At 44.3% G+C, this 131,622-nt stretch overlaps 1 protein-coding gene across 1 annotated transcript; it reads left to right on the top strand.

The window, feature by feature from the left end:
• The first annotated feature begins 13,363 nt into the window (after positions 1-13,363).
• Positions 13,364-72,267, top strand: adgra3 (adhesion G protein-coupled receptor A3). Its single transcript, XM_084312475.1, has 16 exons — positions 13,364-13,429; positions 15,805-15,876; positions 20,396-20,556; positions 26,128-26,341; positions 27,440-27,604; positions 30,435-30,651; positions 32,645-32,794; positions 36,434-36,592; positions 43,136-43,306; positions 44,360-44,582; positions 45,170-45,378; positions 50,526-50,650; positions 53,416-53,539; positions 54,690-54,835; positions 55,991-56,086; positions 70,267-72,267. The coding sequence occupies exons 1-16, from the start codon at positions 13,392-13,394 to the stop codon at positions 71,882-71,884; spliced, it is 3,888 nt and encodes a 1,295-aa protein (XP_084168601.1). The 5' UTR covers positions 13,364-13,391; the 3' UTR covers positions 71,885-72,267.
• Positions 72,268-131,622: the final 59,355 nt, after the last annotated feature.

The following is a 131,622-nucleotide window of genomic DNA, read 5'->3' as shown; positions in this document are numbered from 1 at the left end:
AAAGGTACGCGTGCGTTCAGAGAGCCGCGGCGGTGAGCGTTGGCACGCGCTCGCTGTCCACATACCGTCCTCCATTATCCTCAGCTTCTGGAAGGTGGTGATGGAGTTAATTAGCGGTGAGGAGGACAAGAGAAGACACGTTCCCCCTTCTTTCCGTCAATCTTCTCTGGCACAGCCCAGGCTCCCCGGAGCTCTCTTCTTAAACACTCTCTCTCCGCCTCTCCGTGTCCCGTCCAATCTTTAATTCCTCCCATCTGTCCCCCCCCCCCCCCCACCCTTAGAGGCTCATAATTAGATTTTTGCTCCATCTGACATGCCATTCGGAAGGCCGAGCGGAAGCCGCCGTCTGTCGTCTCCGTCCCGTCAGAAGGAAGGAGGGAGAGACGGTTGTGAGAGAAAGAGAGAGAGAGAGACAGAAGCAGACTTTCGGGATGAGATTTGATCAACATGTTCGTGTCGCACATCGACGTGGAAGATGAAACAAGACGTGGTTTCCACAGCGACGGGCTTTTGTAAAATTACGAGACAGTCGACGCTGTGTCGAGTTGAATCACATCGACGGTCTGCCAATGGCTATACATTTATCCATTTAGAAATCTTTACACATTTCAAATATAAAGTGAAAATGTACCGCTAGGGACACACCTCACTGCTCTAACCTGTTAACATGGTCACTGTGTAGCTGCTCTAACCTGTTAACATGGTCACTGTGTAGCTGCTCTAACCTGTTAACATGGTCACTGTGTAGCTGCTCTAACCTGTTAACATGGTCACTGTGTAGCTGCTCTAACCTGTTAACATGGTCACTGTGTAGCTGCTCTAACCTGTTAACATGGTCACTGTGTAGCTGCTCTAACCTGTTAACATGGTCACTGTGTAGCTGCTCTAACCTGTTAACATGGTCACTGTGTAGCTGCTGTAACCTGTTAACATGGTCACTGTGTAGCTGCTCTAACCTGTTAACATGGTCACTGTGTAGCTGCTCTAACCTGTTAACATGGTCACTGTGTAGCTGCTCTAACCTGTTAACATGGTCACTGTGTAGCTGCTCTAACCTGTTAACATGGTCACTGTGTAGCTGCTCTAACCTGTTAACATGGTCACCTTGTAGCTGCTCTAACCTGTTAACATGGTCACTGTGTAGCTGCTCTAATCTGTTAACATGGTCACTGTGTAGCTGCTCTAACCTGTTAACATGGTCACTGTGTAGCTGCTGTAACCTGTTAACATGGTCACTGTGTAGCTGCTCTAACCTGTTAACATGGTCACTGTGTAGCTGCTCTAACCTGTTAACATGGTCACTGTGTAGCTGCTCTAACCTGTTAACATGGTCACTGTGTAGCTGCTGTAACCTGTTAACATGGTCACTGTGTAGCTGCTGTAACCTGTTAACATGGTCACTGTGTAGCTGCTCTAACCTGTTAACATGGTCACTGTGTAGCTGCTCTAACCTGTTAACATGGTCACTGTGTAGCTGCTCTAACCTGTTAACATGGTCACTGTGTAGCTGCTCTAATCTGTTAACATGGTCATCAGCTGCTGGACTACTAGAGGCTCCCAGAAGCAGTCAAAAGAGGATCGGTAATGCAGCCTTTATCAACTATGCCCCAAAACTATGGAACAAACTACCCCAAAACATGAGAGAAGCCAACTCGCTAGACATCTTTAAAAGACAGCTTAAAACCTATCTCTTTGCTCAGGCATTTCACTGATAGATATCTGCTACCACCTAGTGGCAAGAGGAAACATCAGGGATATTCTGACACAACTTGTACTTACCTGCACTATTCTTACCCTGCCTACTCGTATACACTGCCTATCAAATTCATGTGTCGGTTATCGCACTTTTTACTTTTTACTGATGACTTATTTTTCCAAATGTGAAACACTGTGATTATTTGTATTACTGAATAGAGAGCCTATTAGGATCTATACAATCACCTGTTGTTGAATAAATACCATTACTTTCTAGTTATGACTAAAAAAACAGTATATATAAAACAGTATTTGTTAAAAAAAAATAAAAAATATTATATTTATAAAAAATGTATATAATTTATTTTTAATTTTTTTATGTATGCACTGGTATCGGATAAGTATCGGTATCGGCCGATACCCAAAGCGTAGGTATCGGAATCGGATCAGAAAGGAAAAAATGGTATCGGAACATCTCTACTTGCTATGCTCGCTCATGCCTGTATTTTTTATGTCCGTTCTATTTTATAATTTTTAGACTATTTTTAAACTGAATAATTTTAAACTATTTTTATTATTTGTATTACTGAAAACTGTAAGCAGAGAGCCTATTGGGATGCTAGATCCTAATGTGAAACACTGTGATTTGCCATACCTTGCTACCTGTCTATCTTTTTTATGCCCGCTTATGCCTGTATTTTTTTACTGTTGTGAAGCACTTTGAACTGCAACCTCTGTATGAAAAGTGCTATACAAATAAAGTTATTATTATTATTATTATCTCGCCACCCTGGTGGCGTCTATGCCAAACGCAATGCAGTTCGGTTTCCGGGTTCCTCTGATTGGCCGCGACGCCCACGTGACCCGCGCTAGCACGGCCCCTTATCCACCGCTGCCGCTACAGCTCGCCTGTGTGTTGCAGCGCGCGCGGCAGAGCGGCTTTGACGCTCGCTTCCTGAGTCAAGAAACGCGCCACTCTGAGTCAAGAAACGCGCTGTTGGTAACACCACCCACTTCAATGACAGAGCTCTCTTGTTTAATAATATTGTCGCGCCGCCACTCTGAGTCAAGAAACGCAGTCATCTTAATATGCTGCTTATGCAGTTATCAGCTAGCTGACTAAATGTAAATCTTATGCAACGCCAGTCAAGAAACGACCGCCTCAGCAGCATCACGCATCAACTGTAATGTGGAGTGGACTTAAACATATTTACAATTAGCATTTTATAAAGTAGAACTGTAATGTTTACTTTCTCAGTCAGCGCTAAGTGCAGCATCCCTTTTCACATCAAAACATGTAAAATATTTAAACAACCATTAAGCAGTGTTGGGCGCGTTACTCAGGAAGTATAGGAGTTGTGGAAAGCAGGATGAGAGAGCGTAGATTTCAGTGTGTATCATTTAATCATTTATCTCTGCCGCGCGCGCGTCAACACACAGGCGAGCTGTAGCGGCAGCGCTGGATAAGGGGCCGTGCTAGCACGGGTCACGTGGGCGTCGCGGCCAATCAGATGAACCCGGAAACCGAACTGCGTTGCGTTTGGCATAGACGCACCCTGGTGGTCGATATTTATACCCTGCTGCACACTCTGCCCCGCCCTCATCGGTGATGTCAGTAACTCTTTTCGTTCCCCTAAAGAGGTAGTACTCTGACATCACCGATTCGGGTGGCGTGTGCAAGTGTGTGCAGCGTGGATATGATCAACCACTAGGGGGCGACAAAATGACCGTGTGTGTTTCGGGAACTTCCTGCCATGTGGTGAAGCCACCACTGCTCGGTACATGCAGGGGGGACCCTGCCTAAGCACTCTGGTAATGGGACTACCATCCCCAGCCACGGGCAGCCTGTTGGGCCCAGTTGTCTGGGTTTTGGATTAGCGCTGGGAGTCGGGGGGGGGGGGGGGGGGTTCAGGGGCCACGTCTACCCTTTACCACACACGCACACACACGCACACACTCACACTCACCTGTTTTGACTTGCTCACTAACATATACACGTACACACACACTGTCCTCCACTCGCACGCACACACACACACACACACACACATACACACACACACACACACACAGTTGCTGTCTTGCTCACTGACGTATGCAAGTACACACACACACACACACACACTGTCCTCCACACAAACACACACACGAATAACTACACAGTGATGCTACATTTCAAAGTGATACCATTGATATTGAGTTCTGTCGCCATATACGTATGCCCGGACTCATCCATGCCCTACGGACCGCCCGGACACCCACCCACCCCTGCCCGGACCCCCACGCCCCCTCCCCCAATTTCCCCACATTCCGCTAACAGCTGAGCAGTCGTTGACCCGCTCTAATCACACGCGCGGCTATTTCTGTCTCTGTTGTCTGGTATCGCAGAGTGACTGGAACCTCTCCGCTCAGAACCCTCCTCTGTGCCGTTAATTAGCCACATGCCTGTGGCCCCCCGAAGGGGCTCCCGGTCGTCGAGACGTGGGTCGCGGGAGACGCCGGTCCATCGGAACCCCGCGTGAGGAGAAGCAGATGGGTCTAGACCAGGGGTTCTCAACCCTTTTCATACCATGACCCCATTTTATTTAGGATTTCTTTTGGGGACCCCACACTTAATGTACCTATCGCATAATTTCAACATGGAATTCAGGAATATCAAAATAAAAGCACACATTGTTGAACTTGATCATGCATATTTATTAGAAGATTTAATTACAGCACTATGTTATCAATACAGATTTCTAAAATGAGGCATATTTAGCCAAAATATGTTGCCAGAACATGTATATATAAAATAAAATAAAAAGATTATTATACTTTTTTTTTTTACTTTCCAATGCAGAAAGTATTTTTGCCGTAGTTTGAGAACCACTGGTCTAGACGTTGTGTTTACCGTCAGCGGTGCTTTATAGCAGCGGTTATGGAGAAAGAAGTCTGAATTGAGGATTTATCTATGATGATACTATGTTGTAGGACGGTGAGGCGGAGGGTTATAGTCGATGATTGTGATGTACGTGTAAGAAAACAACATCAATCAGTCAATCTACATCATATCTTAAAGGAACACACCAACATTATTGGAAATTAGCACTTACCGTCTTCTCTAGAGTCGGATAAGAATATAGATACCAATTTCCTCTCTGTGCATTCAGTAGAAAGCTATCCGGCTGCAAGCTAGCCTAGCTTAGCACATATGAATGGAAGCTGATATGGACCACTAGCTTAAAACTGCAGGAGAGGTGTTTTTGGTCAATGGCTAGGCTAGCAGGTCCGTATCCACTTCCATTAATTTGTGCTAAGCTAGGCTAGCTTGCAGCCGAATCGCTTTCTACTGAACACACAGAGGACATTGGTATCTATCTTCTTGTCTGACTCTGGAGAAGACGGTAAGTACATGTCCCATAATGTTGGTGGGGTTAGTGATCATATTACATGTTATAACTTTCTCTTAAGACTTGTAAAATGTTCCTCAGGAGTTCTGGTTATGCATCATCTATCTCCTATCGTTATGAAAACACAGAAAATAGTTGGGTGCTCAAGTTTCAAGTTCAAGTTTCAAGTTTCTTTAATAGTTGTCATACAGAAGTACAGAATACTTTTATACAAAATGCTTCTTACTGTTACGCTCCAGAGACTGTGTTAGACAAGATAAGTATGAAATAAAATAGTATAGCATGTAAAATAGAAGTAAAAATAGAGGTCACAGTGTTCAGTATAGACATATGTACAATGTTCTATGCAGAATAGAAGTAACTGAGTTACCATACAATATACAATATACTATGCAATGTACTAATATACAATACTATATAGTGCAGAGCAGAAATGGGATGAGGTACAATTTAGGTACAATTTACAGTAAGGTGTACGAGTTGTAGTGCAAATCCTTTACCAATAAATATAAAGTGTAAAGTGTGTTTAGGTGTTCTAAAGTGTGTAAAGTGGGTGCTGCAGTGAGTTGTTTGTTTAAAGTGAGTGTGTGCGTGTGGATGTGTGTGCTGTGTGCATTTGATGGTTGTTGCATAGTGTTTATTGTTTGTTGAGCAGCCTGATGGCCTGGGGATGCTGGCTCTCTCTCTCTTTCTCTCTCTCTTTCTCGACTCCCCCCTCTCTCTGTCTCTCGACTCCCCCCTAACTGATTTATGTTCTGATTTATCACCCTATAGGGTTGATGCCGTCTTTGTGACTAATCCTGAAATCCACACCCAGGAAAGTGTACATTTCTGCACGGCTATGCTTTTTCTGTAACTGCATTACTGACACTTAGTACATTTGCTCAAGGTTCAAGATAAGATAAGATAAGATGTGTCTTTGACTCTTTATTATTCCCCCTTGGGGAAATTCAGGGGCCATATCGGCACAGAGGAGGGGGAGGGGAGGCACAGGCAGGGTAATAGAAATGACAATAGAAATATATAAGAAATATAAGAATAAAAGGTAAAGAACACGATAAAATATCAATAAAGAATATAGGTGAGGGTCTGGTCAGCCAGACAGGTGAGACATATGTTACTCTATCAATAATAATAATAATAATAACTAGGGATGCTCGATATTGGCTTTTTTACAGATACCGATATACCGATATTGTCCAACTCTTAATTTCCGATACCGATATCGACCGATATCAACCGATACCGATATATGCAGGGTCCCCCCCCCCCCCCCCCCCCCCCCAAAAATGGAATAATTTTAGGTAATTAACATTACATATCTCTTGTTGTGGAATTAACACAACATTATGCATACTTTTGACAATAAATACAATCAGAATTTGTTCTTACTTGCTTGCCTGGGTAAATAAAGGTTATAGAAATGTAAAAATAAAAAAAACGATACAGATATTTTCCAATATCACATTTTAATGCCGATATCGGCCGATAATATCGGTAGGCCGATAATATCGGACATCCCTAATAATAACACAATGACAAGTGAGACATAATGTTACTATATCAATAATAATAACACCACGAGAGGTGAGACATATGTTACTCTATCAATAATAATAATAACACAACGACAGGTGAGACATATGTTACTATATCAATAATAATAACACAATTTGTGTATATACAGAGTCCTCTGGGTGCTTGAGTCCATTCAGGGGTTCAGTCGTTAAATTATCCAACAGCTGAGTCCTCGGGTGATATGAGAAGATGGTTGATCCCTTCAGCTAAGGAAGCAGAGACACACACAGACACATACACACACACAGACACACACACACACACACACACGGAGACAGACACACACACACACACACACACACACACACACACACACACACACACACACACACACACACACACACACACACACACACACACACACACACACACACACACACACACAGGCAGACACACAAATACAAACACAAACAGACATACACATACAGACACACACCGACACACACACAGACAGACACACACCCCCACACCCCATCTCCTACAGTGTTATCCATCCCATAGACACACAATGCCAGTGTGATTTTGGCGAGCCCTCAAAAGGCATCTCTTTTCCCCTCCTCTCCGAGCAGCAGAACTAATAACCTCACAGTGAAATTCCCCGGCTGCCACCTTTCTGAGGACCAACAACAATAATTAAAACAAACACACGGATGTCGCCACAGGCCCTGCATGCAGCTCCGAGCCGGCGTTATTGCTGCATACCTCGGGCGAGGGGGTATCGTTTACAGAGACTCGCTGGAACAATGGTCGAACGTTGTCTCGCGTTTGCTGTTGATATTTTTGTTATTTTGATTTCCTCAGACTTGGCGCGGCGTTCAGGGGGAAAACAGGGACGTGTCGACAGGGACGTGTGTCAGTGGAGAGTTTTTACAACTGCTGGCTCCTTTCAGTGACTTCGTCTATGTCCCCCCCCCCCCCGGGAGCTTTTTCCAAATGTCTGAACACGGTCATTTATCCACTTATTTAATTTATTTATATATTCGAGTCATTCATATTCACACGTGGCGTCCCGGAAATCGATGGCGAGCTTCTATCAGAGGCCCTAGAAGTCAAGTCAAGTGTTCCTTTATTGGGTTAGTAGTGGTGAACAGTAGTGAGTGGCAGCATTCAATCAGACGGTAGTAGGGCTGTCCCCGACTAAGGATTTGGATGGTCGACTATGATTGGCCAAAATTTGCTGTTAGTCGACTCAGGGTTTCCGTTAGAAAAAATTGTTGCCGGCCTCAGTGTCCGGTAGATTTCAATCTACCGGTCAAATGAGAGAAATTCCGGTCAGAGTTTATTGAGCTTAAAAACAATTGATAGGCAAAATAATGACAACAAAACAAAAGAATGACATCATCAAGGCATGTAGATTTATAATATTTTTACTTAAAACTAGGCTACTTTTGCGTATAAAGTCATTATATTCCAAATAAAATAAGTCCCGAGACTCGTGCTGCTGCCGACTTTAAATCAAATAGGTGTCTGTGGGCAGTCGCCCGACATTAATAAACAGCAGTCTGTTATAATCACATTTTTATGAGCTAACGAATTCCGTTATATTGGACATTTGTATTAATTATATCAAGCGAAGAACTGAGAAATTTGGCAGAGAGAGACGGCAACATTATCGTGGGTTTGCGTGACGACTCTCTCTCTCCACCTCCCAATGACTTATTTGCGAGAGTATGTCGATGCAGAGCAGCAGATTCAGCTGTTATTGGCTCTTTTCTGGGGACCGCACAGCAGCGCCCCCCACCCAACATTGAATTGAAAATGGCTGAATTGGAGTACTGCTGGAGTACTGCATTGTGCTGCTGCTGCTCCGGCTCTGCAGCTTCACAAAAGTTCACACACCCAGCACTAAGCTCTCGCTGACAACGTCGTCATTATTAGAAGCAACGATGAAACAAATGTAATGATTGTTTCGTTCATCGCATAGGCTATTTAATTTTAGCCTATTTTAATACAATTCAAATAATCAAATTGTGCTTAGACTCAGGGAATTATTTTCACCGGACATTAAGACCGGAGAGATTAAATATGTCGGACTTCAACAGATTTTGCCGGTCAAATACCGGTAATTACCGGCTAACGGAAACGCTGAGTCGACTATTGGTCGACTAAAAAAACAAAAACTAAATATATATAATAGTTTTTTTTTTGTGGGTGAAATCCTCTTTCAGTGCCTGTTTTCGTAGGCAGTTAGCCTCTGGTATGCATGCCATTAGCGTTAGCCATGCTTCTAGGCCTATTTTCTTTTGGAAAGAATGATAATTTTTTTTTATAATAATAATAATAATAATAAATCTTTAATTTTAAATTTTTTTGTATTCGACTACGGCTCCTTTCAACCGATTAGTCGACTAATAGGGGTCAGCCCTAGATGGTAGTAATAGTGATGCTGGTTTACATGGTCCTAACCGTAGTAACGCACTGCACTGCAATAGTAACAACAGTGTTTATTATTAACACATTGGTTGCCAGCAGGGGGCGCGCTATTTATCGCTTGAGTGCCAGCGCTTTAGTCAATGAGAGGACGGGGATATTTGCGAACGCATAAACTATATCTTAAATTATGGCTATGTGTCTAATACAACCGTCGCTTATCAATGACTTGCTTGCACTCAACATGTACGAAACGGATTGGTTTTTTCATCAGTACATTTCCGTTTTATACCGTTTTGAATACGAGTATAGTTTTTAAGATTTCTAGTGATTCCAGAAAAATCCGCGAAAATAGCCCTTTACTGGAATACACAAAACACGTTGTCATTTTCGGCCTATTTATGAATAGTTTTCAAATAAACGCTCGATTATCGATAGTATATGTGTACTTAATTATGCACGCTAGAGAAGCGGGCTGAAAAATCGATTATCTATGCCCTGCCTGCCGCTAACGTTACGCACACACACATACACACATATGAGACACGTTGTGAAATCTGTGAAAAAAACATCTGATTACCCCAAGACTGGTAAAATAAAGTCTTTTATCACATCAGATGTTTTGCAAAAAGATTAATCCAATTCCTGATCGCCATTCCAAATATCGATCGCGTTTATTGATCCCACGTTAGACCTTGAAACAGATAATCCACGCTGCTTTCGGTTGCCTCAATGAATGCAATAGTCTCAGGCTCAGAAGTAAAATGTGGAATCCGGAGGTTTTTTTTCTCATGCATTTCCATTGACTCCATTCCAATGGGTGCAATACCATCCGGGAGACGATAGGGGGCAGTATTTTCCCTTTTCGAGCTCAGAGCCAGTCCCAATGATAACGTGAGGCTGGATGGATGAAAAATGAATGGATATCGCTAATAAAAGAAATAACGATTAAATAACGAGATTTCTCGTTGTTGGCACTCAACGCATGACGGCCAACAACGATATTTCTCGTTGTTGGCACCCAATGTGTTAAGAGTCAGATAGTCCTAATAGTGTTTATTATTAAGAGTCAGATAGTCCTAATAGTGTTTATTATTAAGAGTCAGATAGTCCTATCAGTGTTTATTATTAAGAGTCAGATAGTCCGACTCCTAACAGTGTTTATTATTAAGAGTCAGATAGTCCTAACAGTGTTTATTATTAAGAGTCAGATAGTCCTATCAGTGTTTATTATTTAGGCTACGTTTAGACGGAGAGAGTCTGAACAGAAACCGCAAAAGTCGTCTTACGGTTTCACTTTTAATTTTGCGTTTAGACGAGCGTTTTGGGATGGAATTCTCCGTGCAGACGAGGCTGTAACAACTCGAGACAACGGAGCCCCGCTGTCACACGATTGGCGCATATGTCACATGACGTGCTGTGAAGACCCGCCCTACTCTGCCTCTGATTCGCAGACTGTGGGTGGGGAATGTGATTGGACCAAAGCAGAGTCACTCACATACAGTGGGTCCAGTCACGCCGCGGGACAGATTCTTGTGTATTTAAAAGTACTGCCAATGTAGCCTTCAGGTGATTGCCATGGATAGAATCAGACATGCTTTATTTACGCTTCTAGGCTACTGGCGCATGCCTGTGATGTAAGCAGTACACGCGACGAGAGCCTTGACAACCCTTTCGTCATCGTTTTATGCGGTTTGACAGTTTAGATGAGAGCGCAAGGGTTTAGCGTTTCTAGGAATTCCACCCTGGAAGGTGGTCTCACTTTTTTACGGTTTCACCCCGTAAAAACGCCGTTTCCGTATAAACGAAAGGCACATCCGAAAAAATATTTTTGCGGATTCACCTGCTAGCGTTTCCGTCTAAACGGGGCCTAAGAGTCAGATAGTCCGACTCCTAACAGTGTTTATTATTAAGAGTCAGATAGTCCTAACAGTGTTTATTATTAAGAGTCAGATAGTCCTATCAGTGTTTATTATTAAGAGTCAGATAGTCCTAACAGTGTTTATTATTAACACTTTCAGTGCCCAGCAGGGGGCGCACATTTAGTGCTTGAATGCCCACCATCCACTTCAATGTTAGCATTAATATCGCCTAATCTATGTTTTAAATGATGGCTATGTGTCTAATCTGCCCGTCGCTTACCAATGACTCATTTTCCAGATGGTATCCAAATGGATTATTCCAATTCCTGATCGCCATTCCAAAAATCGATCCTTTTATTGATCCAACGCGTATACTGTAAAACACATATTACACTCTGTGCTGAGGGTCCACAATGAATCTGATCGGCTCCGGTTACATGCGTGAGAAGTAAAATGTGGATTCCGGAGTTTTTTTTTCTCATCCATTTTCATTGAGTCCAATCCAAAAGGGTGCATTACCATCTGGGAGACAATAGGGGGCGCTTTTTTCCACACCTGAGCGCCTGGTGGAGCTGGTTTACCAACGGTAGACTCGGTTGATGAAATATGAATTCAGATCGCTAATAAATAAAAAAAATCACGAGAATTCTCGTGATGGGCATTAAAAGTGTTAAGAGTCAGATAGTCCTATCACTGTTTATTATTAAGAGTCAGATAGTCTTAAAGTACCGAAAAAAGGTACCGCTGGGTACCGGTATCGATTCACAGGTACCGGTATCGGTTCAAATGTGAACGGTACCCAACCCTAGTCCTAACAGTTTGCAAGTTAACCAGCTGTTAGTTCTCCAGCAATAGAATCCTACATTCACTCCCTCCACTGTTTGCCGGAGACACCATGTCAGCTCTCCTCTGAAGGGTAGAAGAAAGAAAAAAAACACACACACACATGCACACACACACCATGGACATGTTCGACATTAATCACAAGAGATTAATCACCTGACAGGACTGTCACTCAGGCTTTTGATGTACAGCTCCCGCCCCCTGAGGCGAACACACAGACATCGTCTGAAAATCACCTTGAAAAGTTGTAAAACTGACAAAGCTGAAATTCTTGATGTGTGTGTGTGTGCGTGCGTGTGTGCGTGCGCGCGCTTCTCCCTGCCTGTGCCTGTCGATTACTGCCACTGGTGTCGATAAGACTTGTCTGGCTCTTTCTTTCTCAGTGGCTTGGACTCGCATTTGAAGAATCGATCTGTTCCAAAAACACCAGATATCGCACAATTTTCAGGGTTCGCACAAGGTCCTTGAAGTGCTTAAAGTGCTTGATTTTTGACAAAGTCAAGGCCTGGAATTACTTTAAAACAGCAAAAAAATTAACAAGGTGCTTAAAAAGTCCTTGAAATTCAAATCAACCATTCACATTGAAAGTGTTGTTCATCCATCATCAAATAGTTCTGAATCAAGAAATAGATTTTTTTATATTTAAAGTGTAACTAATTGTCGGAAATAGGTTTTGAGACATAAATATTGGATACCAATATTTATTGGATATATATATATTGGAGTGAATTGTATCCTTTTAAATTACCTTTTAAAATGAAAAATAGTGCTTGGAAAAGTACTTGAAAGTCCTTGAATTTCATTTAGCAATGTCTGTGGGAACCCTGCATTTTGAACTCGTTACCAAACGATCGCTGCCCCCGAAAGTGAGGTTGGAACGTTAACACGGTTACTGGCTGAAGCCCTCTCTTCTGAAACGGTTACATTAGAGATAATCGTCTGTGTCTTGGAAGTGCTGAGCAAAGAACACGCCGTCGAATACATTTTTGGATAAAACGTTGTGGCCTGTTGCTTTTTCCGGCAAAACCGCATTTCTTACTGGAAGTTATCGGCTCATGATACTGTGCTTCTGTTGCTTGTTGTATCCGATCGCTGCTGTGTGGTTGAGGTCGAGGAACCAAACCAAAGAATTTCACTCTTGTGTACTCTGTACGTGACAATGTGACAAATAAAGATTCCGGTCTCTTCTATTCCTATTATACTGTATGTTTGTTCATTCCTTTTCTCATGTGAAGCTTTCTCACGGTGCTGGCAGATCATTCTCAGAAAATCCCAGAAGAAATCCCTGAAAATCCCTGTATATCCTCCTATACATTTACATTTTACTATAGGGATACCTTCCTGGACATTTACATTTTACATTTTTCTGTATATTACTGTATATTTTCGGACTGTATATTTTAAGAATTTTAGAATGTATATCTCTGACTGCGTATTTTCATTTAAAAAATATATAATAAAAAATTTATTATTTTTTACTTGACTTTTGACTAACTGAATGTTCATTGTGAGCGATCTGTGGTGCTGAATTTCCCTCGGTATCAATAAAGTACTTATATTCTGTTCTATTCTAAATGGAAGACATTAACCAGAATGTTTGTCTTCTGTGTCTTCCAGAGACTTGTCTAACAACCGCATCGGCTGTCTCAACATGGACATCTTCAAGGGCCTCACCAGTCTGGTCAGACTGTAAGTAAAGAGATAATATCTTATTATTACATTATTATTAAATCCTTGTCTGTCACTCTGCCCTCAATTCATCACTAATGATAGATATGACACTCATCGCTGTGTCCTTTATGAGAAGGTTGGTTGGCTCTCTGACTGGTATGTGTTCATCTTTAAGGCCCTTATTGGTCAGCTACCTCCTTATACTACATCATTATTGGTAAGCTACCTCCTTATACTACATCATTATAGGTAAGCTACCTCCTTAATACTACATCATTATTGGTAAGATACCTCCTTATACTACATCATTATTGGTAAGCTACCTCCTTATACTACATCATTATTGGTAAGCTACCACCTTATACTACATCATTATTGGTAAGATACCTCCTTATACTACATCATTATTCGTAAGCTACCTCCTTATACTACATCATTATTGGTAAGATACCACCTTATACTACATCATTATTGGTAAGCTACCTCCTTATACTACATCATTATTGGTAAGCCACCACCTTATACTACATCATTATTGGTAAGCTACCTCCTTATACTACATCATTATTGGTAAGATACCTCCTTATACTACATCATTATTCGTAAGCTACCTCATTATACTACATCATTATTGGAATGGAATTTTGGAACCTATGGAACCCGTTCTAGTGACTGGCTGGTCCTTAAGGTCCCCTGAGTTTCCTTTGAACAGGGTAAATCTGCATTTTGCTGTGATGCCCCTCTAGCTCATGGAATGAACTCCAACAGTCCTTACAGCTTGAGATTCTCCCCTCTGTTGCAGTTTAAAAACTTGATGTCCAACCTTTGTCAATGAAGTTGTACGTGTTTAATTGACTTTCCTGCCTTTTGCCTCGTCTTGTTGTCTTATTGTTATGATTTTATATTCTGTGTGGTTTTGGATGCTTTTCTTTGCTTATTTCTGTATATACACCCGACATGACTGTAAATTAATGAGGCACATCAGTTGCCTTACATGTTTAAATAAAGGTTTGAAATTAAATGTATGTGTAATTAACCATATTCGCACGGTGGCCATTTTTCTCTTATGTCGTGCTCAGGTTGGGATTTCCTCTTCCAGAAAACAGAGTGAAAGGGAATCCCAACCTGAGCATGACCTGCTCAGGACCTGGCTGCCGTGTGAATATTGTCAATGGAGATGGAGAAATCTGTTAAACTCACTCCTCACGAATACTGCCCTCCAAATCAAGTATGCACTGATTGGCTCGTTCGCTGGCCCTGCTGCCTTTCACCCTAGCATGCACAGAGAGCCGTTGGTTCAAAACCGGTTCCAGGTCTCCTCCTCCTTGCTAGCATGAATGATACCTGTAGCACGTGCACATCATTGCGAGGCTACAGCCAGCCACATAGCTGCACTATAGCTTACCCAGCTAGATTTAAAAATATACCTATAATAATATAATGTTGCTTTACATAACCATCGTCGTACACACTTTAATTCTGTGTTATTTGCGGTGTTGCAGTGTTATTCCTGGAAGTCGGGGAGCGCACATATTGTTTTGACTATGATTACAGAGTGTAGATGGTGCCTACGTTTGTTTGTTTGTTTGTTTGTTTGTTTGTTTGTTTGTTTGTTTTTAAGCCACATTTTGGGTCACATTTGCTACTTTGGTCACCCGCTCCTAGTTCTCTGTGTGTTGACATCTTTGATGAGAATGTTACTAAAGCGGTCAAAACTAGTGTTCCTACTCAGTAAGGATGGCGAGAGATTAGCATATTACCCATGATTCCTCAGGAGGGGACTTGGTGCATCAGTTGCATCATTAACGTAAAAAGAAAAAAAGAAACATTCCTAAGCGTAAACGTAAGAAATGAGATTAGCTGGGTAGCGCAGTGGACTAAGCACTCGCCTACCACCGCAGCGACTCTGGGATCGAATCCAGCTGTCAGCGGTACCTCCGGCTTGGTCAGTCGTCCCTACTAACACAATTGGCAGTGTTAGCGGGTGGGAAGCCGGTGGGATATGTGTCCTGGTCGTTGTAAACTGCGACTCCTACTGGTCGGTCGGGGCACCTGTTCAGCAGGGAGGGGATCTGAGGGAAATAGCCTGAACCTCCGCAAGCGTTACGTTCACCCAGTGAAACTCCTCGCTGTCAGGTGAAAAGAAGTGGCTGGCGACTCCACATGTATCGGAGGAGGCATGTGGTAGTTCTACACCCTCCCCAGGCCAACAGTGGGGCAATACAGAAATACAGAAAGCCCAAAAATAAATAGAATAAGAAATGAGATTCGCTTGGTCATCAGTGGTGGTTTCTGTTGAGAGATCAGTCATTGTGATACGTGGGATTATGACGGCGGGGGTAACGACGACGTGACAGACATAAACGTTGTGCTGTGTGTTGGTGTGGTTACAGGAACCTGTCAGGAAACATGTTCTCGTCACTGGCTCAGGGGACGTTCGACAGCCTGGGGTCTCTGAAGACGCTGTGAGTACCGATCAGAGACGTGTTCTTCCACAAGCACAGAATAACTACAATCTTATTACCAAGTTCTACGTGTACCATGAAAAACTGATATTTATTTAGTATACTTTTATATAGTATAATATCTACATCCTGAACTGCACTGCACACTTTTTAGAACTGTATATAGTAATCTTTATTTTAGTCATCTTATTTTATTCTATGCAAAATCTATTGTATTTTTATTATTGGAAGCTGCTATGGTCGAGGGACCACAATAAATAGAATTTCACTCTTCTAGCTGTAAAGTACTGAAATAAGTGACAATAAAGGAATCTTAATCTGAATCTGATACCAATCTTTTGTTTTAGAATGAACATTGTTCATGGTATAGCATAAAAATGTAAGGTCAAGACAGAGTGTGTATTGGACTATTTTGTCATGCAGGTTGGGATGCACCGGCCCAGATACTGTGTATCGGACCGACACCCAAGCTGAAACAGGATATCCTTATCGGGAGAGTTCTTGTTACCAAGAGCCGTGTGTAACTTAAAGCTTAAGAATTAAAGTATAGCAACTTGATTTTCTGCATTTTCGGACACATGGAGAGACTAGGGCTGGGCGATATCGCCAAAAATGATATTGCGATAACGATATCGATAACAATATCATATCACTCGATATCGCTAATTATCGATATTGTTATAAGTATACAAAAAAAATATTTAAATTTTTTAACAACAGATGTATGTTTATTTTGCAGCAATTCTTTGTTGTTGCCGCCATCTTTAGTGTTACATCCCCTCACACTCCAGTTCTCAGGCTGCAGCTGGTTTGAAAGCGAAAGTAAACCGGCTTCTCTGCTGGCTGTGGCTCCAGGGGAGTTGAACAGTTCTGCCTCTGCTAGTTTCTTTTCTATCTTTTGGCGCTTTTTTGGTGGACAAACCACGGCACATGTGCACCGTGACTCGTGACTGGAGACTAGCTCTGCTAGCACACATAGCCTACTGTGTACAGACGGTTTCAAACTGTATTTTAAATTAGCAAGCAAACAAAATAAATGGACAAGAGAAAAATAAATCAATTTGGTCAGTATTGTCATTTGGACAAGCAAAGCCATTACTTTAAGTTGCAGGCAAGAAAGACAAGTCTGTCTACTGTCTCTGGTTTTAAAACTGCCCTGTTGCAGGTCACACAAAAAATATATAATAATAATAATAATAATAATAATAATAATCAATATTTTTATTTTTTTATATTTTTTTATTTTTGATACGATTATTAAAATATATCGCGATAATTATCGTTCTATCGCCCAGCCCTAGGAGAGACGTTACTGGCGCGCCGGCTGTTGTGGATGGGGGACGGCAACCGCGGGGGGGCGGGGACACTCTCGTTGTCGGAACACAGTGTGAGAAGAGCATTTATGCAGGTGAACACCAGGAAAGCGGCTTGCCCAGATGGTACAACAGGACGCATACTTAAGTCCTGTGCCAACCAGCTAGCCCCTGTGTTCACCGCCATATTTAATCAATCCCTGGCGGAGTCAGTGGTCCCTGCCTGCTTCAAGATGTCTACCATCATCCCTGTACCGAAGAAACCCTCCCCAACATGTCTCAATGACTACAGACCGGTGGCACTCACCTCTGTGGTCATGAAATGTTTCGAGAGGCTGGTCAAGGATCACATTTGTGCCTCCCTCCCCAGTGATATGGACCCTATGCAATTTGCATACAGGACAAACGGGTCCACTGACGACGCGGTCTCCCAGGTACTGCACAGAACCCTCTCTCACCTTGACCGCCAGAAGGGGGGCTATGTGATACTGTTGTTAATTGACTACAGCTCAGCGTTCAACACCATAGTCCCCACCAGACTGGTGGACAAGCTGATCGAGCTGGGTCTGAGCTCCGCTCTGAGCGCCTGGGTACTGGACTTTCTGAGTGAAAGACCCCAGGCAGTCAGGGTGGGGGGTCAGACCTGGCTGTGTTCTGAGCCCCCTGCTGTACTCACTCTACACACACGACTGTGTGGCCAAGTTCAGCTCCAACTCCATAGTGAAGTTTGCAGACGGCATGGTGGTGGTGGGGCTGATCTCGGACAACGACGAGAAGGCCTACCGGGAGGAGGTTGAGGTACTGGAACGCTGGTGCCAGGACAACAGCCTGCTCCTGAACATTGGTAAAACCAAGGAGCTGATTGTGGATTATAGGAGAGGACAGCAGGAGACACACACACCACTGAGGATAAACAGGGCTACCGTGGACAGGGTGAGCAGCTTTAAGTACCTGGGGGTCCACATCTCAGAGGATCTGACATGGTCAACACACATAGACAGTCACAGTCGTAAAAAAGGCGAAGCAGCGCCTCTACCACCTGAGACAGTTAAGGAAGTTCAGAGTATCTGGGAAGATACTCCAGTCCTTCTACTCCGGAGCTGTAGAGAGCATCTTGACTGGAAACATCACTGCCTGGTATGGTAACAGCACGGCACAGGACAAGAAGGCCCTACAGAGAGTGGTGCGCTCAGCCGAGCGTACCACGGGTATTGCACTACCTCCCCTGCAGGTTCTATAAAACAAGAGGTGCAAATCCAGAGCCTGCAGAATAATGAAAGACCCTCACCACCCCAATAACAGCCTGTTCCAGCTGCTGAGGTCAGGCAGACGCCTGCGAACCCCAGCTACTAGGACAGAGAGGCTTCGGCTCAGCTTCTTCCCCCAGGCCATCAGAGCCTTGAACACTGAACACTGAGTGCCACAGAACACTGAACTCTCCACACACAAGCGCACATGAGCACACACACGACACGCACGCTGTACATGCTCGCACACTAGCAGCCACTTTAACATGAGCAAGCACACACTCATGATGCACACGCCCACACTTATGGCCACAAAGGAAGGGTCACTTTAAAAATAGTATAGCAACAGTAACAGTGTATTGCACTACCAAGGGACCTAGCATGTCCTCCATGCTCTGTAAATAACTATGTACAAATACCGAGATGCCCCACTATGTTACCTGTTTATTGCACAATGTTGTTTTATTGGATTCTATTATATGTTGTACCACTGTATTGCACATTGTTGCGGGCAAGACCACCCGCATTTCATTGTATACTTGTATGCCGTGACAAATAAAACTCTTGACTTGACTTGATCTCTCTAATGGTGAACATAGATTCAGATGCGGTACCGGTAGTAAAAACCTTATTATTAAGGTTATTATTAAGATACCGGTAGTGTCGGTGCATTCCTACACGCAAGCCCAGGCCTAAAGCTGTCAATCGACCTCAAACCCTGCCCTCTTTTCTTGATCCTCCAATCACAACTGTTGCTTTTGTCTGACTGAAGCGACATTAGCAATCGGGAGGACCAAGAAAAGAGAGCCTGAGCTCGAGAAGACATTGCGTAGACCACTTTAACCGTGACTTTAATGGTTCAACACCACTTTAACAGTGACTTTAACGGTTCAAAACCACTTTAAAGACCTCCTCACGGTTCAACACCACTTTAAAGACCTCTCCTCACGGTCCAACACCACTTTAAAGACCTCTCCTCACGGTTCAACACCACTTTAACCATGACTTTAACGGTTCAACACCACTTTAAATACCTCCCCTCACGGTTCAACACCACTTTAACAGTGACTTTAACGGTTCGACACCAATTTAAATACCTTTCATCACGGTTCAACATCACTTTAAATACCTCCTCACGGTTAAACACCACTTTAAAGACCTCTCCTCACAGTCCAACACCACTTTAAAGACCTCACGGTTCAACACCACTTTAACAGTTAAACACCACTTTAAAGACCTCTCCTCACGGTCCAACACCACTTTAAAGACCTCTCCTCACGGTTCAACACCACTTTAACCATGACTTTAATAGTTCAACACCACTTTAAATACCTCTCCTCACGGTTCAACACCACTTTAAAGACCTCTCCTCACGGTTCAACACCACTTTAAAGACCTCTCCTCACGGTTCAACACCACTTTAAAGACCTCTCCTCACGGTTCAACACAACTTTAAATACCTCTCCTCACGGTTCAACACCACTTTAAATACCTCTCCTCACGGTTCAACACCACTTTAAAGACCTCCTCACGGTTCAACACCACTTTAAAGACCTCACGGTTCAACACCACTTTAAAGACCTCTCCTCACGGTTCAACACCACTTTAAAGACCTCCTCACGGTTCAACACCACTTTAAAGACCTCCTCACGGTTCAACACCACTTTAAAGACCTCTCCTTCACTGTTTGTCCCCTCACGGTTCAACACCACTTTAAAGACCTCACGGTTCAACACCACTTTAAAGACCTCACGGTTCAACACAACTTTAAAGACCTCTCCTCACGGTTCAACACCACTTTAAAGACCTCTCCTCACGGTTCAACACCACTTTAAATACCTCTCCTCACGGTTCAACACCACTTTAAATACCTCTCCTCACGGTTCAACACCACTTTAAAGACCTCTCCTCACGGTTCAACACCACTTTAAAGACCTCTCCTTCACCGCTCCTCCCCAGGGAGTTCCAGACGCCATACCTGCTGTGTGACTGCAACCTGCTGTGGCTGCTGCGCTGGATCAAGGACAAGAACATCGGGGTGAAGGACACCAAGTGCTCCTACCCTCGCTCCCTGCAGGGCCAGCTCATCACCGCCATCAAGCCCGAGCTGCTCACCTGCGGTAAGTACACCACACCCACTGCGCACAGTAGCAAGCACACATACAAACCTATACGTCTAGATCAGCGGTTCTCAAACTACGGGGTCGCGACCCATATTGGGGTCGCGGGGTAGGTGACAGTGGGGTCACGCATTGGCAAAAAAGAAAATAATAATAATCAAGCGAAAATCCGCGATCCCAACTCTGATAGAGTTTTCCCACCGGGCCGCTGTGTGTGTTCGCCGTGTCTCGGCCCGGCGCGCGAGCGTGTGTGACAGCCCTGCGCAGGTATATCGTCTGGTCTTTTGTGAGTCAATGTGTACTCGGATATTTGTGATCGACACTGTCTCGTAACTAAAGCACTTCCAGGGGGGGGGGGGGGACTTTCCAGGCCAAGCATATAAAGCTGATTTGATTCATTTAACCTGGACACTCGCAATGGATATGTTTGTTGTCAGAAGCGGCGCGTCACGTGCATGTGTTCCAAATGCTGGCAAGAGAAAGGCAGAATTTAGTAGTAGCGATACCAGCACTACTATGAAACGGAGTAAAAGAAGTTATGATCCTAAATACTTGGCATATGGATTTACTTGGACTGGCCAAGAAGATGACCTGAGACCACAGTGCGTTTTGTGTTACAAGATCCTTGCTAACAGGAGCTTTAAACCAAGTAAATTACAGCGGCACATGGAAACTAAGCATCCTGAACTTAAAACGGAACCGTTAGCTTTCTTTCAGAAAAAAACCTACGGTTTTAGAGCAGAGAAAACTGCAACAACCGTCAATGAAAAAGGACTACATGCTTCGTTTATTGTTGCCAATTGGATCGCAAAGACTGGGAAACCCCACACACTAGCAGAGAGCTTTTGGTTGCCCTGTACCCTGTTTTTGGAGGAACATAATGTAGCACAAAATGATTTGAAGCCCATCATCTGTAGCCACATAGAAGGGCTCATTGACACATTTTGGAATTATTTCCCCGAAAGCGGGAATTTGAACAACTGGATCCAAGATCCGTTCATTGCGTATGACGCAACAGGCCTCCCACTGTCTGAGCAGGAGGCGTTGATCGATCTTTCTTGTGATGAGCTACTGAAAGTCACAGGCCCTCGCAAAGTTTTGGATATCAGTCCGGAACGACTACCCAGTGCTGTGTAATGCTGCACTCAGAAAGCTTGTCCCGTTTGCATCAACATACCTCTGTGAACTGGGATTCTCGGCTCTGACATTAATAAAAACATAAATACAGTTCTCGCCTCAGAGTAGAAGTGGATCTGCGCCTCTTTCTCAGCACGAGAGCCACGTATCATGAAACTGTTCAAATGTACAAGCACACCCTTTCCATTAAGTCTCGTTTTTGTTTATTCTTAAAGTGCATGTAAAAAAAAAAAAAGTTCTGCCAACATATTTTGGCTAAATATGCCTTGATCGTTTTATAAATTTGTATACAGGAACAATTCCGTTTGATAATATTCATTCATTTCATTAATAACATTGTGCTTTAATTTCATTTGCTAATAAATATGCATGATCAAGTTCCAACAATGTGTGCTTTTATTTTGATTAGAGGTGGGCAGAGATAATTTTAATTAAGATTAATCTATCTGCAATCCTGGAGTTAATCTAGATTAATCTAGATTAAAATGGCTCATTTGAAGTCTGCCGAAGAAGGCATTCAAAATATGTGTGTTCTACCTAGGGATGGGTATCGTTAGGATTTTATCGATACTACTACTCTTATCGATACTGCTTAACGGTTCAGTACTTTATTATTTATAACTTTATAAATAAATATTATTTCTTCAGCAACAGCAGCAGCAATGTTCTTTTATATAACTTTATAAATAAATATAGTAAATAAATATAATTTCTTCAGCAACAGCAGCAACAATGTTTTAAATGTGTCTGAATTATAGACTTTTTATAATAAACAACAAATGTAAGAAAAAAAAAAGAAGATGAACACTGAATGATTAGTTGTTACCTAAAGCCCTTGGACTCCACTGTAGAGAAGGGGTGCAGGCCTTTGACAACAAACTGGGGCACAGCCCTGTGCCACTCGTTCCCCGTCCCCCCCTCTGTCATCCTTCCTAGCTGCTAGGGTGAAGGGACTTGGCTTGGCTGGGACTGGTGGTGGAGGGAGAGGGAGGAGCCGTGGGCTGTCATCTTTCAAATATATTTGTAGCTAAACAATTATATTTTATTTATTAGCCTATTCGTAATAATTCGTTATTTGTCTAGCTAACTCCGTATTATCTTGGCTTACCTGCAGTGGACGTGCATGGTCTGGAACACTGCGAGCAAAGGAGTCGAAAACGGCGCATTTCTGTAGACTAATGTTATGTTTTGACAACAGATGTTTTGACAAATTGCTTGTATTGCCACCCATACCTGCAAATGTTTTATTGCACTTGTGGCAACGTGCGTTGTCGGCATCGACTTTCGTAAAGTGTACCCAGACTTTCGTTTTGTTCTCTCCGCCATGATAATAATATTAATAATAATAATAATAATAATGAGCGCAGAGCTCGGTCTGTGTCCTCAGCGCTTCAACACTGAGCCACAGATAGGCCCCGCCCTTAAGTACCCGTATGTGTATGTGTGAGTGAGTGAGCGGCTCGCTTCTCATGCAGACAGAGAGGAGAGGAGACCCAAGTTTGAGAAATAGATTAACGGCTTCAATTGTATTATCGCGCGATAACAGTCCGGCGTTAACGGCCCAGCTCTAATTTTGATATTCATTATTTCCATGTTGAAATTATGCGCTACACATGTGGGGTCGCCAAAAATATTCCAAAATAAAATGAGGTCGCAGTATGAAAAAGTTTGAGAACCCCATGTCTAGATGACAAATACCCATGGTAAGTACACGTTCACCGCACCTACTGCGCACATTAGCAAGCACACATACGTACATACATATACGTCAGATCAAGGGGTTCTCAAACTTTTTTGTACCACAACCCCATTTTATTCAGGATTTCTTTTTGCGACCCCACACTTAATGTATCGCGTAATTTCAACGTGGAAATAAGGAATATCAAAATAAAAGCACACGTTGTTGAACTTGATCATGCATATTTATTAGAAAATGAAATTACAGCACTATGTTATCAATGAAATTAATGAATATTATCAACAAAAGCAACAGAATTGTTTCTGTATACACATTTATAAAACAAGGCATATTTAGCCAAAATATGTTGGCAGAACATGAAAAGAAAATGCGCTCACGTATGCTTTGGCGGAGATCCGCTTCTACTCTGAAAATCCGGCCTCACAGAGGTATGTTGATGCGAAAGGGACACGCTTTCTCAGCGCAGCATTACACAACACTGGGTACTCGTTCCCGACTGATATCCAGAACTTTGCGAGGGCCTGTCCAGTGAACTTGACTTTCAGTAGCTCGTCACACGAAAGATCATTGAGCGCTTCCTGCTCAGACAGTGGGAGGCCTGCTGCGTCATGCGTAATGAACGGGTCTTGGATCCAGTTGTCCACGCTCTCTCTCCGAAATTGTTCAATGAGCCCTTCTTATGGCTACAGATGATGGGCTTCAAATAATTTTTTGCAACATTCTGTTCCTACAAAAAGCCATCAAGCAGAGTAAATACCCCCCAATATTATCCTGGAGTGCCACTAATGGAGTTTGTTAATCCAGCTCATTATCAGCACATTTCTCTGCCAATGGGTTGTTTTTGTCTGCAAGGAAAATCTGCGCTGAGTTAAAAAAAGGCAATTTAATACTTATACTAAATAAATAATAAATAAAAAAAAAAATTGCAGCTGGTTATGCGCAGAGCCCATTTCATCATGGCACCGCTTCTGACAACAAACCTATCCATTGCGAGTCCAGGTTACACACAAAAGACCAGACCCCTGTGTGTCGGCCTCCATTGATGAAGGGGCGAGACATGGTAAATACACACAGCTGCCAGGTGGAAAACTCAATCTGATTTATATTTTTTTGTCAATGCACTGTCACCTACCCGCGACCCCACTTTGGGTCACGACCCATAGTTTGAGAACCGCTGGTCTAGATGACAAATACCCATGATAAGTACACGTTCACTGCACCTACTGCGCACAGTAGCAAGTGCGCATAACTTACATACATACATATACGTCCACATGGAATACCTCAGATGAAGAACCATATGATTCTGTTTTTCAGAGAAAAATAATGTTTTAAAAAAGACGACGACGACACTTGTGCAACCAGACAGGAGATAAGAGCAGGGCAGTGCAGCCTTTGTTTGTGCTTGTCTTATCAGTCCTGGCGGTCTTCACTGCGAGGGGGTTATGAAATACATGGCACACAAGAGCTGGCCGCGTGTCGAACCAGTGACAGAGAACACAGCGCTGCTTCCTGCAGAGCTCACAGTGCCGTGAGTCTCTGTCCTCATCTCAGAAATATGGTCCGGGACGCAGGAGAGTCGTAACGGCTGTTTCTGCAATGCTGTAGCAAATTGGGGGATTCCTAAGAGAATAGAAATCAGAATAGAAATAGAATAGAAATCCTTTATTTATCCCAGAGGGAAATTCAGCACTACGGATCGCTCACAGTGAATGCTAAACATTTAGGTAAAAAACAAAAGTCACGAATAAGAATAAAGATTTCACTACATGTCTCGTGTATGTATGTGATGAATAAATCTCTTGAATCTTGAATATACATTCTAAAGTATACAGCCAAAATATACAGAAATATACAGTAAAATGTACAGTAATAACTAGTGTAACATTGTAAAGGTTCAGGAAGATTATACCAGACTGTGCTGTCACCCTGTGCTCAGTGAGGCACAGTGATGCGTTATAAAGTCTGATGGCTGTCGGAATGAAGGACTTCCTGTGTCGTTCAGTGTTGCATCTTGGGAGTCTTAGTCTAACACTGAACTGAACGGAACTGAACTGAACTGAACTGAATAAACTAAAATAACCTACCACACGCACCACTGCAAGTACCGATGATGTTGATGACTCGTGGCTCTGGTGTATTTTATGGCCAACTAGTTCCCTCGTCTGTGTGTTCCGTTGAGGCGTGGTGTAGAACCATGCGTTTCAAGTTCAAGTGTCTTTATTAGTTGTCATACAGAAATACAGAATACTTTTATATGAAATGCTTCTTATGCTCCTGAGAGTGTGCTAGATACAAATAAAGTATAAAATAAGTATAAAATAGAAAGTCAAGTATGTAAACAAGTGTAAACAAAACAAGAGTGTTCAATATACATATATACAATATACAATGCAGAGTAGAGAAAAAGTAACTGAGTTACAATACAATATACAGTACAATGCAGAAATGGGATGAGGTACAACTTAGGGTAAGGTGCAATGAGGTATGTGTTGTAGTGCAAATCTCTTTACCAATAAATATAAAGTGTCTAAAGTGAGTAAAGTGGGTGCTACAGTGAGTTGTTTATTTAAAGTGAGTGTGTGCGTGTGGATGTGTGTGCTGTGAGTGTATTTGATGGTTTGTTACATAGTGTCATTGTCATTGAGCATCCTGATGGCCTGGGGATAGAAGCTCCTTCTGAGTCTTCTTTCGCCTGGTAGCCTAGCACTAACTAAAGCCCCCCCCCCCCACAGATGCACCCCTGGAGCTACCCTCCTTCCAGCTGACCCCATCCCAGCGCCAGATCGTCTTCCAGGGGGACAGCCTGCCCTTCCAGTGCCAGGCGTCCTTCGTGGCGGAGGACATGCAGGTGCTGTGGTACCAGGACGGCCGCATGGTGGAGCCTGACGCCGCGCAGGGCATCTTCATTGAGAAGAGCATGGTTCAGAACTGCTCCCTCATCGCCAGGTAGGAGGGGGCGTGGCCTCGGGGGGGGGGGGGGGGGGGTCATCACCAGGGGGGTGTGGTCGCGATTAGGGATGTTCGATATTGGCTTTTTTACCGATATACCGATATTGGCCAAATATCGGTAGGCCGATAATATCGGATATTCCTAGTCGCGATGCATTTGTGTGGTTGATCGTACATGTGTTTTTTATTTTAGGGTGAGAATCGCCAGATATTACCACCGTATTATCACTATACTAGAGTTGCTATATTGTGATTTATTACCTTTTTTACAACTGGAAATTATGTCCCCAATGGAAAACTTAACATCTGCATTAAAAATATATATACATCCTCTGTTTTATCTATTAAGATAACGTTTTCAATTTGTTCACCTCATTCCAATAATTTGTATTGCAGTAAAATGTTTTTATCTAAATGTATTATTATTATTATTATTATTATTATTATTATTATTATTATTATTATTATTATTATTATTATTATATATATATATATTTTTTTAAAGATACTTGGCACTGTATTGATATCAGCATGCAAAATATTACAATATATTGCTGTATGGATATTTTACCCCACCCCTAGTCTGCACTCCGTTCATTAGAGCCACGCTGCCTTTATAGTTTTCGCTAATATCTCATCTTTGTGAGATTTGTCATCGAGTGTCGTGTAGTTTCATCGTCATTCATTTAGTTTGCATTCATAACTTTCCTCGCAAGAGGCGCCCAACTGTGATCATTCAGATTCAAGAGTCTTAACCCTTTCACTACCACACTACAGAAGGTTAACCCTTTCACTACCACACTACAGACGGTTAACCGAAAGTAGGGAAAGGGTTAACCCTCTGCCGTGTGGCAGTGAAAGGGTTAACCTTCTGTACTGTCGCAGTGATAGGGTTAACCATTTGGTAGTGTGGTAGTGAAAGTCTTAAAAGCCTCTGTCCGGTTTCTCAAGCGAACATCATCAGAGTTGTGGGTTTTTCTCTCCTCCTCCTTCTCCTCCTCCACCACCACCTCCTTCCTCCTCCTCCTCCTCCTCCTCCTCCTCCTCCTCCTCCTCCTCCTCCTTCTCCTCCACCACCTCCTCCTCCTCCTCCAGCGCCTTGACCATCTCCAACATCCAGCCCGGCTCCACGGGGAACTGGGAGTGCCGTGTCCGGACCAGCCGGGGAAACACCACCAGGACCGTCCACATCGTGGTTCTGGAGAGCTCCGCCAAGTACTGCGCCCCGGAACGGGTGTCCAACAACAAAGGAGAATTCAGGTGTGCTTGTGGTATAACCCTCCCTCCCTCCCTCCCTCCCTCCCTCCCTCCCGGGCTTACAAAGATAAATCAAATCTGGATCCAGGGTCACTGATTTGATCTTTTCCTCGCGCACCTGCTTCATTAAGATCTCAATGGCTAAAAACATCATAGACCAGCTCTCCTAGACAGAGGGGTATATTATTAACCCTTTCACTGCCACAAATTACAGAAGGTTAACCCTTTACTATCACACTACCGACGGTTAAGTAAATGGTTAACCTTCTGCACTGTGGCAGTGAAAGGGTTATAAGCGCAGTGTCGGTAGTGTGATAGTAAAGGGGTTAACCTTGTGTAGTGTGGCAGTGAAAGGGTTGTCCTGCTGTTGTGTGGCAGTGAAAGGGTTAACCTTCTGTGTATTGTCACAGTGAAAGGGTTAACTGTTTGGTAGTGCGGCAGTGACAGGTTTAAGTATGAACCAGTGTGTTTATGTGCGTATGAGGGGAATGTTTGATAGTCTGGAGAGTATTACCTCAGTGCTGGGGCTCTCCCTTGTGGTTAAACGTTCGCATTGCAAAGCTGTGTTGTGTTTTTGATAACACTTCATGTACGTCTGTCCCTTGGCACTGTCGAGTGTACATAACAGAGTTGAGGCACAAAAAAAAGGCATATACAGTCACACAGAATATAAAATCATAACAATAAGACAAGTAAGGATAACAATCAATTAAAACACGTACAACTTGATTGACAAAGGTTGGAGATCAAGGTTTTAAACTCTGCAACAGAGGGGAGAATCTCAAGCTTTAAGGCTTTTGAGGGGCATCATATAGCAAAATGCAGATTTAGCCTGTTCAGAGCTAACTCTGGGGACCTTATGGACCAGCCAGTCACTAGAACGGGTTCCATAGGTTACAAAATTCCATTCCAATAATGATGTAGTATAATGAGGTATCTTACCAATACTGATGTAGTATAATGAGGTATCTTACCAATACTGATGTAGTATAAGGAGGTAGCTTACCAATAATGATGTAGTATAAGGAGGTATCTTACCAATAATGATGTAGTATAAGGAGGTATCTTACCAATAATGATGTAGTATAAGGAGGTATCTTACCAATAATGATGTAGTATAAGGAGGTATCTTACCAATAATGATGTAGTATAAGGAGGTATCTTACCAATAATGATGTAGTATAAGGAGGTATCTTACCAATAATGATGTAGTATAAGGAGGCAGCTTACCAATAATGATGTAGTATAAGGTGGTATCTTACCAATAATGATGTAGTATAAGGAGGTAGCTTACCTATAATGATGTAGTATAAGGAGGTATCTTACCAATAATGATGTAGTATAAGGAGGTAGCTTACCAATAATGATGTAGTATAAGGAGGTAGCTTACCAATAATGATGTAGTATAAGGAGGTAGCTTACCAATAATGATGTAGTGTAAGGAGGTAGCTTACCAATAATGTAGTATACGGAGGTAGCTTACCAATAATGTAGTATAAGGAGGTAGCTTACCAATAATGTAGTATAAGGAGGAAGTTTACCAATAATGATATAGCTTACCAATAATGATGTACCGGTAGTATAAGGAGGTAGCTTACCAATAATGATGTAGCTTACCAATAATGATGTAGTATAAGGAGGTAGCTTACCAATAAGGGTATTAGAAATGTACAAATAGACATAATATCATTGATGACTTTCTTCCACAGCCACATCCGTGCTAGAGCGTTTTTCTTTGTGTTTTTAGTTTTTTCTTTATCTCTTTTTATCTAAAATAATTGTGCACAATGCAGATGGGTCTGATTGATATTGTTGTTGTTTTTTGTTTTTCTTTCCCAGCAACATCTATGCTATGTGTTTGTATATTTTGCAGATGTGTTTGTCAACAACCTCGGTGTGGGGGGGATGGGGTGGGAATGAGGGAGGGGAAGGGGAAATGAGAGGGAAAAAAAGATGGAAAATGTACAATATCTACAACTGTAAATGTTCAATATTTTTTTCCTGCAATAAAGAAAAAAATAAATAAAAAATGTACAAATACCAGTGTTTGTTACTCCTCTCAATCAGCAAGAACCAACCAACCTTCTCATAAAGGACACAGCGACAAGTGTCATATCTATCATTAGTAGGGATGCTCGATATTGGCTTTTTTACCGATACCGATATTCCGATATTGTCCAACTCTTAATTTCGATACCGATACCGATACCGATATCAACCGATACCGATATATGCAGGGTTTCCCCCCAAAAAAACTGAATAATTTCAGGTAATTAATAATTTCACTGGATGCATTCAAAAGGCTTTCTAAATGTAAGCATTATCTGTGCAAAATATGATAATTAAAAAAGTAAAAATTAACATTACATAACTCTTGTTGTTGAATTAAACCAACATGCATACTTTTGACAATAAATAAAATAAGAATTGGTTCTTACTTGCTTGCCTGGGTAAATAAAAGCTAAATAAATGTAAAAAAAAAAAAAATAAAAAAAAAAGATTTTTTTTTTTTTTTTTTTTTACCGATACCGATATTTTCCGATATCACATTTTACTACCGATATCGGCCGATAATATCGGTCGGCCGATAATATCGGACATCCCTAATCATTAGTGATGAATCTGAGGGCAGAGTGACAGACGGAGTCCAGGGATTTAAAGGTTGAGGCTGCAGCCTGTCTATAGATTACATCACCATAGTCACCTGATCTATGGGACATGAGAAGTGAGACGCTCCCATACTAACTCCTCCTCCTGTGTCCCCCAGGTGGGGATTTAGGTAAGTGGATCACTGCCTACCTTCCCTACTTACTCTTCCTCCTGTGTCCCCCAGGTGGCCTCGCACCCTGGCAGGGATCACCGCCTACATGCCCTGCAGCCGGCTGGCATCCGGCACCGCCCTCTACTCCGGCGGCAGCTCCGGCAGCCCCGGCGGCGAGGAGCAGCGGGCGTGGCGGCGCTGCGACCGCGGCGGTCTGTGGGCGGAGGACGACTACTCCCGCTGCCAGTACCAGAAGGACGTCACCCGCTTTCTCTACGTCATCAACCAGGTGGGGGGGCGCACACGGCGGGACTCGTGGGCCGATCCATAAGTTTTGATTGATGGGAGTTTATTTTAAAACCGAGAGAGTCTCGGCTCCCCGTTCACACGGGGGGGGGGGGGGGTATGAGGTCACTCGTTGTCATGCGAACACTTTTTCTTTTTTCTTCTGTCACCTTTTCCCCTGTTACCCTTCGAGAGGTCCTCTTGTCCTCTCTCGCCAGGACATCATTGTAAATTAGAATTCGTTTTTATTAAATAAATAAAAGATTATCCAGTACGTACGTGTCTGGAAATAAGATTGTTGCCATGAATGGGATTGAGATTGACAGAGTAGAGTAGAGAAGTAGATAATATGAGGGTCATGGCCAGTTAGAAGTGATCACCGACGACCCACATGCTCTCTCTTAAGCAATCATCGCGGCGGTAATTGATTTGTGTCCTCTTTGTCTCTTCTATTTTTATTCCTCTCTCTGCTAACCTGTCTAGCCTTGCTACCTGTTCTGCATCCTTATCTCCTTTCCTTTGCTTGTTTTACATTCCTTATAATATTAATATAATACATTATTCCAGTTTATAGGACTTCCCCCCTCTTTATTTACTCTAGTGGATTGTTGATTAGTTCACTAATCAGTTGTTAGACTCCTAGTTGACTAGGTTTGAATCAATTTAGTCCTCACATTGTTTTGTTTGATGCTAAATGAGTCTGTTAAAAGTCCCTACTGGAGGACGATGAGTTCATCTTTGTCACCTGACTGTTAACAAGTGAAATGGATGGATTATTAAAGGACTAACACACTAGACGACGTAGGAAAATCTGAGTTTTTAAATTGCTGTGTTTTGTGGCTGCGCTGGTTTTGTTTACGTTTGGTAATGTTTATAAACACCGGAGTCAAACGGATCTATATTCCGTTTCACAAGAAGTTCAGAAGTATTTTCCATCTACAGATCTACACTATTCAGATACACCGATACCCCACCTTGATATAGCGTATAGCCTTTATTTATACGGCCTACGTTACTTATAACATATAATTTTTATTTATACAGGCTACGTTACTTATAACGTATAACCTTTATTTATACAGGTTTCGTTACTAATACTTATAATGTATAACCTTTATTTATACAGGTTTCGTTACTAATACTTATAATGTATAACCTTTATTTATACAGGTTACATTACTAATACTTATAATGTATAACCTTTATTTATACAGGTTACATTACTAATACTTATAATGTATAACCTTTATTTATACAGGTTACATTACTAATACTTATAACGTATAACCTTTATTTATACAGGTTACATTACTAATACTTATAATGTATAACCTTTATTTATACAGGTTACGTTACTAATACTTATAATGTATAACCTTTATTTATACAGGTTACATTACTAATACTTATAATGTATAACCTTTATTTATACAGGTTACATTACTAATACTTATAATGTATAACCTTTATTTATACAGGTTACATTACTAATACTTATAATGTATAACCTTTATTTATACAGGTTACATTACTAATACTTATAATGTATAACCTTTATTTATACAGGTTACATTACTAATACTTATAATGTATAACCTTTATTTATACAGGTTACATTACTAATACTTATAATGTATAACCTTTATTTATACAGGTTACATTACTAATACTTATAATGTATAACCTTTATTTATACAGGTTACGTTACTAATACTTATAATGTATAACCTTTATTTATACAGGTTACATTACTAATACTTATAATGTATAACCTTTATTTATACAGGTTACATTACTAATACTTATAATGTATAACCTTTATTTATACAGGTTACATTACTAATACTTATAATGTATAACCTTTATTTATACAGGTTACATTACTAATACTTATAATGTATAACCTTTATTTATACAGGTTACGTTACTAATACTTATAATGTATAACCTTTATTTATACAGGCTACTTTAAATGTCTCCGTCCTCTCGTCCCCCAGATGCCCCTGAACGTGACCAACGCGGTGCCCAGGGCCCGCCGCCTGCTGGTCTGCACTGCGGACGCCGCCAACTTCTCGGACAAGATGGACATCATCTTTGTGGCCGAGATGATTGAGAAGTTTGGCAAGTTTGCGGAGAAGTTCAAAGATGTAAGTAGTATGTAGTTAAGTAGTACCGGCCCCTTCCTGAGGTCCTGGTGTCTGACCTCTGACCTCCTGGTGTCTGACCTCTGACCTCCTGGTGTCTGACATCTGACCTCCTGGTGTCTGACCTCTGACCTCCTGGTGTCTGACATCTGACCTCCTGGTGTCTGACCTCTGACCTCCTGGTGTCTGACCTCTGACCTCCTCATGTCTGACCTCTGACCTCCTCATGTCTGACCTCTGACCTCCTGGTGTCTGACATCTGACCTCCTGGTGTCTGACCTCTGACCTCCTGGTGTCTGACCTCTGACCTCCTGGTGTCTGACATCTGACCTCCTGGTGTCTGACCTCTGACCTCCTGGTGTCTGACCTCTGACCTCCTGGTGTCTGACCTCTGACCTCCTGGTGTCTGACATCTGACCTCCTGGTGTCTGACCTCTGACCTCCTGGTGTCTGACCTCTGACCTCCTGGTGTCTGACCTCTGACCTCCTGGTGTCTGACCTTTGACCTCCTGGTGTCTGACCTTTGACCTCCTCATGTCTGACATCTGACCTCCTGGTGTCTGACATCTGACCTCCTGGTGTCTGACCTCTGACCTCCTCATGTCTGACCTCTGACCTCCTCATGTCTGACCTCTGACCTCCTGGTGTCTGACCTCTGACCTCCTGGTGTCTGACATCTGACCTCCTGGTGTCTGACCTCTGACCTCCTCATGTCTGACCTCTGACCTCCTCATGTCTGACCTCTGACCTCCTGGTGTCTGACATCTGACCTCCTGGTGTCTGACCTCTGACCTCCTGGTGTCTGACCTTTGACCTCCTGGTGTCTGACCTCCTGGTGTCTGACCTCTGACCTCCTGGTGTCTGACATCTGACCTCCTGGTGTCTGACCTCTGACCTCCTGGTGTCTGACCTCTGACCTCCTGGTGTCTGACCTCTGACCTCCTGGTGTCTGACATCCTGGTCTCTTACATCTGACCTCCTGGTGTCTGACCTCTGACCTCCTGGTGTCTGACCTCTGACCTCCTGGTGTCTGACCTCTGACTTCATGGTGTCTGACATCCTGGTCTCTTACATCTGACCTCCTGGTGTCCGACCTCTGACCTCTTTGATTTGATCTTTATTTATCTCGAACAACCATAAACACACAAACTTGAAATAACAACAAGTAAATAAAAATGTTTATAAAAAAAATTAAGAATAAATAAAATACAAATACAAATCAAATTAAATATATCTTCCTAGACATGGAAGCAATTGTCAACATAGCTCAAGACAAATGGTTTTGTTCGAGAAGGGACAGAAAGAAGCTAAGCTTATCTGGTCCTGCCCCTTCCTTACAATATCATATTAATATGTAATAGTTATCTATCAATATCAAAAATAATATACCTATCCACTACAGCAAAAGATAAATAAATAATTACAAAAATACTAGTTCACGTTATTTTGAAGCTCCTCTCTTGACACACTGTAGTGGATAAATAGATGAGGTGAGTAACATGACAGCATTCATTGCTCCTCATGGGAATGTTTCCAGACTAGACTGGTTGTAGACAGTATTCTATGATAACTTAAAGGAACACGCCAACTTTTGGGGAAATTAGCTTATTTGTCATCTACCCTGGAGTTAGACAAGCAGTTACATACCCTTTTCTTCTCTGTGCATGCATTAGGCTTAGGGAACAGCTGCACTGTTAGCCTAGCTTAGCATCATTCACTGGAAGTAGGTGTGCCAGGGTAGCCTAGTTCCCAACAGTCACAAAATACACTCCAAATACAACTCCAAAACTTTCCTGTAAACATGTTGTGACCTGTGTATTTACCACGTGGAGAAATAAATTAAATATATTAGACATTTACATTTTCTAAGCAGATATATACTCTGATTTTTTTTTTTGCCGAACCACTACTGCCTGGGCGCAGTGATTTCATCACCTCAAAAAAACAGGGCTTTTGAGGTGATGAAATCACTGTGTGAGACTGTGTGTGTGTGTGTTCAAAAGTTAGACTATTGTGCAGCCTGATATTCATTTGGAGCTTAGTGTGACTCACCCTTGTGTTTGCTATTTTTATTGAAATTATGTTTTGAGGTTGCAGTAAATTACAGCAAAAGTCTTTCTTTATTGCGACTTCTCTCTGCCTCCGGACTACCGGCTGGTTGAAACGTGGCACCGTCTTGATTGTAAATCCTGGGGAAAACCCGGCTGTGTACCTAGACTCTGAGGCTTTGCGTGTTAGAAACACAAGGACACACAGATTTCTGTTCCTGTTTTGTCCCGTCGTTGAATGAGGTACGTTTTCATTTCCGCGGCTACGGGGCCAGACAAAGCAACCTTGTACTGTGCAAATACACGGAGGAATAAAAAAAAAAACAGAGCGGATAAGATAGGATCTGGAATGAGAGTTAAGCCGAAGGGGCTGGGTGGGGTTGTGTAGTAGCCGGGGTCGGGTTTCTGTTGGGGAAGGCTTTCGGCGGCGCACGGCGGTCGGGGAAGGGTGAGAATGCGACACGCGGGGGGAGACGTGAGGGCCTCACTCAGCGCTGGGCTCGCGGACCAAAGGGCTCATTGTAGCTCCTCACACTGTGTCCACTTACACTGGTGTTGGCTGCTCAGCTGCTGGGAGTGAGTCAGTGTTGGGGCTGTCAACATGATGGAGGGGGACTGAGTGAGTGTGCGTGCGTGTGTGTGTGCACATACGCACATGCGCGTGTGTGTGTCATAATCAGCTATTATCTGCTTTTGTATTACATTGTGTGGGTGACCCTGTTCAGGCTGAGTTAATGTATAGAGACTGATTCTATATTTGTTTGTTGTTTTTTTTTGTTTTTTTTCCCAACACACTGAAATGAGTCATCTTTCTCACAGAATGACCCCTCTCTCTCTCTACCCCCCCTCTCTCTCCCTCTACTCCCTCTCTCTCTCTACCCCCCCCCCTCTCTCTCTCTCTCTCTCTCTCTCCTCTATCTCTCTCTCTCTACCCCCTCTCTGTCTCTCTCTCATCTCTCTGTCTCTGTATCTCTCTCTCTGTCTTGCTCTCTCTTTCTGTCACTCACTCGCTGTCTCTCTCCCTCTCTACCCCCCTCTCTCTACCCCCTCTCTCCTGTCTCTCTGTCTCCCCCTCTCTCTCCTATGTCTCTCTCTTCTCTGTCTATATCTCCCCCCTCTCTCTGTCTCCTCTCTCTCTCTCTCTCTCTCTCTCTCTCTCTCTCTCTCTCTCTCTCTCTCTCTCTCTCTCTCTCTCTCTCTCTCTCTCTCCCCTCTATCTCTCTCTCTCTCTACCCCCTCTCTGTCTCTCTCTCATCTCTCTGTCTCTGTATCTCTCTCCTATCTCTCTCTGTCTTGCTCTCTCTTTCTGTCACTCACTCTCTGTCTCTCTCCCTCTCTACCCCCCTCTCTCTACCCCCTCTCTCCTGTCTCTCTGTCTCTCCCCCCTCTCTCTCCTATGTCTCTCTCTCCTCTGTATCTCTCTCTCTCTCTCTCTCTCTCTCTCTCTCTCTCTCTCTCTCTCTTTCTCTCTCTCTCTCACTCACTCACTCACTCACTCACTCACTCACTCACTCACTCACTCACTCACTCACTCACTCACTCACTCACTCACTCTCTCACTCTCACTCTCACTCTCACTCTCTCTCTCTCACAGCTTGGAGAGGTGATGGTGAGCATGGCCAGTAACCTGATGTTGGCTGATGAGAGGGTGTTGTGGATGGCCCAGCGCGAGGCCCAGGCCTGCTCCCGCATCGTGGCCTGCCTGCAGAAGATCGCCCTCCACCGCCTGGCCGTGGCTCAGCCCTTCTCCCTGGTCAGTCCCCACTGCTGACGCTCGTACCTGTGATCCATAAGAATGTTGCAAATACCAAGAATTTAATACTAGCACATGGATTAAATTAGCAAATTGAATTGGAGGTTAAATAATATATGTTTAACCCTTTCACTACCAAATGGTTAACCTTTTCACTGCGACAATACAGAACGTTAACCCTTTCACTGCCACACGACAAATGGTTAACCCGTTCACTGCCACACTACAGAAGGTTAACCTTTCACTACCACACTACAGAAGGTTAACCTTTCACTACCACACTACAGAAGGTTAACCTTTCACTACCATACTACAGAAGGTTAACACTTTCACTACCACACTACAGAAGGTTAACCTTTCACTACCACGCTACAGACGGTTAACCTTTCACTACCACACTACAGACGGTTAACCTTTCACTACCACACTACAGAAGGTTAACCTTTCACTACCACACTACAGATAGTTAACCTTTCACTACCACACTACAGACGGTTAACCTTTCACTACCACACAACAGAAGGTTAATCTTTCACTACCACGCTACAGACGGTTAACCTTTCACTACCACACTACAGAAGGTTAACCCTTTCACTACCACACTACAGGCGGTTAACCTTTCACTACCACACTACAGAAGGTTAACCCTTTCACTACCACACTACAGACGGTTAACCCTTTCACTACCACACTACAGAAAGTTAACCGGAGTTTGAGGTATTGGATACGAGGTCGGATTTAGGAAGCTACTTCTATATTGCCATAACTTCTCTGTATCTTGTTTAAATGTGTTTTGGGGGAAATGTCCAGGCTGCATAGTAATCGGTCCCCCCTCAACAATGTGTATGGAAGTACTTCTTGCATAGTAGTTTTCCGTCATACTTTTTTTTTTTACCAGTATGGCAGTGAAATAGGTATTGGTAATCCCTGGTGTTTCTCATTCGACGCTTAGCTCAACTGGCAGTGCGCAGCGCTGTGGATCCTGCGGTCCGTTGGTGACAAGTTCGAATCCCTTCAATTATTATTATTTTTTTTAGCGTGCATTCTTTCGCCGGTTAAGTTTAGGCATGTTAACTTTAAGCATTGTTTCGGAGTTGGTTATGGTTAAGGTTAGGCATTGTTTCGGAGTTGGTTAAGGTTAGAAGGGTTAAGTTTAGGCGCTGTTAAGGATCTGGTTAAGGTTAGAGTTTGTCTTAGAGAATGGCAATAGACAGCCTATTTCCGCGCTGCAGCTCCCTCGCGCTGCCGTGGTCACATGGGCGGCATGGCCAATCAGAGAAAACGCGGAAGCACGCGACGCACTCTTCCGCTGGGAATAAGCTACACGCGAACCGGTCACTGCTCGGAACTGACCCGCATGCTCAAATGAACAATAATAATGATGATGGGAGTAAACATGGAGGACACTAGAAGTCTCAGTTTATGGTTTAATTTATAAGTTGATGTGCAGTGGAGTCGGGCTAATTAAAACAAATCAGACCCTGTATCTGATTTAGGACCACATTAGGAAAGAAGAACATTTAAATTTTTCCCTATTACTTTGTAACAGGATCAGAGGTTATCTAACAAACATAATTATGATTTATTTTTTAATTAATTGTATCCTATACATGTATGCATCATGCTTTCCCCCTTTCCTAAAATGTCTATGCAAACCCGGGGGGCTGGGAGGGGGGTTAAGAAGTGTCTAAGAAGTTCTGTAGTGTCTTGCAGCCACAGGACCGCCAGAATGGAGGAAAAGACTGTCACAACTGCAAACAGGCAGGCTACACAGTATATGAATATACTGACGGACAATCTATATACTGAAAAGACACTTTTTATGCCACTGTGTGAATTAATATGAAATGCTGATGTGAATGTCTCTTTCCTCTAAACTTGTTTAAAAAATCTTTTTTTCTTTTTTGACATGACATAAAACTAGACACACAAGTATTAACAGTAAATATCCACAATAAATCACAGGATTATACATTCCAATATTTGAATCAATATAGATGTAGTTTACGAGATATATACATAATACTTGCAATACAATACAATACATAATTATGCTCTTGCTCGCTCTTCTTCCCCCCCCTCAGGACCCCCCTTGGATAATCCATCCATTATTTCGTTTCTAACCAAGGATTACAATTCATATGCTAACCTTTATTCTCTCCACCACTTCTAACCAGATTGCAATGCTGGCTTCATTGACACCTAAAATTCTTGCTGTAGATATCTCTAGATAAATCACATCGAGATAAGTAAGAACCCATACCTTCAGGCACATTTTATCCAGTTGAATCCAGCGTGATGCTATCAGCTTTTTAGCAGCCGTAAGACCGGACAAAATTAGTCTCTTTAGCTGTATAGTGGCTGCTAATTGAGAAACATCATTCAACAACAATACGGAAGGCAGTACAGGTATGGTCAGAAATAAAAATTCTGATAATTGCGTGGTTACTTCTTCCCAGAATATCTTAACAGGGGGGCATTCCCAGTACATATGTATAAATGTACCGATATCGCCCCTTGAACACAAGGAGCATAGAGAGTCTTGTTTAAGCCCCATTCGGTTCAATCTTATAGGAGTCAGGTAAGTCCTATGAATATAATTAAGATTAATCTGTTGATGATCCGGGTTGCGTGACGCTAGTCGAACGTTTGCCCAGACTTCTTGCCAATCAAAATCTACTTCCAAGTCTGGTATATCCCTCCTCCAGACTGAGTCTAGGGGGAGGATTCCATACGAAGACGTAAGTAAGTGATGATAAAAGTCTGATACGAAGCCTCTCGATGTCTCCCTTTCATAGAAGAATGTGATATCTGTGGTGCTCAAGTGGTATATATATAGGACTCCATGAGCCTTCAAAGTTGCTAATAACTGTATATAGAAATAATAAGTGGAGCTAGTAAGGTTAAATTTGTTATAAATTTCATGATAGCTACAGAAACCCCGTTCATTGAAGATATCTCCCAATGTATGTATGCCTTGCTTTTCCCATTTGGGATATCTGATAGGTCGTTGTGCAATAAGGAGTGCATTGTTATTGAATAGGGGAGTATGGCTATGCCATTTATGTTGGTTAGTAAATTTTTTCTGTGTGTCACGCCATATCCGAATTACATGTGTAATAAGAGGACCAAATTTCAAGTCGCATTGCTTAATTGATAATTTGGTGTATACTATATCCTGCAGTCTATATGGTGCCACTATGTTTTCTTCTAATGTTCTCCAGGATACAGATGCTTGAGAATCAAACCAGGTGATCAGTGGTCTTAAAGAGAACGCTTTAAAATAGTGGTAGAAGTCTGGAAATGCTAAACCTCCGTCGGCTTTGTTTCTCTGTGCGGTGGATCTTTTTATTCATGGAGGTTTGTTGTTCCAAATAAATGTATATGCGGTGGAGTGTAATTTTTTCCAGTAACCAGCAGGGGGAGGTAACGGTAACATTGAACTAAAGAAGTTGATTCTAGGTAAAACATCCATCTTAACTATTGATACTCGGGCCTGTACTGAGTTTTTAAGTTTTGACCACCTGTCAAAGTCATTTGTGATCCTATCTTGGAGTCTTGTATAATTATACTTCACCGTTTGGCATATAGTAGGGAATATTTCAACTCCAAGACATCTAAAGTGTTCTACCATTGGTATACTTCCTTCCCTCCCTCAGATAGCCACGTCTCTGAGCGGATCTCGGCCTGTCTGTCCGACATCTCTGCCTGGATGACGACCAACCACCTCAAACTGAACCTAAGCTAAACAGAATTGCTCCACCTGCCGGCCAAATCCTCCCCCCTGACCGACCTTTCCATCACAGTCGAGAATGCAGCTGTGACCGCGTCCCCGACCGCCAAGAACCTTGGTGTTGTCCTCGACGACCGGCAGAACCTGCCGATTCCTCCTGAGCAACGTCAGAAGGATCCACCCCTTCCTGACAAAAGAAGCCACCCAACTCCTCGTCCAATCAACAGTCATCTCCCGCCTCGACTACTGCAACGCACTGCTCGCTGGCCTCCCGGCCACTGCCACTAAGCCTCTTCAACTCATTCAGAACGCAGCGGCCCGCCTGATCTCAAACCTACCGAAGTCAGCCCATGTCACCCCACTTCTTAGGGACCTGCACTGGCTCCCCATTGCTGCACGAATCCGCTTCAAGGCCCTCGACCTAGCATACCGTGCGGCAAAGGGAACTGCTCCCGCCTACCTCCGGTCAATGGTCTCTAACTCTCTGCATCTTCTGGCCGCCTCAGACCTACTCCTATCCAAGCTCCGGGAGGGTCATCAAAGAGAAGTCGCCTATTCTCTATCCTTGCCCCACAATGGTGGAATGAACTACCCACCCCAGTTAGGACAGCCGAAACACGTCCAATCTTTCGCCGTCGACTAAAGACGCACTTCTTCAACCATTATCTGAATTAAAAAAAGAAACGATTTTTTTTTATCTAACCCTAACTAACCATACTGTCATGCACTTGTCCTAATAAACTAACCTACACTGTAGCACTCAACACTTTGATGAACATTGTTACTCAGCTGATAGAGTTGTGCCCTTCCTGATGGCTTGTCGTACAGAACTTGTAATTCGCTTTGGATAAAAGCGTCAGCTAAATGACTAAATGTAGTCTTCGCAGAGACATTAAGTGGGAGGAAGGCCGATTTTGGCCAGTTTATCCTAAATCCCAATAGATTGCCAAAATCATCAATCAGCTTGAGAAGGTGAGGCAGTGAGGTGGTAGGGTTTTGCATGAACAATATTACGTCGTCCGCATATAAACTAATATGATGCTGTGTGCCCTTAATTGAGATTGGGTCTATGGATTGGGATTGTCTTATATACTGTGCTAAAGGCTCTAAGGATAGAGCAAATAGTCTGGGACTGAGAGGGCAACCCTGTCTGGATGAGCGCGACACAGGAAAGAGTGAGGAGGTGAATTTACCTGTTATAATCATGGCCGATGGGTCTTTGTATAATACTTTTATCATAGTAATGAATCCGTTTCCTAACCCCATCCTTCCGAGTACTGCCCATAAATAAGACCATTCCAACCTATCAAAAGCTTTCATCGCATCCAAGGATAATACAGCTGTAGGTGGAATGGCATCCTTGCTGGCGTCTAATACATGTAGTAGCCGTCTTATATTATCCGTGATCAGGCGGCCTTTTATGAAGTCTGATCAGGATGAACTAAAGATGTCATATGCTTTTGAAGTCTGATGGCTAGTACCTTAGCATACAGCTTGAGATCGGTTCCGAGGAGACTTAAGGGTCTATAACTACCACATTCGGTGGGTTCTTTGTCCTTTTTAAGGAGGACAGTTATGAGTGCCATATTGACGTCCCTGGGGAAGTTCCCCTCTTTGATTGAGTATAAAATCATATTGAGTAATAGGGGTCCAATTACATCCCAACATGAGAGCTACAGTTCTGGTGGTATACCATCCCAACCAGGAGCCTTACCAATTTGCATTTCAGATATAGCCTCCCTAAGTTCCTCTAATGTAATAGGTGTATCTAACTGTTTAGCGTCTTCCATTGAGAGTTTAGGTAGGTTAATTTGATTAAGAAATGTATCCAGTTTATTTTGATCGAAAACCATTTCTGATTTGTACAAGTTGGAGTAAAACTCTTTGAAAGTCTTGTTAATTTTGTTGGGGTCTGTAACAAGTCTTTGTTGGTCCTTAATAGTAGGGATATCTGCACATTTTTCGTTGGATCGAATCTTCATAGCTAGTAGGTGACTTGGTTTAGAACCATGAAAGTAATAATGTTGTCTTGTGCTACGTATTTGAAATTCAGATTGTTGTCTTAAAATGGAGTTAATCTCTTTTTTTAACACATTAATTTGAGACTCCAATTGAACCAAGTAGTTGTATTGTAAAGAGGAGAATAACGACGAGTAAAGCGTTTCCAGCTCTACCAATTTTGAACAACGATTCTTGCGTAGGTTGGAGGCAAAGCCTGTTGTGTAATCCTTGATAAAACCCTTTACCCTTTTTTTAAAGTTGGTCACAAAAAAAGGAAAGAAGAAAAATCAGAATTCAAAAGATCAGATTCCATGTGATTTTTGCTGTGGACACAGTGATAAAAAAGAAAACGCTCACATATGAGCAAAAAAAACTAAAACAGATTTGGACCACTTTTGCCTGCAGTGTGAACTAGGGGTGGGAATCACTTTTTAATCACGATACGATACGATATCGATTATTTGGACAACGATATACGATATTTGCCAATATCACAAAGTCTGCCACGATACGATTCGATTCAGGTGCCTGCGATCGCTATGAGACGATATCATATGCCCATTTAACACAATCTGTAGCATTTAGATCAACTCAAAAATGTCATTTTTTATCTTATTATGTTACAAAGTTATCTTATTTTCAAAATAAGAGTATCGATATGAACCGATCTTTTTACGTTGCATCGATCCTATTGGATCGTTGATAATTAGATCGATGTATCGTCCCACCCCTAGTGTGAACGTAGCCTAGCTTCATACCATCACGGTGAGCCTCAACTTCTGTCCCCCTGGTTTGTCTGTCCCTCCCAGACGTCCCCCAACATCGCGGTGGAGGCGCACGCCATCAGGGCCGGCGACTGGAACGGGATGACCTGCATGCTGTTCCAGAGACCCGCCCCGGAGCGCCCCACGGGCCACGACCGCCAGCTCGCCTTCAAGTGCAACACCAGCAGCTCCTCGGCCTCCAGCATCCTGCTCAAGGTGGGGCCCCGGTGTGTGTGGGTGTGGGTGGGTGGGTGGGTGTGTGTGTGTGTGTGGATACTATAGGGCCGGGGTTCGGGCCGGGGTTCTCAAACTACGGTTCGCGACCCAAAGCCTGCAGGGGTTCTAAAACTTTTTTATACCATGACCCCATTTTATTTATGAATTTCTTTTGGCGACCCCACACTTAATGTATAGCGTAATTTCAACATGGAATTAAGGAATATCAAAAATAAAAGCACACTTTGTTGAACTTGATCATGCATATTTATTCAAAAATTGCATTACAGCACTATGTTATCAATGCACATTTATAAAACAAGGCCTATTTAGCCAAAATATGTTGCCAGGACATAAAAAAATATATATATATTGATTTTATTTTATTATTAATAATTTTTTGCTAATGCGCTGTCACCTACCCATGACCCCACTTTGGGTTGCGACCTGTAGTTTGAGAACCGCTGCTATATGGCCAGACACCTTGAGCAAGTCACTGAACCCCTAACGGCTCCCGATGAGCAGGTCGGCTCCTTGCATGGTTGCCTCCGCCGATGTGTGAATCTGTGAGTGAATGGGAATGAGAGGAGGAGACAGGGTGTGATGAGAGGAGGAGACTCAGGGTGTGATGAGAGGAGGAGACTCGGGGTGTGATGAGAGGAGGAGACAGGGTGTGATGAGAGGAGGAGACTCAGGGTGTGATGAGAGGAGGAGACAGGGTGTGATGAGAGGAGGAGACTCAGGGTGTGATGAGAGGAGGAGACTCAGGGTGTGATGAGAGGAGGAGACAGGGTGTGATGAGAGGAGGAGACTCAGGGTGTGATGAGAGGAGGAGACAGGGTGTGATGAGAGGAGGAGACTCAGGGTGTGATGAGAGGAGGAGACAGGGTGTGATGAGAGGAGGAGACTCAGGGTGTGATGAGAGGAGGAGACTCAGGGTGTGATGAGAGGAGGAGACTCAGGGTGTGATGAGAGGAGGAGACTCAGGGTGTGATGAGAGGAGGAGACGGGGTGTGATGAGAGGAGGCTCAGACTGTTCCTCTCGTCCTGCAGAATGCGGTGGTGGAGGCGTCGCTGCAGCTTCCCCCGTCTCTCTTCTCCCAGCAGCCCCAGACGGAGGCTCTGCCCCCCGGCCAGCCCGACGACACGGTGTTCAAGCTCCACCTGCTGGCGTTCCGCAACGGCAAGTTCTTCCCCTCCACCGGCAACTCCTCCCAGCTGGCCGACGCCGGCAAGAGGAGGAGCGTGGCCACGCCCGTCATCATGGCGAAGATAGGTGAGTCTAGCCCCCTCCCTCCCTTCCTCTCTCTCCCTCCCTCTCTCTCTCTTGGACCTGATTGACTGTTATCATTCTAACCCCCTCCCTCCCTCTATCTCTCTCTCTCTCTCTCTCTTGGACCTGATTGACTGTAACATTTTAACCCCCTCCATCCCTTCTCTCTCTCTCTCTCTCTCTCTCTCTCTCTCTCTCTCTCTCTCTCTCTCTCTCTCTCTCTCTCTCTCTCTCTCTTCTCTTTCTCTCTCTTGGACCAGATTGACTGTTATCATTCTAACTCTCTCTCTCTCTCTCTCTCTCTCTCTCTCTCTCTCTCTCTCTCTCGCTCTCGCTCTCGCTCTCGCTCTCGCTCTCGCTCTCTCTCTCGGACCAGATTGACTGTTATCATTCTAGCCCCCACTCTCTCTCTCTGACCTGATTGGCTGTAACATTCTAACCCCCCCCTCTCTCGCTCTCTTGGACCTGATTGGCTGTTATCATTCTAACCCCCTCCCTCTCTCTCTCTCTCTCTCCCTCCCTCTCTCTCTCTCTCTTGGACCTGATTGGCTGTATCATTCTAACCCCCTCCCTCTCCCTCCCTCTCTCAGAGGGCGTGTCCCTCAGCGGCCTGCGCAGCCCGGTGAACGCCACCCTGCGGAGGTTTGCCCGCGGCTCGGACGCCGTGCCCGGCCTCTGGAACGCCAGCCTGCTGGGCGGCCTGGGCGGCTGGCAGAGCGACGGGTGCCGCATCCTGGCTCACCACGACAACTTCACCACCGTCTCCTGCGACGCGCTCGGCAACTACGGCCTGCTCATGGTGAGACCGGCGGTGCTGCCGGCTAGGGTTGGGTACCGTTCACGTTTGATACCGGTGCCTGTGAATCGATATCGATCGAAAATGTTATCTACCCACCACACTTGCGACTGTTTTCGGCTTGCCATTTCCCCGACTGCTTTGTTGTTGTTGTTATTGAATCAAGTCAAATCCTAGGTAAGCGTGTATTGTGCGTGTGAACGTTGACGTGAACGTGCGCCACACTTCATAGGTTTTGTTTCGCGGTAAACTAAACGTCATTGGACTTAAAAAAAAAGAAAAGTCTGTGATTCGGTCGCTACTCTTAACACTTTGGATGCCACGGACGACATAACACGTGTTATCAGTCCGCCCCCTGAATGCCCAGCACGACAATTATCGTTTTATTTTTTTATTAGTGATCTGAATTCATATTTCATCAACCGAGTCTACCGTTGAGAAACCAGCCCAGTGGCGTCATTTCAGTAAAAGGCAAGGTATGGCGAGGAGGGGGGGGGGGGGGGGGGGGTGAAGGATTTTTTTTGTCAAATCAGTTGTGCAATAGTCACTTTTGGTGTTGTTTCTATACAATTCAGTTATATGACATTTAGGTATGACACAGGACTACACAAGCATTTTTAGTATAGAAATGTGTCAACAGACTAAAGCAGGGAACCACAATATTTTGCATACGAATTATGCAGAATGTAATATCATAACTGTCTATTACTTTTCTTGCAATTGAGCCAATTTTCCTTAGGTACGGTTTTGAGGTGTGTGTTCAACAGAATGTAGTATCAAAAACACATTCACAAAAAGTATGGGTTACTGAATGCTGAACTGCACTATTATAATCACTAAGCCAGACCTTACCTGTGTCCCTGTATCACTTGTCTCTGCTGCCCTTTGATTAAAAAACGTCCCTATGTCCATTTTCCTTTTTTTTGGGCATATTTCAATTAGTCACAGTAAAAGTCACCTAGTAAAAGTGAGATAATTGACAATATCAAAACATGCTAGGGCTGTACCGAATAGTTCGAAGCTTCGTTCATAATGTTGACATTCGAATTCTAAATTTTTTTTAACATTTTTATTTGCCAAGGTATGGCGAGTGCCATACCTTGCCATACCAAAATGATGCCCCTGAACCAGCCCCATCAGGAGCTCAGATGTGAAAAAAGCGCCCCCTATCGTCTCCCAGATGGTAATGCACCCTTTTGGAATGGACTCAATGAAAATGGATGAGAAAAAAAAAGTCCGGAATCCACATTTTACTTCTCACGCATGTACCCTGAGCCGATCGGATTCATTGTGGAGCATCAGAACAGCGTGGAATATGTGTTTACAGTATGTAGCATTGGATCAATAAAAGGATCGATTTTTGGAATGGCGATCAGGAATTGGAATAATCTTTTTGGATACCATCTTATCCCAGGTAAGGAATCTATTTTACCAGTCTTAGGATAATCAGACCTGTTTTCACGGAGATATAAGCTTTTCCCCTACGTGTGATATGGCTGTTTGGCTGTGCGAGCGATCAGGAAATATATCAGATCAGATATCAGACCGCCTATATAGCGTGCATACGTACACATACTATCGATAATCTAGCGTTTATTTGAAAACGATTCATAAATAGGCCGAAAAATTAGAATGTTTTTTGTGTATTCTAGAATATTCCGTTTATTATGGAATATTTTTATTTTCCTTGAAAACGGGGGCTTTTCAAGATGCTATAAAACGGAAATGAACCGATAAAAAAACAATCCGCTTCGACAATGTTGACTGGAAAATTAGTCATTGATAAGCGACAGGCAGATTAGACACATATCCATAATTTAAAACATAGATTAGGCGATATTAACGCTAACATTGAAGTGGATGGTGGGCATTCAAGCACTAAATCGTGCGCCCCCTGCTGGGCACTGAAAGTGTTAAAAGTACCGGATTCTGTACCCATCCTTACTCGCGGTTTAGGGTAGACACACGCATACAGGCATCGGCAAAAGCCAGGTGAAATCTAATAATAATAATAATTCATTTTATTTATAAAGCTCTTCTCAGGAACCCGAAGTCGCTGAAATCTGAGAGCTCCTCGGAATACATTGTCTTAATTAAATACTAAATAGTAAATGGTGCATTTATATAGTTATTTTATCCAAAGCGCTTTACAATTTGTTCCTCACATTTTACCCATTCACTCACACATTCACAGACCGACGGCGGAGGCGACCATGCAAGGTGCCAACCTGCTCATTGGGAGCAGTTAAGGGGTTAAGTGTCTTCCTCCAACAATTTGTTCAATTACATGCTGTCGCTTTCCGCTCTGGCATCTCATCTATAGAGTTAAACGTGTGACAGGTGAGCTCACCTGTCCCGCAGACGTAGAGCAAGGCATTATGTTTCAAGCCCGGCGCCGTTGTGCTCTGTGCACACAAAGGTTTCCCACAGATTCCCAGAGGCACCGGCAGCGTCGGCTGGATTAAAAAATAATCCGATAATAATAATAATTATTATCAGCAGGCGGTTTTGCGGGTGTGTACTTTTCCATAAGGAACACCGGTTGTGTTAGTGTTCTGATGTGACCCCCCAGGTACACCACTAGTGTTCCAACAGTCTGGTTGTTCAGGCACCCTGGGGTTTTGTAGTGGCTGATTACAGGGCCTGGGACAGTCACAGAGACTGGATTATTTGTTGTATACTATTTGTGTAAGTCGCTTTGAATAAAAGTCAGCTAAATGACTAAATGTGAATGTGACAACTGGAGGATCCCTGACATGAAGAAGCTTGACTGGTCTTGACTCTTGCCTCTGGTCATCTACTCCTCTACTCTGCTGGAGTCTTCCTACTATCTCAATAAAGAACCTTCTCTCCTGTGTCTCCTCTACTCTGTCTCCCTCTCAGCCTTCCTACTGTCTCTATAAAGAACCTTCTCTCCTGTGTCTCCTCTACTCTGTCTCCCTCTCAGCCTTCCTACTGTCTCTATAAAGAACCTTCTCTCCTGTGTCTCCTCTACTCTGTCTCCCTCTCAGCCTTCCTACTGTCTCTATAAAGAACCTTCTCTCCTGTGTCTCCTCTACTCTGTCTCCCTCTCAGCCTTCCTACTGTCTCTATAAATAACCTTCTCTCCTGTGTCTCCTCTACTGTCTCCCTCTCTGCCTTCCTACTGTCTCAATAATGAACCTTCTCTCCTGTATCTCCTCTACTTTGTCTCCCTCTCAGCCTTCCTACTGTCTCAATAAAGAACCTTCTCTCCTGTATCTCCTCTACTCTGTCTCCCTCTCAGCCTTCCTACTGTCTCTATAAAGAACCTTCTCTCCTGTGTCTCCTCTACTCTGTCTCCCTCTCAGCCTTCCTACTGTCTCTATAAAGAACCTTCTCTCCTGTGTCTCCTCTACTCTGTCTCCCTCTCAGCCTTCCTACTGTCTCTATAAATAACCTTCTCTCCTGTGTCTCCTCTACTCTGTCTCCCTCTCAGCCTTCCTACTGTCTCTATAAAGAACCTTCTCTCCTGTGTCTCCTCTACTCTGTCTCCCTCTCAGCCTTCCTACTGTCTCTATAAATAACCTTCTCTCCTGTATCTCCTCTACTCTGTCTCCCTCTCAGCCTTCCTACTGTCTCTATAAAGAACCTTCCCTCCTGTGTCTCCCCTACCGTCTCCCTCTCAGCCTTCCTACTGTCTCAATAAAGAACCTTCTCTCCTGTGTCTCCTCTACTCTGTCTCCCTCTCAGTCTTCCTACTGTCTCAATAAAGAACCTTCTCTCCTGTGTCTCCTCTACTGTCTCCCTCTCAGCCTTCCTACTGTCTCTATAAATAACCTTCTCTCCTGTGTCTCCTCTACTCTGTCTCCCTCTCAGCCTTCCTACTGTCTCAATAAAGAACCTTCTCTCCTGTGTCTCCTCTACTCTGTCTCCCTCTCAGCCTTCCTACTGTCTCTATAAAGAACCTTCCCTCCTGTGTCTCCCCTACCGTCTCCCTCTCAGCCTTCCTACTGGCTCTATAAAGAACCTGCGCTCCTGTGTCTCCCTCTCAGTCTTCCTACTGTATCAATAAAGAACCTTCTCTCCTGTATCTCCTCTACTCTGTCTCCCTCTCAGCCTTCCTACTGTCTCTATAAAGAACCTTCTCTCCTGTGTCTCCTCTACTCTGTCTCCCTCTCAGCCTTCCTACTGTCTCAATAAAGAACCTTCCCTCCTGTGTCTCCCCTACCGTCTCCCTCTCAGCCTTCCTACTGTCTCTATAAAGAACCTTCTCTCCTGTGTCTCCTCTACTCTGTCTCCCTCTCAGTTTCCCTCTCTATAAAGAACGTTCTCGCCTGTGTCTCCTCTACTCTGTCTCCCTCTCAGCCTTCCTACTGTCTCAATAAAGAACCTTCTCTCCTGTGTCTCCTCTACTCTGTCTCCCTCTCAGCCTTCCTACTGTCTCAATAAAGAACCTTCTCTCCTGTATCTCCTCTACTCTGTCTCCCTCTCAGCCTTCCTACTGTCTCTATAAAGAACCTTCCCTCCTGTGTCTCCCCTACCGTCTCCCTCTCAGCCTTCCTACTGTCTCAATAAAGAACCTTCTCTCCTGTGTCTCCTCTACTCTGTCTCCCTCTCAGCCTTCCTACTGTATCAATAAAGAACCTTCTCTCCTGTATCTCCTCTACTCTGTCTCCCTCTCAGCCTTCCTACTGTCTCTATAAAGAACCTTCCCTCCTGTGTCTCCTCTACTCTGTCTCCCTCTCAGTCTTCCTACTGTCTCAATAAAGAACCTTCTCTCCTGTGTCTCCTCTACTCTGTCTCCCTCTCAGTCTTCCTACTGTCTCAATAAAGAACCTTCTCTCCTGTGTCTCCTCTACTCTGTCTCCCTCTCAGTCTTCCTACTGTCTCAATAAAGAACCTTCTCTCCTGTGTCTCCTCTACTCTGTCTCCCTCTCAGTTTCCCTCTCTATAAAGAACCTTCTCGCCTGTGTCTCCTCTACTCTGTCTCCCTCTCAGTCTTCCTACTGTCTCAATAAAGAACCTTCTCTCCTGTGTCTCCTCTACTCTGTCTCCCTCTCAGTTTCCCTCTCTATAAAGAACCTTCTCGCCTGTGTCTCCTCTACTCTGTCTCCCTCTCAGTTTCCCTCTCTATAAAGAACCTTCTCTCCTGTGTCGTACTCTTGACTCTTGCCTCTTGCCTCCTCCAGGACCTGAGCAGCGTGGAGTATTTCTCTCCCACCATCCAGCCGCTCCACCCCGTCATCTACTCCACCGCCATCGTGCTGCTCCTCTGTCTGCTCGCTATCATCGGCAGCTACGTCTACCACCACAGGTGAGGCCGCTTCGATGGAGGGAAATTACATTCCGTCACATAACGTCTGTATCAATTCTGTCACGTTAAAAGAAATTGTGTGGAATTTCAGTTTTGGTCATTGTTATGTTTTTTTTTTTTTTACTTTAATTGAAGGTTTGTGTTCATGGGTGACGAGTGTTTCGTGACTCTTGAGACACGTGAAAAAGCAACACGCATGGTTGTCACTGTGGAAGTATAGGGTTGTCATTTGTGAAATGTTGTCTTTTTCTTTTTGGGATATGAGAAGTTTTTCGCACTTTGCAACGATATGCAGCAGCAGTCTGGTCTCCCTGGAGACTAAACGACCTCTCGTCCACAGTAGACAGTAAAGGTAGAGGCTGTGGTCCTTATAGTGGTGCTGTGTCGTTTCTGGAGGGAATAAATGTATCCCATGTGGTGGTAAATAGCCGAAGCTAATAACTTACTCGGTCAAAAGAACAAGGGGTTGGGGTAGGACGGAAAGATGGGTGAGGGAGATCAAAGAGAGGTGGGGGAAGGTAGTCTTATCTTCCACACCTAGAACAATCATTTGAAAATTCTTTGTTACCGTAAAATCAAAAAATCTTTTTTTTGAGGCAGTGTGAACGAAATGTACACATGGAAAATACTTGTCTAGTACTTGTGTGGTATATATTTTGTAAACTAAATTGTAGATAGTAGTACGTGTAAATGAGACAGATGAGCAGTATCCTTTTAATTTAAAGCAATTTTTTGGCTTAAAACTACATACAGAGGGTGCTACTTTGATTTGATTTATGAGCGAATACATCGGATGAGCTGCTACACTGAAGGCTTCCTTACTAGGCATAACATGTAGTGGTTGGTTGATGACTGGTTGGTTCTTAGGGTTCCTCCAGTTTGCTATGAACTAGGAAAAACAGCTTTCTCCTTTTGATGGTTTCAACACCTGGAATGCCCTCCGACTGACTCTGAAGCTGAAGGGAGGCGTAGTGATTTAAAGGATTAACTCTATTTTTTATATTTTTTATAAGGATTAAGCCTATTTTCCAGAGTCACTCCCACCTCTTTATGGAATTCGTAATATTCAGCATTGTCACAAAAACAGTGAATCATTTGATTCATTCAGCTGCTTCATGGACTGTGTTACTACACTTAAGTTAGGAATATCTGTAGTTTGATTTGTATGTGGTTTGGGTTGAATGGGAAGTTATCCTGGAACCCCTGCTGGCCTGGGACCTATTCCCACCAGAACCTCGTCTGTGTCTCCTCTACTCTGTCTCCCTCTCTGCCTTCCTACTGTCTCTATAAAGAACCTTCTCTCCTGTGTCTCCTCTACTCTGTCTCCCTCTCTGCCTTCCTACTGTCTCTATAAAGAACCTTCTCTCCTGTGTCTCCTCTACTCTGTCTCCCTCTCAGCCTTCCTACTGTCTCAATAAAGAACCTTCTCTCCTGTGTCTCCTCTACTCTGTCTCCCTCTCAGCCTTCCTACTGTCTCTATAAAGAACCTTCTCTCCTGTGTCCTCTACTCTGTCTCCCTCTCTGCCTTCCTACTGTCTCTATAAAGAACCTTCTCTCCTGTGTCTCCTCTACTCTGTCTCCCTCTCAGCCTTCCTGCTGTCTCAATAAATAACCTCTCCTGTGTCTCCTCTACTCTGTCTCCCTCTCAGCCTTCCTACTGTCTCTATAAAGAACCTTCTCTCCTGTGTCTCCTCTACTGTCTCCCTCTCTGCCTTCCTACTGTCTCAATAAAGAACCTTCTCTCCTGTGTCTCCTCTACTCTGTCTCCCTCTCTGCCTTCCTACTGTCTCAATAAAGAACCTTCTCTCCTGTGTCTCCTCTACTCTGTCTCCCTCTCTGCCTTCCTACTGTCTCTATAAAGAACCTTCTCTCCTGTGTCTCCTCTACTCTGTCTCCCTCTCAGCCTTCCTACTGTCTCAATAAAGAACCTTCTCTCCTGTGTCTCCTCTACTCTGTCTCCCTCTCTGCCTTCCTACTGTCTCTATAAAGACCCTTCTCTCCTGTGTCTCCTCTACTGTCTCCCTCTCTGCCTTCCTACTGTCTCAATAAAGAACCTTCTCTCCTGTGTCTCCTCTACTCTGTCTCCCTCTCAGCCTTCCTACTGTCTCAATAAATAACCCTCTCTCCTGTGTCTCCTCTACTTTGTCTCCCTCTCAGCCTTCCTACTGTCTCATCCCATTTATGTTCAATGTAGACCTTTTTTAATTTGTATGTCAGCTCTTTGACTGTCAGAGTGGAGTGGACCCAACCTCGATGACTTGGACTCTAACTAGGGTAACGGGGACTCGACTCTGGCTCTTCTTTGGTGACTCGAGACTCGACTCGGACTCAAGAATTAGTGACTCGACTACAACACTGGTTCTTAGTGAACTCTCCCGGTTAAATAAAGGTTCTAACTCACTCAAGGTTGTAACATGCTTGAACAATACATTTTTTTTAATTAAAATCTGGCTCAAAGAACACCAGAGCTGCACCCACAGCTAAATTCATTAACGGTGTGTTTCTGCAATTCAGTTTTATTCTGTTAGATGTGTATTAAAATGTGTATATTGTGATGATGAATTGTATTTTATGTAGGCCTATTTGTTATGTGTGATAACCTCTTTTATCACTTCAGGTTGATGCCCTTTTTAACATCTTGGCCAGGGACTACAGATGAAATCTAGCCTTCTGGCTAATTCTGGCGTATTTACATTTTAAATGTTGATTCATATGCACTGTCCCTTTTGCAAATAAACTTAAACTTAAACTCTGCGCGTCACCAGATCTGTCCGCGTCAGCCGCAAGTGTTGGCACATGTTGGTGAACCTCTGCCTCCACATCTTCCTGACCTGCGGCGTCTTCGTGTCCGGCGTCAACCAGATCCGCTACGCCAGCGTGTGCCAGGCGGTGAGTACCTGACCTCTGGGGCTGAGCCCAAACGTTAGAATGTTCGGACCTTCGTTCGTGACGTTGGCATTCGAGTTCTAAATAAACATTCGAATTTGAAATTTTTTATAAAAAATAAAACCTTTTTTTATTTTCTTATTTGTCTATTCATTCTGTTTAAACCAATGGGGTTTTTCTTCACAGTTGCAGATAAAGATTAGGCTACACTAATATTATAGTATTAAAAATAACTGATGAGTTATATTCATTAAAGAAAGTTGATTTAATAAAAAAAGAAAAGACTAATTTAATCAGATTAATCACTTTATTCAAATCAAGGATTTAGTTTGAGGATATTTATAAAAAAGAAATATATATATTTAGAATATTCTTTTTTCTATTTCTTTTTTTGAATATATATATTTTTTTTTAATTAAAAACGAAGGTTCGAACATCCGTTAGAAAAACCCTGACGAAGTTCGAAGCCCAAAAACAGGCTTTGGGGACAGCCCTACTGACCTTTGACCCTCTCCATCTTCCCCTACACACACACGGCCCTGACACTATTACTCAGTAGTACTCATTTATATATTTTATACCCAGTTTAATCACCTGTACATTGTATATTACTATGGAACTTTACTGTTACATTTGCACTCTGGTTGGATGCCAAACTTCTTTTTGTTGTACTGTACTTGTTGCTGCATGATGACAATACATTTGAATCTAATCTAATCTATGTAACATTGGTTATGGTGTCAGGTGGGTATCTAATCTAATTTTGATTTGATTTGATCTTTATTTATCTCGAACAACCATAACACACAAACTTGAAATAACAACAAATAACAAAAAATAAATAAAAAATTAAATAAGAAACTAAATAAAAATGCAAATACAAATAAAATTAAATACATCTTCTTAGACATGGAAGAAATTGTCAACATAGCTCAAGACAAATGGTTTTGTTCGAGAAGGGACAGAAAGAAGCAAAGCTTATCTGGTCCTGCCCCTTCCTTACAATATCATATTATTTAATATGTAATAAGTTATCTATCAATATCAAAAATAATATACCTATCCACTACAGTTCACGTTATTTTCAAGCTCCTCTAATTTATACTTGTCCATGTAATCTAATCTATGTAACCCTGGTCATGGTGTCCCCCAGGTGGGCATCTTGCTGCATTACTCCACCCTGGCCACCGCTCTCTGGGTGGGCGTGACGGTGCGCAACATCTACAAGCAGCTGACGCGCAAAGCCAAGCGCTACGAGGAACTGGACGAGCCCCCCCCACCGCCGCGGCCCATGCTCAGGTAAGACACTACGACTCCCACAATGCAACAGAGGCTCTTGTTGAACATAATGTAGATTCGATTTTTTTATTGATTACATTTTTGGGGGGTTTATGATACTTTTGATTCAATGTTAGCCTACATCTGATTAGCACTATTACTCAGTAGTCCTAGTACTCACTATTACTCGTCCAGCAGCGTGGCTACATGAATGGAGCTCCGGTCAAGGCCGTTGTCGAAAAGTGGTGTTGTTGTCTAGCAGGGGGCACTCTACACACCGTACAGTTGCGAGTGCCGTCCTTCCATGGTCCTGAAAGCGGAGAAAATACTACATTTTCAAAAATATCCGTATAGATGTGGACAGGGCCACTAGTCAGCCTTTTCCAGGGGCTCAGGCGTCACCCGTCCACATGAAGGCATCATGTATCTTTACAAACCGTACCCCTGTAGGGGTTTTCAAAAAGTCTGTGTTCAGTGACCCAAAACAGCTAACTGTGTAGAGAGTGCTGGGTAGCGCAGTGGACTAAGCAACCGCCTACTACCACAGAGACTCTGAGATAGAATCCAGCTGTCAGCGGTACCTCCGGCTTGGTCAGTCGTCCCTACTAACACAATTGACAGTGTTAGCAGGTGGGAAGCCGGTGGGGTATGTGTCCTGGTCGTTGTAAACAGCGACTCCTACTGGTCGGTCGGGGCACCTGTTCAGCAGGGAGGGCATCTGGGGGAAATAGCGTGAACCTCCGCACGCGTTACGTTCCCCCAGTGAAACTCCTCGCTGTCAGGTGAAAAGAAGTGGCTGGTTGACTCTACATGTATCAGAGGAGGCATGTGGTAGTTCTACACCCTCCCCAGGCCGACAGTGGGGCAATGCGTGCAACGACCAGGAAGGGAATTGGCATAACGACAAAATTGGGATGGGTGAAAAAATACAGAAAGCCCAAAAATAAATAGAAACAAATAAAGTGTGGATGAAAGGCCAAAACTCATCGGAAAAAAACTGACACTGTTTTGTGTTAGTAGGTTCAATATTTCTACAATTTGGCGTTCAGGCGTATTTCTGACGTTCCCAACTCCGCCCAGGGCAGCAAGCTGACCAACCTGCACGCGGAGGCGGCCCATTGCAAGCCCCTCCCCCACAGCTGCCTCTACATGACACGTTTTATCCCCCAACTACAGGTTCTATTTGATCGGCGGAGGGATACCCATCATCGTCTGTGGCATCACCGCAGCCGCCAACATCAAGAACTACGGCAGCCGGACTAACGCGCCATAGTGAGTAGGGATGAGTTCGAATATTCTAAAACAGTCTCCACATAAAATGTTCATGTCCGAGTCTAATCTTTTTATATATATATAATTTTCAAAAGAAAATAATAATAATAATAATTTTAAGTGAAGCAAACCATTCTTATTTAATTCATTTTTATATTTAGAGGCAGCCTAATTTTCATAGCCTAATTGATCTAAAAGATGCACATGCTACTGTTTCTGTTTGTTTATTAAAACCGGTTGATAGGCCAATGCAATGCTGTTATTATAGGCTATGGTGGTTAATGGTGTCATTTAGATTTATTGTCGGTCAGCTGAGCCGATCAATGTTCTGAAGGATTATCTGAAGTGCCTATTTATGTGCAATACCCTTTGATTTTAATGATCCATTTAAAAAGAATAACTGAATTTAACTGAAACTGAACATTTTAACTGAATTTAAACTGAAACAGAAAATAGCAATATATTTTTAATACATTTTAGGCATTTTTTTTTTTTTTATTGGGGGGGGGGGGGGGGGGGGGTCGAATATTAGAATATTCAGTCTTAAGAACAGTAGACTATTCGAAAATGATTGTGTCAGTCATGCACATCCCTAATAGTAAGTAGTCTTGAGCCATGCGGGGCCCGGCCAGCCCGTCACACCGGATCAGAAGCAATTACAGTGAGTTGAATGAGCTTGAATACGGCCACCGGCGAGGTCACCGGGGATGTTGATTATATCCTTGTGTTGTGGGTTAATTACAGCCGAAATGATGTAGATGAGAAAACAGCAATACCTTGTCGTATAGGGACTGATACCTTATCGTATCATTGAGCTGTAATTAACACAACACAAAGATTCAGTGTCCCCGATGATGACATCACTGGTGGCCATATTCAAACTCCTTTACACTCAATAACTGTCTCAATGATGAATAATTTACTCTCAATTAATTAATCCGTTCCTGGAGGCATTGTCTTTGTTACCGTCAGGCCAGTTGGGGGGGGGGGGGGGGGGGGGGGAGTGTGTGTGTGTTCGTTCACGCACATGGCTTTAGTCAATAATGTATATTTCTTGTGTGGAAGCAAAGGTTGAGTCCCCCTCTCTCTCTCAACTTACACTGTCTACACAATTCATTAAGATAGGCTCAAATTAATCAGAGAAAACCCTATGAATCTTTTTTATTTGTTAGCAATATTTATTTTTGTTGCACAATACAAGTCAAGTGTTTCTTTATGAATCCCCATGGGGGGTAATTCAGGGTGTCATAGCAGCATGGGGGGGGGGGGGGGGGGGGACATATGCACGAACATTAAAATATAAAATACAATAGATCATAATATTAATAGAATATGACATATATTTATATCTTTAATTCACCCGGACCAAACTGGATTCATAAGAGGTCGCTTGATCACCGATAACATAAGACGATTACTACACGTACTAGATGCCAATAAGGAAGACAACACACCTAAGGCGATACTGTCCCTGGATGCAATGAAAGCTTTTGACAGGTTGGAATGGTCGTATCTATGGGTAGTATTAGAAAGGATGGGGTTAGGAAAAGGATTCATCGATATGATTAAAGTATTATACAAAGACCCATCGGCCATGATTACAACAGGTACAATCATCTCCAAAATCTTTCCGGTATCACGCTCAGCCAGACAGGGTTGCCCTCTTAGTCCCGGACTATTCGATCTATCATTAGAGCCTTTGGCACAATATATAAGACAATCCCAATCCATAGAACCAATCATAATCAAGGGCACACAACACAAAATTAGTTTATATGCGGACGACGTAATACTGTTCATGCAAAACCCCAACACAGCATTGCCTCATCTTCTCAAGCTGATTGAGGACTTTGGAGATCTATCGGGATTTAGGATAAATTGGCCGAAGTCGGCCTTCCTCCCACTTAACGCCCCTGCAAAAAGAAACATAACCCTCCCAAAAGAGATACAGATGGTAAAACAATTTAGATGTTTGGGAGTTGAGATATTCCCCACCATAAGCCAAACGGTGAAGCACAATTACATAAAAATCCAAAACAAAATCAAATACGACCTTGTCAGGTGGTCGAAACTTAAAAACTCATTACAGGCACGTATATCAATAATCAAGATGGACGTCCTACCTAGAATCAATTTCTTCAGTTCAATGCTACCGTTACCCCCTCCAAAGGGTTACTGGAAAGAATTACACTCCTCCACATACAAATTTATTTGGAATAACAAACCACCACGTATAAAAAGATCCACCGCACAGAGAAACAAAGCAGACGGAGGTATGGCATTTCCAGATTTCTACCACTACTTTAAGGCGTACACTTTAAGACCACTAACAACATGGTTTGATCCCCAAGCATTAGTATCCTGGAGAAATTTAGAAGAAAATATAGTAGCTCCACATAAGCTGAAGGGCATAGTATACACCAAATTACCAATTAAGCAATGCGAACGGAAATTTGGCCCCATAATCACTCATGCGATCCGGATATGGCGCGAAACACAAAAAAAATATTCGACCCTACATAAATGGCATAATCATACTCCCTTATTCAATAACAATGCACTCTGGATAGAAAAACAACCTATAAGATTCCCTAGATGGGAAAAGCAAGGCATACACTCATTAGGAGACGTCTTCAATAAACAGGGTTTTTGTAGTTTCAATGAAATACGCAAAAAATTGAATCTCGCCAAGTCCACATATTACTTTTATGCACAGTTATTGGCATGTTTGAAGGCTCACGGTGTTCCATTAAATATACCAATTGTACACCACAGATACCACAAATTCTTCTATAAAAGAGAGACATCAAGAGGTTTTGTTTCAGATTTTTATCATCAATTACTAACGTCCTCATATGAAACCCTCCACCTAGACTCCATCTGGAGGAGGGATATAGCAGACCTGGAAAGTGATTTTGATTGGCAAGAAGCCTGGGCAAATATTCGATTCACATCAAGGAACCCGGACCATCAACAAATCAATCTTAACTATATTCACAGGACATACTTGACTCATATAAGACTGAAAAAAATGGGTCTTATACAAGACTCCAAATGCTCCTTATGTACAAATGGGGACGAGGGGACATTTATGCACATGTACTGGGACTGCCCACCAGTTAAGATATTCTGGAAAGAGGTGACCCAGCAACTATCAAACCTCTTAAATTGGAATATACCTGTACACCCCTCTGTACTACTGCTGAATGATGTTTTTGAGTGTGCAGTACATCCACAGCTAAAGAGATTGGTTTTATCGGGTATCACAGTGGCTAAAAAGCTGATAGCATCACGATGGTTCCAACCGGAAAAAATCTGCCGAAAGGTCTGGATTATTACATATCTCGATGTGATCTATCAAGAAATATCTACAGCAAGAATTTTGGGTCTCAATTAATCCAAAATGACATTGTGGTTAGAAGTGGTGGAGAAAATAAAAGCTAGCATATAATGGTAATGTCTGGTTAGGAGCGAGGGAAAATGGATGGATTATCCAATGGGGGGTCCGGAAGGGGGGGGTACGAGCTGGAGCATATGTGTGTAGGTTTTTAGATAACAGGTATTAGGGGTATATCCTATATAAGACAATTAACTAAAATGTGATTTCATTGGATGTGCACTGACAACTAATGCTTGTATATCTTATCGTGTGTTGTCATGTTTGTTTAAAAAATTATAAAAAAATAAAATACAAAAAAAGAATATGACATATATTGTCATATTCTATTCTAATCTTAACTTGATAATAATTTATGTATGGATGGCTGATCCCCTTATCTCTCTCTAAATCCTGACTCTTGATCCCCTTCTCTCTCTCTAAATCCTGACTGTTGATCCTCTTATCTCTCTCTAAATCCTGACTGTTTATCCTCTTCTCTCTAAATCATGACTGTTGATCATCTTCTCTCTCTAAATCCTGACTGTTGATTATCTTCTCTCTAAATCCTGACTGTTGATCCTCTTCTCTCTAAATCCTGACTATTGATTCTCTTCTCTCTGTAAATCCTGACTGTTGATTTTCTTCTCTCTCTAAATCCTGACTGTTGATTATCTTCTCTCTCTAAATCCTGACTGTTGATTCTCTTCTCTCTCTAAATCCTGACTGTTGATCCTCTTCTCTCTCTAAATCCTGACTGTTGATCCTCTTCTCTCTCTAAATCCTGACTGTTGATTATCTTCTCTCTCTAAATCCTGACTGTTGATTCTCTTCTCTCTAAATCCTGACTGTTGATCCTCTTCTCTCTAAATCCTGACTGTTGATTATCTTATCTCTCTAAATCCTGACTGTTGATTCTCTTCTCTCTCTAAATCCTGACTGTTGATTCTCTTCTCTCTCTAAATCCTGACTGTTGATTCTCTTCTCTCTCTCTAAATCCTGACTGTTGATCCTCTTCTCTCTCTAAATCCTGACTGTTGATCCTCTTCTATCTAAATCCTGACTGTTGATTCTCTTCTCTCTAAATCCTGACTGTTGATCCTCTTCTCTTTCTAAATCCTGACTGTTGATTCTCTTCTCTCTAAATCCTGACTGTTGATCCTCTTCTCTCTAAATCCTGACTGTTGATTATCTTCTCTCTCTAAATCCTGACTGTTGATTCTCGTCTCTCTCTAAATCCTGACTGTTGATCCTCTTATCTCTCTAAATCATGACTGTTGATCCTCTTCTCTCTCTAAATCCTGACTGTTGATTATCTTCTCTCTGTGTAAATCCTGACTGTTGATCCCCTTCTCTCTCTAAATCCTGACTGTTGATTCTCTTCTCTCTCTAAATCCTGACTGTTGATTCTCTTCGCTCTCTAAATTCTGACTGTTGATTCTCTTCTCTCTCTCTAAATCCTGACTGTTGATTCTCTTCTCTCTAAATCCTGACTGTTGATCCTCTTCTCTCTCTCTAAATCCTGACTGTTGATTAGGGATGGGTACCTTTCACATTTGAACCGATACGGTACTGGTACCTGTGAATCGATACCGGTACCCAACGGTACCTTTTTTCTGTACTTTAGTCTAAAAAGTTTTTATTCGTCGTAAAAATATATTCAAAACTTCAAATAACTACAATTTCGACCGTTTTCGGCTTGCCATTGCTCCGACTGCTTTGTTGTTGAATCAAGTCAAATCCTAGGTAAGCATATATTGTGCGTGTGAACGTTGACATGAAAAGAAAAAAGGTAAAAAAATAAATAAAAATAATTTTCTATTTTTTTAGGTATCTCACTTGAATCGATACTCGGTAGTACCGACGTGTTTCGGTTCGGTACCTCAAAAGTACCGAATTCGGTACCCATCCCTACTGTTGATCCTCTTCTCTCTCTAAATCCTGACTGTTGATTCTCTTCTCTCTCTAAATCCTGACTGTTGATCCTCTTCTCTCTAAATCATGACTGTTGTTTCTCTTCTCTCTCTAAATGCTGACTGTTGATTCTCTTCTCTCTCTAAATCCTGACTGTTGATCCTCTTATCTCTCTAAATCCTGACTGTTGATCATCTTCTCTCTCTAAATCCTGACTGTTGATTCTCTTCTCTCTAAATCCTGACTGTTGATCCGCTTCTCTCTCTAAATCCTGACTGTTGATCCTCTTCTCTCTGTGTAAATCCTGACTTGATTCGCTTCTCTCTAAATCCTGACTGTTGATCCTCTCTCTCTAAATCCTGACTCTTGATCCTCTTCTCTCTCTAAATCCTGACTGTTGATTCTCTTCTCTCTAAATCCTGACTGTTGATTCTCTCTCTCTAAATCCTGACTGTTGATCCTCTTTTCTCTCTAAATCCTGACTGTTGATTCTCTTCTCTCTCTAAATCCTGACTGTTGATTCTCTTCTCTCTAAATCCTGACCGTTGATCCTCTTCTCTCTCTAAATCCTGACTGTTGATTCTGTTTTCCCATCTAAACCCTGACTGTTGATCATCTTCTCTCTCTAAATCCTGACTGTTGATTCTCTTCTCTCTAAATCCTGACTGTTGATCCTCTTCTATCTCTAAATCCTCACTGTTCATTCTCTTCTCTCTAAATCCTGACTGTTGATCCTCTTCTCTCTCTAAATCCTGACTGTTGATTCTCTTCTATCTCTAGATCCTGACTGTTGATCCTCTTCTCTCTAAATCCTGACTGTTGATTCTCTTATCTCTCTAAATCATGACTGTTGATCATCTTCTCTCTAAATCCTGACTGTTGATTCTCTTCTCTCTAAATCCTGACTGTTGATCCTCTTCTCTCTAAATCCTGACTGTTGATTATTTTCTCTCTCTAAATCCTGACTGTTGATTCTCTTCTCTCTCTAAATCCTGACTGTTGATCCTCTTCTCTCTCTAAATCCTGACTGTTGATCCTCTTATCTCTGTGTAAATCCTGACTGTTGATCCTCTTCTCTCTAAATCCTGACTGTTGATTATCTTCTCTCTCTCTAAATCCTGACTGTTGATTCTCTTCTCTCTCTAAATAATGACTGTTGATCCTCGTCTCTCTAAATCCTGACTGTTGATTCTCTCCTCTCTCTAAATCCTGACTGTTGATTCTCTTCTCTCTCTAAATTCTGACTGTTGATCCTCTTCTCTCTCTAAATCATGACTGTTGATCCTCTTCTCTCTCTAAATTCTGACTGTTGATCCTATTCTCTCTCTAAATCCTGACTGTTGATCCTCTTCTCTCTGTGTAAATCATGACTGTTGATCCTCTTATCTCTCTAAATCCTGACTGTTGATCCTCTTCTCTCTCTAAATCCTGACTGTTGATCCTCTTCTCTCTGTGTAAATCCTGACTGTTGATCCTCTTCTCTCTAAATCCTGACCGTTGATTATCTTCTCTCTCTCTAAATCCTGACTGTTGATTCTCTTCTCTCTCTAAATCCTGACTGTTGATCCTCTTCTCTCTAAATCCTGACTGTTGATTCTCTCATCTCTCTCTAAATCCTGACTGTTGATTCTCTTCTCTCTCTAAATTCTGACTGTTGATCCTCTTCTCTCTCTGAATCCTGACTGTTGATCCTCTTCTCTCTGTGTAAATCCTGACTGTTGATCCTCTTCTCTCTAAATCCTGACTGTTGATCCTCTTATCTCTCTAAATCCTGACTGTTGATCCTCTTCTCTCTGTGTAAATCCTGACTGTTGATCCTCTTCTCTCTAAATCCTGACTGTTGATCCTCTTCTCTCTCTAAATCCTGACTGTTGATTCTCTCATCTCTCTCTAAATCCTGACTGTTGATTATCTTCTCTCTCTAAATCCTGACTGTTGATCCTCTTTTCTCTCTGTGTAAATCCTGACTGTTGATCCTCTTCTCTCTGTGTAAATCCTGACTGTTGATCCTATTCTCTCTAAATCCTGACTGTTGATCCTCTTCTCTCTCTAAATCCTGACTGTTGATTCTCTTCTCTCTAAATCCTGACTGTTGATCCTCTTATCTCTGTGTAAATCCTGACTGTTGATCCTCTTCTCTCTAAATCCTGACTGTTGATCCTCTCTCTCTAAATCCTGACTCTTGATCCTCTTCTCTCTAAATCCTGACTGTTGATTCTCTTCTTTCTAAATCCTGACTGTTGATCCTATTCTCTCTAAATCCTGACTGTTGATTCTCTTCTCTCTAAATCCTGACTGTTGATCCTCTTCTCTCTAAATCCTGACTGTTGATCCTCTTCTCTAAATCCTGACTGTTGATTCTCTTCTCTCTAAATCCTGACTGTTGATCCTCTTCTCTCTAAATCCTGACTGTTGATCCCCTTCTTTCTCTCTAAATCCTGACTGTTGATTCTCTTCTCTCTAAATCCTGACTGTTGATTCTCTTCTCTCTAAATCCTGACTGTTGATCCTCTTCTCTCTAAATCCTGACTGTTGATCTTCTTCTCTCTAAATCCTGACTGTTGATCCTCTTATCTCCAAATCCTGACTGTTGATCCTATTCTCTCTAAATCCTGACTGTTGATTCTCTTCTCTCTGTGTAAATCCTGACTGTTGATCCTCTTCTATCTGTGTTAATCCTGACTGTTGATCATCTTCTCTCTAAATCCTGACTGTTGATCCTCTTCTCTCTAAATCCTGACTGTTGATCCTCTTCTCTCTAAATCCTGACTGTTGATCCTCTTCTCTCTAAATCCTGACTGTTGATTCTCTTCTCTCTAAATCCTGACTGTTGATTCTCTCCTCTCTCTAAATCCTGACTGTTGATTCTCTTCTCTCTCTAAATCCTGACTGTTGATCCTCTTCTCTCTCTAAATCCTGACTGTTGATCCTCTTCTCTCTCTAAATCCTGACTGTTGATCCTCTTCTCTCTCTAAATCCTGACTGTTGATCCTCTTCTCTCTCTAAATCATGACTGTTGATTCTCTTCTCTCTAAATCCTGACTGTTGATCCTCTTCTCTCTCTAAATCCTGACTGTTGATCCTCTTCTCTCTGTGTAAATCCTGACTGTTGATTCGCTTCTCTCTAAATCCTGACTGTTGATCCTCTCTCTCTAAATCCTGACTCTTGATCCTCTTCTCTCTCTAAATCCTGACTGTTGATTCTCTTCTCTCTAAATCCTGACTGTTGATTCTCTTCTCTCTAAATCCTGACTGTTGATTCTCTTCTCTCTCTAAATCCTGACTGTTGATTCTCTTCTCTCCAAATCCTGACTGTTGATCCTCTTCTCTCTCTAAATCCTGACTGTTGATTCTGTTTTCCCATCTAAACCCTGACTGTTGATCATCTTCTCTCTCTAAATCCTGACTGTTGATTCTCTTCTCTCTAAATCCTGACTGTTGATCCTCTTATATCTCTAAATCCTGACTGTTCATTCTCTTCTCTCTAAATTCTGACTGTTGATCCTCTTCTCTCTCTAAATCCTGACTGTTGATTATTTTCTCTCTCTAGATCCTGACTGTTGATCCTCTTCTCTCTAAATCCTGACTGTTGATTATTTTATCTCTAAATCCTGACTGTTGATTATCTTCTCTCTCTAAATCCTGACTGTTGATCCTCTTCTCTCTCTAAATCCTGACTGTTGATCCTCTTCTCTCTGTGTAAATCATGACTGTTGATCCTCTTCTCTCTAAATCCTGACTGTTGATTATCTTCTCTCTCTCTAAATCCTGACTGTTGATTCTCTTCTCTCTCTAAATAATGACTGTTGATCATATTCTCTCTAAATCCTGACTGTTGATTCTCTCCTCTCTCTAAATCCTGACTGTTGATTCTCTTCTCTCTCTAAATACTGACTGTTGATCCTCTTATCTCTCTAAATACTGACTGTTGATCCTCTGCTCTCTCTAAATCCTGACTGTTGATCCTCTTCTCTCTGTGTAAATCATGACTGTTGATCCTCTTCTCTCTAAATCCTGACTGTTGATTATATTATCTCTCTCTAAATCCTGACTGTTGATTCTCTTCTCTCTCTAAATAATGACTGTTGATCATCTTCTCTCTAAATCATGACTGTTGATTCTCTCCTCTCTCTAAATACTGACTGTTGATTTTCTTCTCTCTCTAAATCCTGACTGTTGATCCTCTTCTCTCTCTAAATCCTGACTGTTGATCCTCTTCTCTCTGTGTAAATCCTGACTGTTGATCCTCTTCTCTCTCTAAATCCTGACTGTTGATCCTCTTCTCGCTCTAAATCCTGACTGTTGATCCTCTTCTCTCTGTGTAAATCCTGACTGTTGATCCTCTTCTCTCTAAATCGTGACTGTTGATCCTCTTCTCTCTAAATCCTGACTGTTGATTATCTTCTCTCTCTAAATCGTGACTGTTGATCCTCTTCTCTCTAAATCCTGACTGTTGATTATCTCCTCTCTCTAAATCCTGACTGTTGATTATCTCCTCTCTCTAAATCCTGACTGTTGATTCTCTTCTCTCTCTAAATCCTGACTGTTGATCCTCTTCTCTCTCTAAATCCTGACTGTTGACCCTCTTCTCTCTCTAAATCCTGACTGTTGATCCTCTTCTCTCTCTAAATCCTGACTGTTGATCCTCTTCTCTCTGTGTAAATCCTGACTGTTGATCCTCTTCTCTCTAAATCCTGACTGTTGATCCTCTTCTCTCTCTAAATCCTGACTGTTGATCCTCTTCTCTCTGTGTAAATCCTGACTGTTGATCCTCTTCTCTCTAAATCCTGACTGTTGATTATCTTCTCTCTGTAAATCCTGACTGTTGATTCTCTTCTCTCTCTAAATCCTGACTGTTGATCCTCTTCTCTCTAAATCCTGACTGTTGATTCTCTTCTCTCTCTAAATCCTGACTGTTGATCCTCTTCTCTCTAAATCCTGACTGTTGATTCTGTGCTCTCTCTCTAAATCCTGACTGTTGATTTTCTTCTCTCTCTAAATCCTGACTGTTGATCCTCTTTTCTCTCTAAATCCTGACTGTTGATCCTCTTCTCTGTGTAAATCCTGACTGTTGATCCTCTTCTCTCTAAATCCTGACTGTTGATCCTCTTCTCTCTCTAAATCCTGACTGTTGCTTCTCTTCTCTCTAAATCCTGACTGTTGATCCTCTTCTCTCTGTGTAAATCCTGACTGTTGATCCTCTTCTCTCTAAATCCTGACTGTTGATCCTCTCTCTAAATCCTGACTCTTGATCCTCTTCTCTCTAAATCCTGACTGTTGATCCTCTTCTCACTCTAAATCCTGACTGTTGATTCTCTTCTCTCTCTAAATCCTGACTGTTTATCCTCTTCTCTCTAAATCCCGACTGTTGATCCTCTTCTCTCTAAACCCTGACTGTTGATTCTCTTCTCTCTCTAAATCCTGACTGTTGATTCTCTTCTCTCTCTAAATCCTGACTGTTGATCTTCTTCTCTCTCTAAATCCTGACTGTTGATCCTCTTCTCTCTGTGTAAATCCTGACTGTTGATCCTCTTCTCTCTAAATCCTGACTGTTGATTATCTTCTCTCTCTCTAAATCCTGACTGTTGATCCTCTTCCCTCTCTAAATCCTGACTGTTGATCCTCTTCTCTCTCTAAATCCTGACTGTTGATCATCTTCTCTCTCTAAATCCTGACTGTTCATTCTCTTCTCTCTAAATCCTGACTGTTGATCCTCTTCTCTCTCTAAATCCTGACTGTTGATTCTCTTCTCTCTCTAAATCCTGACTGTTGATCCTCTTCTCTCTAAATCCTGACTGTTGATTCTCTTCTCTCTAAATCCTGACTGTTGATCCTCTTCTCTCTAAATCCTGACTGTTGATTATCTTCTCTCTAAATCCTGACTGTTGATTATCTTCTCTCTCTCTAAATCCTGACTGTTGATCCTCTTATCTCTCTAAATCCTGACTGTTGATCCTCTTCTCTCTCTAAATCCTGACTGTTGATCATCTTCTCTCTGTGTAAATCCTGACTGTTGATCCTCTTCTCTCTAAATCCTGACTGTTGATTATCTTCTCTCTCTCTAAATCCCGACTGTTGATTCTCTTCTCTCTCTAAATCCTGACTGTTGATCCTCTTCTCTCTAAATCCTGACTGTTGATTCTCTCCTCTCTCTCTAAATCCTGACTGTTGATTCTCTTCTCTCTCTAAATCCTGACCGTTGATCCTCTTCTCTCTCTAAATCCTGACTGTTGATCCTCTTCTCTCTGTGTAAATCCTGACTGTTGATCCTCTTCTCTCTAAATCCTGACTGTTGATCCTCTTCTCTCTCTAAATTCTGACTGTTGATCCTCTTCTCTCTGTGTAAATCCTGACTGTTGATCCTCTTCTCTCTAAATCCTGACTGTTGATTATCTTCTCTCTCTCTAAATCCTGACTGTTGATTCTCTTCTCTCTCTAAATCCTGACTGTTGATCCTCTTCTCTCTAAATCCTGACTGTTGATTCTCTCCTCTCTCTCTAAATCCTGACTGTTGATTCTCTTTTCTCTCTAAATCCTGACTGTTGATCCTCTTCTCTCTCTAAATCCTGACTGTTGATCCTCTTCTCTCTGTGTAAATCCTGACTGTTGATCCTCTTCTCTCTAAATCCTGACTGTTGATCCTCTTCTCTCTCTAAATCCTGACTGTTGATCCTCTTCTCTCTGTGTAAATCCTGACTGTTGATCCTCTTCTCTCTAAATCCTGACTGTTAATTATCTTCTCTCTCTCTCTAAATCCTGACTGTTGATTCTCTTCTCTCTCTAAATCCTGACTGTTGATCCTCTTCTCTCTAAATCCTGACTGTTGATTCTCTCCTCTCTCTCTAAATCCTGACTGTTGATTCTCTTCTCTCTCTAAATCCTGACTGTTGATCCTCTTTTCTCTCTAAATCCTGACTGTTGATCCTCTTCTATCTGTGTAAATCCTGACTGTTGATCCTCTTCTCTCTCTAAATCCTGACTGTTGATTCTCTTCTCTCTAAATCCTGACTGTTGATCCTCTTCTCTCTGTGTACATCCTGACTGTTGATCCTCTTCTATCTAAATCCTGACTGTTGATCCTCTCTCTCTAAATCCTGACTCTTGATCCTCTTCTCTCTAAATCCTGACTGTTGATTCTCTTCTCTCTAAATCCTGACTGTTGATCCTCTTCTCTCTGTGTACATCCTGACTGTTGATCCTCTTCTATCTAAATCCTGACTGTTGATCCTCTCTCTCTAAATCCTGACTCTTGATCCTCTTCTCTCTAAATCCTGACTGTTGATTCTCTTCTCTCTAAATCCTGACTGTTGATCCTCTTCTCTCTAAATCCTGACTGTTGATCCTCTTCTCTCTAAATCCTGACTGTTGATCCTCTTCTCTCTAAATCCTGACTGTTGATCCTCTTCTCTCTAAATCCTGACTGTTGATCCTATTCTCTCTAAATCCTGACTGTTGATTCTCTTCTCTCTGTGTAAATCCTGACTGTTGATCCTCTTCTATCTGTGTAAATCCTGACTGTTGATCCTCTTCTCTCTAAATCCTGACTGTTGATCCTCTTCTCTCTAAATCCTGACTGTTGATCCTCTTCTCTCTAAATCCTGACTGTTGATTATCTTCTCTCTCTAAATCCTGACTGTTGATCCTCTTCTCTCTCTAAATCATGACTGTTGATCCTCTTCTCTCTCTAAATCCTGACTGTTGATCTTATTCTCTCTAAATCCTGACTGTTGATTCTCTTCTCTCTAAATCCTGACTGTTGATCCTCTTCTCTCTAAATCCTGACTGTTGATCCTCTTCTATCTGTGTAAATCCTGACTGTTGATCCTCTTCTCTCTAAATCCTGACTGTTGATCCTCTTCTCTCTAAATCCTGACTGTTGATCCTCTTCTCTCTAAATCCTGACTGTTGATTATCTTCTCTCTCTCTCTAAATCCTGACTGTTGATCCTCTTCTCTCTCTAAATCCTGACTGTTGATCATCTTCTCTCTCTAAATCCTGACTGTTGATCTTCTTCTCTCTAAATCCTGACTGTTGATTCTCTTCTCTCTAAATCCTGACTGTTGATCCTCTTCTCTCTAAATCCTGACTGTTGATCCTCTTCTCTCTAAATTCTGACTGTTGGTCCTCTTCTCTCTAAATCCTGACTGTTGATCCTCTTCTCTCTAAATCCTGACTGTTGATTATCCTCTCTCTCTCTAAATCCTGACTGTTGATCCTTTTCTCTCTCTAAATCCTGACTGTTGATCCTCTTCTCTCTCTAAATCCTGACTGTTGATCCTCTTCTCTTTAAATCCTGACTGTTGATCCTCTTCTCTCTCTCTAAATCCTGACTGTTGATCCTCTTCTCTCTGTGTACATCCTGACTGTTGATCCTATTCTCTCTCTAAATCCTGACTGTTGATCCTCTTCTCTCTCTAAATCCTGACTGTTGATCCTCTTCTCTTTCTAAATCATGACTGTTGATCCTCTTATCTCTCTCTAAATCCTGACTGTTCATTCTCTTCTCTCTAAATCCTGACTGTTGATCCTCTTCTCTTTCTAAATCCTGACTGTTGATCCTCTTCTCTCTCTAAATCCTGACTGTTCATTCTCTTCTCTCTAAATCCTGACTGTTGATCCTCTTCTCTCTCTAAATCCTGACTGTTGATTCTCTTCTCTCTCTAAATCCTGACTGTTGATTCTCTTCTCTCTCTAAATCCTGACTGTTGATCTTCTTCTCTCTCTAAATCCTGACTGTTGATTCTCTTCTCTCTCTAAATCCTGACTGTTGATTCTCTTCTCTCTAAATCCTGACTGTTGATTCTGTTCTCCCATCTAAACCCTGACTGTTGATCCCCTTTCTCTCTCTAAACCCTGACACTGACTCCCTTCTCCCCCGTGTGTCCCCCAGCTGCTGGATGGCGTGGGAGCCCAGCATCGGGGCGTTCTACGGGCCCGTGGGGTTCATAGTCTTCGTGGACTGCATGTACTTCCTCAGCATCCTGCTGCAGCTGCGGCGCCACCCGGAGCGCCGCTACGAGCTGAAGGAGCCGGCGGAGGAGGAGGAGCGGCACCGACGGCTGGCCGGGAGCGACCACCAGGGGGCAGCGGACCACCTCCGCCCGCTCACCCTGCAGCCGCTGCGCGGGGCCTCGTCCTCCACTGTGTCGGCCTCGCCCTCGCCCCCCCACCACCACGCCCCCGCCGCGGCCCCCCTGTCTGCCCTGGAGAACGAGCACACCTTCGCGGCGCAGCTGGTGGGCGCGGCGGGCGCCCTGGGGCTCTACGCCGCCCTCTGGGTGTTCGGCGCCATGGCCGTGTCCCAGGAGCACCCGGTGGACCTGGCCTTCGCCTGCCTGTTCGGCGCGGCGGCGCTGGCGCTGGGGGGCTTCCTGACGGCCCACCACTGTGTGAACCGGCAAGACGTGAGGCGCTACTGGTCGCAGTCCTGTTGCCCCAGGAGGCGGGCCTACTCCGCCCAGGAGGAGGTGCTGTTGCCCCACGCGGCGGGGGCGGGGGGAGCGGCCACGGCGTCGTCCACGGCGGGATCCGTCGGCCGGGGGGGCAACGGTGGCGAGGCGCAGTCCAAGTGCGGCCACAGCAGCGCCGAGTCGTCCTGCACCGCCAGGAGCGCCCCCAGCGTGCGCAACTCCACGCAGGGCAGCAAGCTGACCAACCTGCACGCGGAGAAGGCCCAGTGCAAGCCCCCCCTCCCCCTTCTGCCGGCCAACGGCGCCGCCCTGCTGGACAACAGCCTGACGGAGCACTCGCTGGACAACGAGATCAAGATGCACGTGGTGCCCGTCGAGGTGCAGTTCCGCCCCGCCGCCGCCGCCAACAATACCGGTGGCAACAACCTCCCGGCTCCCGCCAACGGGCACGCGGGCAACAGGCACCACAAGAACCGGGCGAGGGCGCACCACCGGGCGAGCCGGCTTACGGTGCTGCGGGAGTACGCCTACGACGTGCCCACCAGCGTGGAGGGCAGCGTGCAGAGCGGAGGCGGCGGCCCCCACAACCACCGGAGGCACCACCAGCATCACCAGGACGTAGCGGCGCGCAACAGCCGGCGGGCGGCCTACATGGCGTACCGCGAGCGGCACCAGAGCCAGCTGCAGCAGGACAGCAGCGACAGCACCAGCCTGCCCAGGAGGGCCCGCTGCGGCGGCGCTGACGACAAGGGGGGAGGGGTGGCGCCGCCGGGCGGGGGAGGGGAGGAGGAGGCGGCGGTGGTGGTGGTGGTCGCCCCCGCGGAGACGGAGAGGTTGACCTCCGCGGCTCCGGGGTCCACGTCGAGTAGAGACAGCGGCACAGCGAAGCTGACGACGGGCAACAACAACGTGGAGGAGCTGGTGGCGGAAAGCCACGCCAAGTCGTACGGGCTGAACCTGGTGACGGTGCAGCAGAACGGGGGCACGACACTGAAAGACGCCACGCAGCAGCAGGCCACCGCCGCGCCTCTGATCAGCGCCTCTGAGAACATGGCCACCGTGAAGACGGGCTTATGGAAACACGAAACTACCGTGTAGCGACGGTTTCCAAACACGAAAGACTGCATGGAAATGTGCTTTTTTTATTTTCTCTCCTCGACTGTGAAATGTGTTTTTTATACGTTTTTTTTTCTCTTTTTAGATTGTAACATTTCTTGGGGGGAGGGGGGGGACGACGACAAAAAAAGAGTTCTTTGAAAATAATTATTTGACAAATTAGTCACACGATTTTTGAGTATGTGAACATTTTGGATGCCCACTCGACTGTGTATATATGTCTCGTAAATGGTCTATTTTTATATCATTTAATCGCAACTCATGACCGCCGGTCGTGAGTTTTGTACGTGAAACCGCGTGGTCCATGTGGCCTCCTCGTGCTGAATTATTGGTTTTCATTTTGGTTTATGTCTTTTTTTTTTTGGTCCTCCACTTTCTTTTTTTGTTTCTCCGACATAATAAACCAAAAGTTCCACTCAAAAGTTTTTTCTTTTTTCTCATTCTCATTATTTCCCACTATATCTCCTCTTCTCAGTTCCTTTGCGTAACAAAAAAATAAAAGTACAAAGGTGGGTCACACCGCTGCTCTGTGCTAGTCAAGCTCACTCTCCTCAGTGGCAGCTGGTGACTTGACAGGCTAGTAATTGGGTTTTGCAGTTGGCGCTGCAGGTGGCCTCCAGTGCCTCTCTCCCCTCCTGGCAGGACCCCGCTTGAGTGTGAGTGTGTGTGTGTGGCCCCTCCCACCCGGTAGGTTGTGACGGTGGTCCCGTGGCTTCCTGTGTAGCCTCCCGCTGACTCGACGCCGACCGCGTGATTGACAGACGGCTCTCAGAGAAGAGTTGGTACGCTGTGAGAAGAAGAAGGGATAATTGGATGAGCGCGTCTCTCTACCCTCATCATCCCACCCCTCCGTTCCCCTCGCCCTCCTCCTCCTCCTCCTCCGCAGAAGAACTCAAGAGCGGCGCAGCTTCTCTCACACAGCGTGAGATAACCGTAGGGGAGGGAGACGCGGTGAGAGAGGAGCGGAATACGATATGACGACTGAGGGATGTCTTCTCCGGCGCTGCACGCCGTGCAGGTTGACGTGTTTTGATTAGTGGTGGGACTCGATTTTTTATCGAATTAATTCTAGACTATAGTTAATTAATCTAAATTAATCACATTTGAATCGCATATCAATATTTGATGCGAAAAGCAAAATTTTTCAATTCAAATTTTGGTATGAGTGAATCAATGAATATACATTATACATACATTTAAGCAGCAAAATCCTGTATTAGCTACTACACAGACCAACAGAGCAGCAATTTTAGGAATAATATATATATATAGCGCAAAGGACCTTTTGTAAACTCAAGCACTTTCGAGGTAAAAGTAAAACGCAGTACTTTCAAGTACATTCCAGAACAGTTGACCATTGAAAAAAAATAACTCTTGATTGATCTCAAATTCTCTTATTTTATTTGAATTTTTTTTTACAAACCAGACTAAGAAAAAAAGTTATTTGCGATTTATTATACTTTATACTTATAGCACATGCATGAGTCTGGTCTCCTTTGAAAGGTAACATTCTTACACAATAAAGAAAAATCATGCGATTAAATGCATCAATTTTTTTTACTTTTAATTCTTTCTGTAGTTAATTAATCGAAATGAATGCGATAAAGTCCCAGCCCTAGTTTAAAGCAAAGAAATTCCAGGTGGAGGGCCACCAGACCCCCGCTTTAGGTGCTGAAGTGTTGAAACCAAAATCTTTGCGTAAAGCTATACCAAATGCAGTATAATATGGCAAGCCTTTATTTATTGGAAGTGTTGACATATAGTCACTGGAATGAGAAACAATTCTTTCTTAACATCCCGCCGTCCTACGCTCCTGAACTTCAGAAGGTCAGACGTGTGGATCAGACTTTGTTAAATTATTATTATTATTAAAAAGATTGATGGTCGGCGGCTGGGTAGCGCAGCAGACATTGCGCTCGTCACCAAAGCAAGAGACACCGGGTTCAGCTGTCGGCATTGCCTCCGGCTTGGGCCGGCCGTCATACTAACTCAATTGGCAGAGTTAGCGGGTGGAAGTCGATGGTGGACGTTGTGGACAGCGACTCCTACAGGTCTGTTGGGGACGCCTGCACAGCAGAGACAGGAAATGGCGGGGGTAGTGTGAGCCTCCCACACGTTACACCTCACCAATGAGAGGCCGCACTGCAGGCCTGTACAGTGCGACATATATCTCGCACGTGCTACAGCAACAGCGGTCTGTGCGATGGATGGATTTACTTCAGTAGCACTGGTGCGATAGGGATTCGGTTCATATAGATGAAGGCTGCCTCCCCATGTATCGGAGGGGACATGTGATGCAAGGCTTCTATCCCTACAACCGGCCAGTGGGGGGCATATGCGAGCAACGCTCAAGACTGGAGGGGAGAATTGGCACAGCGAAAATTGGGATGGGAGAAAAAGTGGATAAAAAAAAAATTCTGTAAATGTCATCTACTTGTCGCCACAGTCACGGCCGACACGGTGAAGACAACGGCCTGGCCCTTTGGCTCCGGCTTCACACACTAATGGCGTATTAATAAAAAATACATATTTCACACGGGGCAGAGATGTATTGCCCGGCCATCTTGGATATGACTAACTGTAATAAGGCTTTTGAATTATGTATGGAGCAAGTTATGGCCTTAATTAGTGGAGGATTCTCTCCAGTCACCAGAGAGAGACAGAGAGAGAGAGACTGATCTTCAAATAATGGCCAAGGTTTGCGGTACCATTTGTTATCAAGTTCACTGAAAAGGGAAAAGCCACCCTAAAACAAAATCGACGTTGTGCCATTAACATAAGATATTCCTTTATTGATCCCCTTGGGGGAAATTCGGATGTCATAGCAGCAGGGGGAGGCAGTGTGCGAACCATATCACAACTTTCGGGGGAGCTCCCGGGTGGGGGGGGGGGGGGGGGGGGACAAAAAAAAAACTCAGAGCGTGTTTTTATAGTCACATATTTGTCATGTGTACGTGGGTTTTCCAGCAAACTCACCACTCTCGCTGCTGTTGAATTCGTAAGGGCTGCTACCACGTAGTAGTACTTGGTGGCATCCGCGGTAATATCCCTGAGAGCGAATTGGGCTTCGGCTTGCGCGAACCAAGCGTTGGCACTCTGCGCAGCTTGAGTGAAACTGCGTTCAAAGTTCTGCGTTCTGTTGTTCAGTTGACATGTTCGATATAATCTCCGAAATACGTCCAAGGGTCACAAATGTAGGAGTGCAGTAATGATAGCGTAGACGGAGTCGTGTTCCGATGCAAAAACATTCGTTTATTACGCACGCTACTGTCGCACAAACAACACTTCCATTCAATTTTCACTCGTCTGTCTCTCTTTAACTACGTCATCCCCCGCTAAGGGTCATGGGAGATGTAGTAAACACCACAAAAGGCTAGAATGCCGTGAAATGTCCCAGTAAGTAGCCACTACACGCAAATCATTAATCATACATCCAAAATAGCATACGTTTATTATTATACACGATGATGATACAGAAAATTACAGAAAAATTAGAAATGCATGGCAAAAGTAGCATTTATTTTCAGTAATTTAGAGACCCCCCAAAGATTCACAAATCATGTATTCAGGTGAGCTGATGTCTGATCTAAGGGAGCTATGGCTCCCACAGCTCCCCCCGTGGATCGCACCCTGGGGGGAGGGGAGGTAAAAGTATTGGCAGGTTAACAGTCTAAATACATAAATATAGGCAATCAAATTGTATCTGAATATAAGAAAGTTCCATGTTTTTAGAGAGATTTATTATTTATATTCACAAATCGAAAGAACTGTAGGGGAGACCGGGGCACAGTGGATCAAGGGGCACAGTGAATCAGTGGCTATTTATAGAAACTTGTACACAGGAATGCCTTGATGGTGTCATCAGTGTGTGCCTCTGGTTAATCCATATCTGAAAATGTGCTTAATTTCCAGGCAACACACTTTTGTGAAGAATTTAAAGGTAATCCCCGTTTTGTACCATCAAATGTAAAAATGTCTGGTTTCTTTTGTTTTTGTGATTTAGTATAGATCATCCAGGAATAAGAAACCAAGCACATGTTTGTAATTTGAGGGATATTTAATGAAGTTTTATGAGCATGTGTCCTCTCTGCTGCTAATGGCCATGAATGAAAACATTTCACATGATTGCACATAGTGCATACGGGGCACAGTGGATACATTTTTCAAGTGATTCACTGTGCCCCGGTAAAAGGAGGTCGCTAATACTGGATAACCATGACACCCATCTATCGATTGAAACCATTGATCTTGCCAAGGACAACGGTGTGTGTTACAAAGGGTCAGTTTAAACCGAATATATATATTTATTACTTGAGATATATTGTATGGTATTTGTATATCGTCTGATATCCCTTGTATATTCTTTGTACATATACACGGAATATCCCTTTACCTAGTACAGGCCAGACCATAATATTCGTTCTCCTATTGGACAGCGATCCCCTAGGCGCCACGGCCATACCCCCCAATGTCTAGTTCAAAGTCACCGCTAAGACATGCCTGGACATGCCCGGTTCTGCGCAAGAATACGAGACAGAAATAAGGCTGGTACTAGATTGTTCACCTTACGTATAAATACATCGCAGGTGGATACAGCAGTTACCCGAAACGTGTTACCCAATAAGTTGAAGCCTCACACCACGATACAACGTGCTGTGAAGTGGGCCCGTTTTGCCCCGAAATAGAGCCTTGAGACCGCGTGCGAATTGATAGCTGAAGTGTCAGAGTTTAACGCTGTATCGTCGAGTTCGACCTATTCTATTATTAAGTAATAGTCTATTATGTATAGTGTATCGTGCGGCTACCGTTCTACAGTGACCAGCATTACCAACGTTTCATCGTACCGAGCTAGTGTGCTTATCCAGGCTGGGCGGCTTAACCTGGTGCCGTCATCCGAGGAGCCCTAGACGAGAACCGTGTGGATATGTACACTGGATAACCTACCCGACGACTACAGAGCCCTTTTCGGCTGGATTATATTTGCTTTGGTCCTGTAGCTGTTGGAGCGGAGAATCGTCTACACCAACTGTTGTGTGGGATTTACCCTGTGAGGAGCACCGTCGAGCCCGCCTCTAGTACTCTGAGGCTGGCTAGCTTTCCTCCATGCGGCACTGCATACCGGAGAATAGCTGTGGTTCGTCTACGGATCAAGGGATTATTGCACTGTCTCCTGTACCTGGAGTCTCCTTATTCCTCGTTGACCCAGACATTCTGCTACCGACAAATCCTCTCCCCTGCTGGCTTACAACCGGAGGGACCCCTTTAGTATCTCCAGCTCATCTACTAGTGTACCATATATAATTCTTATGATACAGGTGGTATTAATTATCTCCTGCGTAATATGCTCATGGACTTACGCTCTTGACCTATTCATGCACATTCTTCGCCTTACAAGCGCAACTCTCAATCTTGATAAGTAATGTAAGATAATCTTCGTGCTGCTAATAAATATTCTTCTAAACAGTATTTCTTGTGAAGCCGTGTTATTGTGGGTGTGTTCATCTCATATACCTGTGTACTGTATGGCCAGTAGTAATGTACATAACTCAGTAGTGGTTTAATGATACCATACTTATTCAATACAGTCAGGGAATTGTACCCCTCAGTTACAATTGGTCCTTCGAGCCGGATGGTAATTAGCGTAATATTAATATAATATTAATATTAACATGGCCAATGATGAACACTCCACAAACGGTTCTCCTAAGCTAGATCGCCCGGAGCGCAGACGGCAGCCACCTCGTTACCTAGAGGACTACGCTGCCAGTCTACTACCTAGCTTTATACAGACGTTAAACGCGGAAAAAGCGGATAGTAAAAGTATGTCAAACCCTACCGACCAGGCGACCCCGCCAGTAGAGACCCTAGTGGGTTCTAACGTAACTGACCAAGCTCACGGGGGGGACCAGGAGGGACCTGACATGACTTTACCCCCCGCCAACATCAACGAGGTAGTCCCCGGAGAGCTCCAGGATAAAGAAAGCCCTCCAGGGACGGAACCCGACCCACCACGAGAAGAGACGCGCACCCAGGAGATGGACCTCCTCGGAGCGCGACAGGAGAACGGATCTCCAACGAGCACTGCCAGAAGCCGATCACCTCCATCAGTGTCTTCCCCCAGCGAGGCGGACAAGATGCTAGCGCAGGCATTTATCGCCACCCTGGCAGCCTCCACCGAACGCGATCGACTCCAAGCACAGACGCTTAGCGAGCGCGAACATTCTTCCATGGAACAAGAGCGCCTCCGCGCGCAACACCAAAGTGAGCGCGAACACTCTACCATGGAAAGAGACCGCCTGTAGGCTCAACAACTAAGTGAGCGCGAACAATCTGCAGACCAAAGAGAACGCTTCCACGCGCAACTCCAAGCGCAAGCCCTTAGTGAACGCGAACACTCTGCGATCGAGCGAGAGCGCTTCCAGGCGCAGCAAAGGAGTGACGACGACCGCATACGCCTGGAGACCAGACGCCTCCAGACGGAAGAGAATATGGAAAGAGACCGCGCCGAAGCCCAGCGCGCCGCCGCCGATGCACAGCGCGGAGCCGCCAATGCACAGCGCGACGCAGCCCAAGCCCAGCGCGAAGCAGAGCGCGACCTCGCTCACATCAAGCGCGAAGCCGAGCGCGACCCATTACAAGCGCAGATAATAGAGCAACTGATTGCCAGGGCAACCCCCCCTCCCTCCGCACGGAGCTCCAGGGCCTCGTCAAGACAAGGGTCTAGGGCACCCTCCCCTACCCGATCAAGCGACCCGGAGCCCGGCCAACAGAAAGAGCCTATACACCTCTCCGAACCCCCTCCCCGACCGGTCCATGCGAGACCCAGCAACAGGGAAGAACCGGCCTACGCCGCAGAGAGACTAAATAGACAATTACAGGATCTAGAAGACCTGGCAGAGGAAGAAGAAGAGGGAGAGGAGGAAAGTCAAGCCCAACAGCAGCATCGTACTCCACAGGACCAGGAGGTCCAGTACAGCCCAGACTTTACCCCCGAGGCCCTGCGTTACAGACCCCCGACTCAACTCACGGGTGAGCTTGACGCACGACCAGCCCCGAGGAACAGCACCTGGGTACACGGGCCTTGGTACCCGCCAGGTACCAGCCCACCACGACACGTAAGAGGAGACTCGCCTAGGAGGCCTCTCCCCCAACGCTCACCGATGTGCCAGCCATCCATGGCATCGTACCTTGGCACACCGACGTTCCCGGACTTCACACACGAGAACAGAGCACAGTACACAGAGCTACGAATGTGCTTAGAGACAATGATGTCCGATGTCCCAGATGAGACGTACAAGTATGCTATCCTACTCAAGCACCTGAAGGTGCCCAGAGCGCATAATATAGCGCTGGCATATTCCAACTCAAGTACCCCATACACCGCGGCTCTAGTAGCCCTCGACCAACGTTATGGACGCATATGGGACTACGTAATACAAGAGATAAGGAATATTGACCGTCTACCCCCAGCCACAGACAATCGCTCATTAGATGACCTCTCTATCAAGGTACAATCCCTGGTAGGGAGGCTGGGGGCACAAAAGGAAAAGGGTATGCACGAACTGTACGCAAACTCTAATGTTGAGAGAATATTAGAGAAGCTTCCGCCCGCCCGACAAGAGCGCTTCAGGCGGCAAAAGGACCACCGTGATCCCAACGGTCCCGAGCCATCCCTCCTAGACCTGGCCGACTTCCTGGCGAGAGAAGTCAGCAGCCTACGACTGGATACGTTCGTGCGGAGCGTACCAAGCTCCAGAGAGGGACCTAGGAGATCGAAAGAGAAGTGGAAGATTGCATGCCCGTACTGCGAAAAGGAACACTGGCTGTCACACTGTGACACGTTCAAGAAGATGACCGCCGACGAGGTGAGTCAATGGATAAAGTCCAACCGCCGCTGTTACCGCTGTGCGCGCAGTCACATGGCAGCCGAGTGCCGCTTAAAGAAGAGGTGTAGTCGGTGTGACGGAGCCCACTTGGACGTTTTACATGACAGTAACAGAAGAAAGCCTGCACCCTCAAGCAGCACAAAGGCAAGTGTTATGTACATTGACCCCGCCAGCAGCGGGGGCGCCCGGGTGCTCTTGAAGGTGGTCCGCGTAACATTGAGTTACGAGGACAAGGTCATGGACACCTACGCCGTCCTTGACGACGGGTCAGAGAAGACCCTTCTCCTCGCGTCCGCTGCGGCCCAGCTGGGGCTGCGGGGGAGCGAAGAAACGATGACGATTCGGACTATAAGAAGAGACCTGAAGACGATCAAGGGCGAGAACGTCTCCTTCACTATCGCAGCAAGCGGGCAGCCAGAGAGACGGTATAGGATCACTAACGCTTTCACCAGCCAAGACATAGGCCTGTCGCAGTACACCTACCCCATCGCCAAGCTGATGGACAAATATGTGCACCTGCGTCAACTACCTATACCGCTCATAGACGGTGCCACCCCGACCCTGCTGATAGGATCCGACCATGCACACCTCATCGTCCCGATGGACCGGGTCCACACTGGGCCCAGAGGCTGTCCAGCAGCAGTCGAGACCCGTCTAGGATGGACGCTACAAGGCCCCCTCTCCAGGTCTCCCAACCGAACAGCAGCCACTCGCTGCCTCCACTCCAGAGTGACAGAAGAAGACACCGCCCTCTTACAGCACGTCGAGAGGCTATGGACACTAGAGACAATGCCCTTTAAGAACGAAAAGAAACACATTCGTTCCAAGGAAGACATTTATGCCATAGCCCTCCTCGAGCAGGGGACAAAGAGAGTCAAAGTCAACGGAGTGATGAGATACGCAACTCCACTCCTGAGGCGAGAGGGTATGCCTACCTTCCACGCCCCAAAAGAAGCGACGGAGCGGTATCTATCGAACACAGAGCGGCGCCTAGCCAGAGACCCCGCTCAAGCTACTGTGTACCGCGCTGAGATTGACAAGCTAATCACAGCGGGACACATAAAGAGAATTGACATTAAAGAGGCCGATCAGACGACCGAATCATGGTACGTGCCGCACCACAAAGTCCACCACAACGGCAAGGATCGTATTGTGTTTAACTGCAGCTACCAGATCGGATCACAAAATCTGAATAAAGAGCTCTTGCCCGGCCCAACACTCGGCCCCTCTCTACTAGGCGTGTTGCTACGTTTCCGCCAGAACAAGGTGGCCATCAGCGGCGACATCAAAGGGTTGTTCCTGCAGGTGCGACTAGTGGAAGAGGACAAGCCCCTGCTGCGGTTCTTATGGAGAGAGAGGATCGGGGATGAGCAACCATCCATCTATCAATGGGAAGTCCTCCCTTTCGGAACCACATGCAGCCCATGCTGTGCTACGTTCGCACTGCAAAAACACGTCGCAGAGGACCCAGAAGCTGATGAAGAGGTCCGACAAAGTGTAGGAAATAGTTTCTACGTGGACAACTGTCTGCAAAGCGTCTCGACGCCAGAAGAAGCCGAGGCCCTCCTACTCAAGCTCCGCGCCTCCCTGATCAAAGGCGGCTTTGATCTCCGGCAGTGGGCCAGCAGCGACCCGCAAGTATTGCGCAGCCTCTCCCCAGAGGACAAGGCAGCAAGCAGCGAGACCTGGATGGCGACCATCCCAGGAGAAGCCCAAGAAATGACATTAGGACTAGTCTGGCGCTTCAAAACAGACTCGCTCCATTATAGACACACACCCCTGACCAAGGAGCAGGGAAGGTCGACTTCACTACCGACCACAAGACGGAGTGTATACAGAACACTCGCCAGACAATATGACCCGTTGGGATGTATTCTACCTTACACCACCAGGGCAAAGATGATTGTACGAGCGCTATGGGACAAGGACCAGGGCTGGGACGATCCCATACCCGAACACCTTGCCTCCACATGGAGAGAGTGGGAGACAGAACTCAGCTCGCTCCCAGGTGTCAACATACGCCGCAGCTACTTCCCACCCACAGTGAGGCCGGAGACGTGTCAGATGGACCTGCACGTCTTCAGCGACGCCTCCGAAGTAGCCTACGGTTCGGTGGCCTACTTGCGGGCCCGAGAGGAGGGAGGAGAAATACATACTGCCTTCATCCTGGCTCGCTCAAGAATAGCCCCCCGCAAGCAACAATCTATCCCGCGTCTAGAGCTCTGCGCAGCCCTAGTAGGAGCGCAACTCGCCACGTTAATCCAACGTGAACTCACCATCCTGGTGCAAAGAACAATCCTGTGGTCAGACTCCATGACCGTACTCGCATGGATCCAGTCCGATTCGTGTAGATACAAGGTCTTCGTGGGAGTCAGAATCACAGAGATACAAGATCTAACAGAAGCAGCATGCTGGAGGTACGTGGACACAAAACAGAACCCAGCCGACGTCATCACACGGGGAATGTCCCTGGATGACCTCACCCGTCACAATCTCTATAGTGACGGTCCCGAGTTCCTCAAGCTCCCGGAAGAAGAGTGGCCTACACCCACCCCACGGGAGGCGAGTGAAGAGGAGGCAGAGAAGAATAAATCTATGTTCTGTGGGTTGACACACACACTAGTCCCCACAGATCCCAACATAGACGACTGCCCCACCCTTGAGAGTGCGCAGTTAAAGACATTCCTGTGGCACCACCCAGAGGTTCCGTCCACTACTGACATTACTGCAGCTAACTATGAAGAAGCAGAACTCCTTCTGCTACAGCGAGCCCAAAGAGACTCGTTCCCCGACGAGCTAGACTGTCTGCAGGGATCAAAGCCAGTCCCATCAGACAGCAGACTGCTCCACTTGGCCCCTGAGAGCGACGCCCATAATCTCATCAGAGTGGGTGGTCGTCTGAGGAGAGCCCCAGACTTAACGGATGACGTCAAGTACCCGATAGTCTTAAACAGCCGACACAAGGTCACAGAGCTCATCATAAAGAAATACGACGAGGACGTGCACCACGCCGGGGCAGAGAGAGTCTTCGCGGAGATCAGACGTCGCTATTGGATACTGCAAGGAAGAGAAGCAGTACGACGCTTCCAGCGGACCTGTCTAGACTGTCGCAAGTGGCGAGCACAGCCCAGTATACCCCGGATGGCTGACCTACCCCCCTGTCGCCTCCGACTCGGCGACAAGCCCTTTCACTCCACCGGTATGGACTGTTTCGGCCCGCTGTATGTAAAGAAAGGAAGAGGGACAGAGAAGCGGTGGGGTATTGTATTCAAATGCATGACCACCCGAGCGATACACATAGAACTCCTTCCAACCATGAGTACGGACTCATTCCTTATGGCCTTCCGGAGATTCACATCGCGGAAAGGAAAACCGTCTATATTATTGTCTGATCACGGGACAAACTTCAAAGGCGGAAAAAGAGAGCTGAGAGAGAGCTTCCAAGCTATGGGCCCAGAACTCAAGACCCACCTCGCTCCCTCTCAGATTGATTTCCATTTTAACCCCCCGAATGCACCTCACTTCGGTGGAACTTGGGAACGAGAAGTACGTTCAATAAAGACAGCCCTGTACGCCGTGCTTGGGGCCCAGACCGTGGCGGAAGAAGTCCTCACGACGGTCCTCACGGAGATCGAGGGAGTATTGAACTCAAAGCCCCTCGGTTACGTCTGATGTAGCAGATGTCGACCCAGTCACCCCCAACACTCTCTTGATGGGGCGGCTGGACCCCGCGCTCCCACAGACAGTGTACAGACCTGAAGAAGCGAACGGCCGAAGAATGTGGAGGTACAGTCAAGTATTGGCTGACAAGTTTTGGAACAGTTTCCTCCTCCACTATCTACCGTCTCTACAGACCCGCCAGAAATGGGTGAAAGAAAGAGACAATTTGACGGAGGGCACAGTCGTCATGATTATCGACCAGTCACTACCCCGAGCTATGTGGCCGGCCGGCCGCGTAAGCAAAGTGATCACTGGTGCCGACGGAAAGGTCAGAGCGGCAGAAGTGCTCGTCCAAGGGCGGACATACACCCGACCCGTGGCGAGGCTGATAGAGTTGCCAAGGCTCCCCGACTCTCTTGATGACGACCATGACCCCCTGACTTTGTGAACTGCCCTGCCCTCACAACGGACATTGAGTAGTGGACAGTGCGGTTAATCTGTCTCTGCTTATCTAATTAGGTGCGGACTAATTAGGAGGCGGCTGTTACAAAGGGTCAGATTAAACCGAATATATATATTTATTACTTGAGATATATTGTATAGTATTTGTATATCGTCTGATATCCCTTGTATATTCTTTGTACATATACACGGAATATCCCTTTACCTAGTACAGGCCAGACCATAATATTCGTTCTCCTATTGGACAGCGATCCCCTAGGCGCCACGGCCATACCCCCCAATGTCTAGTTCAAAGTCACCGCTAAGACATGCCTGGACATGCCCGGTTCTGCGCAAGAATACGAGACAGAAATAAGGCTGGTACTAGATTGTTCACCTTACGTATAAATACGTCGCAGGTGGATACAGCAGTTACCCGAAACGTGTTACCCAATAAGTTGAAGCCTCACACCACGATACAACGTGCTGTGAAGTGGGCCCGTTTTGCCCCGAAATAGAGCCTTGAGACCGCGTGCGAATTGATAGCTGAAGTGTCAGAGTTTAACGCTGTATCGTCGAGTTCGACCTATTCTATTATTAAGTAATAGTCTATTATGTATAGTGTATCGTGCGGCTACCGTTCTACAGTGACCAGCATTACCAACGTTTCATCGTACCGAGCTAGTGTGCTTATCCAGGCTGGGCGGCTTAACCTGGTGCCATCATCCGAGGAGCCCTAGACGAGAACCGTGTGGATATGTACACTGGATAACCTACCCGACGACTACAGAGCCCTTTTCGGCTGGATTATATTTGCTTTGGTCCTGTAGCTGTTGGAGCGGAGAATCGTCTACACCCACTGTTGTGTGGGATTTACCCTGTGAGGAGCACCGTCGAGCCCGCCTCTAGTACTCTGAGGCTGGCTAGCTTTCCTCCATGCGGCACTGCATACCGGAGAATAGCTGTGGTTCGTCTACGGATCAAGGGATTATTGCACTGTCTCCTGTACCTGGAGTCTCCTTATTCCTCGTTGACCCAGACTTTCTGCTACCGACAAATCCTCTCCCCTGCTGGCTTACAACCGGAGGGACCCCTTTAGTATCTCCAGCTCATCTACTAGTGTACCATATATAATTCTTATGATACAGGTGGTATTAATTATCTCCTGCGTAATATGCTCATGGACTTACGCTCTTGACCTATTCATGCACATTCTTCGCCTTACAAGCGCAACTCTCAATCTTGATAAGTAATGTAAGATACGTTAGCGGATAACACATACCATAATATTAGTCACTCTTCTTTTGGTACGAGAACTCGAGGTGTAGCCATAGTCGTCAGACGTAATTTAAATATCGAATTAAAACGGGTATGGTCGGATGCTGAGGGGCGTATAACTATAGCTAGGATTGTACATAATAACAGGAAGAAAAAAAAAATTAACCCTCAAGAATGGCATAATCACACTCCCATATTCAATAACAATGCACTCTTAATGCGAAAACGCCCTATAAGATTCCCTATATGGGAAGAGCAAGGCATACACTCATTAGGGGATATTTTTAATAACAAGGGCCTCTGTAGTTATGTCGAAATATGCACAAAGTTTAACCTCACCGAGTCCACATGGCTTTTTTACATACAGTTACGACTTTGTCTGAGGTCTCACGGTGTTCCATTACTCATACCAATTGAACACCACAGATACCACAAATTTTTCTATGAAAGAGAAACATTGGGAGGTTTTGTATCAGGTTTTTATTATCAATTACTAACGTCCTCGTATGAAACCCTTCAACTAGACACTGTCTGGAGGAGGGATATACCAGACCTGGAAAATGACTTTGATTGGCAAGGAGCCTGGGCAAATGTCCGACTTACATCAAGGAACCCGGATCATCAACAAATCAATCTGAACTATATTCACAGGACATACTTGACTCCTATAAGGCTGTGCAAAATGGGGCTTAAACAAGACTCCAAATGCTCCCAATGTACAAATGGGGACGAAGGAACATTTATGCACATGTATTGGGACTGCCCACCAGTTAAGGCATTCTGGAAAGATGTGTCCCAACAATTATCAATACTCGTATCTTGGAATATACCTGTACACCCCTCTGTATTACTATTGAATGATGTTTTTGAGTTTGCAGTGAATCCACAACTAAAGAGATTGGTTTTATCGGGTATCACAGTAGCTAAAAAACTGATCGCATCACGTTGGTTTCAACCGGAAAAAATTTGCCGAAAAGTGTGGTTTCTTACATATCTCGATGTGATATATCAAGAAATATCTACAGCAAGAATTCTGGGTCTCAATGAATCCAAAATGTCAATGTGGTTAGAAGTGGTGGAGAGAATAAAAGCTAGCTTATAATGGTAGTGTCTGGTTAGGAGTGAGGGATAATGGAGGTACTATCCAAGAGGGGGTCCGGGAGGGGGGGGTTCGAGCTGGACCATATGTGTGTAGGGTTTTAGAAAATAGGTATTAGGGGTATATTATATACTAACATTTATATAATTGTAATTTCGCTGGATATACACTGTATACGGTTAAAATGTTATTATAGACTAATTTTGTTTTATCTTGTTTCTGTACTTGCATATATTTTAACCACCTTTACTGAAAGTTTCATTATGCATTGTGTGTTGAGTACTGACTTTTAATAATTTTTGTCTTGCAATAATAAAAAAAATATAAAAAAAAAAAAATAACAGGAAAATAGCGTTGGCAGCGGTATATGCCCCAAATTTGTACGAAGTGGGTTTCTTCACTTCACTAACCGATGAAATGTTAAACCATCCCGAGTACTCATTTATAATAGGTGCGGATTTTAATGCCATTTGGAATCCAAGGATGGACAAATCTTACCTCGCCTTTTCCAGCGAACAAAAAAATTCATCTAAAGCATTAAAAGATTGGTCAAAGACTACAGGGGTAATTGATTTATGGCGTTCACTTAATCCCACGACCCGAAAGTACTCCTGTCGATCGGCGAGACATAACACATTATCCAGAATTGATTATGTCTTTGCATCCCCGAGACTATTTGATAAATATGAAGTGGAAATGATACCCAATGCGCTTTCAGATCACTGTTATTTAATCCTAAAAGCAACATTTGGTATACTATCTTCCCGGGCCCCAAGATGGCGTTTTAATACTATGCTGCTTAACAACAAGGAATTCATTACACAACTCAAAGAAGCTCTCACAGTATTCCTACGGGAGAATGCAAACGCGGTGCAAGACCCCAGAATAATATGGATGTCGGTAAAGGGTATGATCAAGGATTTCACGGATAGATTTTCCTCCATATTGCGCAAAAATCAATGCACAAAACTGTCTGAACTGGAAACGCTTTACTCAACGTTATTTAATTCTTTAAAATACAACAACTCAACTAGACTAGAAAATCAAGTTAACGTTCTAAAAACAGAGATCAATGCAATATACAGACAAAAATCGGAAATGCAAATACGCAGCACAAGACAACAACAGTATTTCCAAGGTTCTAAACCTAGTCACCTATTAGCCATGCGATTAAGAATTAATGCAAAATTTGCAGATATAACTGCCATTAGAAAACAACAAGTACTTGTAACAGACCCCAAAATAATAAACGATACATTCAAAGAATTCTACGACCTTTGATCAAAACAAATTGGACACATATCTTAATCAAATTATTCTCCATAAACTTTCGGAGGACGACGCTAAACAGTTAGAAGCACCGATCACATTAGAGGAACTCAAGAAGGCCATATCCGAAATGAAAAATGGTAAGGCTCCTGGAAGAGACGGTATCCCATCAGAAATGTACCTTTCTTGTTGGGACATATTTGGACCCTTATTACTAAATATGATCTTATACTCAGTCAAGGAGGGGAGCTTCCATAAACACCACAATATCGCACTCATTTCAGTCCTTCTCAAAAAAGACAAAGACCCCACCGAGTGCGGTAGTTACAGACCTTTAAGCCTCCTCGGAACCGATGTCAAACTGTACTCTAAGGTATTAGCCATCAGATTGCAAAAGCATATGACGTCTTTAGTTCATCCGGACCAAATTGGCTTCATAAGAGGTCGCCTGATCAATGATAACATAAGACGAATACTGCACGTACTAGATGCAGACAAAGAGGACACCACACCTAAGGCGATGCTATCCCTGGATGCTATGAAAGCATTTGACAGGCTGGAATGGTCGTTTCTATGGGCAGTATTAGAAAGGATGGGGTTAGGAAAAGGATTCGTTGATATGATTAAAGTATTATACAAGGACCCATCGGCCATGATTACAACAGGCACATTCATCTCCGAAATCTTTCCGGTATCACGCTCAGCCAGACAGGGTTGCCCTCTTAGTCCCGGACTATTCGATCTATCATTAGAGCCTTTAGCACAATATATAAGACAATCCCAATACATAGAACCAATCGTAATCAAGGGCACACAACATAAAATTAGTTTATATGCGGACGACGTAATATTGTTCATGCAAAGCCCCAACACCACATTGCCTCATCTACTCAAGTTAATAGAGAACTTTGGTGATTTATCGGGATTTAAAATAAATTGGCCGAAGTCGGCTTTCCTTCCACTTAACATCCATGCAAAAAAAGACACAACCCTCCTAGGTGCGATACCCATGGTAAAACATTTTAGATGCTTGGGTGTGGAAATATTTCCCACCATAAGACAAACGGTGAAGCACAATTACACAAAAATACAGAACAAAATCAAAGACGACCTGGACAGGTGGGCAAAACTTAAAAACTCAGTACAGGCAAGGGTATCAATAGTTAAGATGGATGTATTACCAAGAATCAACTTCATCAGCTCAATGCTACCGTTACCCCCTCCAGAGGGCTACTGGAAAAGATTACACTCCTCCACATACAAATTTATTTGGAATAACAAACCACCTCGCATAAAAAGATCCACCGCACAGAGAAATAAAGCAGACGGTGGCATGGCAGTTCCAGATTTTTTACAATATTTTAAGGCTTTCACATTAAGACCATTGACAATATGGTTTGATCCCCAGGCTTTGGTATCTTGGAGAGAATTGGAAGAAAACATAGTAGCCCCACAGAGACTGAAGGACATAGCACACACTAAACTTCCAATCAAGCACTGTGAGCGGAAATTTGGCCCCATAATTACCCATGCAATCCGAACATGGCGGGAAACACAAAAAAAATATCCTAACCCTCAAAAATGGCATAATCACACTCCCATATTCAATAACAATGCACTCTTAATGGGAAAACGTCCTATAAGATTCCCTATATGGGAAGAGCAAGGCATACACTCATTAGGGGATATTTTTAATAACCAGGGCTTCTGTAGTTATGGAGAAATATGCACAAAGTTTAACCTCACCGAGTCCACATGGCTTTTTTTACATACAGTTACGCCTATGTTTGAAGTCTCACGGTGTTCCATTACACATACCAGTTGAACACCACAGATACCACACATTTTTCTATGAAAGAGAAACATTGGGAGGTTTTGTATCAGGTTTTTATTATCAATTACTAAAGTCCTCGTATGAAACCCTTCAACTAGACACTGTCTGGAGGAGGGATATTCCAGACCTGGAAAGTGACTTTGATTGGCAAGAAGCATGGGCAAATGTCCGTCTTACATCAAGGAACCCGGACCATCAACAAATCAATCTTAACTATATTCACAGGACATACTTGACTCCTATAAGACTGAACAGAATGGGCCTGAAACAGGACTCAAAATGCTCCCAATGTACAAATGGAGACGAAGGGACATTTATGCACATGTATTGGGACTGCCCACCAGTTAAGGCATTCTGGAAAGATGTGACCCATCAATTATCAAAACTCGTATCTTGGAATATACCAGTACACCCCTCTGTATTGCTTTTAAATTATGTTTTTGAGTTTGCAGTAAATCCACAGCTAAAGAGATTGGTCTTATCGGGTATCACAGTAGCTAAAAAACTGATCGCATCACGCTGGTTTCAACCGGAAAAAATGTGCCGGAAAGTTTGGTCTCTTACATATCTCGATGTGATATATCAAGAAATATCTACAGCAAGAATTCTGGGTCTCAACGAATCCAAAATGTCAATGTGGGTAGAAGTGGTGGAGAGAATAAAAGCTAGCTTATAATGGTAGTGTCTGGTTAGGAGTGAGGGATAATGGAGGTACTATCCAAGGAGGGGTCCGGGAGGGGGGGGTTCGAGCTGGAGCATATGTGTGTAGGGTTTTAGAAAATAGGTATTAGGGGTATGTCCTATATAAGCATTTGTATAATTGTTAATTTCGCTGGATATACACTGTATACGGTTAAAATATTATTATAGACTTTTTTTTTTGTCTTGTTTCTGTACTTGCATGTAATTTTAACCACCTTGACTGTTAGTTTCATTATGCATTATGTGTTGAGTACTGACTTTTAATAATTTTTGTTTTGCAATAATAATAATAAAAAAAAAAAAAAAAAGTAATGTAAGATAATCTTCGTGCTGCTAATAAATATTCTTCTAAACAGTATTTCTTGTGAAGCCGTGTTATTGTGGGTGTGTTCATCTCATATACCTGTGTACTGTATGGCCAGTAGTAATGTACATAACTCAGTAGTGGTTTAATGATACCATACTTATTCAACATGGCCAATGATGAACACTCCACAAACGGTTCTCCTAAGCTAGATCGCCCGGAGCGCAGACGGCAGCCACCTCGTTACCTAGAGGACTACGCTGCCAGTCTACTACCTAGCTTTATACAGACGTTAAACGCGGAAAAAGCGGATAGTAAAAGTATGTCAAACCCTAACGACCAGGCGACCCCGCCAGTAGAGACCCTAGTGGGTTCTAACGTAACTGACCAAGCTCACGGGGGGGACCAGGAGGGACCTGACATGACTTTACCCCCCGCCAACGTCAACGAGGTAGTCCCCGGAGAGCTCCAGGATAAAGAAAGCCCTCCAGGGACGGAACCCGACCCACCACCAGAAGAGACGCGCACCCAGGAGATGGACCTCCTCGGAGCGCGACAGGAGAACGGATCTCCAACGAGCACTGCCAGAAGCCGATCACCTCCATCAGTGTCTTCCCCCAGCGAGGCGGACAAGATGCTAGCGCAGGCATTTATCGCCACCCTGGCAGCCTCCACCGAACGCAATCGACTCCAAGCACAGACGCTTAGCGAGCGCGAACATTCTTCCATGGAACAAGAGCGCCTCCGCGCGCAACACCAAAGTGAGCGCGAACACTCTACCATGAAAAGAGACCGCCTGCAGGCTCAACAACTAAGTGAGCGCGAACAATCTGCAGACCAAAGAGAACGCTTCCACGCGCAACTCCAAGCGCAAGCCCTTAGTGAACGCGAACACTCTGCGATCGAGCGAGAGCGCTTCCAGGCGCAGCAAAGGAGTGACGACGACCGCATACGCCTGGAGACTAGACGCCTCCAGACGGAAGAGAATATGGAAAGAGACCGCGCGAAGCCCAGCGCGCCGCCGCCGATGCACAGCGCGGAGCCGCCAATGCACAGCGCGACGCAGCCCAAGCCCAGCGCGAAGCAGAGCGCGACCTCGCTCACATCAAGCGCAAAGCCGAGCGCGACCGATTACAAGCGCAGATAATGGAGCAACTGATTGCCAGGGCAACCCCCCCTCCCTCCGCACGGAGCTCCAGGGCCTCGTCAAGACAAGGGTCTAGGGCACCCTCCCCTACCCGATCAAGCGACCCGGAGCCCGGCCAACAGAAAGAGCCTATACACCTCTCCGAACCCCCTCCCCGACCGGTCCATGCGAGACCCAGCAACAGGGAAGAACCGGCCTACGCCGCAGAGAGACTAAATAGACGATTACAGGATCTAGAAGACCTGGCAGAGGAAGAAGAAGAGGGAGAGGAGGAAAGTCAAGCCCAACAGCAGCATCGTACTCCACAGGACCAGGAGGTCCAGTACAGCCCAGACTTTACCCCAGAGGCCCTGCGTTACCGACCCCCGACTCAACTCACGGGTGAGCTTGACGCACGACCAGCCCCGAGGAACAGCACCTGGGTACACGGGCCTTGGTACCCACCAGGTACCAGCCCACCACGACACGTAAGAGGAGACTCGCCTAGGAGGCCTCTCCCCCAACGCTCACCGATGTGCCAGCCATCCATGGCATCGTACCTTGGCACACCGACGTTCCCGGACTTCACACACGAGAACAGAGCACAGTACACAGAGCTACGAATGTGCTTAGAGACAATGATGTCCGATGTCCCAGATGAGACGTACAAGTATGCTATCCTACTCAAGCACCTGAAGGTGCCCAGAGCGCATAATATAGCGCTGGCATATTCCAACTCAAGTACCCCATACACCGCGGCTCTAGTAGCCCTCGACCAACGTTATGGACGCATATGGGACTACGTAATACAAGAGATAAGGAATATTGACCGTCTACCCCCAGCCACAGACAATCGCTCATTAGATGACCTCTCTATCAAGGTACAATCCCTGGTAGGGATGCTGGGGGCACAAAAGGAAAAGGGTATGCACGAACTGTACGCGAACTCTAATGTTGAGAGAATATTAGAGAAGCTTCCGCCCGCCCGACAAGAGCGCTTCAGGCGGCAAAAGGACCACCGTGATCCCAACGGTCCCGAGCCATCCCTCCTAGACCTGGCCGACAGAGAGAACAGTGAGTTACGAGGACAAGGTCATGGACACCTACGCCGTCCTTGACGACGGGTCAGAGAAGACCCTTCTCCTCGCGTCCGCTGCGGCCCAGCTGGGGCTGCGGGGGAGCGAAGAAACGATGACGATTCGGACTATAAGAAGAGACCTGAAGACGATCAAGGGCGAGAACGTCTCCTTCACTATCGCAGCAAGCGGGCAGCCAGAGAGACGGTATAGGATCACTAACGCTTTCACCAGCCAAGACATAGGCCTGTCGCAGTACACCTACCCCATCGCCAAGCTGATGGACAAATACGTGCACCACCGCCGGGCCTATTGCTGCTGCGTGCCGACATAATGGGTGAATAAATATCACTGTTCTCAGCTATGAGTTGTTGGAAATCAATATTTGCAAATGTAAGAAGGTAAGGAAACACTATGCAAATTGTGTTTGAGGACTTTGGGCTGGAGCTAGAGTAAAAGTTGTTTACAAAGCAATTAATATTTTTGTATACTCCATTTCTTACTTTAAACTGGTGAATACAAAACAATAGTTGTAAAATTAGGTTGTGTGTGCATAGGAGTAGATTTAGTATTTTTTTTTGCAGGGGACATGTCCCCCTTAATATTGAGAAGAGGTAAATTTTTCCTCAAAAATAATATATAAATATATACTGTATACAGAATGCCTGAGAGCCTTACTGCATTATATTTGTGTCAGCGGGTACCTGAATGTTGACTTTTGATGCAGAAAACAATCAAGAGGTTTATTTGTGACATACATACCAGTGCATACAGTGAAATGCGGGTGGTCATGCCCGCATTGATTGTGCAAAATACAATAATAAAAATAGGCATAGAAAAAAGAACATAGGTAAGACACAAGATATGCATGGTAAAAAATACATGCTAAGTTCCTGAGAAACTGGTTCCTATATTGTTATGTCGTAGTAAGAACGAGGAATGGACACTTACTTTATTCACATCCATACCGAGAGCTGCATTGCTCAGTCATGCACTCTACTTTGTGTGTCTCACAGGAGCACACACCCAGCCAGGTGTAACACATACTCTATGTTAGAGCTCCGCCTACAGGCCTAATGGAGAACACCACATATCCTTCTCAATAAGACAGCACTTACAGGGCTGGTTATAACTGTAACATAGAATCCATTAAGGCTAAACAGTAAAGAACATTTCAAAGTGTGTAGGCTACTCTTACCTTTCTTAAGTTATAACTAACATAGAGTCCATTAAGGCTAAGCAGTAAAAAGAACATTTACTCTACCTTTCTTATTCCGGCCTATGAAAAACAGAATAAACATTTGTATACATATTTCAAGTTTGTTGAAAACTTTATTAACAGATTGCAGAATGGGTACAATACAGTACAGCTCAATACACACAATTGTTAAGGGGATGCAGACCAGAGAAAGACTTTCGTCTTGTTTACATCAGGGTCCCCCATTTTCAATTCATCAGGACATATATGACATACATGACATACAGATAGACAGTACTGCTACATTTATGACATACCAGATTTGCAAATACAGTACTGTTTGTGATACAAAAAGAGTCCGGAAAAAAGTATATACATTTGACGTAAAAACTGTACATTGGGGGAGGTTGGGTAGGTGGGGGGGGCTGTACATTGGAGGTGGTTCGGTGGGGGGGGGGACACTGTACAACTCTACAAGCAAAACTGCACATTGGAATATTGACAGCCATACTTGGTCATTTACCGTACATTGGAGGGGGCATTACTAGCATTCAAGTCTGCCACAATTATAATTAACCAGAACTGTTAACTCTTCACCTTTCAGCATTACCAACATCAATATTACATAACACTTTTCTCAGTGGCTCATCACAAAGTCCCGAGTCCACACAGGTGCTCGTCTCGGCCTGGCCTCTCTTACAGGTTCTGTGTGTGTGTCAGAAGGTGGCACTGCTGTAATGTCACCATCCAAAGGCAACCCCTTGCCATCCCCCTCTCCTCTCCAAAGAGAGACCGGTGCCAGATGGGAAGCATTCCAACAGCGTCCATCAGACAGCATGTAGGTGTGCGGTCCTTTCTGTCCCACCACCTTGAGTGGCTTGGAGAACTTGCACTGAGTCTTAGGAAGAATGCCAGGTTTCTTAAACCAAACGTATGAGCCACATGGGAATGACACACTCTTCGCACCTCACCTTTGATCCGTGTACGCCTTGCTTCTGTCCTGTTGCACGGCTACTCTGGCGGCTATGTCCTCCGACGAGTGTGGTGTGGCTTGTGGAATCTGAAATCCAGCCACATGGAGTTTGGTGCGCATAGGCCTACCATGCAACAGTTCTGCTGGTGAGTGCTGTGTTGCTGAGTGAGGAGTAGACCGATAGGCCTGTAAGAAGTCTGTTGTAAACTCCTTCCATTGCTTGCCTTCCAGCGAGGCAGTCTGCAAACTGTCTTTCAAACTGCGGTTAAAGCGTTCTATTTCACCATTTGCACGTGGATAATACACAGATGACTTCCTGTGCACTATGCCCCTGTCTTGGAGAAACGCCTCAAACTCCTGAGACACAAACTGAGAGCCATTGTCAGAGACAAGCTCTTTCGGGTTGCCCTCTCTGCTGAAAACTGTAGATAAGAATATTGTCACAGTCCGTGATGTGACCTGTGGCACAAAAGATATCTCAGGCCACTTACTGTAGTAGTCTATTAGTGTGATTGCAAAGCGACAGTCCAGGGGCGCTTTATCAAAGGGCCCCACCACATCAATTGCCAGTTTCTCCCAAGCCCCAGTAGGATAGGGCACCGGCTGCAGTGGAGAGGTGCGTGTGACTGCTGACTTGTCATGTGACTGGCATGTGGTGCATGCTTTGATAGCCGACTCAACCTGGGCATCCATGCCAGGCCACCAGTATACTTCTCTGAGTCTCTGTTTTGTCCTCACGATTCCCTGGTGAGTGTCGTGAGCCAGGGAGATCAGTTTGGGCTGTAGACTCTCTGGGACGAGCAGTCTATATGTGCCTCGCACGACACAGTCATCCTGTAGAGAGAGTTTGTTCTGTGTAGTCAGGGCAGCTCTGGCTGCAATTGTAGCTTACCACCACCGGTATGACTGTGTATGAACGAATAATGGACTCTGTGAAGCGCTCTGAGTCAGAGAAGAGCGCTATATAAATCCAATCCATTATTATTATTATTATTAGTTTGAAGAACATCCGTAGGTCCGGGTCTAGATCCTTTTCGGATTTAGGCCATCTGGAGGTGAGTATCTCACATAGTTTCAGTTGCACCGGGCAGGCAGTGCATGCAGCTTTGAACTCTGCCGCCGTGATAGCTGAGAGATTAGAGACAAGGGCTACCACTTCCACATCCTCCTCCTGGTTAGGTTCTGAGCTGGGTAGTGGGAGACGGGACAGGCAGTCCGCAGTGAAGTTCTCTCTGCCGGGCTTGTACTGAATGTCATAGCAGAATGACATTAGCCTAGCGGACCACCTGGCTACGTGCATGCCCGCTCTACCTTGACTTTTTGAAGAGAGCAGTGTGGTCAGGGGACTGTGATCTGTCCGTAGTGTGAAGTGTCTTCCCCACAGGTATGTCCTCCACTTTTCCGTTGCCCACACACAGCCCAGTGCCTTTTTTTCCACAGTAGAATATTTTCTCTCTGCCTGGCACAGCGTGCGGGAGGCAAATGCCACAGTCCTTTCTGAGGCATCCGGATGCATCTGTGTAACTGAGGGGTACAATTCCCTGACTGTATTGATAAGTATGGTATCATTAAACCACTACCGCTTTATGTACTTTAATTACTGGCCATACAGTACATGATATATAAATATGATGAACACTTCCCACAATGAATCGGTTCTACACAAAGTGGTAATTAAGTATTTATTGCAGCAAAAGGTACATAATATACTTCTCTATTATACTTTGGATGCGCTTATAAGGCAAAGGAATGTGCGTAGGCAAATCAATAATGAATGTCCATTCTCTGGTTACGCAGGAGGTAATTATACAACCTGAATCTTAGGGAATTATATCTATGGTACACTAGTAATATATAGCGGGAGATACTGGAAGGGTCCCCCCGGTTGTAAGCCAGCAGGGGTAGAGGATCTGTCGGTAGTAGAGAGTCTGGTCAACGATGACTAAGGAGACTCCAAGTACAGGAGACGGTGCAATAGTCTCTTGATCCACAGACGAATACAGCTGTTCTCCGTAGACTGTAGCTCCACAGTGAAGAAAGCTAGCCGGCCTCAGGCTCTCTGAGGCGCCGACTCGACTTGGCTCCTCACAGGGTAAATCCCACACGTGTAGGCGTCGGCGATTCTCCGCTCCATAAATCACAGGACCAAAACAAATATAATCCAGCCGCAAAGGGCTATGTAGTCGTCGGGTAGATTAATCCAGTGTACATGTCCACACGGTTCTCGTCTAGGTCTCCTCGGGTGAAAGCGCCATGAAAGCAGCCCAGCCTGGATAAGCACTCTAGCTGGTACGAGGAAGCGTTGGTGATGCTGGTCACTGTAGAACTTTAGCCGCACGATACACTATACACAAATAGACTATTACTGACTTAATAGAAATATGTCGCACTCGACGGTATAGCGCCAAACTCTGACAATTCAGTTATTAATTCGCACGCGGTCTCAATGCTCTATTTGGGGCCAAACAGGCCATACTTCACCGCACGTTGTAACGTGGGTGAGGCTTCAACTTATTGGGTAACTCTACTTCTGTATTCACCTGCGCCATATTTATATGCACGGCGAACAATCTAGTGCCAACCTCATTTCTGTCTCGTATCCCTGGGCAAGGCCGGGCATGCACAGACATGTCTTGACGGTGGCTTTGAACCTGACTCTGGAGGCACGGCTCTGGCGCCTGTGGACCGCTGTCCAATAGGAGAATGAAATATTATGGTCTGGTCTAAAGGGATATTCCGTGTATATGTACAAGGAATATACAAGGGATATCAAACGATATACAAATACTATGCAATATATATCAATCAATAAATATATATATTCGGTTTAATCGGATCCTTTGTAACAATCTGGGTGAGGACGGCGCCCAGACCATAGTCCGATGCGTCTGTAGTGACGACCGTGGGCAGCTCAGGGTCAAAGAGTGAGAGTGCAGGGCTATCAACTATGAGTCCTTTAACTGCCTCAAAACTCTGCTGAGCCTCAGGAGTCCAGTCGAATGTTGCTGACCCTCGGAGCAGCGCTCGCAGCGGCTCCACGACAACAGCGTAGTCTGGGATGAATTTTGAATACCACCCTGTGAGCTGTCCTTGTGTAGTGTAACCTGGTGATAAGCACTCTGAAGGTCTAATGTCGAAAACAGTGTTGCGCTCCTCAATTCTGTAAACAGTTCCTCCATGTGGGGTAGTGGAAACCCATCTATGACTACTGCCTTATTTGGCTCCCTCAGGTCTACACAAGCGTAATCCTGCATCTTTCTTTGTAGTAACGACTATGGGTGAGATCCATTCAGATCAGGCGCGGAACTTTGTTCCTAGCGGTGGGGGGGACATATTAGGGGGCGTGGTCAGTGACGTCGCAGGGGGGGGGGGGGGGTAGGGGGGGGCGCCCCCCCTTCCCATTTTTTTTTCTAATACCAGGTGTGCAATACGCATTTTCCCAGGCGGTGGCGCCTCTTGTAAGAAGTGGTCATCGTGGAGCCAGGGCTTGTCCAGCTGCACGTCCGCTAATTTAATATAATGATACTAGTGACATTTTTTTAACTCTGTCAAAATAAACGAGCTGCATAGGCATAATAAACTGTAAGCGACATATACATGTTTGCGCTGTCTTTTTTCTATTATAAAGTGCCTCTCGAGACTCGGGTCCATAACACATAACAGATCAGTCATTTGATTGTAATGCAGGTGCTCGCATTATAAATCGAATGTATGCGAGACAAACAATGTAATCGTTTTGATGCATACATCTCTGCCCAGCCTACCCCACCTGTTGCTGTTGCGCCCCCGCAGAGAGAGACCCATATCCCCGCACCAGAACGCTACGACGGGGACGTCTCTAAATGTCATGCCTTTATTTTTCAATATTCACTAGTATTCGGACAACAGCCGCACACTTAAAGTGATACATCTAAAATCGCTTACCTTACCTGTCGGGGGTCCAGGACTCCTGCGTTAGAATGGGCGACAGGCAGCTCTCCACTTCCCTCTGCAATTCGTTCCCTGCATACATCGCAAAAGGTATTCGACCACCCTCCCGGGAATCCGCAGATATATTCCTTTACTGCGAATTGAGAGCGTCCCAAAAATGATTCCAGGCCGCTATTTCTTTACCAACGGATTTCCAGTTCCGCGTTGACGCTTCCAGGCCGCGTCTATTCGAATCCCAACTGGTTCATGCGTCGGCTACACGCTGCTTTAATAACACTGCATTATCGAGACAGCGCCCCTATGACTTTGAGTGGCAATGAATTCCAAGAGTAGGGTAAATCTGCAGTGCCGGCACTGTGTAGTAGCGAGTCACAGTGCTGGCCGCCAGGCCGCGCAGTTGCAGCGGTTTGAAACATGGGGGGGACAAATACTGCATTCTGAAATCATGCGGGGGACATTTTCCGGGGACCCCCCGCAAGTTACGCCCCTGATTCAGATGCCTCTACAGGCTCGATTATGTCCTGCTCTACCAGTCTCTTTATCTCCTGGGATACAGCTGCTCTAACTTAGAATGGCAACCTACGTAGTGGTTGTTGTACAGGTCTGACTTCTGGACACATTTTCACCCGATGTGTGAATGCCTTTGCACACCCAAGTGTGTTTTCCTCAACACTGGTCGCAACTGAATTTGTCTGGTTGCACTGAGCTGACGTGACCTTGCCGTCTAGTATCTGCATCTGTAACGCAGTAAACAGGTCCCTCCCTAACACTGCAGACCCATTTTGCACAATGTAAATATCTGCGTCAGTGCAGCGGTCACCAAAAGCTACACTAGTCTTTAAGCATCCATGGACAGGGATTGCATTACCTCCGTAGCTGACAAGACTTAGCTTTGGTGTTGTAAGAGATGCATTAGGGAATAATTGCATGTAACTCACTCTGGGCAAAATAGACACAGCTGAACCTGTATCTAGCATGAGCTCAATGTCCTGACCGTCTCGTTCATTTGTGCTAACCTGAACTGTACACACTATCTTTTCAACAGAACGTGCCCCGTCTACCATGCACAATACAGTCACTTCAGGTACAGTCTCAGACTCGGTTATCTCACTCACTCTGTTAGACCCCCGACAAACTTTTGAAAAATGTCCCTTCTTTTTACATCTGTTGCACAATGCATTCCTAGCAGGGCATCCATCAAAGCTGGCGATGTGTTGAGGAGAGCCACATCTGTAACATGTCTTACCCTGCATTGACTGCGTAGGCAAGGGTTGCAGTGATGCATTAAAATTACCCCACTGTGACCTGTACTGTCGCGAGCGGGAGAACTGGACCGCCTCTACCGTGCTCTCCGGCTGTCCCTGAAGCATGACTTTTGCCTCCGACACCGCAGTTTCAATCTGACCAGCGATCATTACAGCCTTGGTCAGTGTCAGTGGAACTTCCAGTAGTAGTCGCTCCCTGATGCATGCTGAGTGGGTTTTTTTCGACCAGCTGGTCCCGGATCATTTCCTCTTCCATCACCCCGAACTCACAAGTTGTAGCTAGCTCTTTTAGAGAGGCAACGTACTGGTCCGTGCACTCGCCATTGTGTTGGCTACGTTGGCGAAAACGGTAGCGCTCCATTAACTTTCCGCGTAAAGAACTTTCCAATAACTGATAAAGCTGTGGTGTACTTATCATCTGCAACCATTGTATAGAAAAGTCTCTGTCCTTCCACTCCCAAACAATGGACGAGCAGGGCACGCTTTCGCGCGTCAGGTAGCTCCTTCTCGGACATGGCTAGCAGGTAATTTTCGAACGTGTGGATCCATGCCTTGAAATGAATGGCTGGCTCTCAGGCGTTTTGAAGAAAAGGTGCCGGTTGGCTTAGGTTCAACATCGACATCCTCGTCGCCAATATGTTATGTCGTAGTAAGAACGAAGAATGGACACTTTAGTACTAGCATCTTACTTTATTCACATCCATACCGAGAGCTGCATTGCTCAGTCATGCACTCTACTTTTTGTGTCTCACAGGAGGACACACCCAGCCAGGTGTAACACATACTCTATGTTAGAGCTCCGCCTACAGGCCTAATGGAGAACACCACATGTATACACTACTATACAATATACAATATACAATTTACAATTAACTCTTAATGTATCTATACTATACAGTACCTCCTTCCTTTAAAGTGACTTTCTATTTTTTTAAGTGACATTTATTTTAAAGTGATTGTTTTAGCGGAGGCTGTGTGTGTGTGTGTGTTTGATTGATTGATTGATTGATTGATTGAAAAGTTTATTAACAGATTGCAGAATGGTTACAGTACAGTACAGCTCAATACATACAATTGTTAAGAGGATGCAGACCTGAGAAAGACTTTCATCTTGTTTCCATCAGGGTCCCCCATTTTCAATTCTTCATATGACACACACGACATACAGATAGACAGTACTGCTACATCTATACATTTATGACATACCAGATTTGCAAATACAGTACTGTTTGTGATACTAAAAAAATCCAGAAAAAGAGTGTATATACATTTGACATAGAAATTGTGCATTGGAGGAGGTTGGGTAGGTGGGGTGGGGCTGTACATTGGAGGTGGGTAGGGGGGGGGGACACTGTACATTGGAATACCGACATACATTTGACATAGAAACTGTACATTGGAGGAGGTTGGGTAGGTGGGGTGGGGTTGGGTGGGGCTGTACATTGGGGGGGGGGTGTGTGGTTGGGTAGGGGGGGGACACTGTACATTGGAATTCTGACAAAGCCATGCTTGGTCTTTGTTGTACAACTGGGTTAGGACATTTGTAGGGGCCAGTTTCGAATTGCAGTCTCCCGTAGGTGTTCTTTGAGAGTGTTTTTGAAGGTGGGTAGTGATTCACATTCCTTTACAGCTTTGGGTAGGGCGTTCCACATTGATGTGGCATAATTGCGAAACGTGTTTAGTCCCTTGTTTGAGCCGAATCTGGGTTTTACATGATTTGTGGAGCTCCCTCTGGTGTTGTGATCGTGGTATTCACTGACCTTTGGGAAGTATTTTGACATGTACATGGGTACCTTGGTCGTGTAGTGTATCTTGTAGACCAGGCCCATTGCAAGTTGCTGTACTCTGTCATCTACTCTAAGCCATCCTAGGTTGGCAAAGTGTGCAGGGGTGAGGTGGGTTCTAGGAGTCAGGTCAAGCAGTAGTCTGACTAGTTTGTTTTGAGATGTTTGTAATTTGGTTTTTAGTGCCTTTGAGGTGCTTTGGTACCATGAGGTGCAAGCATAGTCGTAGTACCCTTGAATGAGTGCTCCTGCCAGAGTCTTCAGGGTATTCTTGTTTACCAGAGAGGAGATCCGGTACAAGAATCGAGTTCGTTGGTTGACTTTTTTTATTACATTGGATGCCATTTTGTCACAGGAAAGATTAGCCTCTAGGATGGAACCCAGGTAGGTAATTTCATCTTTCCTTGTGACAATATTGTCACCCACCGTAACTGAGAAGCCGTCGGTCTTGCTGAGTTTGTTATTTGAACCAAAGAGAATAGACTCTGTTTTGCCCATGTGTAATGATAGTTTGTTGTTGGCGAGCCATATGCAGATTTTGCCTAGTTCCGAGCTGAGGGTTTTTTCAACCTGTAACTTGTTCTTGTCAGAGACCAGCAGGGCTGAGTCGTCCGCAAACAGGAACAAGTTGCAGTCACAAGCTGACGACATGTCATTTGCATAAATTAGGAACAGTAGTGGTCCTAGTATGCTCCCTTGTGTGTGTGTGTGTGTGTGTGTGTGTGTGTGTGTGTGTGTGTGTGTGTGTGTGTGTGTGTGTGTGTGTGTGTGTGTGTGTGTGTGTGTGTGTGTGTGTGTGTGTGTGTGTGTGTGTGCGTGTGTGTGTCTGTGTCTGTGTGTTTATACTAGGGATGTCCGATATTATCGGCCTACCGATATTGGCATAAAAATGTGATATCGGAAATTATCGGTATCTGTTTAAAAAAGAAATCCTTTTTTATTTATTTTTTTAATTTTTTTACATTTATTTAACCCTTATTTACCCAGGCAAGCAAGTAAGAACACATTCTGATTTTTTTTTATTGTCAAAAGTATGCATAATGTTGTGTTAATTCCACAACAAGAGATATGTAATGTTAATTACCTGAAATTATTCCGTTTTTTGGGGGGGGGGGGGGGGGGGGGGGGGACCCTGCATATATCGGTATCGGTTGATATCGGTATCGGAAATAAAGAGTTGGACAATATCGGTATATCGGTATCGGTAAAAAAGCCAATATCGAGCATCCCTACTTTATACTGAAACCTAGGGTAAGCCATTTTAAGTTTATTAGTGATTAAAAGTGAGGAACTGACTTGATTAAAGGGGTGTGTTTAAAACTGCCATTTTGTTTAGTTAAGTGCCTCATTAAGGGACTGTTTCCTGTTTACCAGCAGCAGCTGTTTTGCTAAGTGAGCCATTAAGGCCCTGTTTAAAAGCAGAAGTCCAGTCTGTGTTGAAATCACTCTGTACTGAGATCTGTTAAGGAAGGACAGGACACACTCACTGAGAAACATTGCTTTATACTGAAACCTAGGGTAAGCCATTTTAAGTTTATTAGTGAATCTTAAAAGTGAGGAACCAGCTGACTTGATTAAAGGGGCGTGTTTAAAACGGCAATTTTGTTTTGTTAAGTGCGTCGAGAAACGAAGAGGGACAAAGAGGAGTTTTCCTGGAGTTCTCCGACGAGGGATCCACCGATCCACCTAGTGCTAAGTACACCCTAGTCCTATCTTTCACTCCACTCTGAAAAATGTCCCTTTCCCTCCCACTCTGCTATTTCTCTACTACCTCCCTTCCTCCCTGCCACTCTTGACACCACAATGTGTCTCATACCTATATCCACAATCTGCTCCTCCAGAACAGATTCAACCCACCCATGACAGTTTGCTAGCAACCCGGCTAATCTCTCCTACCCTCCTACAGCCACTAATACATCTGTCACAGTACGGGGAGGCTTATGGAATTGTCAATCAGCAGTCAAGAAAGCTGGGGGCGCTAGTGAGCGGTGAATGGAGTAGTCGCATTTTTCTGAGCTCCCTCCTCAACTTCTAATTTTGTATAAAAAACACACGTTTATCTAACAGTTTGCTTTCAAAAGTATCAACAGACTAAATATAACACTACCGCCGTGGAAAGTTGAGATTATATGGAATTTACCAATGGGAAGGGGCCAAACAAACAAAAAAAAGGCAACCGTAGCTGCCAAACGACAAACAATGGCCACTACGAGACAAGCAGCAGCAGCCCAAACATCTGACGACACTGCCAGCGCTGCTATTCTGGCTGCAATTGAAAGCCAGGGTAAGAGTCTGAAGAAAGCGATGGACGAGACCCGAGTCTCTATCACATCCCGTTTGGACAAGTTTGAAGCCACTTTGGCATCCCTGCAGTCCGAGCAGAACAGCGTGAAGCAGCTAGTGTCGGGGATAGAAGTGACGACGCGCGTCTGAAACTCCTGGAAGAATCCCAAAAATCCTTACGGAAGGAAAACACAGAACTCAGGGCTAAGCTCAACGACTTAGAGGGCCGGTCCCGCCGGCTGAACCTTAAATTCGTGGGAATCAAGGAGGGCGAGGAGAAGGGAAGGCCTACTGACTTTGTGAGCGAGTTGGTCTCGCAACTACTTGGCAGTGAAAACTTCACCAAGCCAATTAAAGTGGACAGAGCCCATCGTATCCTGCTAGCCAAGCCCGCTGAGGGGGAGAAACCATGCACCATTATCGTCAAGATCTACCACGACAAAGACAAGGACCGGGTCCAGCGTCTCAGCCGCGACCACGGCCCTCTTTACTACAAAGGATCCAGAGTGTATATTTTTCCTGATTATACAGCAGACGTGATGACCCAGCGCAGAGCCTTCAGTGATGTGATGAAGACCCTCCGAGAGGCAAATGTGAAATACAGCCTTCGCTTCCCAGCCAAGTTGCGTGTTGAGCACAACTCTACTGTCACAATGTTTGGCACCCCGGAGGAGGCTGTGCGCTTTTCCAAGACTCTCTCAACTGATGGACCTGGTCCCAAGCTGGCGGTCTCAAGCTGACTGTATATAAGCTGATTTGTTGACTATTTCAACATAAGACACGTGTGAACACTTTATTATTCTTCATCCACTGAGTTGTGGAGGGACAGCTGTCTAGGTATTGGTAACTATAACGCTAACCGGTGCAATGCGATGCCTATTATTTTGCCCAGCTGTCTTCGTGAGTATATGGGGGTTTTGCCGTTCAGTTTTGGTAAGCGGCGGTGGGTTGGGGTGGGGGGGGGGGGTTCATTGTGTTGCCAGTCCTTATTGTTATAATGTTGTATCTCAAGTTTCAAGTTTCTTTAATAGTTGTCATACAGAAGTACAGAATACTTTTATACAAAATGCTTCTTACTGTTACGCTCCAGAGACTGTGCTAGACAAGATAAGTATGAAATAAAATAGTATAGCATGTAAAATAGAAGTAAAAATAGAGGTCACAGTGTTCAGTATAGACATATGTACAATGTTCGATGCAGAATAGAAGTAACTGAGTTACCATACAATATACAATATACTATGCAATGTACTAATATACAATACTATATAGTGCAGAGCAGAAATGGGATGAGGTACAATTTAGGTACAATTTACAGTAAGGTGTACGAGTTGTAGTGCAAATCCTTTACCAATAAATATAAAGTGTAAAGTGTGTTTAGGTGATCTAAAGTGTGGAGAGTGGGTGCTGCAGTGTGTTGTTTGTTTAAGTGAGTGTGTGCGTGTGGGTGTGTGTGCTGTGTGCATTTGATGGTTGTTGCATAGTGTTTATTGTTCGTTGAGCAGCCTGATGGCCTGGGGATAGAAGCTTCTTCTGAGTCTTTCTGTGCTCGCCTTAAGACTCCGGTATCGCTTGCCTGACCGCAGCAGTTCAAAGAGGCAGTTGTTCGGTTGGCTGGAGTCCTTGATGATTCTCTTAGCCTTCCCCCTGCACCGCTTGTTGTAAATGTTCTGGAGGGTGGGAAGCCCCCCTCCAATTGTGCGTTCGGCTGAACGTGTCACTCTTTGTAGTCTGCTACGGTCTTGTGCAGTGCTATTCCCAAACCAGGAGGTGATGTTGCCAGTCAGGATGCTCTCTATTGTACATAAGTAGAAGTTCCTAAGGATCTTCTGACTGACTTGGAACTTCCTTAGGCGCCTGAGGAAGTAGAGGCGTTGTCGTGCCTTCTTCACAACAATGTCAATGTGTGTGGTCCATGTCAAGTCCTCGTATATGTGGGCTCCGAGGTACTTGAAACTGTTCACTCTCTCAACCGGTGCCCCGTCGATGCTGAGGGGGCTGTAGTCCTTGACCCCCGACCTCCTGAAGTCCACAATCATCTCTTTTGTTTTGCTGACGTTCAGGGAGAGGCAGTTCTCCTGACACCACTGTGACAGATTCTCTACCTCTTCCAGGTAGGCCCTCTCGTCGTTGGCAGAGATCAGACCCACCACTACTGTGTCATCAGCAAATTTGATGATTGTGTTGTTGTTCCGCTGTGCCACGCAGTCATGTGTGTACAGGGAGTAGAGGAGGGGGCTCAGAACACAGCCCCGGGGGGCCCCTATGTTGAGCGTGATGGATGAGGAGGTGCAGTTGCCTGCTCTTACCACCTGGGGTCTGCCCGTCAGGAAGTCCAAGACCCACTGGCAGAGGTCATAGTTCAAGCCCAGGTCCCTGAGCTTGGCTATGAGTGTGGTAATATTGCCTTGGAATTTCATAATTAATATGTGTGAATAAATTAGAGAACCATACTGCAAAAAGGAATGTGTGCCCTTTCAACCGTAGAGGGTGTTTTAAGTGATACTGGTGTTACAGAAATAGTCAATAAACCCCCACTAACAAATGTGCTCAGAACAAAGAGACAAAAGTCACACCTACTGTGACCAGATTACAGCAGAGACAGCTGGGTTGAACACAGGGCAGACCAGTTTAGACTTGTTGAAGCATGGACACTAACTCACAAACAAAGTAATCTATTAATCAACTGTTTAGTATCAAAAGGTCTCATATGATGTCTGGTATCAGTCTAAGAAAGCACTGACTGTACTGGGATGATATTAGACATCTATAGCCATATAGAAGGAATGTTAAAGTTGGCAGCCGGCCTCCCCCCAGAGAAACCCAGAGGGAGGGGCAGCCGGCCTCCCCCCAGAGAAACCCAGAGGGAGGGGCTGCCAGCGCCCACAAGGACACCCCCCACAAGAGATCAACCCCCACAAGAAGACGCTGGATTGGACCAGCCATATGTATGATTGGCTAGAAATTATAGTATATAGGAGGGCCCTAAATGATAATTCGGGAGCTCTCAGGCCGGACCCAACCAGGGGTCTGGGGGCTCCTCCACCGTTTCGTCCACCCAGAGACTACTGTGAGCTGATTGCATTTTACGTGAGTAAATCATGGGAAACACCAATGGTTGTTTATAGATTAGAGTAATGTACAGATCCCTGATCTGTAAACCAGATTTACTCATGTATAATGTGTACAGTAAACCATGTATGTTCAAATTATGTTAACCAAGTGACTGTTTGATGTGCAGTACTGAGGTTTGAGATGCAAACCTGATTGTGATATTTCTGTACAACAGACAGCTGTTAATATTCTTTGATCATCTTTTGTATGTAGAAGTCAACCTTTTATTCACTCCTGGCCCTGACTCATATAAATCAGTTGAGTTGAAATACAATTCTGGTTTGTCTGGCGTACACGTTTTATTCTTCATCTGCATTAAGCCAGATGAGGAGACCAACCATTCTATCAAGTATGAATCTTTCCTCCTCCTTCCAGATAATCAATCTCATTGTATTGTGCTACAATAACCTCAAATTATTGTAGAAAGTAAGTGATTAACGGTGGGCTTGTTGTCTGAATGGAGGAGGGAGAGAGGAACAGGATGAAGGTTGGTTGTGTACGCCACTGTTGGGACCCACGGTGAATATGGCTTTTTGCATGCAGGGTTGGGGGTTGCGGTGTCCTAGGTTAGATTGTCCGGAGGTATGACGATCGCGCTTGTTGTGCAGTGAACATGCAAACGTGGGCTTTTTATGTTGGTATGTTCATTCAGACACAGGAGGCCGGTCTCGGCCCAGCGGGCCACGGGGGTTGGTTAACTCGTATGGAATATACTTTATGAACTGTACGGGGAAGTTGGAGTAATTACAAGGCCTCATGTTATATTAATGTGATTGCGTATTGGTACCGCACAGGATATCTGGTCATGTTATAACGGGGGTGGCGTCGTATCAGACGGCAGGTAAAAGGCTTTTCTTGCTAGGAAGCACGGTTATTCTGTTGTGTACGACAGGGGCGCGTTCTGAGTATGTATTTGCCCTAAAATTATTCTCAGGAAGAGGGCGCAGGTAAGACGAGGAGATTTGACTGTTCTGAAATGGAAGGGGAGCTGGGTCCAAGGTGCATTATGTCCCTGCTTGTAGCCACAGAATAGGCGGGACGGGGACCGTGAGTGGGTCAGTATGGGCATAAATGCGTCGGGCTAAGGGCTCTGTTACTATTTCGGAACATGCAAGTCAAGTATGGTGAAAGATTGTTGGACCCTGGCATGATCAGCGCAGGGGTCTGTGCGATTACAGGACAAAAACGTAGTAATTGATAGAAGTGTAGGGTGCCGGCGTGTTCAGGGTGCGTTGTACGTTCTAGGATAGAAGTATAGCACAATAATCTTGAGCGAAACCGGCCTGTTGATTAATTACGTTCGCTGTGATACAAAGACAATTCGGTCGAACTGACTGATAAGTACTTAATGGTTTTGTTGTGATATTTTAATGACCAACGGACATATTATGTTTGAGGCGAGTCCCTGCTGTTGGTTGGGGCTAGCTGGCTAGCTCTGTGGAAAAGTCCGCTGTGAAGCTGGGGACGTTACGATGGCGTTATGAGAGAATTGATTAAACACTGTGGCGGCGATTACAAGTAAGAGGCGGTTGAGACGCAGGGTGGAGAAATTGTGGCCGTTTTGAGGGTTATTATTAATGCGGTAACGTGGTAAATGATACTAGGGATTCGCTGCTTGGTGACGTCATAGTGTTGTGGAGAGTATGTAACGTTCGCGGTGCTATGAAGTGAGGCGGAGAAGGTAGGAGAAAGGATTCGTGTTGAACTATGTGTGCGGCGGTGGTTGGTGTAAATGTGTTAAAAAATTATTTTCTGTTAGAGTGGTTGGCTATTTTAGCTTGTGTGAGTTGTTTATGCTTTGGATGGTACTGAGCGAATTGCGTGGATGAACGGATCTTGAAAGGCACGGCTCCCGTGAGGGCCTTGAACGTCGCATTAGAGCTGGCTAAGGCTAGTTAGCTTGCATGCCGTTGTTTTGTGGCGTTTGGGGGGCGGCATATGTTACGTTTCGAGTTTTGAGGAAGATGTTGGGGAAGGGGTAAAGAAACGTGATAAATGTCGTGGCAGATTATGAATATCGGGGCATGTTATTATGAATGTCGTGGCAGACCTTGGTTGTCATAGCAACGTTATAACAGCCGCATCGGTTGCCGCTGCGCATGCGCGGTACAACGTGGATTGGGTCTATTCGAAGTAGTTCGCTCAGGGGATAGAAATAACGGGTAAGAGGATATTCTGCATTATGTAATATGGCGGTGTTTGTATATTGTGCATTGTATTTTTGTGTAAGCAGGGGAAGAGGTGTAACATGTATAGGGATTGATTAGAAATAAGTACAGCTCAATGCACACAATTGTTGAGGGGATGCAGACCAGAGGAAGACTTTTGTCTTGTTTACATCAGGGTCCCCCAGTTTCAATTCATCAGATAGTCAGTCAGTACTGCTACAACTACATACCAGATTTGCAAATTCAGTCACCCGTGTTAAAATTGAGAGTAGCTATGGGCTGAATTTGGAAAATGGCTCTACACTAGAGTTACACAATGCTTGCAGTAAAATCAATTTATCACATGTGTATGAAGGAAGGAGCATTTAGGACTAACCACTACAAAAGTTATGCTGAGATGGAGGATGCCTACATGTATAATAATTAGAGTTGATGGACATTTCCGGTTTTTTAATTTGTGTAATGTGTACAATGGTAAGCTTGAGGATAATAATGTTGTGTTTTATGTAGCTTGAATTAAGATGCTTGTATAGAATGCATTGATGTTGAAATGTCAGATGTTGATACTTGTTATAGCTTTAATGACACGGTTGGTTTAAATAGGATAATGTTTATATTAGTTGCTAAATGTTTTATAGTGAAATTTGATACAAGCCCGGTTGTGAAGCAGGATAATTTACTGATGCTTGTTTTGGATTGTTAAATTTTTAATACACTGTTAATATGGTTAAGACATGTGTTGATGCTTGTTTTAGATTATTAAATCTTTAATACACTGTTAAAATGTTGACAATTGCAAAATCCTTGGGTCACAGTGGGATAATTTAGTGACAAGGGGTTTGGTTTATATGCTATTTTGATGACTGTATGATGGTGTACTACGTTTAGGCTCTAGGGGACAGCTGCCCCTGGGGGATGAATTGTGTGAGTGTTACCCTTTTTGGTGTTTACAGAGGGCCCAAGGGGGGTCGTGCATACAGCGGTTGTTTACAATGGCTGTTTGTTCTTTTATGACAGGATGGAGTGAGATTAGATGCAACAGGAGAGAGAGGTCAGAGGTGAAGATGCAGGAGACAGTTGTAGAGTGAGAGAACAGTTGGCAGTTATTTTTATGACGGGGGAAATGTTGAGACAGGAAGCGTGCTAATACAGAACACAGCTGGGTGAGTGAGTGAGACAATCAGGGAGGTAGTCGTTCAATGGGATTATGACTTTTGGAGGGCTAGCTTTTTGGTTAGGGAGAATAGCGGTAGACTCTCAAGGTACTAGGACTGCTTTGAGGTTCTGTCGTTGAGGGAGAGTTCCTAGACTCTCTCTGGCAGTAGGTAGGAGTGTAGAAATTAAGTGTGAATTGTATTAGCCAGGGATGAGTGTAGCCTGATGGGAGAGTAGAAGAGATGAGAGCAGGAAGGAAGGGAAACTAACGTAGTCTGTGGACCTGAGTGATGATTAATGAGTTAAATGTGTGTGTTGAATGAGAGAGTTTTTGATGCATGAGTGAAACAAGCGTGAATGGCTTTGTTTATGAGTGTTTACCTAGAAATGTGAGGATGAGCTGAGTGTCCTTTTGATTTCAGTGGGTGCTTGAGCGGGGGATGGGCCCCATGTTCTGCCTTACATTACCCATACACACACACACACACACACACACACACACACAGACACACACACACGCAGACACACACACACACACACACACACAGACACACACAGACACATTCACACAATTTGATCACACATGCATACACACACACAACTTAGCTTTCACTTAAGGTGAAACTAGTCTTAAAAATAACAAAATGTGTTTAGGTAAGGAGTGTATCGAACCACTTGGGTTATACCATTATCATTTGTTTCATATCATTTGTTTTACTGCATTTGATTTGATTTCTGTTGAATGTTTTGTAGGGATGAGGTATTGAATTTAAATTTTTAGATTTCTTTTCTATTTTAATCTATGATTGTGTGGCCTGAATGGGTGTGAATGGAGCCTGTAGAGGGTGACTGTGCTGGCTTGAAAGGTGTCAAAATCACAATGACAGATGTGATGAGGTTTGGATGTAGGGTTTTAGATTTCTTTTCTTTTCTTTTTAAATAACCATTGAGGTGGTCTACATGTGAGGTCTGTTGGAATGTTTTTTTTTGATTATTTGCCTTTTGTTTCTTATTTCTCATCTGTCATGGTCTGAGTGAGTGGTGAAAGCTGGAGGCTGGAGGAAGTGGCGTCGAAACGTCAACAGAGTGTCGACAAGAGCTAAGTGGTCCCATCACGTTTGCATAATGATTAACATTTGGCTTCTCTTGAGAATATTTGACATGTTATGTAAAGAAAATTTGTTTTGTGTTTTGTTCCCTCGCAGTTTCAGTCGAGGGGGGAGGACGGACCGTCACAGGTAGAGGAATCATGGAAGATGTGTAGGAATACATTTCATTAGATTATGACACAATGGTGTGAACCCGTTCAGTCATTTCCTGTGGGAGATTGTTGGATTGTGAAAAGAGGTCGCTTGTGGACGCTGGCCCCTCCTTCAACATAGCCCCGAGAACAGCGGCCGGAGGTTTGGGACAAACCGCCTGGCTGACAGAGTCGTCTGTAGATCCATGGAAATACAGTCATGGGACAGAATATGACAAGGTCCAGGCCTACAAACGTTGGCTTCAGCTGAGGCTGGCCGACATGGGGTGGAGGGGGGGGGGCGAAAACGGTCGCAGACTGTGCAACCAAAGCGTTGAACAAGGGCCTCTGTGTGATTGATTGGTATGTCGGACGGGAGGTGACTGAACGGTAACAACTGATATAGATTATGACACAACGCGAGAGTACTGAACTAAACACATACACATAGGTAGGAGATTAGGTGTAGGTTATGGCCGGTAATTTCTGGTGAACATTTTTTTTCCCTTGGGTGCTGCTCCGCCCTCCCTGTCCGTCTGTGCGCAGAGGTGGTAAGGTTTATGTCCATAGGGATGTTCATAAAAGGGGGGAGAGGTGAGAAGACCAACTGGGTTGATTATGCAAAATGTGATTGGGCTGACTTGGAAAAGGAATTAACAGGAGAGGAGAAGCAAAATGTATGAAAGAATGAATAATAATCTCTGTGTCCTCCCCAGATCATGTAAACGAATACTGTAATCTTAAAACATTGTGATTGATTAGACTTTAAATGTGTAATGTTTAGATTGGAAAAAGAAAAATGTGAGAAAAAAGAAAAAATTGAGAAAATTTTGAAAAAATGATTTTTATTAGTATATTGTATGGTTAGTATGAAAATCAAGTCAATATACAGTATATGACAATATGAATTGCCAAAGTGGGGAATGTGGTAATATTGCCTTGGAATTTCATAATTAATATGTGTGAATAAATTAGAGAACCATACTGCAAAAAGGAATGTGTGCCCTTTCAACCGTAGAGGGTGTTTTAAGTGATACTGGTGTTACAGAAATAGTCAATAAACCCCCACTAACAAATGTGCTCAGAACAAAGAGACAAAAGTCACACCTACTGTGACCAGATTACAGCAGAGACAGCTGGGTTGAACACAGGGCAGACCAGTTTAGACTTGTTGAAGCATGGACACTAACTCACAAACAAAGTAATCTATTAATCAACTGTTTAGTATCAAAAGGTCTCATATGATGTCTGGTATCAGTCTAAGAAAGCACTGACTGTACTGGGATGATATTAGACATCTATAGCCATATAGAAGGAATGTTAAAGTTGGCAGCCGGCCTCCCCCCAGAGAAACCCAGAGGGAGGGGCAGCCGGCCTCCCCCCAGAGAAACCCAGAGGGAGGGGCTGCCAGCGCCCACAAGGACACCCCCCACAAGAGATCAACCCCCACAAGAAGACGCTGGATTGGACCAGCCATATGTATGATTGGCTAGAAATTATAGTATATAGGAGGGCCCTAAATGATAATTCGGGAGCTCTCAGGCCGGACCCAACCAGGGGTCTGGGGGCTCCTCCACCGTTTCGTCCACCCAGAGACTACTGTGAGCTGATTGCATTTTACGTGAGTAAATCATGGGAAACACCAATGGTTGTTTATAGATTAGAGTAATGTACAGATCCCTGATCTGTAAACCAGATTTACTCATGTATAATGTGTACAGTAAACCATGTATGTTCAAATTATGTTAACCAAGTGACTGTTTGATGTGCAGTACTGAGGTTTGAGATGCAAACCTGATTGTGATATTTCTGTACAACAGACAGCTGTTAATATTCTTTGATCATCTTTTGTATGTAGAAGTCAACCTTTTATTCACTCCTGGCCCTGACTCAAATAAATCAGTTGAGTTGAAATACAATTCTGGTTTGTCTGGCGTACACGTTTTATTCTTCATCTGCATTAAGCCAGATGAGGAGACCAACCATTCTATCAAGTATGAATCTTTCCTCCTCCTTCCAGATAATCAATCTCATTGTATTGTGCTACAATAACCTCAAATTATTGTAGAAAGTCTGTGGGAATTTACTACATGAGTTTGGAGGGGACTATGGTATTGAATGCTGAGCTGTAGTCGAATGACAGCATTCTCACATAGTTCCCCTGCCTCTTGTCCAGGTGTGATGCTGCTGTGTGCAGCACATGGGCTATGGCGTCCTCCGTGGATCTGTTAGGGCGGTATGCAAATTGCAGGGGGTCCAGGTTGATGGGGAGGGAGGAACAGATGTAGCCCTTCACTAGCTTCTCAAAGCACTTCATGGCTATGGAGGTGAGAGCTACAGGGCGGTAGTCGTTGAGGCAAGCGGGCGTAGATTTTTTGGGTACAGGGATGATGGTGGACTTCTTCAGACAGGTGGGGATGACAGCCTGTTCTAAGGACAGGTTAAAGATGTCAGTGAATACCGGGGCCAGTTGGTCGGCACAGACTTTTAGGATGCGGCCGGGGATGCCGTCCGGTCCTGCTGCCTTCCTGATATTCACTTTTTTAAAGGTCCGCCTTACCTCATGCTCTGTTACCCTGAACACTGAGTCTCCATCAGCAGACCCCCCGCCCCCCATTGCCGTGGCTTGTAGGCTGGTGTTGTTATTCACAACCTCAAACCTCACATAGAAGGTATTGAGATCATTTGCTAAGGAGATGTCACTGTTCAGTTTGAGGGAGGTGCCTTTGTAATCTGTCATTGTTCTGAGGCCCTGCCACATACCTCTAGAGTCAGCCTGTTCAAACTGAAGTTCAACTTTATCCCTGTAACGCCGTTTTGCCTCTATTACTGCTCTCCTGACGTTGTATCTTGCCGTCTTGTGTTCTTCCATGTTGCCTGTCACCAGCCCGGTGTTGTAGGCTGAGGTGCGCACTTTCAGAGCCTCACGGACGGATTTATCTACCCAGGGCTTTTGATTTGGGTAGATTCTAATTGTGGTACAGGGGATTGTTTCTTACAGACAAAGTCAAGCACAGTTTCAGTGTATTCGTTAATATTGGCTGTGTTATCACAGAATACACTCCAGTCTGTGCATTCAAGTGCAGCTTGGAGTGTCTCCTCTGACGTCACAGTCCAACGCTTAACCTCTCGCGATACTACCGGCGTTCGCTTGAGACTCTGTTTATACTTTGGCAAAAGAAAGATGGCGGCGTGATCGGATTTACCGAATGGACTAAGAGCCTGTGACTTGTACCCATTCTTAAATTGCGAGTATACATGGTCTAATATGTTCTCGCCTCTGGTGGGACAGGTCACATGCTGATAGAAATTCGGCAACACCTTTTTAAGACGTGCGCTGTTGAAATCGCCCAGAACCAAAATGGCAGCGTCAACATTAGCTATCTGTAGTTTATTTACCTCGTCGTGTAGCTTTGAAAGTGCGGCCCCAGTGTTCGCTTGTGGTGGGATATATACTCCGATCATGATGATGGACGTTAGCTCCCTCGGGAAAAAGAAGGGTCGGCATTTTATGGTGATATACTCCAGGTCTGGGGAGCAGTGGTTAGACAATTCCTTTGCGTTGCCTATATCGCACCACTCCTTGTTTACCATGAAAGCTATGCCGCCTCCTCTCGTCTTTTTTTGTATTTTATTTTTTTATAATTTTTTAAACAAACATATAAACAAACATGACAACACACGATAAGATATACAAGCATTAATTAACAGTGCATATCCAATGAAATCACCATTTAGTTAAATGTATTTTACAGGATATACCCATAATACCTGTTATCTAGTACCCTACACACATATGCTCTAGCTCGTACCCCCCCCTCCCGGACCCCCCATTGGATAATCCATCCATTATAACTTGTTCCTACCAGACACTACCTTTATATGCTAGCTTTTATTTTCTCCACCACTTCTAACCACATTGTCATTTTGGATTCATTGAGACCCAAAATTCTTGCTGTAGATATTTCTTGATAAATCACATCGAGATATGTAAGAATCCAGACCTTCCGGCACATTTTATCCGGTTGAAACCATCGTGATGCTATCAGCTTTTTAGCCACTGTGATACCAGATAAAACCAATCTCTTTAGCTGTGGATGTACTGCACACTGAAAGACATCATTCAGCAGTAATACAGAGGGGTGTACAGGTATATTCAGAGTTAAGAGATTTGATAATTGTTGGGTCACTTCTTTCCAGAATATCTTAACTGGTGGGCAGTCCCAGTACATGTGCATAAATGTCCCCTCGTCCCCATTTGTACATAAGGAGCATTTGGGGTCTTGTTTAAGACCCATTTTGTTCAGTCTTATAGGAGTTAAGTATGTCCTGTGAATATAGTTAAGATTGATTTGTTGATGGTCCGGGTTCCTTGATGCAAGTCGAACATTTGCCCAGGCTTCTTGCCAGTCAAAATCTATCTCCAGGTCTGGTATATCCCTCCTCCAGACTGAGTCTAGATGGAGGGTTTCATATGAGGATGTTAGTAATTGATGATAAAAATCTGAAACAAAACCTCTCGACGTCTCTCTTTCAAAGAAGAATTTGTGGTATCTGTGTATGCCTTGCTTTTCCCATCTAGGGAATCTTATAGGTTGTTTTCCAATCAAGAGTGCATTGTTATTGAATAAGGGAGTATGATTATGCCATTTCTGTGGGATAGAATATTTTTTTTTGTGTTTCACGCCATATCCGGATCGCATGAGTAATTATGGGGCCAAATTTCCGTTCGCATTGCTTAATTGATAATTTGGTGTATACTATGTCCTTCAGCCTATGTGGAGCTACTATATTTTATTCTAAATTTCTCCAGGATACTGATGCTTGGGGATCAAACCATGTTGTCAGTGGTCTTAAAGTGTACGCCTTAAAATAGTGGTAGAAATCTGGAAATGCCATACCACCGTCTGCTCTGTTTCTCTGTGCGGTGGATCTTTTTATACGTGGTGGTTTGTTATTCCAAATAAATTTGTATGTGGAGGAGTGTAATTCTTTCCAGTAACCCTCTGGAGGGGGTAACGGTAGCATTGAGCTGAATAAGTTGATTCTAGGTAGGACGTCCATCTTAACTATTGATACCCGTGCCTGTACTGAGTTTTTGGGTTTTGACCACCTGTCAAGGTCGTATTTGATTTTGTTTTGGATTTCTATGTAATTGTGCTTCACCGTTTCGCTTATGGTAGGGAATATTTCAACTCCCAAACATCTAAAGTGGTAAAACATCGGTATCTCTCCTGGGAGGGTTATATTTCTTTTTGCAGGGGCGTTAAGTGGGAGGAAGGCCGACTTCGGCCAATTTATCCTAAATCCCGATAAATCTCCAAAGTCCTCAATCAGCTTGAGAAGATGAGGCAATGCGGTGTTGGGGTTTTGCATGAACAGTATTACGTTGTCCGCATATAAACTAATTGTATGTTGTGTGCCCTTGATTACGATTGGTTCTATGGATTGGGATTGTCTTACATATTGTGCTAAAGGCTCTAATGATAGATCGAATAGTCCGGGACTAAGAGGGCAACCCTGTCTGGAAGAACGTGATACCGGAAAGATTTCAGAGGTGATTGTACCTGTTGTAATCATGGCCGATGGGTCTTTGTATAATACTTTAATCATATCAATGAATTTTCCTAACCCCATCCTTTCTAATACTGCCCATAGATACGACCATTCCAACCTGTCAAAAGCTTTTCATTCATATATCGCACCACTCCTTGTTTACCATGAAAGCTATGCCGCCTCCTCTCGTCTTTTGTGACTCTTCTGCCGTTCGGTCCTTGCGAAGAACGAAGAAGTGATCTGCCAGTTCTATTGCATGATTTGGGACGTCTGGAGACAGCCAAGTTTCTGTGAAACAGAGGACGTTGCAGTCCCGAATGTCCCTCTGGAATTGGATCCGTGCTCTGATGTCGTCCAGTTTATTTCCTATCGATTGCACATTGGCCAACAATATGCTGGGCAATGTGGTTCTGTAGTCTCTTTCAAGAAGGTGGATGATCAATGGATTAAAATTTACTTCATATACCATGCTGTTTGTATTAAGATTGTTATCACTTGGTCGTGATGACGCAAGGGGTTAATATATCGGGGGGTGAGAAGCCTATTACGATGGTGTCATGGAACACTAAAGGATTGGGTAGTGCAGTTAAAAGGGGAAGGGGTGTACAGCCAGCCAGGCAATTCATAATATCAAATCTATATCGGGCTGACTAACCCTAAAGACATAAATGACAGTTTTAAAGAATTTTATACTGGCCTTTATACCTCTAGATGCCATGCCCCAGACTCTGAGGTTGAGAGCTTCCTGGACAATATTGATATGCCAGTGCTTAGTGATAAGGCAAGGGATGAGCTAGATGCTGATTTCAGCCTGCAGGAAATAACAAGTGCAATAAAGTCTTTCCCTAGTGGGAAGGCCGCTGGCCCGGATGGGTATGGGGCGGAGTTTTATAAAGCTTACAGTGACATTTTGGCCCCTCTACTTCTTAGAATGATTCAACATTCTATCACTAATAATGTCTTCCCTGACTCCCTCTACGAAGCGAATGTGTGCCTTTTACTCAAGAAAGGTAGGGATGGGACGGATCCAGCAGGGTTCCGGCCTATACGTTTGTTAAATTTTGACCAAAAGACAGTTGCCAAGGTGTTGGCCACTAGGTTGGCTCAGCATGTTGGATCTCTCGTCCACTCCAGCCAAACGGGATTCATTCCTGGCAGGCTTTCTTTTTCTAATATTCGGAAATTACTAAACATATTGTACTCTAACCAAAGAAAGGACACTAAGCCGGCGATCATATCACTTGATGCTGAAAAGGCATTCGGCCAGATCGAATGGAAATATATGTTCAGTGTCCTCCAGCGCTTTGGTTTCGGTGACAGGTTTCGTTCTCTTATTGGAATGTTGTATGCTCATCCGAGAGCTTCCATTCTTACCAATTCTGATAGATCTGACTCCTTCCCACTCCATCGCGGCACCCGACAAGGATGTTGTATTAGTCCCTTACTGTTCAATTTAGCCCTCGAACCCCTGGCTATCAGTATCAGGAGTCATCCCAACATCACAGGAATAAAATTGGGAAAGTATGAGAGCCGTATTTCGCTATATGCGGATGATGTGGTCCTGTATCTTGCTGATCCTGCCTCCTCCGTCCCATGCCTCCTAGATTTAATCAGGCAGTTTGGTACTTTCTCTGGTTACTCCATTAACTGGGAGAAAAGTGTGTTCATGCCCATCTCAGGGAGCCTAGACTCTTCCTTTACTGACAGCTTACCCTTTAAAATAGAACATGAACACTTCACCTATCTGGGAGTAGTTATACCAAAGGATCCCAAACTCCTATTTAAACTGAACTTTGGTGAAATGGGCTCAAAATTGAAGAAAAATATGGAGAGTTGGATAATTTTAAAAATGGTGGTTCTCCCCAGGTTCCTTTACCTTTTTCAGAGCTTGCCTATTTTTTTGACTGCCTCTTTCTTTAAACAGATAGACACTATACTTCTGCCATTTGTCTGGGGCTATAAAGCACACCGTATTTCAAAAGCACACTTGCAGAAGCCAAAGCATATGGGGGGGCTGGCCCTACCGGTATTCCAGCACTACTACTGGGCTGCTAATGCAAGGGCCATGCCCTTCTGGCAAGATTACTTCATAGGTGATGCTACAGTAGCCATGGACGCTAGGTGGCTAGACATGGAGGCGCATGTGAACTTAAAAAGCTCTCTTCCTGCAATGTTATTTTCTAAGTGTGATACGATTAATAAGATGGCTCTCAACAACTTTATCCTTCAGAACTCACTGAGAATACTGAGTCAAATCAAAAGGGTTTTCAAAGTACCTTCAACCTCGGCATATGCTCCAATATGTGATAATCATAATTTCCCCCCTGGTCAATCTGATATTGTTTTTTCACTATGGAAGGGAAAGGGACTGGCCACTATCAAAGATCTATTTGTTGATCGTCACTTTGCCTCATTTAACGAACTTAAGTCTAAGTTTAATCTTACAAGCTCACACTTCTTTCGTTACCTGCAGGTTAGAAATTATGTCCGCAGTAATATCCCAGACTTTGAGACATGTCCTGCTGATAACCAGTTTTATAATCTCATGAGCCGATCACCAGTTTCAAAACACCTGATCTCTGATTTTGTTTCATATTTCTTGGTCCAATCTATGGCTTCCTCCGACCACATTAAAGATGTATGGTCCACAGAGCTTAGTATGGAAATCTCTGATGAAATGTGGGAGGAGGGACTTAGCAGGATACATAAATGTTCTATTAATGCCAGAGTCCAACTTATACAGTTGAAGGTAATTCACAGACTACATTACTCTAAAACCAAACTGCATCTATCTATCCCTCTGTATCGCCTCTCTGTGATCGTTGCATGTCTGCAGAGGGTAATCTTTCACATATGTTTTGGTTTTGTCCCAAGCTATTTAAGTACTGGGTAGACATTTTTGACTGGTACACCAAGGCGTATAAAAGAGAGATTGCCCCAGACTGCCTTCTAGCTCTACTCGGCTGTTCAGCTAACACTGCGGAATTACCTTACAATGAGCAGGAAGCCCTGATGTTTGGTATGGCTGTGGCCAAAATAATTATCCTTAAGGAATGGAAAGACACGTCGTCTCCAAGTTTTAAAAGATGGCTCACTGAGATGGTCTCCTCTCTGCAGCTGGAAAGCATCCGTCACAGTAGGTCTGAGACCTCGAACAAATTTGAAATGATATGGGGTCCCTTTTTGGAATGCTTAGCTAGAACATAAGTGCTTCTCAATGTCCTCCTGTGTATTTTCTGTACTATGTATTGGTGTAGTCACGATACTGGAATTTCGAGCTTCGATGCGATACCTTGGGGGGTATCGATGTTCGATACCATTTTCGATACCACAGGGAAAAAGGTTCAATCTTAAATATATATATATATTTTTTGATAGGTTTTGCTTTTGTTGCTGGTTGGTTCTCCTCAGCTTCCCTCTGGTACTGTAGGAGAGGGTAGATATGGCACTTTTGAAACCCTTTGCTTATCTTTAGATCACACATTTGGAAATAACTGTTCATCTCATTTCAAAAAATTTTATTACAGAACATGGTATTTTCTCAAGCAGACAGATGTAAACACTGTGGTCTGTGTTGCATGTGCCTGACGGGCTGAACTGTTTGTATTGCAGTCATGTTCTGACTTAACTGAATGCACATGTGAGTGTGTGTGTGGACTGCTGTACTATTGCGGTGAACAATGCAACTTCCTTTTTTTTCTTTTTTTTATGAATGATTAGGTGTCGATATTTCGGTGTTTTTGACAACACTATGTATGTATGTATGTATGTGTGTATATATGTATGTGTGTATATATATGTATATATATATATATATATATATGTGTATATGTATGTGTATATATGTAATGTGTGTATACATGTCAGAGAATCAGCCCCTTGCGTCCTTAGTGTATAGCATATGACATGGTGTATGTTTGTTCATTGATGTGACAGTGTCTGGCAACATACTGTTTGTGATCTTTTTATTTATTTTTTATTTTCTTTGTGATTGTGAAACTATAAAAGCTGAAAATAAAATATTATAAAAGCAGTCAAGAAACCTGACTTCATTACCGCCTACGCCCATAGTCTAAATCTGCAGCTCCTGGCTCTAACTGAGACCTGGATAACCCCCAATAACTCATCGACACCTGCAGCATTATCTACAAACTATAACTTCACTCACACACCTCAACCTTCCAGACGGGGTGGAGGCACTGGCCTCATGACACACACACACACACACACACACACACACACACACACACACACACACACACACACACACACACACACACACACACACACACACACACACACACACACACACACACACACACACACACACACACACACACACTTCAGAAACAAACATAGTATCAATGAGAGCATCAATAATACACCTGAGTGAAGTCTAGTAAAAAAAAAAATTTTTTTTTTTTTTTTTTTTTAGTTAATCTTGAGTTAAAAAAATTAGTGGCATTAATAGAATCGGGAGTTAACGCGATATTAACGCGATATATTTGACAGCCTTACTAATAATGTCTTCCCTGACTCCCTCTACGAAGCGAATGTGTGCCTTTTACTCAAGAAAGGTAGGGATGGGACGGATCCAGCAGGGTTCCGGCCTATACGTTTGTTAAATTTTGACCAAAAGACAGTTGCCAAGGTGTTGGCCACTAGGTTGGCTCAGCATGTTGGATCTCTCGTCCACTCCAGCCAAACGGGATTCATTCCTGGCAGGCTTTCTTTTTCTAATATTCGGAAATTACTAAACATATTGTACTCTAACCAAAGAAAGGACACTAAGCCGGCGATCATATCACTTGATGCTGAAAAGGCATTCGGCCAGATCGAATGGAAATATATGTTCAGTGTCCTCCAGCGCTTTGGTTTCGGTGACAGGTTTCGTTCTCTTATTGGAATGTTGTATGCTCATCCGAGAGCTTCCATTCTTACCAATTCTGATAGATCTGACTCCTTCCCACTCCATCGCGGCACCCGACAAGGATGTTGTATTAGTCCCTTACTGTTCAATTTAGCCCTCGAACCCCTGGCTATCAGTATCAGGAGTCATCCCAACATCACAGGAATAAAATTGGGAAAGTATGAGAGCCGTATTTCGCTATATGCGGATGATGTGGTCCTGTATCTTGCTGATCCTGCCTCCTCCGTCCCATGCCTCCTAGATTTAATCAGGCAGTTTGGTACTTTCTCTGGTTACTCCATTAACTGGGAGAAAAGTGTATTCATGCCCATCTCAGGGAGCCTAGACTCTTCCTTTACTGACAGCTTACCCTTTAAAATAGAACATGACCACTTCACCTATCTGGGAGTAGTTATACCAAAGGATCCCAAACTCCTATTTAAACTGAACTTTGGTGAAATGGGCTCAAAATTGAAGAAAAATATGGAGAGTTGGATAATTTTAAAAATGGTGGTTCTCCCCAGGTTCCTTTACCTTTTTCAGAGCTTGCCTATTTTTTTGACTGCCTCTTTCTTTAAACAGATAGACACTATACTTCTGCCATTTGTCTGGGGCTATAAAGCACACCGTATTTCAAAAGCACACTTGCAGAAGCCAAAGCATATGGGGGGGCTGGCCCTACCGGTATTCCAGCACTACTACTGGGCTGCTAATGCAAGGGCCATGCCCTTCTGGCAAGATTACTTCATAGGTGATGCTACAGTAGCCATGGACGCTAGGTGGCTAGACATGGAGGCGCATGTGAACTTAAAAAGCTCTCTTCCTGCAATGTTATTTTCTAAGTGTGATACGATTAATAAGATGGCTCTCAACAACTTTATCCTTCGGAACTCACTGAGAATACTGAGTCAAATCAAAAGGGTTTTCAAAGTACCTTCAACCTCGGCATATGCTCCAATATGTGATAATCATAATTTCCCCCCTGGTCAATCTGATATTGTTTTTTCACTATGGAAGGGAAAGGGACTGGCCACTATCAAAGATCTATTTGTTGATCGTCACTTTGCCTCATTTAACGAACTTAAGTCTAAGTTTAATCTTACAAGCTCACACTTCTTTCGTTACCTGCAGGTTAGAAATTATGTCCGCAGTAATATCCCAGACTTTGAGACATGTCCTGCTGATAACCAGTTTTATAATCTCATGAGCCGATCACCAGTTTCAAAACACCTGATCTCTGATTTTGTTTCATATTTCTTGGTCCAATCTATGGCTTCCTCCGACCACATTAAAGATGTATGGTCCACAGAGCTTAGTATGGAAATCTCTGATGAAATGTGGGAGGAGGGACTTAGCAGGATACATAAATGTTCTATTAATGCCAGAGTCCAACTTATACAGTTGAAGGTAATTCACAGACTACATTACTCTAAAACCAAACTGCATCTATCTATCCCTCTGTATCGCCTCTCTGTGATCGTTGCATGTCCGCAGAGGGTAATCTTTCACATATGTTTTGGTTTTGTCCCAAGCTATTTAAGTACTGGGTAGAAATTTTTGACTGGTACACCAAGGCGTATAAAAGAGAGATTGCCCCAGACTGCCTTCTAGCTCTACTCGGCTGTTCAGCTAACACTGCGGAATTACCTTACAATGAGCAGGAAGCCCTGATGTTTGGTATGGCTGTGGCCAAAATAATTATCCTTAAGGAATGGAAAGACACGTCGTCTCCAAGTTTTAAAAGATGGCTCACTGAGATGGTCTCCTCTCTGCAGCTGGAAAGCATCCGTCACAGTAGGTCTGAGACCTCGAACAAATTTGAAATGATATGGGGTCCCTTTTTGGAATGCTTAGCTAGAACATAAGTGCTCCTCCTGTGTATTTTCTGTACTATGTATTGGTGTAGTCACGATACTGGAATTTCGAGCTTCGATGCGATACCTTGGGGGGTATCGATGTTCGATACCATTTTCGATACCACAGGGAAAAAGGTTCAATCTTAAATATATATATATATTTTTTGATAGGTTTTGCTTTTGTTGCTGGTTGGTTCTCGTCAGCTTCCCTCTGGTACTGTAGGAGAGGGTAGATATGGCACTTTTGAAACCCTTTGCTTATCTTTAGATCACACATTTGGAAATAACTGTTCATCTCATTTCAAAATTTTTTATTACAGAACATGGTATTTTCTCAAGCAGACAGATGTAAACACTGTGGTCTGTGTTGCATGTGCCTGACGGGCTGAACTGTTTGTATTGCAGTCATGTTCTGACTTAACTGAATGCACATGTGAGTGTGTGTGTGGACTGCTGTACTATTGCGGTGAACAATGCAACTTCCTTTTTTTTCTTTTTTTTATGAATGATTAGGTGTCGATATTTCGGTGTTTTTGACAACACTATGTATGTATGTATGTATGTGTGTATATATGTATGTGTGTATATATATGTATATATATATATATATATATATGTGTATATGTATGTGTATATATGTAATGTGTGTATACATGTCAGAGAATCAGCCCCTTGCGTCCTTAGTGTATAGCATATGACATGGTGTATGTTTGTTCATTGATGTGACAAGTGTCTGGCAACATACTGTTTGTGTTCTTTTTATTTATTTTTTATTTTCTTTGTGATTGTGAAACTATAAAAGCTGAAAATAAAATATTATAAAAGCAGTCAAGAAACCTGACTTCATTACCGCCTACGCCCATAGTCTAAATCTGCAGCTCCTGGCTCTAACTGAGACCTGGATAACCCCCAATAACTCATCGACACCTGCAGCATTATCTACAAACTATAACTTCACTCACACACCTCAACCTTCCAGACGGGGTGGAGGCACTGGCCTCATGACATCTCCTTCATGGGCTACAAACTTAACACCACTCCCAGAACTGTCACGCTCCTCTCTCGAATATCATGCAGTATCTGTCTCTAATCCTTTCAATCTCACCATTGTTACACTCTATCGCCCTCCAGGTCCGCTCGATCACTTCACAGATGAGCTGGACATGCTTCTAAGCTCCTTACCGGAAGATGGTACCCCTCTCCTTCCATTGGGCGACTTCAACCTGCCTGACTCATCTCAGTCAGTCATAGTGATCTCCCTCCTACAATCGTTTGACCTGACTCCCACTGCCATGCCTCCCACCCACAAAGCAGGCAACTCCTTGGATCTCATATTTTCCCGTAACTCCAGCATCATTAACACCACGGTAACTCCCCTACATGTATCTGACCATTCCTTCATATCCTTCTCACTAACTCTCATGCTTAACCGAAAGGTCTTCACCCCAACTCAAACCGTCTCACTCAGACGCAACCTGCCCTCCCTATCCTCCTCCACCCTCTCCTCTGACATACTATCCGCTCTACATTTGAGTGACACCTTCTCTGCTCTCTCCACAGAGATGGCAACCTCCACCCTGCTCTCAGCCCTTGCAACCTCCTTCGACAAGCTCTGTCCCCTCGTTGAGAAACCTGCCCGCCGTTCCCCACCCAGTCCATGGCTGAGAGATCCAGTGAGATAACAAAGACAGGTCCTGAGAGCGGCTGAGAGGAAGTATAGAAAGTCACGCCTCACTGCTGACATCGATACATATCACAACCTCTTGTTAACATTCTCCAAAACCATTACTAATGCCAAAGCTTCTTTCTTTCACCATAGGATCGAGGCCTCTGCCAAGAATCTTCGCAAACTGCATGCTACCATGTCCTCCCTCCTCACTCCTCACTCCCCCCCCCCCACCCCCTCCTCCCTCATATTTCTCTGCCGAAGACTTCGCAATCTTCTTTGAGGATAAAGTGGAGAACATCCGCAGCTCCTTCTCCCAACCCCCACCCATTCCAAATGCTGAATCGAAAACCTCATCCTTCACTGTCATCTTTCTCTCCCATTACAGAAGCCAAGACCCTGACACTGGTAACGTCGAACCGTCCGACTACATGCCAGCTGGACCAGCTACCCTCCCCACTCCTCCAGACCATAGCACCAGACATCCTCCCATTCCTAACTGCAACCATGAACTCCTCACTCAACTCTGGGGTGGTCCCCAACTCCCTAAAACAAGCCAGAGTCACGCTGCTCATAAAAAACCCAACCCTGAACCCCACCGTCATAGGCAACTACCGTCCTGTCTCTCTTCTCTCCTTCCTTTCTAAAACACTTGAACGTGCTGTATCCAACCAACTTACTGCTTATCTTACAGAATGACCTCCTAGACCCTAATCAGTCTGGACTTCCGGACTGGCCACTCCACAGAAACGGCCCTCATTGCGGTCACAGAGGCACTTCACTTAGCAAAAGCGAAAGGCCTCTCCTCTGTCCTGATTCTCCTAGATCTATCTGCAGCCTTCGACACAGTCAACCATCAGATCCTCCTCGCGGCCCTTGCAGGAATGGGAGTGGCTGGCTCTGCGCTGACATGGCTGACATCATACCTCAATGACCGCTCCTACCAAGTGTCATGGAGAGGGACCCTGTCGGCCACCCGCCCCCTGCGGACGGGTGTCCCCCAGGGCTCGGTTCTAGGACCCCTTCTCTTCTCCCTCTACACTAAATCACTGGGTAACATTATCACGTCTCATGGCTTCTCCTATCATTGTTATGCCGACGATACTCAACTCTTCCTCTCCTTCCCTCCCTCAGATATCCACATCTCTGAGCGGATCTCGGCCTGTCTGTCCGACATCTTCGCCTGTATGACGACCAACCACCTCAAACTGAACCTAAGCAAAACATAATTGCTCCACCTGCCGGCCAAATCCTCCCCCCTGACCGACCTTTCCATCACAGTCGAGAATGCAGCTGTGACCGCGTCCCGATCGCCAAGAACCTTGGTGTTGTCCTCGACGACCAGTTGAACTTCTCTGCTCACATCGCAGTGACAACCAGAACCTGCAGATTCTTCCTGAGCAACGTCAAAAGGATCCGCCCCTTCCTGACAAAAGAAGCTACCCAACTCCTCGTCCAATCAACAGTCATATCCCGCCTCGACTACTGCAACGCACTGCTCGCTGGCCTCCAGGCCACTGCCACTAAGCCTCTTCAACTCATTCAGAACGCAGCGGCCCGCCTGATCTCAAACCTACCGAAGTCGGCCCATGTCACCCAACTTCTTAGGGACCTGCACTGGCTCCCCATTGCTGCACGAATCCGCTTCAAGGCCCTCGACCTGGCATTCCGTGCGGCAAAGGGAACCGCTCCCGCCTACCTCCGGTCAATGGTCTCTAACTACACACCCTCAAGACCCCTACACTCTGCATCTTCTGGCCGCCTCAGACCTACTCCTATCCAAGCTCCGGGAGGGTCATCAAAGAGAAGTCGCCTATTCTCAGTCCTTGCCCCACAATGGTGGAATGAACTACCCACCCCAGTTAGGACAGCCAAAACCCGTCCAATCTTTCGCCGTCGACTAAAGATGCACTTCTTCAACCATTTTCTGAAAAAAAAATATATTATGTAACCCTAACTAACCTTACTGTCATGCACTTGTCCTAATAAACTAACCTACACTGTAGCACTCAACACTTTGATGAACATTGTTACTTAGCTGATAGAGTTGTGCCCTTCCTGATGACTTGTCGTACAGAACTTGTAAGTCGCTTTGGATAAAAGCGTCAGCTAAATGACTAAATGTAAATGTAAATGTGTATGTGTGTGTGTGTGTGTGTGGGGGGGAGGGGAGAAATGTGAGGCCCTGTTTAAGATTTAAACGTGCAGTAAAATCTTTTTTTTATTAATAATGTTTTTTGTGTGCATACAATCAACGTATTCTTAAATAATAGCGCTGCCCGAGGCTGGGCATACAGTCAACGTATTCTTAAATAATAGGGCTGCCCGAGGCTGGGCATATGATACCTTTAACGTATCCTTAAATAATCACGCTGCCTGAGGCTGGGCATATGATACAGTCAACGTATTCTTAAATAATAGCGCTGCCCGAGGCTTAGTGGCAATGCACCTGTACAGTCATACACCTGGCAGTAACAGGGAAAATGCATAAAACACCCCTCGAACCTGATAAACAAGCTTAAAGCCAGGTACATTTTTCAAGCACGACATGCAGATTTGCAGTTTTGCCTTATTTGAATCGAACTCTATAAGCTTAGTACACACGTCACAAACTGCACGATGCAACACACAGAGTGAGAGAGAGAGAGAGACAGAGAGAGACCGAGAGAGCGCGAGAGAGAGAGCAAGAGAGAGAGAGCGAGAGAGAGAGAGCAAGAGAGAGAGAGAGAGAGATATCCACTAGAGGCTGACATGTGAGTGGATTTTTATTCCCGCTCCTTCCCACTCCCACAGAAATAATCCCATCCCATCCCAATCCCGAGTGAGAGTTTAAAAAAAATCCCACTCCCTCCCACTCCCGCCCGAATCCCATTGATTTTGTTGTCATAGTTCCCACTCCCTTCTGCTCCCGTTGACGTTTACTCCCGGTCCTGCCAATCACGGGATTCAAAGTTAATTTGACTCCCATCCCGTGGGAATCCCGAAAAAATGTCATCCTCTAATATCCACGGCGGGAACAGAATAGATTGTATTAAAAACTCACCCTAACGCAGAATCAGGTCGAAGAGGAAGGAGACGACCGTGGAGATGACAATGTTCACCAGTCCCATGATATTGTCCCCCCCGTTGGGATGAAATTGGGAGTCTGTTCCTAGTTTATCTGCCACATGTTAGCACTCGATAACGTAGCTAATGCTAGCTAGCTAGGTTAGCTAACGCTCAAATAAGGGACTAAACACGTTTCGCAATTATGCCACATCAATGTGGAACGCCCTACCCAAAGCTGTAAAGGAATGTGGATCACTACCCACTTTCAAAACCTCCCTCAAGGGACACCTACGGGAGACTGCAATTCAACACTGGCCCCTGTAAATATCCTAACCCAACCCCCTCCAATGTACAGTCATTTACCTAGTATGGTTTTGTCAATAGTCCAATGTACAATTTTGTTTGTTTGTACAGTGTCCCCCCCCCACCCTCAATGTATAGTTTTGCTTGTTTATACAGTGTGCCCCCCCCCCCCAAACCACCTCCAATGTAAATTACCCAGTATGGTTGTCAATATCCCAACGTACCCAACCCCCCCCCACCCAACCTCCTCCAATGTACAGTTTCTACGTCAAATGTATATACTCCCTTTTCTTGACTCCTTCTGTATCACAAACAGTACTGTATTTGCAAATCTGGTATGTCATAAATGTATAGATGTAGCAGTACTGACTATCTGTATGTCATGTATGTCATATATGTCCTGATGAATTGAAAATGGGGGACCCTGATGTAAACAAGACGAAAGTCTTTCTCTGGTCTGCATCCCCTTAACAATTGTGTGTATTGAGCTGTACTGTATTGTACCCATTCTGCAATCTGTTAATAAAGTTTTCATTCAATCAATCAATCAGTTAGCTGTCCCTGCCTTTAGCTAAGCTACTAGCCGACATGTCTAGCCTGACTGAACGTTCTAACACGCAACAACTTTCATCTTCAGTCCATCTGCCAAATGTCCTCTTCGTCTTGGCATAACCTAATCACTATACTTGGTATTGATAAGTTTACGGCACGCAGTGTTATTTCTTCTGCTCCGATTCTGCACATTTGGTTTTCAAAAGTATGATGCTCTTGGGGCGCCCCAGTGGCGAACCACATAACGCGCTCAGCCGCGACTCGCGCTCAGCCGCTCAGCCCGGGTTCGATTCCCGAATCCGTCGTTATTTCCCCAATGTCTTCCCCCCACTCTGTCTCCTGTTTCTCCTCTGTCTCTCCCTACTGGACTGCCCAGTAGTAATAAAGCGATAAAACGCCAAAAAATAATAATAGTAGGATGCTCTTGGCCAAGACATCCACTCGCTCCCGTGGATAGCGCCGAATAGACCCCGTACCTGTACCCCCTCCCCTCGTGGATAATACCGGTCTTCTTCACATCTCTCTACCGACCACCAGACCGACGCCTACCAGCTCCCCCTAGTGTTAGTCCTCCCACAATGCTTTGCACAAAAGTAAACGGGTCATTGAATGAAACCAATAGTATATCTGCAAAGCCGCAGAGCCCGGAAAACTATTCTACAAACGTGTCTAATGTGAAATATATAAGCATGTAAGCAAAACTAGATTTTAGGTCTGTGATGGAAAGTGATTGTTAACATTCTATTTATTTATATTTTTATAAAAAAAATTATAATGCACTGCTCGCACGCCCCTAGCGGAGGCCCTGTGTGTGTGTGTGTGACGCACCCGCACATATTAACTTGTTCTCTCACCCTTATTGTTTGTTTAGTTAGTTAATGTTTGTACACGTTTACATTCATGATGCACATACACAATTTCTATTTCACATAATGACACACGACACATAGACTTGCGTACTGATATCATATACGTTCTTTATTATCTGACTTACATGGTTTAAGTTTGATTGCATGCATCTCGTTCATTTGTTTGTTTCTTCAACTCTGCAGCCAGCCGTCCTCGCTCTGGGCAAACAGAGCAGCTGCGACTGGTCCACCCTAAATAGCCGGATGGGGGTGGTGGACCAAACCATGTCACGGGAGATGTCAGGGGGTTCATTGTATTGTAATTTTGTTTGGTTATATGTATTTCCTTATTAATTAAGATTATTGGTTGTTCAGTTTGGTAGTTATGTTGTATGTTGTGTGTTTATTGTTTGTTAGATTAGTCTGAATTGTAACCTGCCTAGGATAATGTGTCTGGCCAGGACGCGTGAACACTTAAGGTAACCTACTTGCGTTCAGCGTTTCTCTGATTGGCCACGACGCCCACATGACCGCGCGCTAGCCCGCCCCCTTATCGCCGCCTGCCGCTCCTGTGTGTTGCAGCGTGTCACGAGCGGCAGAGGTCCCTCGCGGAAATGAAATGCGGAAATGTAATGTTATGTTCAAATCGAATCGCTAGAATACACAACATATTTATCAAAACAACTACCAGATTCACTCATAACGTTAATTCATGCAACGTTATATAGCGTTATTTCACGTTTTTATTCATAACATTATTTCGCGTGACAACACAGCACAGCTGTCAGAAACTGCCCATTGAGGGGGTTTGAATCACTGTACATCAGTGGAGGCTGCTGACTGATTAACTAGAAACTGTACATACAGAGTTATGTGTACTGTACTGTACAATACAGAGTTAAGTGTGTACTGTACATACAGAGTGTAGTGTACAATACAGAGTTAACTCTGTATGTACAGTACACACTTAACGCTGTATGTACAGTACACTCTGTATGTACAGTACACACTTAACTCTGTATTGTACAGTGCACTCTGTATGTACAGTACACACTTAACTCTGTATGTACAGTACAGTACACTTAACTCTGTATTGTACAGTGCACTCTGTATGTACAGTACACACTTAACTCTGTATGTACAGTGCACTCTGTATGTACAGTACACACTTAACTCTGTATGTACAGTACTCACTTA

Source organism: Notolepis coatsorum (assembly GCF_963971535.1).
Source record: "Notolepis coatsorum genome assembly, chromosome: 4".
In the NCBI taxonomy this organism is placed as follows: Eukaryota; Metazoa; Chordata; class Actinopteri; order Aulopiformes; family Paralepididae; genus Notolepis; species Notolepis coatsorum.
The sequence above is the reverse complement of the archived record's forward strand: the minus strand, read 5'-3'. Positions and strand labels throughout refer to the sequence as shown.

What these genes read in the sequence shown, in the direction of transcription:
- adgra3 (XM_084312475.1), top strand. Translation starts at nt 13,392, where the DNA reads ATGGACATCTTCAAGGGCCTCACCAGTCTGGTCAGACT. An exon ending in GCCCGAGCTGCTCACCTGCG is followed by an intron (nt 20,557 to 26,127) that starts GTAAGTACACCA and finishes CCCCCCCCACAG; the next exon opens with ATGCACCCCTGGAGCTACCC. An exon ending in GCAACTACGGCCTGCTCATG is followed by an intron (nt 45,379 to 50,525) that starts GTGAGACCGGCG and finishes TGCCTCCTCCAG; the next exon opens with GACCTGAGCAGCGTGGAGTA.